The sequence below is a fragment of the Sparus aurata genome, chromosome 3, assembly GCF_900880675.1.
Source record: "Sparus aurata chromosome 3, fSpaAur1.1, whole genome shotgun sequence".
Taxonomy (NCBI): domain Eukaryota; kingdom Metazoa; phylum Chordata; class Actinopteri; order Spariformes; family Sparidae; genus Sparus; species Sparus aurata.
The window spans coordinates 26,108,192-26,252,370 of NC_044189.1; the positions used below are offsets into that span (position 1 = coordinate 26,108,192).

A 144,179-nucleotide genomic window follows, 5' to 3' on the forward strand; every position below is an offset into this window, starting at 1 on the left:
CAGCCTCAGTTTGGAGAAGCAGAGAGCCGCTCCAGCCCAGACACTCAGCTTTGTACTGCAGTGAACGGGGTCCAGAGAAAAAGTGAAATTTAACCACCTAAAACCAGGCTCACCTAAAAAAATCTATAACAGTTCAAGTGTACGTTGTATAGAGAAAATTCCCACCGCTTTACATCGCCGTCAGACCGCCCTTACTTTTGGCACTACATTTTCTCAACTGTAGAACCTCCGTATCCCTACGCATTAGTGCAACTGGGCAACAGGTGATCTACGAGTGGCAGAATACAGTGCAAGGCCCAGTTGCTTGACGAGGTGTTTACTTTTGATAAAAACGAAACTTAACAGACCGTAGAACCTCCGTATCCCTACGCAGTTGTGCTAATGCGTAGGGATACGGAGGTTCTATAGTTGAGAAAATGTAGTGCCAAAAGTAAGGGCGGTCTGACGGCGATGTAAAGCGGTGGGAATTTTCTCTATACAACGTGCACTTGAACTGTTATAGATTTTTTTAGGTGAGCCTTGTTTGAGCTGGTAAAATTTAGCTTTTTCTCTGGACCCCGTTCACTGCAATACAAAGCTGAGCATCTGGGCTGGAGCGGCTCTCTGCTTCTCCAAACTGAGGCTGCGCTGATCGGTGATTACGGTAGGGAACAGACCGACTAGATATGTACTTTATATGACCCCACTTCAAAAAACCTGAACTATCCCTTTAAGCTGTCTGGGGAGAGAACTCAGTACAGCATTGTGGGTTGGTGATAAGTGATGTCTTAGGCCACCTCCTCTGTTCAAAGACGGTCGTTCCAGTTTGACATAGGTGGATTCTTTTAATCCTCTTTCAAACCATCTGACTTCTCAAGATGTCAAGATGTTTCCATTGTTGTCCTCAAAGGAATGATTTTTCTCCTTCAGATGTAGGTGGACAGCAGAGTCTTGACCTGAGGAGTTGGCCCTCCTGTGTTTCATTCGTTTATGGAGAGGTTGTTTTGTGTCCCCGGTGTACAAATCTGTGCAGTCCTGCCTGCATTGAACAGCGTGAACTACAACACTCTGTTTCTGCCTGGATGTTTTTTCCTTAGGGTGGACAAGTCTATTGAATGAGAGGTGAAACGTCAAGAGAGTTTCTTCAAGAAACCGAAACCGAAAGTCCAGTTGCCTACCATACAGCACCTAAACAACAGATTCCAGTTTAATTATTCTTTTCATGTACAGAGTAACAAAAAAAAGTATATTCCTCCGAAATACAGTGGGTTGGAATTAAAATGGAGATGGAAATAGATAATCTCAACTTCAGGGTTAGTAATCCACAATTTCACGATGAGTAAAAATACTGTGCAAAAATACCTGCACACCAGACTCAACCTGTGCTTTCAGAATAAGGAAAAAAGAAAAACACTTCAAAGACAGCTAAGCTAGCTTTCATTTTCTGGTTCAAAGATCCTTTATTGATTTGTTTTGGAGGATGGTTTGCTCAGGACAGATTTGAGAAACTGAACTTTGAGACAAACTGATCTTTTTTGTATCGTTTGCAGTTTATCCTTGAATCCCTGATAGGTGGAAGGCAATTTTTTCTGTTGTTGAATGACTTTGTTTGTGGTGAATATTATTTGACTGTACCTCACCCTAACCTGCAAAGAGCCACCAGGATAAAGTCCACCAGCTGTTGTAGAATACACCATCTTAATATATTTGAAATAGTAAATGACAGTTTTCAGGGCATAAGAACAAATAATGGATCTTTACGATTCCAGATAGTCTAAAAAATGGCAAAGTCAAAAATCAAATCCTATCGGGGATTGTGAAAATCTTTACAACCTTACTTACTCTTGGCAAGGAATGAATAAAATGTTATTGCTATTCCTTTAAATACAATTGTTCTATTAATCTGAACCACACAACAAATGAATGGAGCTTCAACAGAGTCAACAGAGTGAGGAATGCAAAGCTAGATTTCATCCAGAGGGTTGTACAATGTGCTGCTGTCACTTTGCGTACTTTAAAATAACTGCTGGACAACAAGGTCCTTCCTGTCTTGCTTAAAATACTGACCAAAACCAGTCATGGCTGCCAACGTACAAAAAACTTGTGAGAACAACATCAAATAATACAGAGAGGTTTTTGATCTCAGTTCGGGGTCTTTGTTCTTGAGCCCTATAAGCACAACACGTTCCAGTCCGGTCCTGGCTCCAGCCGTGCCCACCACTCTATTTGGACTTGGATTCAGCTGAGGACGTGTTTCAGCTGTTCGACCCTGACTGCCGCAGCCCTCTGTCAGCAGCCAGAACGCAGCCCAGTGTATCCCAATCCTTCCTCCTCGTCTTCTTCCAATCGATCCGTTTACGGCCCTCTGGCGGCGATGGGGAATCATTTGGTGCAAACACAGAACATCTAGGAAGCCAATGCAGCTCTTTACAGCGGCAGCAGAACTGCTGAACTGTTGTTTAATTTCAACTCCAACGAGCAAACACTGACGTGACTGGTGGAATTAGAGGCAGAGTGAGGAATCGGCTCATGCACACCGTTCTGTCTCCAAGTTGATGGTTTTTGTGCATCTGCTCCATCCCTGCTCATCCTCTGTCTCATCTGCATTCATGCGGCCGTGCAGCGGCCATAAAAGTGACACAGGCGGGAGCGTAACATTATGGCCTTTTTTAAAGTAATAATGCACTGAGTGGGTATATTTATATGTGATGGTAAAAAGGGCAAGAGTTACAGTGCGAGCGCGCGCGTGTGTGTGTATGTGTGTGTGACGGGAGGTTTACTTTCCTCCTTCATGTGGCTGCTGTGCATCATCAGTGAAGTGAAAGACAGCGTTCTGGCATCTTTTACACTCTGATACACAGGAGAATAAATTCCCTCATAAGACCACCCTTTCTCCCACACATGTGCGCACACACACACACACACACACACACACACAGCAGCATCATCCGTCTAAATAAAAAAAGCATAAACATTAGGCACGAGGAAGTTGCTGAGAAGCGAAAAAGCCGTCTAAGCTGTTGATCCTGTTTGCTGCTTTGAAATTTTCCAGGAAATCTTCCTTTTCAATCTTTTTCACCGAGGGATGAGCGCGTGGTGAAGGAGGCTGGCGGAGACGGAGTCTTATCTATCGCGGGGCAGAGTAGCACTCTCTGAAGCTCAGCACACTCAGGTGCTTCTTCTCATGTGTCCCCTCGCCAGTAAGCCTAAACCCTTACGCAACAGCGGGGCGGCTGGAACATGAAATCATATGAGGAATGCCGTCTGGTAAGCCAGTATCTGTGGCTGCTAATACAAAGTGTCTAAAAGTTGAGATATCTACAGATTAGGCAGATTGCGTTGTAATTTTATATTATTTTTTATCTGCCTTCACAGTGCTTAATTAAAGAAAGAAAGTTGATTTTTGAGTCTCAATCCCAACTGGTCAAACACAGACGCTTTGCAATTGTGGGTCAGGTTGGCTGCCATCCCAAAGCCTCGGCATCTGACCAGTTGGGATAACCAAAAATGTCAGTCTTGATGAGTGAGCGTCAGTCTTCATACAAATTGGACCTTTAATGCGTGCTCAAGTTCAAAGGTCTCATACTGTAGAAAGTAAGGTGTCCATGTCTTTTCTTACTATAAAGCAGGTCTGGGTGTTACATACACCTTGACATCAAGGTCAACTCACTCAATCCACGAAGAAGCCCTCACAGCCCATATTCTGATATTCTGCTGATGCCACAACACGGGGGGGGGGGGGGGGCGTTACCTGTTCAGGCCTGTGAGAACTGACCAGTAGATGGGCTTTTTGGGGAGGGGGGAGGCAGGGACAGAGGGCGAATAGAGGTGCTGCAGCATTGGACCACATGAGAGAAATAATGTGTTTTGGAATTAGAGTTTGTAAACATAAAGACGCCCAACATTACAGTAAAGAGCTGAAAATGAGCATAATGTGGCGACTAAATGTACTCGGTCAAAGGAAAAGACGTGTTGATTGATGGGAGGAGATGAGTCTGTGGTGTCACTTTGTTCGTCCATCCATCCTTCCATCCATCCATCCATCCATCATTCAGGTGTGTTCAGACTTTTCTTCTGCGTGTTTTTGACTGCATGGCGTTGCTGTCTCTTTCTGTTCGCCCCGAAACCGTTTCATTATTTTTGCTCCTTTTTGTGTCTGCATGTTTATACTTGTACAGCCTAAAGATGAGTACAATGTTCACTTAGGATGAAACATTTTCATTTTCAACTCCCGCAAAGGCGTCTTTAGCTCAACTCATGCCACCAGCAAATCTGTGTCTGTTTGCAGAGAATTGTGTCTATCCACTGATTGTGATTGCAGCTGTACTGCCTCCAAACGTCCTCTCAAGTGCTCAGCCTGAAGACATCGTAAATCTGCACTCATCAATACTCTCATATTAATAAAGCATCGAATGATCAGCCCACATTTTTTTGTTTCAAGTCAATTCTCTCATCCGCATGGTTTCCAGTTGCAGCTGGCAAGGAGGCGGGGATGAAAACAGATCTGTATCGACTTGATGTATTAACAAACATATGTTCGAGAACAAGTTTGCCGCATCAGCTTTGTAGAGTGATAATGTGTCAGTGTTGGGTTTCCCGCTTGTTTATGCTGCCATCTGGTGGCCAAAAAAATGTGTTAGCGCAGGTTTAAATGAATCTGAATTTAACTTACTTGTAAACTAAAATAAATTAAAATGATATGTTACCCCAATTGAATCTCACTCGATTTCAGTCCCTTTAAAATTGTATATACACTCAGCAGAGAAGAAAAATATAATTAAACAGACAAAAAACCCTTTCTGAAGAACACAATAACAATTTGGCATAATGTTTCAGCATATATTGAGGAAACACAACAACTATCGCAATTTTCACCTATTTTTGGCAATGATTACTTCCAACCAGGCAGAGCAGATCCAGGTTTTAAACTCTGGTCCACTAAAGGTATATCTAAAGTGGCTGACCTTCACAATGGAAATACATTTATGTCATTTGAAGAACTTAAAACCAAATATGATATCCCCACAAAGCACTTTTTTCAAATATCTCCAGTTACGAAGTTTTATTATGTCTAGACAGGGTAATAGTTTGGAGCTACCTCCTTTATCTACACTGGAAGACATAATTCTAAAACATCTTGAACACAGGGGGCAGGTGACCATATTATATAATCTACTCGTCAGCAAGTGCAAAGAATCTTCAAACAATATCCTGCAGGCCTGGAGGATAGATTTAACAGAGAATATAACGGAAGAGGAATGGACACAGGCTTGCTCCTTAGTCCAAACCCAAAGTGTAAACACACACTCCAAATTGCTACAATACAAGTGGTTAAGTAGACAGTATATTACTCCGGCTAGATTACACCACTTTAATCCCAGTATTCCTGATTCATGTATTAAATGTAATCATCAGCAGGGGTCACTGATCCATTGTATGTGGGAATGCCCTCAGATTATCGTTTTTTGGGGAAAGGTTTTAGATCTAATCAGTCACATTATTGGTAAAGAGGTACCCTGTAGCCCTAAAATATGCATTCTAAATATTTACCCAGATGATTTTGTTATTTCAAACAATGTAAGGTCTATGCTAAATATTTGTTTGCTTGAAGCCAAAAGGTGTATTGCCCGCTCACGGAAGAATCAATCGATCGGTGGAATTTCTCAATGGTTGAAGGGAATGTCCTTGAACTTTGCTCTTCAAAAGATAAGTTATTTCGCTAAAAACAAACTGGATAAGTTTTGGGAAATTTGGCATATTTTTTACAATTATCTGGAACAGAATGAGATACAAATTGATGCTTGGACTAACGAACTGAATTGAGTGCAAATGGCTGTTTTTGCTTTGTTTGTTTGTTTTTCTTCCACTCTCTTCTTCTTTTCTTTTATATTTGCTTGTGTGTGTATGTATGTATATGTATATATAAATATGTTTCTACCTTGTTTGCTTATGCATTTGCCTTGTATTTGAGGTATCTGGACTGCAACACATTCTGGCCCTTAATTCAACTCAGTTTAAATTTAACCTGTTCCTCCTTGTGTAAGTTAAGGAATGGAGACAATACGGGGCTCACAGCTCCAAGGGACCTTGGAGGCAGCATTCAGCTGTGTGTGGGTCAAAGGTTAGCAGAAGACAAGGCCACTAGGGACTAAAATGGAGCCTGACTCCTATGTCAGATGGAGGAAGATATCTAAACGTGTACATCTCCAGAAAAGGATAGAAGATCATTTAGGTAATTTTGGAATACAAGACCCAAGGAGGGACAGTAACAGATTAGCCTTTTATGGGAGATGAGCAGGGAGATACCTTTTCATGTCGATTGGATAGATGGACCCTCAACCCACCGCAATGACCAATTAGGATTAGGCAGGTACAGCCCAAAGGACTTTAAGAAGGCCCCTACGAGGAGAGACAGTGGTGGTGCTTGGAAAACCTCCTAAGAGTAAAGGCTGAGGTTTGATGGGGCAGAGGGCAGAGCATATTGGCATTGTTTTGTCCAGAGATTTGATAATATCAGAACGCAGCTGCTTCTGATCCGGACTCAAGGCACTAGATGCTGTTTTAATAAAGATTGCTTCATCCTTCCACCCAGCCTTGCTTCCGCAGAATCATTTATGGTCAAACTACACGCCGACACCTTTGAGAAGAGAAGCCCAGAAACTACATATTAAAATACAATAAAGAGATGTTTAAAAAAAAAAAAAAAAAAAAGATATGTTACCCAAACTCCAACATCCAACATCTATGATTTTACAGCACACCAACATCATGACTGTGATACTTTGTGGTCTACAGCGTTAGCTAATCTGGAAAAATTGTCAGCCACCACCTGTCCTGTTTTAGCTAGCATTTTAGTTGCTGGAAAATAAAACCTAAGTCATAATAAACTAGAACTTTCGTTAAAGGACAAGTTCACCTCGATGTGAAAAGTCCGTCATTATCTTCTCGCCTTCCCGCCAATTGCAAAGTGAAGAGAAGTTTCATCGTCCACCACACATTTTTCTGTGACTTCACAGCCGAATAGCATTGCAGCATTCTCCTAAAGAACTGAAAACAACAACATAAAGCGGCGCCATGCGGCTCGGCTGGTGTAATCTGTGTCTCCGAAAACCCAGAGATCCCAAACTGATGTCTAAGATTTGAATCAAAGTTATTTACATCCCCAAATCTTCATTGTAGCTGCTAATAGCATGAGAGCGCAGCCCATCTGAAGCGGGCGCGCCAGCTCAACCTGCACGTCGAGTGTGTAAATAACGTCCTAATGTCTTGTCTCAGTAGATAATGACTACATTTGCAATCTGATGTAAACTTCAATCCTTGAGTAAGTGCCCTTGAGAAAGGCACGCCATGTAGTGGCTTTCCTGGGAGTACCGACGGCAGAAGATTGAGGTTGCGCCGGGATGATCCCTCTGTGAATGTGTGTTACTGTGTGAGAACGAAGCAGGGGGATTGTTTGCGCCGAGCACACAAGCTCCGCCAAGAGCCTTCTCCTGGATGAAATGAGGAAGGTTAAAAATATATGTGTAGCTGTCATTTTTTGTCTTATTTGAACATTTGACGGCTGATGGTTCGGTATTTCAGTAACCAGAAGTCGGATTTCTTTCAACATGAAAGCCTTTCCTTTTACTTTTGTGAAGTGCGCAGCCCGACTGAGGAGGGAATGATGCTGGGAAAGAGCAGAGTAAAGAGAGAAAGTAACGGAGGCCGGAGAGAAAGAGGGGAGAAAACACATGTGGCTCAAAAGGAGAAGCCGATGAAGAGATTTGCTCATTTTATTTGAACCTGCTCATGTTCATATGAGGACGAGGGAGTCGTTAGGCACTGCTGAGAGATGCTCTAAATTATGGGGAGAATGAGACGGGGAGGAGGTGGGAGCACGGTGAGATTGCGACGAGTCCTTTGTGGAAATTCTTATCTGACTGTAGGAAAGGGGGACCGAGGCCGTGACAGATTCAGGGCAACGCTTGTCGTTGTGTGTGTGTGTGTGTTATTTCCTTTTATTTGTCCTGAGAAATAGGACATGGTACAAAGGTTCCCTCTCATCTGTGCTCGTGTTATTCCTTCAAGGGCGAACAACCTATCGGCCCTGTGCCGGGGCCCTTATTTAAAACACACATTTACACACCGGCGGTGTACTCACGCACACACGCTGTGAAACCATCGACGGAGTCTTCTCTCTCACATTCACACAAATCCTCCGATCTGCTGTCATTCTGAAGGTAACCTCTCCCTTCCACGCTTTATCTCCGCCTGCGAACACCTTTGCCACACTTCGTCTCTCACCTCCTTTCTCTCGCCGCACAAAAGGACACCTCGCTAAAAGGTGAGCCTGCAATGAGACGAAATTTAAACAGACAAGAGGGCCCATTTAATAGATCTCAGAAGAGGCGATATAAACGCTTTTCCTCTGCTTTTAAAAACTGTTTAGCTTGACAGCCGAGTCGACAGAAAATGCCCATAATCAAAACATTACTGTGACTGTCCGCGCCCACAAAGTAATAACCACTGACAAATTGAATTGCATACTTTTCATGCCACTTGTGTCATCAAGTGTTTTGTGAGGCAACTAAAATAGCCGGGAAATCGTTTACCAAGGCAGCGGATGGCCTGTGCAGTCAGCAAAAAAGGTGACGGGTCATGAATTCTGTTTTCCACGGGGAAAAAGAGGATGAAAAACACTTCTGAGGGAATGAATGATAGAAGAGCCACGCCGGTCTCAATGCCTGACGCGGCCAAAACACACCGCTGCATGCTTTAGTGTTTGTGTGTGTGTGTGTACAAGGCTCTTGTGCACAGGGCTTTTTCTCAATATGTGTGTGTGTGTGGTAGTGTTTGACTTTGTATGTTTGTGGGCCTGAAAGCATCTGATTTCCAGGTTTTTCTGTATAAGAACATGTACGGACTCAAATGCCAGTTTGTTGCTATTGTGTGTGTGCGTGTGTGAGTGAGAGAGAGTGCATGCAAGTAACGCAAAACAGAAATTAGAGGGAAAAAAAGAAGCCGCCGACGAACTGAGCTTGTTGATGCGCTGCCCCACAACCTCTCCCACCGTCCTATTTCCTGGAAAATAACGCTCTTTTCCCCTGAAAATACATCGGTGGCAATACAATTTTGTTACAGATCTTCCAGTTTGTTGCTTGCTTTTCACTGTAGTTTAACTATTCACCTTCTGCCCGTACCTACAGAGCAGAATTATTTAAAAAATAAATACATACATTCAACTTGCTCCCCGTCTGTAGCTCTCGGTTAGCGTAGCTGCTCCTCCCACTCAAGACATTCTGTTGTCCGTTGGCTAGCATTAGCAACTTTATTAGCATTAGCGACCCCCCCGAAATGCAAATGGAGAATAAACAAAAAACTATAAAAACTGTGTGTAACATAATACAAAATACAACAAGTGCCAAATATCAACATAAAAAGACATAAAAAAAAACCCAAAAAAATTGACAATGACTCAGAAATATATAGAAATACATACAAAATTATATATATAAATATATATATATATATATATATATATATATATATATATATATATATATATATATATATATATATACACACACGTAGAAGAAAACATTAGCTTCCCTTAGCAACATGGAATGCCACATTCAGTGGTTGAATGTCATCAATAACATCATTGAGCCCTCTCTGCTAGTCTGCAAAGAGAAAAGCAGGTAAGTCATCAAATGTGTACAAAATATATTAAAAAGTTCAATCTTAAAGGAACAGTAAAGCCTTCTGTAAAAGAGATAATGAGATTATGGACACCTGTCATCTCACACACATCTGTGTGAAGCTGGAATCAGGGGGTGGTTAGCCTAGCTTAGTGAACTACACTGAAAGCTTGGAGGAAAGGCTAGCTGTTTAACACACCGTATCTCATATTTATTTGACTTACACACAAACAGAAATGTAAAAAAAAATGATTTGGGGAGTTGTGTGCTGTAGACTGAATGACACTGACGTCACAATCCATAATGCTGCGGTGTGAAGACGGGTCAAATCGTGGCGAGACCAAAAGCTACTGAGCGGGCAGTGCGTGGAACCTTTCAGACACTGGATCAGTTTCATCCACAGCGTGAGATCACCGTCAGAAGAAGAAAACATCAAGCTCAGTTTGCTGTAAGACAGAAAAGCAACTTCATCACAGATACAGGATTTGCAAAAACAATAAAGTATGCTAGAAGAAGTCCTGTGGAGAGAAGGCTGTCTTGTAGAGGCCTCAGAGGACGAGGAGCCGTTTCTAAACCGCTTCTCAGGATGGGAACCAGGCCAAACGCCTGAGGTGGGCTGAGAGATACCAGAATTCCACAGCGGATGATGAAAGAAGTCGGTTTTCTGATGATTCCAAGTTAGAGATTCACAGCGAGGAGACTTTTCACTCATATTGTAATAAAAAAAACAAAAAACAAACACTATTCAATTCAATACAAACGCAAATTAGAAGTATTTTAACTGGTGGTCTCTGACTTTCCGCCCCATTGTATGTGAAAGAATTCAGTGTCCTCTGATGGACACCTAATATCTTTCCCAGCATAAATTTGCCCGAAATATTCAGTCGTTAAAAAGTGTTGGCTACATCAACCACCGACATGATGACTGACCCTGAATCAGATCACACACTATGACACAAAATTGAAAATATTACATTAATAGGCAGAAGGTTTCAGTGCAAATTCTACTGAAATGACTCGACTTGGTTCCAATTTAGACCAAATTGCTTTAACGCCGCGTTTCTCCGATCAGAACTTTTAATATCGGTGGTAATTATGCTTCGTCTCAGGCTTCAATTTAAAATTCATTTTGCTGATGAATTAATCTGAAGGGTCTTTTTTTTTTTTTCTTTAAAATTAATTTTAAATTCTAAAATGCTTGAAAGTAAAAGAAAAAGTATTTGATTTATGGACCAACAACTTAAAAAATGTTCCCTTTAATGGCCTCGAACAGGGAAAAGCAACAAAATCCTCACGACTGAACCGAGCAGCGAATCACTTTTTTGCTCAACAATGATGAAAACTCTTGTTGATTGTTCCTCTGTTGGTCCGAGGAGCACATCGTCTCAGCACTAGAGTTGTCTCTGCGTCTCTGACCTCGTGATGATCCAGGATTGTAATAAAAGCAGCTGCAGCGTGCAGCCTCTGCTCCTTTCCGGCATGTGGACCAATCTGCTCGCAGACCAGCCATTTCATTTAATATCAACCATAACTTAACACATGTATAATTCGACTAAAACAAAACAGTTTGCATTCAACAAACACATGCAGCTCCTAATGCAGTTTGTTTGTGTGGGACACCAGAGTTAGCTTCAGGCTGCTCGTCGGACCAGATGGTCGGGGTTTGTACTGCAGCACGACTCCTTGCGCGGCGCCAGACAGCGAGCCCAACACGCGGAAAGCTGTGCTGATTTGACTTGCAAAATACTCCAGCGTGATCGCTGACACTCATCATATTGTCTCATCCTGGAAACCAGTGTGAGGAGGCGAGAACGGATCTGAGGAGTCGCCTGTAAAAGAAAAAAAAAAAGAAAAAAAAAAGTCCTCTCACTCGAGTTTTCTCTGTTAAAGACACCACACAGAGACAAAAAAAAACCAACAATTTGTTCAGTTGAGTGTGAAATTAGGAGGGGCAATAAGAGTTGAGCGTTGTATTGTTGCAGCTGGTTGCAGCAGCAGCTCCGTCTGATTCAACTTCATGGAAATCAAGCGTGGACGGTGTCTCCCTCGTGTGGATTTGAGAGGGGCTAACAGGAAAAAAAAAAAAAGGACTTCACTCCCCAAATTTTGTATTCCACAGCGATACAACATGTAAAAGGTTGTGACTAATCCCTGAAGCATTCACACGAGCACACACCCAGCTCACACGCTGATAGGCTCATTTAATAACTGGATTAAGAACGTTTGGAGGATCTCCAGATTTCAGCCTCAAGGCCAAAGTTTCAGCACGCGGCGGCGTTTCCGAGGGATTTGGGGGCGATTCCGATCGCGTTGCTGCCGCGTTGCATCAGTCAACGTGTTCACGGGTGGCAAAGCACTAATATGTTGTTTCCAAATGCCAATTTCCTGAGCCGAATTCACTTCACTTCTCCGCATTCTTGCCGACTGCTCGGCTCCACGCACAACTCAGAATCAATTATCAACTCAGCCGACATAAATGAGATTGTGAAGTGATTTCTGTGCACATTTAAGGAAAATCTCTCACTCTGAGAACACTTTTGCTACATACAGCATGTGTAGTCCGTTACTGAGAGTTAGCAAAGTGTCCAAACAGAAGCTGCAGCTCAAGGTTCCATTTTAAGTGTATGTGTCGTTACCCAGATCAGCTACACGGCTCTCAACAGTCACACCACGATGATTGACTTCTATTAAAGGACCAGTTCACCCAAAAATGAAAATTCAGTCATGATCTGCTCACCGTCATGCCGATGGAAAATGCTCTTCAGATCAGTTTAAGATCTTGCAGCCTTTAGAGGCATGTCTTACAATGTTGTCACCCGGTGACTCAATTTTCACTTTAGGTGTATTGTTCCTTTAATATCATAGCCAGCTACATTTTTTTTTTTTTTTTAGGGAATCTCAGTCTTTTTACTGGAATTTAATCATCATTAAAGTTATTATTGATATTCTCAACTAAAAGTGTCTCTGAAGCCTCAACAATCAAAGACATAATTTAGGTGTATCTTATTATAGGTATACTTTTATTTTGTGTGCTTAATTTAAAGTATATTTAAAATGTAGTCTTAAGAAGTGAACTTCAAAATGGATGTCATTGAGTTCAACTTAAAATAAATATACTAATTCAACAGTAATTAAGTGGTATTTTAGTGTACTTCTTAAATGTGTCCTTGGTTGTTAGTATATTATACAGACTGTAGACTTATTCAGTGAAATGTCAGAAAATGGGGAAAAAAATGTTGATCGGTCACCATGAGCTTGTTTTGATCACAACCCAAAGATGTTGAGTTTGCTGTCAAAGGCGGGAAAAGAAACCAGAAAATATTCACACAAGAGAATTTTATGCATAATAAGTTTTTAAGAAATGTTATGCATTTCTTAAAAACATATCAATTCTAAAAACGTTGTCGATTAATTGACTAGTTGACAACTAATGGATTAATGGATGAAGCTCTACACAGGAGTGTGAGTGTGAGCGGAAGGGGAATATTAAAACAGAAAAAAGTTTACATGAATAAAAAATGTTCCAAAAGGAGAAATGAATGTGCTGAAAAATAAAACAAGCTGATAAGATTTTTACTTTAGCTGAGGGGCAAAATCCAAAATCAGTGTAAAGCGCAGAACAATGGTTTGAAGATTGGCCAATTAAAGTAAAAAGCTGTTTCTGAACATCAGCTGATGCTTTAATAAGCGATCGTATCTTAATACCTGTACAAACAACTCTCATCAAGGAGAGAAGCCTTTCAAATTGCACATGTCCTCACTATATGCGCAGACCTGCACACATTGGTGCTGATTATTTTGTCCTCGGAAAATACACAGAAAATGTCCATGAAGACTGCAGACAATCAGCCTGTGCTGACGTGGATTAGTTTGAGTTTTCATGGAAACAGAACGGTTAACGCAAGACCAAGGACAAGACGAGATCAGCTGACCTTTCCACTTCCCCTCTTTACAGCTGGAGTTGATCGCAACCTGGCAAGCTGAACTCTGTGGAGAGCTGAAAGCAAACGGATCTTGTCGGAGAGCTGAACGACTGGATGACTGAGAGACAGTGAAGAGACGCAAACCACAGGAGAGATGTCTGTTTATAGACGGAGGACCACAGAGGAACACCTGGACCTGAGCTGGAATAATAATTATACATGTCGAAATCAAAAATTTAATGAATGTTTATCCTGTCATGTTGTTTTAAAACAAGTCCTCATCTATTCCAGTTATTTAGAAGAATGATGCGTTGCTGTTTTCCTGTGAGGGTCGATATAATTTTTTGTGGACTGCAAAACGTAATCCGACTCTCTGCCGGCATGTAAGAAGTTTATGACTGAGGATTCATTTTCGGTGGACTTATCCTTTAATGTGGGATATTTTTCGACAAACGCCTGATCTGAATTCTAAAATCATAGCCCAAACTAAATCATTATTCCTTCACTTCAAGTTGAACAAAGAAACTGGAGGAATCACTGTCGGATCAGTGTCAGAGTACCCCGAAGGCACTGATGCCTGCAGTTTTGGAAGGTCAGACAGTTCATGAAGTCGCTCATCAGCAGCAGGGACTGCGAGGAGGGCAAAATCAGACTGGAGCATCGGACCGTGTCTCTCAGCACACAGACAAATTAACACAGGAAGTCATCTCCGAGCAGAAGTGTAGAAGTCACAGAGTGTCGAACAGAAGACCTGAATTTAAATGTCAACCTGTGGAACAAATTTTTATGCAACCTCAAAGAGTCCAAGAAAACTTATAAGCCGTCGACAGAAATGTACATGAAAAAGTGCATTTTTAATTTAAATTCAGGGTGCCGCACCACAAAACAGGAAAAAAGATCCAGGGCTGAATATTTGCCGTTTTCTATTCATTCCAACAACGTATCGCATTTTGTGCCATGACCTTTACTCCTCATTTAACCTGCTCAGCATCTTTATCACTGTCCTGTAATACTGAATACCACAGTTGTGTGTGTGTGTACACATATTTGACCTGCATCAAACAAACGGCCATGGCCTTCATAATGACTTTACAGGGCTGCATCAATTTTATTCCCACCTAGGCCAAAAGATAAATATTGTTTTTTACAAGTGACAATGCTGCCACCCTATGTTAGAGGTGAGCTACTACAAAAAAAATATGTGGCAATTTGGCCAATCGTCTCGGCCAAAAGGATAAAAGCATAAATCAAAATAAGACATTCTTCCATGTACATGCAGCACATGTCAATCCCAGTTCTATAAGCTGATACTGTGATTTATGTCCCTTATAAACACAACCCATTATCTTGTCAGTTGTTTCATTTTTTTACCCAGTAATTTAGTCAATATAATATCTTTAGGATGGGAAGATTTGCTGGTATATAATATAAGCTGCCAAGACTTTGGGAGAGCTGCATAATTATCCAGATTCAATCGTACATCCTGCAATATGGTCAAATTAAACATCCAAATGACAGAGGCTGCAATTTTTTGATGGAGGTAAAATGTGATTTAACTGCATCATAATGGAGCACTGTGGTGCTGCAGAGATGCCCTGGACTCAAGTTTCTGTCGGTGAAATGAGAAAATTATCACTTTCAGTTATCAGGAGTCATATTGCAGTATCAGTCAAAATGATCACCATGTAAAAACTTTTTTGCCATACCGTGCAGCCTAACCTTTGTCATATCTTACACTTACAGAACTGCTCAGCTGCCTCTGCGATATCATCAGCAGTGACCCTCAGCTTCTCCTCCGTCAGATATGATCTCACAACGTAGGCGCTTTTCCTCAGATCAGAACAGAAAACAGCAGAAAACACTGAAGCTTTCACCGAACGATCACATTAACAAGTCATTTGAGCTAGCGTAAAATCAGTGATGAGAGTTAACACATTATTGGTTATGCATTCATTTAATAAATCGGTTCTAAATTGGCATGGGCTGTTAGGGTGAGACACTGACCCGTTTCTGATGTGACTCAACCTGTCCAAAGCATTTGAATCAAGTTGTCACCTTGACAGCGGCTTAATGTTCTGATATCAGACATGATGAAAGATCCAGTGTGTAGGAATCAGGGGCAACAATGGTATATAACATTCATTGTTTTTATTAGTGTAAAATCACCTGAAACTAAGAACTGTGTTCTTGTACTTTAGAATGAGTCTGGTATAACTACAGAGGGAGCAGGTCCTCTTCCTCAGAGGCCGCCATGTTGTACCCCATGCTGTTACAGTAGTGCAGGATGGGCAAACCAATCAACGACTCTCTCTACAAGGAGGCCAACCTCCCTGCCAGATACCACCAAATCCTACAAACTGGACCTTCAGAACCACATGAAATAACAAATGAAGACATGTCACGTCCATTGTTTACAATTTTATTATTGTTATTGTTTTCTCGTCGTCAGATAAAAGCAGATAGAGAGGAGCAGAATAATCAGAAACAGCGTGCGGCTTTGGGGATTCTGTCCAAAGCCGGACGAGAGAACTGTCTGAGGTGAGTATACGTTAACAATACAGGGCAAACCCCTCTGTCTAAATGCTACATAACACTGTCCATATCATAAACAGTCACAACAACGGCTGCTGTCAGCTCTCTGACAGTCAGTTAGCCTGTAACACATTCATGACACACAGTTATTCTGAGGTAAGCTAGAGTTGGCTAGTGTTGTACTGAGCAAATAAACATCTATGTACTGTATATCTATAGTGTTGTGACTGTGTCATGTCCTGTTCCTGTGAGCACAGTTCACTCTGTAGCTCATCTCTACCTTGGCATAGCTTTGGCATTAGGAGGTAACATGGTAGCGCCCTGTTGGGGGCCGTTTGAGAACAAGCGTCTTTGTCCATTTCATGAACACGTCGGGAGTAACTCCCCAGGCCTTGGGCCGGTAAATACAGGGGACTAAGTACTGCAGAGTTTAAGTCAGCTATTCATATTTCAAGTTTGACAAATAACAGTTTCTATATAGTGCTAATGTAATCTGAAGGAAAGCACCCATAGATGTGTGTATTCTCTGGGTTATGTACATGTCTAACGCAGGTACAGTCTGCAACTCCCATCGTTCCATTAGAGTGAGATCCACTTTGAAGTGCAGCTTTGCAGTCATACGAATTTACACGAGCTTAAGCTTTAGCTTATTTCAATAGGAGAGAAGGTGCTTGGAGCATGTAGAACGACGCGTTCAGGCTTTTGATCACATTGGTTTTAGCGTTCTTTCAAACGTAAAAAAAAAAAGAAAAAAAGAAAAAAAAAAGAAAAGACAAAAAATCTGAGTAGACTTGTGTAGCTAGTCTAGCTTCACTGGCTGAGTTGAGGATTGAGACCGAGTACAAAAATGACCAAACAGCAGCATTCAGTATAACAAAGAAGACAGATGACACAGAGATACTATGATATATTGTCCTCGGCTTGTTTTCGCTAATATAAAAAGGTATAAATAACACATCTTTTTTTGGTTAAGATGAAGAAAATCTAAATAAAGAAAACAGAGCACATGTTACGACAACTCTTCACGGTCTTTATCCATCATGTTTTTTGGGATACCTGAGATTCCAGTCGTCCCTCAGGGCTTTACAGATTGATGATGGATCGACTGATTGAATCAGCCGACTGATTGAGGTTAGAGTCTTTCGAACTAGATGGAGTCAAAGACATTCAGGCGAGCAGAGGGCTTTCGTATCACCATACACTAGTTCCATGATGCTGTACTTTATCCGGACACCCAAACACACCTGACCTGCAGGCTCAGCACGCTCATGTCACCACAGTCCATCAGACAAACACTCTGAAAGGCTAAAAGAAGGCATGAGGCAAAGAAAGAAGAAAAGGCGTAGCTTAAAATGGGCGAGGTATCCTTTACATGATTCTCCCTCTAAGGAATTTAGGCTTTTTAATACCATCTTGGAATGCACTATATATTGATATATATATATATATATATACTGTATATTGCCGTTAATATAAGCAGGATTACTGTTGATAAATACAGTGGCCTCCTTACCATCAGAGGCACCTCAGCGAGCTTCAGCACCTTTCTCCCTTTGAGTTTTGGGTGCCGTAGGCCCCAAAGGAGGACACATACTCTTTTCCTATTTCATCTGATTTAAACTGAAACACTGGGATCCAAACTCCACCAGCTTTGGTCACTCTTCATCCACAGTCTCCCTTTTTGAATCCTCCTCTTTTTGATCCAGGACCTGAGGGGTGGGGCTGGGCAGGGCTGCCACCTCTGTGGTAGCCAATGAGGAGGGGTCTTGTTGTTCAACAATCCTGAGGGAAGATGTCTCCTCCTGTGGAAAAGTACGGATGTGTAAGCAAAGCATTGTGATTTACACACTTTATCTACTTGATTAGATAGACCTGTCTGGTGCAAAGCTGTGTGGCAGCTTGGATTGTTCCGTCTTTATTGTCCCCACTGACAGTTTTTGTTTTCAGACTTCTCAGACTGTTAAAGCATTTCAAAGTGATATTATTGCCGGCCCCGCTGTCAAAACAACTGGATTGCTTTCCATTTCCCTCAGAGCTGTAAATAACAACAGCGAGAACAAAACATGGGTTCATTCACTCATTGATTTTATAATGGGGACCTGAAAAACGGAGGAAAATGGTGCCAGTCACACATCATTTTCCCGAGAGACTGCAGACAGAAATGCTTAGTGAAAGGGAGGTTTCGAGGGAACTAATCAAAACAGTGATGATGATATTGTTCTATAGACAACACTATACACACACACACTGATGGAATAAAGTTGTCTTTTGCCGGTTTAAAGTAAAAGAGAGCAGCCCCTGTGACCATTCTGGCTAACCGCATGGGGATCTACATATCCAGGGTGACCTACCCATGATGCATATTCATCTGCTTACGTCAGTCTGTTTACATGTGTGAGGCTGACTTTCACTAAAGTCACGCTGTCCTCTCAGGAATCTCAGAGTTAAATGCAAAGGCGGATCATCTCCTTAAAATTATGAAGATGATCGCGCGTCATTTCACTCTGATGGCCGATCATATCCATCAGGGGTGGAACAGTACAAGTGTTCATCCCAAACTGGGTTGGTACGGACATCATGGTTCAGTGCACGCAGTCATACGACGCATAATTCAAAAACTGTTATATGGAGAGCGCATACATTAATGAGTGAACGTTTAACCACTCTGATCGTCACTGCACTCCAGTAAACAGCACTAATGTGCCTAACAGCTGGTGTCTAACCGCCACTTAACAGCAAAAGCAGAAGAGAAGATGAATGAAGAAGAAGGAGAACACACTCTGACTTCCCCCTCACTGTTTAAGATGTGAATGCAGACAGGGACACACTGAAGCAATTAGCATTTATATCATGTTTACATCTGTTTTTCATCAGCCCTGCACAAAAATATGAACATTGTGAGAGTGTAAGTTCACTGTTTACTGCTCAATGCACAAACAAGCAAAGCGGAGCAGCTTTTTGTTTCTGTGCTCTTCACCTGTGGAACAAGCTTCATGAATACCTCAGAGCTTCATATACTGTTTGCTGTGACTTTACAATAAGTTTGATTCATAACCTCTTTATAAATCTGTAAATTGTATTTGCTTGATTTTGTTACTGTCTTTTTAAATGCAATTTGAAAAAAAATCTAAACTGGGTGGAACAAATTATAACCGCTCTGCGGTCAGCAGAAGAAACATTCAAAGAAAACTAGCCTTTTACCAACTAAGATTTTTAGTTACATCCTTCTCCTTGTAGTTAAACTGTCTCAATACCATTACTTGAACACAACATAATCTGACCTTACAATGTTAGCTGAGACAAAACGCCAACAGATACCTAGGCAGTAGTTGTTTTGCGCAAGTCCCAGAGGTAGCGAGATCCAAGTTAGATACATTGGAGCTTTATCTTATGCTCGGTGCAAAGCAGCGCACAGCGTGTCTTTGCTAGTTTTAGACTAGCACGTTTCTCATTTTCACGCCCAGCACCCACATTGTGTAAATAGGAAATGTGCTTGCGCCCATCTGCGCGCACCTGGACGTGTCGGTCTTAAAATAAGATGTGGTCAGGTGCACCGATGATGGGTTTTTATCTTGAGGCAGCAGAGAGCGACAGCACCATAGAGCGACAAAAAAGCTGATCTAAAGTCAAAAGCGCAGTCTGTTTACTGATATTTAAGGACGCATTAGGTGTGCCTACACAGGTGGGTTCACACTGTTGATTTGAGAGGCTATTTTCAGTCATTTTGAACAGTTCCATGAACGCAATCATGTACTGTAACAAACACCATGGCACATTTATTCATCGAGTCAGGAGTTTTAAATAATCAATGAAGTTCATCTGTTAATGTATCAATCTGTTGTTTGTTAATGTAAAAATACTCTTGTTGTTTCTGCTGGAGGATCACTGCAGGTAATGTCATTTATATATTTAAAGCCGTATTTCTCCCCTCACATCTCAGCCGTTATTGACACTGATGACTTTGCATGACCTGTCCTGTCTGATACATGGACTGAGAATTGCACACACACAGAGGGATGCATAGTAACGCTCCTCCCTGGTGAGATATCAGTCTATTTTTCATATGCAGTCAATCAGAGTTGTTGATGAGACTGAGGGTCCAGCAGCCGAGGATCACATCCCTATGTGCCACAATATGACTCAGGTCCTGGAGCACCTGGCTCTTAACAGGGAATGAGAGATGACACTCGGATTGGTCTGATTTATGTTTCACTCAAAACACACCCATGACTATGAGTGTTAGTACCACCTCTTTGCGCTGTTTGCCACACTTTGTGCACAGATTATTTGCAGTTTCCCTAGCGAAATGGACTTGGACTTGACCTAAACGAACTAGCCTTCTGTGCTTTAGAGCATCTAATTAGGGCCCATAGAGTCACAATGGTCATGTTTATAGTTAAGGCTGACATACACCACATTTTTCCGTCAAGGTTAGTGAATTCAGTTTAGAGCGTTAACTTCCTCCTTTTCTGCGATCAGCCAAAACATGGCTAATGTTGCTGCATCACAGACTTCCTGCTATTTCTCACTTTGCTCTCAGTGTAGCAAAGTGGCTGTTATGATGACAACACTGGCAGCCACTTTTCAGCTGACTGTCAGCAGCAACACACTGAAGAAGTGTTATGGCTGCTATAAGCCTTTCTGTCAAGGCAAAAATTCCCACCTATCAAACACAGGGGAAATGACATAATTTATTATGGACGCATTCTGTTCATGTGCACCAGTGCCAGGGCCCGGGTATTGATTGGCAGGGCTCATTAGCACAGCTAAACAGAAGTGAACCTGCACTTTTCATGCAACGACAAGTTGCATTTCTGCTGTGACACAGATCTGTGAGACATTCATCCAAGGGCTATTTTTTAGCACTGTTTATGGTATGTGTTTCCCTTTGAACCCTTTGAAGCCCAGACAGGAAATTGTTTGTTTTTGATACATTACAGACAACTGAATGTTTGCAACTGCGCTAAAAATCTTTTTCAATTACAATTATCACAGCCAACAAGTCCTACTACTAGTTATCAGTTCTCTGTTACTTCTCAAGCAGCTGGTTAAGGGGCACCAAGTCGACTTACTTGCTCTGAGAAGCGATGATTCACCTGATCAGAAAACTCTTGCATCTCTCCCTCCTCACCGTTAGAGTGGCAGCTGGGACTTGGCACCTCAATTCCATGGCTTTCCAAAATGGCAGCTTCTAGTTGTGTTAGACAGGGAAGAGAAGGAAACACAGGAAATATAAAAATGTACATTTTACATAAATCAAGACAAACATGTGATTCTTCATGTCGTTACTCTCTAGAGAAATTCAAGTTTCTCCACTTTTTGGCAGCTTTAATTATAGTTCCGTTATGGTGAACACATCTGCTACTTGAATGAACTATTTTAAAGCCTATGGCGTGTCACCAAGCTCAAAACAAACTCATGAAAATGTGATGTTTTGCAGATACGTGGACAGAAACAAATGATCAGGTCCTCACCAATGTTCGCTCTTCTCTTCATCTCCTTCCGACGGTTGGCAAACCAGTTGTACACCTTCAATGCTGTCACACGCTCAAACTCAGACAGTTTACAACCTGGGGGAGGACACGCACAGCATCTTGTTTATAGTAGACATTTTCATCACAATAAAACAATATTCAAATTCTTAGATGGCGTATAGTCTCTCATCACGATGACAATATATATCATATATACTGTCCAGCCCTCCAAAACCAGTCGAGATCTTCAACTATCCTGTCACGGAGGTAATCAAACTTACTTTAAATCCCTTGTCGTAAATTCTGTACAAGATGGGTTTTAAAATGAATTTTACACAAACAAATCCCCCAGTGCGCTTTTTTAAGGCCAATTAAACCACTCACAATAAGATGGTATAGATAACTGAGCCGACATTTCCACTAATTGCAATCACTAAAACTCCAACAAACTGATACAAGCACATCTTGTGATTTGATTTATCCATGTAAGAGTGAATCTACACTTTATACCTATTAAAATAAGATTCTTTGCATAAGTATAATTTTCAGTGACACTAAAGCTCTAAAAATGTACTATATGTGCACAATTTGTTTCATCAAGGCTTCATTCTGCTTGACAAGAATGTCAGTGCTTACATCTTCAAAATCAATGCAAAGCATTTTTACCGTTTTATGTTAATCCATCTGCACTGACCACAAAATGTAGTGCATGTTTACTTTACACGCCATGACAACACTGTTACTTAATGTGTATACTACATCTGATTCATTGTGCATCATGTTAAATAGGAGGGTGATACATCTTTATTTTGTAATAAAATATTCATATTAAGGATGCAACTTATTAACCTGATTATAAATGAATCAATAATTTACTTTATGTGAAACCAAGCTTCTATAATGACACGATGCAAAGAAAAGCAGAAAATCCTTACATTCAGAAGCTACAAACAACACATCTTTGACTAGAATGACTTAATACTGAAATAGCCATCAACTAATTACATGTCAATTGTTCTTTTAAGAACAAATTCAAATCAAGTATACAGAATTATTTTTTATAATATAATTATTTTTACAGTTTCTGACAGACTTGCACATCTGTTACATTAACAGGTCTGACACAGTTAGAAAAGCCTCTGGGTACCTGGTTTCTGGATGACAGAGTTGCAGGCGTTGGCGATCTCCTCTCTCTTTGCTTCGTCTGGGTACTGGTTCTCCATGAAGAAACTGCAAGAGATGAACATCCACTGTATTGGAAACCGCTCAATCACACTGTACCACAGGTTAAACATTTATTAGAAGATAGCACCAGCCTGAGCACTGAGTAGATGCTTATTTTACACCTCATCAACCTCGAGCCTTTGTATTGAAAAAGTAGGGACATTTTTTAAACAGAGATGGAGCATTAGGACAGGTCCTCCGTATAAAGGAGCAATGAATGGACACGTTTAGTGGATTCATTTCTGCGATTCAAATATTGTAAGCTTAAATCTCTTCCTATGCCTATGAATGTAAAGACATTGAAATATATGTGATCCAGGTAAAGATCAAAGTAACCATTTGTTCCTCTTTCCTCTCCAGAATGGGTCTTATTCATCATTATCACCCCCAAGGCTGAAAAGGAATCATTATCTCGCGTTACAAACACACAGGGATCAATTTTCCTCTAGGCCTCTCTCCTTATCACCCTCTGAGTTGCCCTATCCTGTCCACTCGGTCTCACACACATACACACACACACTGCACATCATCTTCACCTCTACTGTATCGTCCTTGGGTCTAAACTAGCTCATAAGGATCAGCACTGCAGTAGAATTGCGTAATCCAGGGGCACTGCTGGTGAGTGCCGTCTGAGGCCCCGTGTGCTCTTATTACTGAGAGTGCCCAGACCGCACACTATACTTACAGCAACCATGTAATAGAGAAATCAATTGCACACAGCGGGTACGACTGTGGAGGAATGCCTACTCCTCTTTCTCAGCAGCCTTATGACTTACCGAGATGACTGCCTAGGATACATATGTTACAGAAAGGCAGAGACATGATACAGCATAATAAAGTGAATAGTGCTGCTCTGCGCAACAGTAATAAAAGACATTTGATCCTGGGCAGGTTATCAATATTAACAATTACTTCGGGCATTGCTGCATTCCTATCATAGGTGAATATTAATTTGTGTTCTCAGTTGCTCTTCATCAGATTTGTAAAGTTCAAATCAAAACTCAAATTCAGTGTGAACCAGGTGCGTTTGTCTTTTACAGCAAACCAAATACTGAAATATAAACCAACAAAACCATATCTTGTCATTCATTTGAGAGCTCAAACAAACTAGTTGATCAACAGAAAATGTAACGTTTTTTATGAACCATCAATCATCAAAGTATTTTTTCAAGGAAAAAGGTCAAACATTCACTTGTTCACATGAATGCTTTGGAAAGAATTGCTGCTTATCCTTCCCTTTTCAAGAAGCACTCAAATATTGTTTATATTGTTTATTTGAAAGGGAGACTGATGGACAAAAAAGACCCGAAAACGGAACCGAAATAACATTTTCTACCGTGTCAAACCTGACAAACAAGAAATAAAGAAGAAAGGCAAATTTGTCCACTGGCAATGAGGAGTCCGTCATCTCTTTTTGCAGGTTTACCAGCATTTAAAAAACCTATGTGCAAATCAATTTTTGGCTTAAAAGTGGTGTATGTAGCACTGAGACTTGTTCACCTCTCCATGATTGATTGGCACTCCTTCCTCCAGGTGAACCTGCTTCCTCTACGCAGCCTCAGAGGCCCGCCCACCAGCCCAGTTCTGTCGCCAGTCATGATCCCTGTCCTCCAGTCGGGTTCCTCCTTCACCAGAGAGCGCATGGATAAGGTGGCCCCTGAAGAAGACAGCACATGCAGCAATGTGAAAGTTGAGTGCTTGTGTAAACAAAGAGAGTGATTGGGTTTAGACTCCAGATTAACAAAATCTTGATCATGGCTCAACACTAACTGCCACACTGTAACAACACTACCTTCTTTAATCAGTTGTAGTGTGTATTTATGCTACAAGTTAAATGTCCAATATTAAAATAAAATCGGCCACTTGTTGAATTCTTCCTGCAATAAAGAGGAGCAGCATATCACCAAGGTGACAGCTAACTGCTGCCAGCTGTATTCTATTAAGACTGTCGCTGCTTTCAGCTTGTTAGCTTAGTTAGCCATGCAGCTACCTAGACTACTGAGGGGGTCTTGGTGTTTACGCTGCCATCCCAGGAGCTTTGGACAGCCAGGAAAAAGAGGTTTTTAGGCCCCTGGTTAGCATGCTAGCTTCAGAAAATATCTCTGAAACAAAGTATAACTTAACATAATGTCAAAAATGCTACTTCTTATATACGGTATATAATTTTAGTTTATTTGTGAATGTTTTAAACTAAAATTATTAAAACATTTTCAAATGTCTTATATTGACATTTGCCCATTAAGAGATGGTGAACGTTCTGCTTTAGCTGCAGCGGTGACAGTGATGCTGCAGGTCTGACGGTGCTGACTGAAACTCCACGACCAAGAGAACATATTACAAACATTTGTAAAATAAAAGGCCTTTTATACCTTCTATGGTATTCAGAGGGCTCTTCATGAGGTACAGTTACCCTGTTGTTTACCACAACTCATTATATGTCATTATCATTAATGACATTATATCCTAACTAAGCTGCATTTGACTGGAGCTGGTGCAACAGCCTGCTGATACTATGGCAATGACAAGAGGATTTCAGTAGTATGGAACGCAGATAAAATCCTCTAGTTGTCCTGAGTATCCCTGCCCTTTCAGACTGCTGAAACACATCCCCAGCTAACAGAGTAGCTACAGGGTAAAGGGCATGCAGGTCAGCCGATGAACAGGTGCCTCCTGTGGCATGCTGTTGAGGCCGGGGGTGGGCAGGGAGGGCGCGGTTACCTGGCTGGGCCTGGGCGGCTGCGGCGGCAGCAGTGTACCACGGCAGCAAGTGCATCAGCAGCTCTCTCTGCCTGCTCCACACTGGGTTGGGGTTGAGGTTGGTGTTGGGGTTGGGGAGGCTGCCACTTGCCCCTGATACCGTCCCGTCTCTGTCCCCTCCCCTGGCCCTGGGCATGGGACTCACGCTGTGCTGGCTTTCACTCCACCTCAGCCCTTCATTCGGGACAAAACCAACGGTCAGGCAGGCCAGGGATCAGATTATAGACACCAGGTTTGACTTATGTATTTAGGAGTTAACTGCCACACTCCTGTAGACCTGCCTGGCAGTTTTCAGTCAGAATTATGTATTTGAGTCTATTGGCCAAATTGAAATTGAATTTGACTGACAAGACTTATACTTCTTAGATTCATGAGCAGGTCAATAGGAGCTTTTATTAGAAGCAAAGCATCGTGGTCACTGAGAGAATTAGTTCTTGTTAGTATGACTCTTTGTTAGCCATGTAGGAATGAAAACCAGCACCAGAGTACCTCCAGCATCAGGGCTGAGAACTACAGAGGAGCTAAGGCAAAGCTTGGAAGGGTGGGAAAAGAAATAAAGGGTTAAGATGAAGTGAGGCAGCAGGGTCGGCAGATGGTCCATCGGCAGCTTTGTTTTGTAAAAATTTTACTTGTGATTTATTGTGAATGCATGCCCTCTCTGAAAAAAACCCATACCAAATATTTTGAAGTATCTGTATCCGAGGACATGGAGAGGTCAGCACCAACCTGAGCTGTTACTCTAGCCTGTACAGAAGAACCGCATTCACCCACTAAAGTTTCATTCCCAAACCAGAAGCCTTAATAATATTGATTACCATCTCCTGTGACAGGACTACCTTTATCATTTGTCTTTCCTCTGAAATTATAGATTTGTCTTGTGTCCTGCGTTGACCTCGCAGCCCTCGAGGACCAGGATGGAGTTAGCGGTAAGGGTTAGAGGTGTGTGGGTGTACCATGCAGGAGGATGGGTAAAGACAGATGGAGGGGGGAGGTTAGCGAGCAGTGGTTCATATCAAGAAAGATAAGAAACATTCTCATACTTTATCTAATCTATAATCTGTTTTCATTAACCTGGCATTCAACCCAGAGGCACTGATCTGGAAATGTACATAATTCTTCCTGTACTCGACATCGTTCACCCCTTAATGTTCTATAGTCCCAGTCCTGCAGTGTAATAGTCAAACTGTACCCAACACATTGTACTTATGTTTCCTGTCTAACCCTGCGACCCTGACCCTGCCCTGCGTCTCACCTGGGTTGTTCCTCTCCAGCAGGTACCAGCGGTAGAAAGCTCTGCGTTTGGAGTCACTCATCTCAAGGCCCTGCTGCAGCAACCACTGGGAGATGTAGCTCTGGCTGATGCCTGTGTGCCAGAGGCAAGCCATGTTACCTTAACACTTTAAAGACATTGATTTATTTCACCGTGCACCGGTAGCATCTGTACTACTGAGATGGGCTGGGAGCCAGCCCTGAAATACTCCTGTTAAGTTAATGAAGCCATTCCAACATTGATACTTTAATTAAGGGCATGTGCAATTCTCGTTCAGGAGGGGTGGGGCGGGGGGTTGCTGGTGTGAACACGCTGCTACCTGTGAAGTTCAGCATTTATTACTCATGAGTTCTCTCCCTAGTTATAAGCATCTTGCATTATCAGCACCAACCTTCCTGTTAGATATGAGTTCTTCATCTATTACTATAATTACCCAAAAGCCAATTAATAGTCAGAATCATGTATATATTCAAAACTCTGTGACCTTTCTTGAAACATTTGAAAAAGATTGAAAAATGCCGATCATTGTTTTCCCGAACCAAAAATGACTTGGGAATGATGATTTTAAATGATTTGTTGAATCCAAAATGAGATTTACAGAGAAAGAAAAACAGAGAGAAGCAGCCAATTCTCACATTCGAGAAGCTGGGAGCAGCAAATGTTTGGATGGAAAGGCACTTTTTGGGTAAAGATGACTTTAACTACTTATCATTAATCAAGACTGATGGGGTATGGTTCTGCATCACTTTACAAATGACAAACACTGATTCTTGCCCATAGGTCGTTTGGGCCTATTTTGAATTTAATAACTGCTTAATTAACTAACCCTTAATTACAAGCTGGAGGTGTAATATTATATGAACACTTGGATTGCTGTTGGCAAGAGCAGAATGCACTCCAGAGTGATAGTGTTAGAGAGGAGGGACATAAACTCCATAGCTTTACAAAAGAATCAGGTTATGTAGCACAACTTCAACCTACATCAATGTAAACAGTGTTAAGTTAAACTATATTTCCTTTTAAAATATATCGTTATGTATTAAAAAGTCGAACCTGAACTCAGCCAGTATTGGTCCTCAGTAAGTTACACTTTAATTTCAACCATTTCATTAGTATGAAAGACTATAACATATTCCCAATTATAACAATCCCCAGTTAAACCAGAAAAAAATATCTCAAAAATTAACCTCTTTTCATATCAGCACTAGTTAAAGTGTCCCACTATTGACATCTGACATGTGTCCTAGTAGTTGTTAATAGGCTGTAACATGAGACAAAGCAGTAGAGTACCTGTAACTTGGCCTACGATTGCCTGAGAGATCCTGCGATTGTTGAGGAAGGTTTTGATCTCCTCTTTCACCAGGTTGCTGTCTCTCCTGTAAAAGCAACGAAAAAGCCATTGTGGCATTAGAACTATTACACGGTGGTTAAAACAGCAGCCTTTGCTCTGACTAACCTTATTCACTGGTGCTTCTCTTTTCTCAGCCGTCCCAAAACACCTGACCTGAATTAACTCCACTAAAATTCTGGAGAATAAGCCTGGCCCTCTGGGGACAGTAGCTGTCATTATCTGATGTTATAATAGTCTCTCTTTGTCTCTACCATTCTTTTGGTCTTGCTTTCTAACTCGTCCACGCTCAGCTCTCTGATAACACTAAGCTCCACCGTCCTCCCTCCTCCATGCTCACCTCATGTACTCATCCACCTTCTCCTCCAGGTCCCACTCCTCCTCTCCCATCATGTCGTAGCTGAATGACCGCTGAACCGCCACGCTGGGAGGGTAGAGGGGCGGGGGCGAGGCCTCGTAGCTGTTGCTGGGGGACAGAGCGGCGCCGTCCAGGCCGGAGGTCTGCGTTGTGGCAGAGGCTAGGAGAGCGAGGAGGCGGAGGAGGATGAAGACGAGGACGGGGCTGGAGCGGCCGTAGTAGGGGCATTGTTGGATGGGGTGGGTTGAGAGTCACAGTGCTGCGGGCGGTGGTCTGGGTCGAGCCTCTCCAGGGACTCGAGAGCGTGGATGATCTGAGGTTTGGTCATGCCGGAGAGGCGCAGGCGCTGCAGGAGGTCGATCTGTTCGATGGTGTAGCGTGGCTCCACCTCACAGCACTCCATCCTGGCATCTGCAGACATCAAAGTGAATTCGAGACTGGCGTTTTAAATGAAATACAAGACCAACTTTGTAAGTGAATAGGAACCAACTGTGGCCCTATTAATACACCAAAGGTCTGCATGCTTCGGTTGATTTCTCACCAGATAAACAGATATTGCTATATTTATCTCTACTCAGCACCTTTGATTTATTATCTGTAAATTTAGATAACGTGTCCCAAACTTTTTCAGAACCTCCAACAAACTGAAAAATGATGAGAGGATTATTAATAGATGAAAACCCAAATAAAAAACGATAAGCAAAGCTGAATTCAAACAGTACACTTCCTTTGATGGGTTTCATTTATCCTGACTACGACTTTGAAGACTTTAAATGCAAATCTGACTAAATAATTTCAGTCTAATATAGCCAAATAACTTTGAATAAATACAGCTCTGGTTTATGAAGCTTGAAAAAAAAAAAACCTGCCTGCATTCTCCTCTGAAGAACCCTTGGGTCATTCAACATTTTGGCACCCTTTCAAACACTTGGCACAGACACTTGGGGCTAACCTTGCTCCATTTTGTCCAGGGTGGAACTAAAGTAAGATCACCCTGGCATACATAACCTAACATCAGGTCAACTCAACCTAGTCACATCCGCACACCCAGGTTTTTTCTTCCAATATCTGCCTGTCCTGTGCAGGGTCATGAGAAGCCTGGCCTTAACATGTAACATTAATTGTAGACACTACAATGTGAAGACTCATTTGCAGCAATTTGACATGACCTTGTTTACTTGAAACGGGTAAACATCTGGGGCAACATAACTTATTACAGTTTACAAATCTGATGAATCCAATCCAATCTTAGAATGATTTTACGCATCAGTACTTCCACCAGAATAATCAGTGGTGAGCTACAATAGCATTAAAAAGTTGATTTTGTTAGATGGGATGTGTGCCGAATATACCAGAACGACTCGATACATATCAAGATGCATTAAGTGTAATCCTGTCACACATGTTCCTTTGTTGACAAGCAGGACAAAGTTAACTTGTCAGATTTTATTACAAATCTTTCGGCTTCAGATGTTTTGTGTTTACAGGACAGAGTGGCTCCTACCAGCGGTACCTACAGTAACGTTGCTTAAACTCTGACAAATACACCACATTGGCAATTTGAGCTTGTTTCTGTGCTAAACTTAAAAAAAACACTGAAAACTAAGCAGCGGGCTGGCTTTGACTTCGGCCAGAAGTTAAACCGTGTCCCGTCACTGAGGTTATCTTACCTGGCGGAGGGGGTGACACAGACAGGCGCCCCGGGAGTGGTTCAGTGCGAGGGGTCGCAGCGGGGACACACCACTGTCGCATGGCTCAGAGGAGTTCAGCTCGACTGGACCTCTACAGAGTCAGACAGGAGACTTGCTGCAGTGTGTTGCGGTTAAGCTGCCCCTATTAGCATGCTGGCAAACCTACAACGGCAGATGACTCGCTAGCAGGCTATGCTGGCTAAGCTAACGACACCGTCAACTCTGGTTGGTTGGTTCCCCTGAGCACCAGCCTCCCATCGATAGCTGCCCGCTGCCTGGTTGTGTGAAGTCACACAGAACGGCTCACACGCACAGCGGAAGTACTGCAATGTGATCTTCAAAATAAAGCCATTTTCCTACAGAAACTTTTTGTCTCGATAATAACTACAAAACAAATAATAGTTGTAATAATACAAATAATAATAATAATACAAATGCTAATATTAGTAGTATTCAGAAGACAGTATAGAAAGGCTTTTATGATCACATTTCTGAACTTCACGTAAAATAAGGTATACGTATTTACCTACAGTTGTGTTTGTCCTCAATAAGCCTTATACTTAGTATTTGTGGGCTGGCAGCTAGATGAAGCCACCACACAGCACCCAAATATAGAGTTAAACTGAACTGAAATGTATTCTCATACCATACTTTTTTGCTGTATGTCTTCATTCTGTGTGAGTGAACTTTTAAGTTTACGGTTTCTGCTTTAGTGCAAGCATTGTCAAATTTAATATAAACTGTATGTACATTACATAATATTAGTTAGGGATGTTGTGATATGGGTGCATTTTTGCATGTGCATTGATATGCAATCAAAGTCAAATGAAATGTGTAGCATTATTGGGGTGGGGGGATAAGAAGCCTGAAATACACCCACAAATCTTTACAAAACACAAAATAAAAATTCAGAAATGTCACAGGATAAACATCTCAATATCCCTAACGAATTCTGAGTAGTGTAAACCATCTATAAAACACATAGCACAATCATTGTAATAGCTTTTTATTTTTGCAACAACCCGATAGCCTTAGATTTCTGCAAAAGCTATCAATGTACACAAATATCGCTTTTATTTTGATGGATACAGGAAGTACTATTGAGCAGTCTAGCCAGCTAGACGGTACAGTCTGTCTCGTCTGGGCTAACAACTTATCCAAAACTTGCACCTTGTGTGTTACGTTGCCAGCATTTCAGATGTGTTGTTACTTACGGAACATTTACGGTTTAACGTGACCGCAAACAAATATCATGTATCAGTTCGAGTGTCTGACTGCGACACGGCCAGCTGCTAACGGCTTTAGCTCGCTAGCTAGCTAAGTTAGCTGACAGCTAGCTAGCGCAGGATTGTCCCACCGCGGAGCACCTCTCTTACCTCCCGTTGCTGTGGAGAGATAGCAGCAGCCGGCTGGACGGAGAGGGAAGATAGTGGAAACTGTAGACAAAGTGGCGCTCCACCAAACCCCAGTAAAGAAAGTAACTCCTCGGTCAGAGCTGATGGGGAATTACCGAGCCGAGCGTGAGCGGTGCAGGGTCATATTGTCTTGCAGCTATGCAGTGGGGAAATAGTTTATGCAAATGTGAAGAGTCTGTCTCAATTTATGACCCCTCACCCGATACCACTGTCAAGCTAGCAACAATTATTATTATGATTTCCGGTTATACTGTACCCACTAAAAGGCCACAGCTCAATTTAAACACCCAATAGTGCAATCATTAAAGTAATGGTTATGTTTTAGCCAAATAAAATTAATAAAAGCAAGAACTGTCATGCATACAGTACATAGGCAATACTTAATGAGGTCAGTTACAGTACTATTTCCAGCAGCTAAAAAGTTTATTCTCTTATTTTGGTTGACTTAAGAAAATTGTGTCACTGAATCTGTCCACCTTGACTCAGCACCACCCAACACACAAGTGTTTGTCTGCAGAATAGGCTGCCTCCCTCAATTGCAAGCATTTAGTGAAGAAGTTACATGAAAAGAGTTTAAACAGCAATTATGACGATGATAGTACTAATAATAAAAAAAAAAAATGTTCTGTGATGGACTCGCCAGCAAATACTTCTGATCTAGCAGTCTGCTTTTGGACCCCACCTTTCTATATAGCCTTCTTGCTGTGTAAACACACTGGTAACAATTTCGGCAAAATTAGATTCTAAGGAATCGCTCTGGCAATTTTCATGATGATGTCTTGTAATGGATATGATCACACCAGTGGTAGAATGTAACTTAGGTATCTTGGGTATAAGGATGTGTTGGCTAGTTTACTGAGGGCTAAATGAGCACTGGTTCATACTTACTGTACATTTTAGGAATTGTGCTCACTGCTTTGCTTCAAATGTTTCAGATTATATTTCTCTATGTTCGAACAGTATTACTTGTTTTTATTAGAAAGTGACTGCCCTGTTAGTGCAAACCTTGGCATGTCTTCCTCTGTCCCTGTTGCTGCTTGAGGCTTTTGGATGTCCTGAAAGGTAAACTCCCCCAAAACCAAGAAGAGCAGCTTTCAAGGTTATAGTAATTGATTTTAATGTTGCCGCCCCAGGCCTCTGAAATCTACAGGGGGGTGAGCATTCAACCTCTTTGTAACAGGTGCATGTAACCTACACTGCTCAGCTGTTCGTATATTTACAGTTTTGTGATGTGATTGTGATAGTGCTCCAGTGTCTGAATAGCATATCGTCAGTTGTTTTCTTGGTCAAGAAAGATTGGTGGCGTTTCTTGTATTTGTCCCTCAGGGCCCTGGAGGTTCCTGTGGGCCTCCGCGTCTCAGAGGCTGTAGACAGCAGTGCCTCGGTTGCATCCTCACCTTGTTGTAGCTCACAGACAACCTCTGTGTTGGAGAGGGATCAGTAGCTGCGGAGAAATGTAATATATATAGATTTGATTGTCCAGCTTCACGCAGTCAGCCACAGACAACGTCTAAACCTTATACAGCCTCTGGTCAAAACCCCGAGGAAAACCCTGATATGGTTGCATATATTTTCTTTTTAGATGATGGGCCAGGCAGCAGATCACCGCCTCAGTGCTGGATGATATATACATTTGTTCATCGTGCAGAGCAATGTAAGGGTGAAAAATGGAGACTGACGGTATTGTAACCCTGAAACGAATAAGCCTTAAAATATATTATGAGGTAGTATCTAATAAGTGGCAGCGATCTGGAGAAGGTAGTTCTCAGACAGTATCCGTACAAATAACATTAATATCAGTTACTTAAATACAAAACCTCTGGTCAGAGCTTCCACCTGATTTGAGTGTTTATGTTAAGCTAAGCTGCGTTTCCCGGTTGTTGCTTATATTTAACAGACGGATATGAGGGTGACATTGATGTTTTCATCTAACTCTCAAAAAGAAAGCAAGTAAGGGTTTCCCAAAATGGAAACCATTTTCCGCTAAATGTGTTGTATTTAATTAACAAGCTTGTGTAGTAGCCTGATCAGCACCCAGCTCAGCACCTAGAAATCTCTGCCTCTCTCCCGCCTGTTAATCAAAGTGTTTGCTAACTCCACCAGTGACTGTAGCAGAAAAATGAGTTGATGTTTGCTTTGTTCAATATTCTTCCCTCCCCTTCAACGTGTGCCAATAAGGCTGCAGCAATAAGTCCTATATCAAAGAGCCTTTGTGCCTGACATGCTCAGTGATGCGCTGGAGCACTCAGTAAAGTGCCTGCTACATTTTCAGCTATTTTGGCCTTCTTTTTCTCCAAGGTGGTCGACCTAACATCTGAAACAACACCATGAACTGGGCCTTCCTTGAGGGCCTCCTCAGTGGGGTGAACAAGTACTCCACAGCATTTGGTCGCATCTGGCTCGCCATCGTTTTCATCTTCAGGCTCTTGGTCTTCCTGGTGGCCTGTGAGAAGGTCTGGGGTGACGAGCAAAAGGACTTTGATTGCAATACCCGACAACCCGGTTGTCACAATGTCTGCTACGACCATTTCTTCCCCATCTCCTACACCCGACTCTGGGCTCTCCAGCTGATCTTTGTCACTTGCCCGTCCCTTCTCGTGACGCTCCATGTGTCCTACCGGGAAGAACGCGAGCGCAAACATCGGCTGAAGCATGGAGAGAACTGTACCCCCCTGTATGATAACACAGGCAAGAAGCGAGGAGGACTTTGGTGGACCTACTTCTTGAGCCTGCTGTTTAAGATGGTGGTGGATGGTGTGTTTGTTTTCCTTCTTTTCTACATCTACGAGGCCACATTCTTCCCACCGTTGGTGAAATGCAACGAGGAGCCATGTCCGAATATGGTGGACTGCTACATTGCCAGGTAAGGGTACTTCAGAAGTTCTACACTGTTAAATATCCCGGAATCCAAAAAATAGGGAAGGTTATTCTGGAGAAAGATGGTCAAATACTGGTGCTTTAATTTGGTAATTGGCCCCAAATTCTATCCCAAAGCGTTGGTATTTGACGACCTGGAAATGAAATTCAACAGTCAACAATCTTTCTCCTGAATCGCCTCCCCGCCCTTTAACGGCTGAACTAGACCTCTTACCTTCACTTGAAAAACTAACGTTATGTCTCTCATCTTTCACCATGTATCCCTCAGGCCCACAGAGAAGAAAATCTTCACCATCTTCATGGTGGTGACCAGCTTTGTGTGCATATTCCTCACTTTTTGTGAGGTCTTCTATCTGTGTGGGAAGAGGCTCTCGGAGTGCTGCAAAGGTGGACGTAGCTCAGCGAGGCAAAACTCCTTCATGATGGTCAGAACTCCTCTGACTGGGAAGGAGAACACAGCATACAACGAGCCTGCCCTGGATAAGGCCAAGATAGCCGACAGAGGAAATGGAGAAGCTTCAGCCCCAGCGTACAGCAAAGCAGTCTCCTGAGGGACTTGTATTAAAACTAATGATTTTGACTTGTGACATGTGAGGTCGCTTTTGTACGGTTGACAAGATTTATCTCCCAAAATGTGTGCTTTCAAAGAAAATTTGTTTACAAAAGATCATGTCATTATTTTTGTTATATAACAGTTTTTCTCAAATGTTTCTGTCTCTGAATATTGTTGAGCTGAACATGTATGGATCCTTTTTAAAGGCTTGTGATCTACAATAACCGATAATGCAGTAAAGGTGATTTACTGTACTTTGACTATTTATATGATTATTTGTTATGTAATATTATTTTGTTATCTGGACGGCCCTAAATAAAATTGCTTTACTTATTCTGAGATGTGAGAGCTGCAGTGTGTCTACTTTAACACAAACTAGAAGTGAGGAACCGAGTCAAATAGTTTTGCATAAGCACACCCAAGTAATGTACACAACTATAGTACACAACCATCCTGTGGAGTTCGCTTTGCCACGTATTCCTTCTTCAGCCTTATCCGAATAATTTCAGAAACCCCACATCTTTTTCAAATGTGTTTAAACAAAGATCTCTTTAATGAACCTACAACATGCAGGGCAGACACACATGGGTGCAGCAGTACAGAGTAAACTGAACCAATAGAAATCTAAATGGGGAACTACAACATGATCAAAATCAATCAGAATAAACACATGATGAGGTGCCAAAATGTCTTTCACAAAGTGTTCTGCATAGTAACTGATGGGAGTAACATTATTGACAAAAGCTGATAAAATCATCACTCCTACACTAAGTGTCAGACCAACTCGAAGACAATTAACCACATCCTGCATCATTCACTGGACCGAGAGTACATTTGTAAAGGACAGTATCGTAAAACTTAATGTACTTATAAGGCAGTGACTGTAGCGCATTCTTACCTGGAAAAATGAATAAGCCAACCCTTGTCGTATCTGATTTTATGGTATTGCCGCTCCCTATCTTAAGTGTATTTTAGTCCTAATGAGCAAACAAGTATTAGGCGTTGGACCCAAAGGCTACAAACCTGCATATCTCTACATCGCAATTGCCTAATGGAACTGATACCAAGTCACTTGGCATGAAACGTAGACAAGCATACTTGCTTGGGGTTTTTTACAGTCAACATGTTTTGTCCCGTATCACCTTTAATAATTTGCAAAGTCACTCTCTCGAACCGATTTCCTTGTTGAGTCAAACCACTTATTACTTTTGTTGTTTTCGTGTACTTTGCTTTAACTGAATTCACAAATTTAGGGTATCCCTTCAAAATAAACTTGCCATAGTAAAAGGACATTTAAAAGTTATAGTTTTTGACTTAGCTACATGTCAGTAAGTTTTGGGTGGACGCCAAAAGTGGCCACACCTCTAGATAATGGCCATGAGTTGATTCTTGTACTCAGTCAATATCAGAGACCCACTCACTGCTGGAGAGACGGTGCCTGAAGCCTGCTGAGCACATTCCCACTGACTGTTCCCCCGACAAGGACATGATGGACTGAGTGGAACGCACATTTTCTTAACGTAAGTTGAGAAGTTTTGATTATTGTCATCTAATTGTATAATTAGGATAAGTTATATTACGTTTTAAGACCATAAGGGCATTAAATTATGGGCATAAATCAATGTGAACTACAAAATTTGGACGCAGGATGAGTGAACATTTAACAAATGACTACCTGCACTCTGTGGAGGGTTTGGGTTGTTGAACAAGTGTTTCATCCAATATTAAAAGCAACTTTCTTCAAAGTGCCTAGCTTCAAATGCTTTGAACTGTGGGATACAGGACAGGGGCTAGAGATTTTAAAGCTCCTTAAAGCAATAGTTTGATATGAAAAAAAAACCTGTAAAACGTACTGTGAAATATTTTGAGCAAATTACATAATATTTAGCTGATTTTATGTTTTTTTTTATTATTATTTCTCTGGATAATGGCATAACTCTATCTTTTTCTCTTTATTGTGTTCTAGCTTTAAAGCTTATAAAGTTTCCCTTCCAACATTAAAAGACAGACTGGTAAACTTCTGAGAAGCCAATCAAAGCCGAACCCATGGATTGGAAGTTTCTCCAGGACCTTCTCAGCGGAGTCAACAAGTACTCCACTGCCTTCGGACGTATCTGGCTATCAGTGGTCTTCGTCTTCCGGGTGTTGGTCTTTGTTGTGGCTGCAGAGCGTGTCTGGAGCGATGACCAGGCACACTTTGAGTGCAACACCCTCCAGCCAGGTTGCAAGAACATCTGCTATGATTACTACTTTCCCGTCTCCCACATCCGCCTCTGGGCTCTCCAGCTTATCTTCGTCACCTGCCCTTCCTTCATGGTCGTGCTGCACGTGGCCTACAGGGAAGACCGTGAACGCAAGTACCGAGCCAAGCACGGCGAGGAAACGCGGCTGTACGACAACCCAGGCCAAAAGCATGGCGGCCTATGGTGGACTTACCTCATGAGCCTCTTCATTAAGACCAGCTTTGAGATCACTTTTCTCTACTTGCTACACTTCATCTATGACAGCTTCAAGCTGCCCAGGAAGGTCCAATGTGATGTCAACCCCTGTCCTAATTTGGTGGACTGCTACATATCCCGTCCCACTGAGAAGACCGTTTTCACCTACTTCATGGTGGGGGCGTCCGTCATATGTGTGGTGCTCAACATCTGTGAGATTTTCTATCTGATTGCTTCCCGGTTGGTAACTCTCAAAGTTCAAGGCACCTTGCGCACCAAGTCTAGTAGGTTCCGCCCTGACATGGACTTTGATGGCTGCAAGTCATCTCTGAAATCATAGCTGGAGACTCATTTGCCCCCAACTGATTTGCTATAGGGTGATTATTTTCCCCATTCGAGGCATATTCATAAATAAATTGATTATATATATATTTTATGTCTAATATGAATGTATAAATGTATTGTCTTTTGCCACCAAAAATCTTATGCCTATTACTGATATCGAAATTCCCTCAGTGTAAAAAATGTTTCAGCACCAGTTTTGCTGCACATAGTAATTGATTGTTGTTAAACAAAGAACTGAACTGCTCGTTTGTCATCATGACAATATCCAAAACTGAGATTTTTGTTTTTTTGTATTCACTAAAAAACAGTTTGCCAAAGAACTAAAATAAAGTTGTTGTTGTTTTTTTTTTTAAGTATTGCAACTTTGATAAAAACACAGCAAATGTTCGTCCATATGTGAGACCTGATTTATCCGTCTTTGATGGCGCCATTTCTCCACCTGGTGGCACCAAAGGCATACTACATTGTCATGGGAGGGACGCGAAGCCTTCAGAAAACAGCAGGAGTTCCTCTCACAATTCAGTTAGGCTGCTGTGTGATTATATGATATGGACTGTAGACAATTTTGAATTCCTACTGTATTCTTAAATAACTTCCGCGGTGCCAATGTGTGGGTGGTGTTAATGTGACATAGTGAGACGGCACTTTCAAATCCTATGTTTTTTCACAAGAACTGACAAATATAATTAAAGATTTACACTTTTCCTGTGAGTTTTATTGCGCATTTAAAATTGCAGCCTACCATTTTGTCGTCTGACCACTTGTCCGTCGTGTTATTCCAGCCTTTGACCAGGTGTTGACACCGGAACTAGCTTAATAGGTTAATGTCCTTAGCCACATTCAAAAACAACTTTTCACAATTAAAAAACACTTCATGAATAAAGTCAGCTGACTTTGTAGTCGACTACACTAATTCGTAAGTATGTCCACGGCTTTTTCCAACAACCAGAATAATAAGGCAGGTGCACCTGTACTCCTCTGCATCAGAGGCGCTGAAATTCAACAGATAACGAGTAATTAGCAACTGTACTTTCAAAATAAAATCATGAATTGATTCCCGAAAAAAAAAAAAAAATGTTTGGAGTATGCATAAGGAGCATTTTGGGAACTGAGAAAAAAAAAAGTGTTTCAAATATTCACAAATAAAGCTCAGATTATAACTCAAACAGGTTATCATCTTTGGTAATCTCCATTTGCCAAATCAACTGTATACTACTATTAACTCAATTTATGCCATGCTACTGCACGTCATCAGTAACGATGATACATTTATTTACTGTGCTTAAACTCTTCAGAATAGCCACTTTCACAGATTGACATCTACAGTGTGTTCATCAAGTTTGTTGCGCCTTAACTGATATATTCTTCGACGAGATGAGGTTTTATTTTGAAATTTTAGGAGCACAGGTGTCACTTTCCCTGTTGGCTGATGACTGACTGTCTGACTGACTGCGCTGCTCTGCGCTGCTCTGCTTAGTTTGGAGAGAAGAAGAGCCACGCTGATAAGATAAGACCAACGGACAAGACCGTCAGTCAGTTCTAACTGATGGTGACCTGACAGAGATGGCTGGTACAGGTAAAGAATGTGCCTGACAAGTTTTATGTGCATGTCTGCAGCCTGTTGGCATTTGTTTGTTTCAAGCTTTTGGAGTGTCTGTTTGGGTGTGGTGGTGGCTTGACTGAAAATACTTTCCACCTGCTAAGAAAGCACTTTAACAGCACCTGTGTTGATGTGAGATAGTAAGCACTTGTCCTGGGAGACATGGTCAGAAATAAAACTGCACATTGAAGTAAAGTAAGTAAGTAAGTAAGTAAGTACACAACTTCGAGCCTTTGGGCCCACATGTTTTAAATACCAGGGACTGAATAGTGTGGATGCTGTGTGAAATGTGAAATCACACCTCTGCATGTGCGAGGGAGAATTCCCCAAATATTCAGTTGTGAAAAATTGCCTTGTCATGTGAGGATGGGAGCATCAGCCAGGTTCAAACCGAGAGGCGTGCCATATTTTTATGGCATATTTTTACTGTGTATGGCCTCCAGAAATATTCAGGTGTGACTCAACTGACAGAAAAACTTGATACACGTTGTAATTCCAATAGAGTTTGTAATATCAAAATCTAACACAGTCAGTTTTTCTTAAATGGTTTGCACCTTTCATAAGACTTCTGTGTTTTGACATTCTCATATTTGAATATTTTTGCAGTTGTGTATCAGCAGCAGTTAGGTTTTTTTTTGTTTTTTTTTTAGCATCCAGTCCGCTCCAGTCTGAACCCTAACCCTGTACTGTAGTTATGTGTTTAGCAGCTAATCATTAATACAAGTGACATCCCTGGGGCGGTGCTGACCTGTCCTCTGCGTCTCTGATCAATACAACAGGAACAACACGGGTGGCATTGCGTTGTCTAACAATCACTGCAGCTTTCTGTTTTTGTCATGCGATTCATTGATTTTATGCATTATTTGACGGGGACAGACACAGGATACATGGACGGAAAACGAAAACTGCAATCTGATGCAAATATCGCAGTGTTTATAGCGGATGCTAATTTGCAACTCGTCCCCCAGAGTGCTTTTATGAAAATGAGAGATTAACAGTGGTGAGATCAAGTGGAGGTAAATGAAGACCAGCAAGGTGCAACAAAGTGCGTGCTTTATTTGAACTTGTCATGGGTACAGACACTTTTGTTGTTGAATTAACAACGATTAGGGAAGATCTCTTGGAACTGGTTGCGTTGCAGCACATTTCCAGATCAGATTGCAAGTTTCAGGACTTTTTTAAATACCTGAATCTTTAGTCTTCAGGTTATCCTCCTTGCTGAGGAGCAAGTTCATATTAGCTTCAAACGCAAGCTTTACATAATGAAAATCAATATATTTAGCAGTTCTCTATCTTTCTCTGTCTGAAACGTGCCTGGAGTATTAAGTACCGCCCTTCCTCCTCCCTCCCCTCCTCAGGAGTGTGTTGTGCCAGCCTGGAGGAACCCAAGGCCCTGATGAAGATGGGTCTGAGCCAGCTCCTCATTGGTCACGTGAACTTCCTGCTGGGAGCACTGGTGCACGGCGTGGTGCTCCGACACATCAACCTCCACAAGCAGGCCCGGGCCATGGAGTACGCCATCTCCAACGTGGTCGCTCTCACCTCCGGCCTTGTGGTGAGTGCACAGACGCATAAGATGCACACTCTGATCCTACAGCAGTTCTGCAGATTTAACAAAGCAATTTTGATGGCATCTATGGGACTTTTACAACCCGTTCTTATATTGTTACTATAAGATTTAGAAAAAGAAACAATAAAAGAAAGTCATTTTCATGTCTGTGCCCCTAATAAATATATACAGTTTCCCTTTTAAAAAATGCAGAAAGTAGTCATTTGAATCAGTCGCTGGTTTATCTGATGACCTCAAATTGGTAATTCCAGTCGCTAATATCAATTACATTAGTTAAAGGGCTAATTCTGTGATGATTTGTTTGCGTCCCTCCTTGCACAAACAGCTTAAAAACACACGCAAAGGTATTTTAACACTTTCACACCCTACACTATTGCAGTGTTGGCACATCTGTGGTGTTGACAGATATCATCTCTTGACTTTCACTCGTGTTTCCCCGTGTTCTCTGTCCACAGACTGAATGAGAAATATAGGATGTAATATCATTTCTTGGTTTTCTGTATCACATCTGTCATCAGTTTTCCCTGTACGATCACAGACATATGGTTTCAGAGATGAATATTCTTTGATGAATCTCTCTCTTGTCTCTGCAGGGAATCATCGTTGGCATTCTGGCTATCGTCTTGTCTAAAAACAAGAAGAGCAGATGCCTGGTCAGTGTCACTTTTTTAAAAAAATGTTCCTATTAACAATTTTTTCAAGAAGTGATAAAAACTCTTCTGACAGTGCTGCCTTCAGTCCTCTCCACTGATGTGCTCTCTCTCAGAAGTTAAAGGCGCTCTCCGCTTATTTTGATCCGTCTGCTTTCACTGCACGTATTTCTGCTTTCTCTTAGATATTTCCCAGCTTTCTACCACTTTATTCTCCTCTCCTGTCACCGACTTTCTCGTCAGGAGGACATAAAAAAAATCCCTTTTTGAGTTCCTGCGTTTTGCCACAGGTGACCGAACGCGGCCCTTGCTGGGTTGGAATATTTTCCTCTCTCCCTCCAGCCTCGCAGCTCGGCTTCACCTCTGTTTACTCAGTCAGCTGTCGGGCTGCTCAGACGGGACCGATGAGGCAGCGGGCTGAACAGAATGAGTAAGCTCAGGAGAACCCGGTGTGATAAACCACTCCCCGTCTCCTTTGTTAAAGTGAGCTCCAGCGAACTGGGCAAGGCAGCGCTGACTAGCATCAGTTTGACTCCTCATCCGTCTTGTTTTCTCATTCACTGATACTGGCATCACACTGTATGAATAACAAGTAATCTCCACACTCCCTTTTATTAATGTCAACACACGCCTTTATTACTTCTGCTGGCTACTGCAGCTCTTATCTCCCAGACAAATTGCTACAATTTTCTATTATTCCGATTGAGGTTTGCCTTAACTCACTCTTCACAAAGGGACTTTAAATGTCTAGACACTTCCTGTGCCTGTGTCTCACCTTCTGTACAATTATTCAAGGGTGGGTTCACTTTTCTTTTAGCTGCCCAGAATATGATTGATTATTGCACATTGCACATTAATTCCTTGGATGCCTCATACTGGGAGTTTAGATAAGGCAGGGCTTATCTTATATATGTTTTTAATGGTCAAATCCCATTAAACCAAAACTATCAAGGAGTTGGCATCTAGTAGTTTTCGTCATAGTTTCAACACTACTTTTTTTAGCAAACATCTGTCATCTAAGAGTAAAAAGTGTGTGTTGGGTTTTTAAGTGACAGACTCTGTGTTTCGCTCATTATTTACTGCAGCAAGATGGTTTATGTCTGACCGACTCTAACTACAGTGGCCATAATCTTGAAGGAGCATGAACTAGAGTGGCTCAGTTAATAGGTTTTGGATGACAATGGAGCTCAGTGGCACAGAAGCTTACGAGCCTCTCATTCCACAGTCAATTTTTTGGTACGTTAAAATCAATAGGGCTACAACTAAACACTGTTTTCATTGTCATATTAACTGCAGATTATTGGTCCAGTAAATTAATCATTTTCTTTTGTTTCTGAATAATAAAACATTTGAAAAAATGTCCATACAGTTTCTGAACGGCCGACAGAACGTCTTGAGATGTCTTGTCAGATGGACCAAAAGTTCAGAACGCAAAGACACTCAGTTTACTGTTGTGTGTGTGAGACAAAGAGATGCAACAATTCCTGCAAAAAGAACATTTTTCAATGTTTCTGATTGGAAAAATTTAATTCAGAATTCTCTTTCGTTTCGATTGGGGAGCTCCCAAGAGACCGATTCAAAAAAATACTGTCCAAAATTGATGTGATAGTTGCCAAAACGTCGTGGCTTTTACTTTGATGTGATTTTGGACGTTATGGCAGAAGATCAGAGGATCCTCCGTGCCTGGTGAACACCCAGGCCCTCAAAACTTCACAACCAAAGATTGTAACCGGCGCTTCTCTTTAAAATGTTTCTCAAGACCACGCAAAGATAATCGTGGTGACATCAGGCTGAGTAGCGCTCCTGATGACAAGTCGACTGATTGTCATGTAGGAAATCAGTTCATTGAGCCTCCACCTGACTGTGCTGATCTTTTTTTTGCACACTTCATCAACATATATTAGTTTTTTATTACATTTTCATGTTTACCTGACTTAATTGTCTGTTCTATTTTTTTTCATATGCTTAAACATCTCATGTAGTAAATGCTGCCTTAAATCTGCTCTTTTCCTATTAATACCGTTTATTCTTGGCTGTCCTTTCATCTGTTTACTAACACAGATGTCCCAGTTTCCTAACAGGATAGTACAGCATTAAAGCTCAATTGAATCAGTCATCAAGTATTTGTTTCCTGATGTTTCTTCTTGTCCTTCTTTACCGTCCCCAGACGTGGTCACTCTTTTCAGTGGGTCTGGTCGCAGCCATCATGGCAGGAGCTTCAGCCGTCGGACTCTTCGTGTCTGTGGTGAGGGCCATCATTCATGGCGGGCGGAGCCTCCTGACTCACTGCCGCTTCCCCGATGCCATTGGCTACTCCAGCATCACCAACGAATGTCCTTTTGACCCCACCCGCATCTACGTGAGTTTATTTGTGCACAACAGTTACTGAGATCAAGGCATGAGCTGTGGGCACCTGGCTCTTTGATGAGCTGACCGTTGTCTCCGCGGCATGACCACAACACGTGTTAGCACGTCACGGTGGCCGCGCCCCTTTTATGTGTGCGTACATAGGGTGTGAGGATGGGTCGTGTGTGTCGACCCGTCAGTCACACTCTGCAGCCGTTGGGCTGGTGGCTGAAATGCTGACCTGACCCTGTCGGACTTCTTCAGGCTCTGTCCTGTTCCAGTGCGTTACAGATGGACTGTCAGACCTGCTCAGCCTCACAGCTAAAGCCACGCATCAGCACCACTGTGGCATTTAAGCACGGCTAGTAGTCTGCAATTTGTCAGTTATGTGACCTTTGTCTTAAGCTAGATTTATAGATGATGCGAGGGGTTAATGGCAGAACCGCTGTAGATAAAATTATAGCACAGTGTCGGATTTTACCCATTAGGACAAACACAGCATCAGATAGATTTTCAACCCTGACAGCAAATGTGTTTACTGCCTTTGATGCACTTTATGAAACATAGCGATGTTGGGAAGGTTTGACATGTCTCATTATTGAACAGGAAACTGCTTTCATGCAGTCACAGTATTTACAGTGCAGTCTGTCACTCACTGTGATAGAAAGCACTGATCACCTGGAGCTAAAGGTTGTCTCAACAGACTGTCAGACACTCATTGTCTACATTCTGTAGGTACCACTCTACTCCAAATCCCCATAGTTTGCATTAATGAGCAGCATAAAAACATGCTGCTGAAACAGTTACAATGATCTCATTGTGTCTACAAAACCGGGTTGTACATTAGAATGCAAGTTGTAGTCGTATAATGGATGAGAATGAGTAAAGAAGTCTAACAGCTTCAGGAATGAAGCTTCTTGTAGTCAAGTAGTACGGCAGCAGATAGTCTTGTATCTTTTGCCAGATGGCAGCAGAGTGAACAGGGTGTCGCTCGGTGGGGTTCTTTAGTGTACTTTGGGCTCTGTGCAGATATCTCACCTCACGCTGTCACTGGTGATATCTGGTATTACTTACAACTGTTTTGTAGTGTGTAAATAACCATTTATTAAATATGAATACACAGCTTCTAAATGCTTAGTAGGGATAATGAATGTGTAGCCAATAAATATAATCTAGTATCTAGTGTTTTCTTTTCAATGAAGTAACCTTAAAGCTGTGCGTTTAGGGATTACAACGTAGATATGGAAGCTTAGCATGAGGCACTAGTAGCCCATGCTAACTAGCTACAGTTTGCCACTACTAGGAGGTGCACATTAGTCACAGTTTGGCTATGGCAGCTCCTTCTGTACTTTTTCATAGCTACTGTAATTCCTTTCTACAGCCGAACATCCTGCTCACATCAGCCTTATACATTTGTATTAGCAAAGAGTAGCAAATAAGTAGGTGGTAGATTTAACTTCTGTATGCTTGAGTTCAGCTCAGCTAAAGCTAACGTTCACTCAAACAACCAAATAGTCCTCAAGCTAATTTAGCAAAGCACTCATGTGCAATGTACAGCCAGGTGCTTTGTCATGCTAGCTTAAACCCATGTGTAGGTAAATGGCAAATTAGCAGTCCTAATACTTAAGTACTTTGCGAATATCAAAGGACGGTTCTCATTTAGTAAAACTACAGTCTTGGTTTTGGTGGAATTGCATTAAGTGTGCTCACTTTTTAGTTTTCCTTCAAAGAAAATTTTAAATGATGGATGGTCAATATTAAGTCTTATGTTGCAATAAACCAGATTTATCCTTTTATCAGGAGAGCTCCATCTCTTTTTGGAGTCCTCTGAGACTGCAGATCATGCTGTTCACTCAAGAGTTGCTTATTAGCTGGGGAACTCCAATATGGCTGCCGGAGGGTGCATTACATCACCTGAAAGAATGTTTTGGACAATATATCTAAGTTGTTTAGGGGCAGTAATAGTTTTTTTTCCCCCTGCATATTTCATCATGAATTCCAAATAAAGCTCCAAAACTTAAAAACATAAATGTTTGATTTTTTTTGTAGTCTGCTCAACTAAAAGCAGCTCTGTCTTTGAATTCCCCTGTACACTTTTACTTTGATACATTCTGCTCCGCATGTTTTATCTACATCGCTGACTCTCCTGTGAAAACTGAAATTTCCAGACCCAACGGGGTGAGAAAAACAAGGTTCTGTTTCACATCATTACCCACGCTGTAACCCTGATTATGTGAAGCTGCTCTTGCCTCAGATTGTGTTGTTTATGGTCCAGCTGGTGGTTGTCACTTACCAACTCCTTCATCCCACCCTAGAGCACCACTCTGATCCTCTGGGTGCCTCTGATCGTGACTTGTGTCATCCAGATGGTGTTTTCTGCCCGATGCGTTGCTGCCTGCGTTTCATTCCTGGGTCTGCCTTGCTGCCCCAAAAGGAAGAGAAAAGGAGACTTTGGCAGAGCGGTGAGATTAGATTCTGCTACTTTAAAAATAAAATCTTTGAAATGGTGCCTAAGACTGTTTTCAGTCTAGCAATGTTTAAAAATTAGATTAAAACACTGTCATTAAACAATTCTCTGTGTTCGTGTAGGTCAATGTGGTGAGGCCGATTGTGGAAGCTGCTCCCTCTCGCTATACTGACTCACCCTCTCGCTATACTGACTCACCCTCTCGCTATACTGACTCGCCCTCTCGCTATACTGACTCGCCCTCTCGCTATACTGACTCGCCCACTCGCTATACTTCACCTCTTAGAAGCAACAATGAACCTCCAACCCGCTATACTGCACCTCCAAGAAGCAACAAAGAACCTCCATCCCGGTATACTGAACCTGCAAGAAGCCACCATGGACCTCCAAGGCGGAATACCGAACCTCCAAGACAGCCGCGCCAACCTCCTCCCGCTTCACAGCATCTTCCTCCTCCGTATCGGAGTCTTCCTCCTTCAGAAAGGCAGCCTCTTCGCCCACCGCACAGAGAAAGGTCAGACAGAGGAAGGCATGAAACGAGGGCTGGCAGCCAGCAAAGGGCACCAGAGCAACACGGGCTGCTGGAGAGGGGAGGGCCGGACAGGTCCAGCTTCTGGATTTAGACATATTTGACTCGTCACGGCTTCCTGAAGATTAAGTGCTGTGAGGGTGTGTGTATTTGCAACAATACTTGGATTCAAACATCAGTTCTTAAAAACCGGGAACTTCGTGCTGGAGAGGTTTTTAATTTTTTTAGCAGTGCAGTAGACCTCAAAAATTGTCAGTATGCAGCATCCTGGTTATGTGAGTGTGTCTGTTCTTTTATTTTTGTACCCCTGAGTGTCAAAGTATTCATATCAGGATAAACAGATGAGACGAATCCTCCTAAATGAGGACATGGTGCCAATCCTTTGATGCACACACATTTAGTTCATTCACAGTTAATGGAATAGTTTGACATTTTTGTAAATACACTTTTCTGCCAAGACTGAGAAGATCGCACCACTGTCGCCTGTGTGCTAAATTGCTACGGAGCTGGAGTTACAACACGGTTGGCTTAACTTAGCATAACTAGTTGGCTCTTTCCTAAGTTTAAAAACACCTTGCAAAAACTCTACAGCACACTAATATACATTTTATGTTTTGTTTATTTAATTTGTACAAAAAGTGACATGTAGAAATGACAAGTTGTTGGTTTAATGGGGATTATATGTGCTAGCCTCCTTCCTACTGGGAGCAGTGAGAGTCTTGTTGTGTTAGCTTAGCATGAACCTGCAATCTTGACAAGGAAGGCTTGCTGTTTCTCCCAAAGTAAAAAAAAAAAAAAAAAAGCCTACTAGCAGCTCTTAAAACGCACTAATTAATAATGTTTCTCCAATTTGATTAATTCCTACACAAGCTGAAATGTAAAAATCGCAGTTAAAAGGGAGTTGTGTACTCTAGGCTAATGACAGTTTGTCACCAGTAAATAGTTACATCATCTCAACTCGATACTTTACACTGTTGTTATGGTTCTTCCTATGGCATGTGTGTTTTTGAACTAGCTGTTTTCCCCTACTTTCTGTCTTTATCCTAGGCTAAGCTAACCATCTCCTTGCTTCAGCTTCATAAATAGCGCCAAAAAAGTGAGAGCGGTCTCAATGTTCTCGTCTAAGTCTGGGTAATAAAATGCCAAAATAATGGAGGCATGGATATATAGGTAGGTATTTTTATTTATTATTTCTAGCTTTACACCTTTATGCTAGGCAAAGCTAACCATCTCCTGGCTTTAGCTTGAACATTAGCTCACAAACATGAGAGCAATGTTGACCTTCTCATCTAACTCTTAGTAAGACAAGTGAAAATTGAATTTTCCTTATTGTCAAAATATTATTTTAACATTAGAGTTTACACTAATAAAGGAGGCTGGCAACATAGAGCTGGTTAAACCTTCTGTTAAGGGAAGCAATGCTCAGAGTGGGTGTGTGTGGCACTGCCTTCTTCCTGCTTTTATTAAGAAGACAACCCTCTGTTGTGTGCTGCACATTTGGGAATCAAGTGTGTGAACATTTGTCCTGCACGTAGAGAAACCAGAGAAAGTGTTCCAGAGAGTTTCCAGAGAAACCAGTACTACAAGTTTGTTGTATTTATTGCTTAACTGAATAAAGTTTTTACTTACAATTACACAGCTAGTTTGTTTGGCTTGCGTCTGAACTCTGACACTGAAAGCATTCAATGTGGTGATGTCAGCTGTTAGTGACCTGACAGGTATGACTGGTTACACTCAGACACCCATGTAGACACCCTGAGAGATCAACACAAATGCATTCCCCCACTTTGTGTTAGTTGTGTTGTAATAACAACCTATAATGTATCTTGAAAGGTTGCAAAACCTTAATGTATGTCAGTCCTGTTCAGTTGTCAGACCAGATTTTTGCCTGGTCCGCAGTGAAATGCGCTCCTTCGTGCGTTCTGAAATGCCAAGAAATGAAGAAACAGTCCACACGGGCAGCTTTGAAACACATAGGTATATTTCGCTTTCAGGTCCAACGGAACAAACATGACATCCTCGCGTGAGGTTTTCATGCAACAGAAAAACTAATAAGGATAGAAGTAAGGGAGGGTTAGGGAGGGGGGAAGAATAGAAAGAAAGAAGAAGGGCGTGTATTAATCCAACACAAGGTACCAGTTCATCGGAGGCAGTGAGAATAGAAAAGTGTTAAACTGTAGTAGATCAGGGGGTTAGCAACTGTTGTTCCTTATCCTACCAGCAGAAGGCAGTGACACTATTAGGATCCCCCAAGCAGAGGTGCGGCTGGTTAGGAAGCTCCTGTGCAAATGTTTGGTTCAAGTTAACCTCTGGTCGGTCCTCATGTCATGTAGATGCGGCTGCACCAGCACAGCTCTCAGACTCATTGGTAGTTCACTTTGCCACCATTGTACACAATAATTCAAAGTTTGGTGACGCACGCGTCTGGTAGTGAAGTCTGGCGTGACAGGATTCTTATTAGGCTATTTAAAGAAAAAAGATTTTAAGACCTTCCACAGCAGACGGAGGAATCATTCCTTCATTACTGTTCACCTTCTGCAGTGTTTGAAGTGAGGCCTGTCTCAACCTGCTTAATGGAGCTGATCACCCATCTGAAATAATTGCCTAAAAGTTTGGATTTCAATGAAGCACTGCAATGTGCCACTTCAAAAGTTTTTTTTTTTCTTTTCAAAGGAATCCCTTGTTAATTTATACCGAGCAGGGGTTAGGGGTATGTAACACTTTGTTGCGGATAACTTTAATCACTTCTTTATTGGCCACGTGTGAGCGGATTGTACCGTGCCGTGAAAAACGAGACCTTCCCCGTCTCTCTGTTGCCTGCATGAGCCTGTGGACGACTTGTTAAAGTTGTTCAGTGCTGCTGGACTGTGGATTTCTTTGGGAAGGACTCTGGTCAGATATCCTGCGACAGTCCAAAGGATGCGTCTTTGGAGCAACAGCAGCTAACGTCAGTTTAGAAATGGAGGACGACCGGCTTCCAGCACAACACACAAGTTCCACCAGTCACTTTAATGTATCGATGGATCATTATAAGAAATGCACTGACATACTTTAGCGATAAAATTGTTACGCTTTTTTTTATTTTTAACTTAATATAAAAAGTAACTAGTAACTTGACAGATACATCTAAGTCAATAAAAAGAATATTTCCACCTAGGTCGTTTAGAAGTATAAATTAGCATAACATGAAAATACTCCTGTGAAGAACCTCAGTATTGTCCAGTAAATTAATAAAAGTACTTAGTTACATTCGACTGATTCTTAATTTTAAAAACACTTAAACATCACACTTATGCAATATTAACCTGTTAAAGTAAAACCGGAAAATGCCAATATAACAGTTCATCATGTAAAGGACTATGCGGTTTAGCCATTGTTTCCTACTTAGCCCAACACTTAGCTTGACAGAATCTGCGTGGTGATTAACCTCCAAAACAGAAGATGGCAACAGTGATCTTACAATGGGCGTCCTCGCATTGTGAACACACGGGAGTCGTGCTGGTGCCGCTGCCACAGTGGCTCTGTTTGCATGTGCACAGTATTTCACAGGGTTGCTTTTAATTTGAAGCATGTTTTATTCAGCGGAGGCCAGGTTTCAGAAACTCAAATAACACACAGTTTAAAGCGCTCTTTCACTCTCTTGGTGCGACAGATTTGAATTAAAATATGTTTCGATATGGAATCCCAAATATGAATGAATGATTTCTATCAGTGCTTATGTAAACACAGCCACTGATGACTACATATGTCTGGAAACCCTGAAAAACTCCTGGAACGAGTCCCTTCATCTACCTGCTCTGTGAGCAGACTAATCCAGGAGGTTATAAAAGCATTCAGCTAGAGAGTGATGAACGAGCCCTTAGTGAGTTCTCTGTCTGTCAGAGGAAAAAAGAGAGAGAGAGAGAGAGAGAGAGAGGAGGGGAGGGAAGGTTTAGTCCCAAAGCAAGACAAATATTTAATCATTTCTGCCCGGTACAGTGCTGAGGAGGCTGCAGAGCTACAAAAACAGACCGCTGTGCGATGACTGTTATCGTGAAGTCTGTCGTCGTCTGGTTCGTAGGATCATGCAGTATAGTGACAGGTTTACGACTATCTTAAGTTTACTGCTCGTTGTTAAAGATCTTTGAAATACTTACAAATTAAGAAACAACACAACGTGATAATACTGTAAAAGTTAGCCCCAAGCACACGGTGCATATCCACGTGCACACACAGGCATTCAGACCAAATGCACAGCCCGTACCTTTATATAAACGCATGGCGGCTCAAACGATAATGTGCTACTGGTGTCGTTGATCAAAAAATACGTCACGGGATCTTCTTATTTCACAATCTTCCACTTCTTTAAAACGACATCCAACGAATCCCAAAGAGATCGATCTTAACTCACAGGTTCCCCCTCCCTCTTGTCACTGTAAACTGGAGTATGGTCATATTTAACAACATAGTCAACGTAAAAGTACAGTAGTAATAAGAATACAAATGAATAAATAAAACAACATGAAGGAGGAAAAACAATATGTACAAATGAGCAAAAAAAAAAACAAAAAAAAAAAACCCCGACACATTTATAGTTTAAAAATGAACAAAATGCAAGAAGATAGCGATAAAAACCTAATGGGATCTCAGGCCTTCTTTTTCTCAGCGAAAGATCATATAGCAGTAAAATCCCAATAACACCCTGCCCTGCCCTGCCCTGCCCCGCCCCCGTCCACCTCCGCCCCAACCACGCGTTCAGATCAGACCAGGAAGCTACGCTACATAATACTGCCTTTCAATGCCAGAAAGTGTGCACCATATACAGAGACAAATGTACTTCATCTCATGATATACATAGACGTACAGTATATACATGATATACACGTGAGTTGGAGGACAACCCGAGCCATCCCCACCCTGCAGAAGACATCCACGCTTTGTCACCGGCTCCTCCAGAAACTCCGTAGAGAGAGTTACTCGGGAGCATAAGCGGACGCCGCCGTCGACTGATCGTTAAATGTGAGCATGTCCCTCCATTTTCCCCCCAAATACAAAAATGAATGTGAAATGATAGAGATGACTTTCCTTAGCCTCCTTAAAATCCCCCCGCCATCCTCGCTCGCAACGACAATAATAAAAAAAAAAGAAAAGGAAGATGATATGAGAGACGAGAACCATCATGCATTGATTTGAGTGACTGTTTCAATAGCAACAGAGGGGGTGAGGAGGGGAGGGTCGCGGCGGGACGGGAGGTTCAGAACTGGGAGGCCGAGCTGGGGTCGCACTGGAGTAGCCGGACGATGGAGGGGTCGCTTTTGGCACCTTTGATAAACTCCTCCAGGGACAGTTTGCCTGCAGGGTAGACGGAGAGAGAGAAGACGAGAGAAAAGACATTATTTTGGAGGCATTTCACCCTCGTCACACGCAGGCTACAAGAACGCCTGTTTGAATTCATTCAGAATGGAAACTGAAGAAGAAAACTAAAATAACTCGTCGAGGGATTTTTCGACTTTCATAGGGCTTTTAACAGTTTAATGCTAGGTAACAAGAGCTGTATGTTGCAAATTCATTTAAATATCTAGCCCTCTATATTGACACAAACATGAATTACATATATTAACGTTCTCGCTTCCTCAGGTGGTAGAGCTCTGTGAGGAATCATTGGTAGGAGTAAGAACCTGAAGTTTATAAATGCACTCAAAACTACCACAAGCGTCTTTCCGTAGTCTTGTTCTGTGTCCCAACAGACCTTACTGTATTTAGGAAAAACTTGTACAGTAGTTAATGGCGAGAGACGGATAGATGTATGATTTTGAATTGTGCCATGAACTACACACATGATGTGTCGATGTCAGTCATCCATCTGTAAAATACCAGTCAGCCTTTGTGTCAAACTGCTCCGTGGACTACATCGTCTCGCTCAACATACGTCACCAGCACCAACATGGCTGTCACCTCAGCACAGAAATAACATTTTACAAAGTAGAACTCACCACAAGTCTGACCATAGTAACAGCTGCAGTTATAGGAAAGCAGCGTTAGTCAGTCCTGTGAGCTATTGTGTGTGCGTGATCAACTCTACAAGGTTTCAGTTGTTGGTTATGGTGGCCGTTCAACCAGACGACATCGCTATCATGCCTGTTTGGTACGTAGTCTCTTTGATTACATATTACATATATAATATATATGTAATATCACAAGTCTTTCACTTGATTAGTTTTATATCTAGCTGCATAAAGAAGTTCCCCTTGCCCCACACAACCACACATATTTTTTCTGCCATCAGTTAGATCCCATGGTGGATCCACTGGAAAGGGGCGTGATGCCCAGCAGTTAATATTTCAGAGGGTAGGACGGCCATGAGTTTAACCAGTTTTTGACCTTATACTTAGAAAAATTGTTCATATAGAGCTGTGTAACTTTCATCGATCAGTTAGTCTGTTTGTTTCTGCTTACTTCCTGTTGCATAGGAACAAATGGACTGTTGTTCGACAGAGCTGTGTGGAATCAGGGCATCAGAAATATTTCTTTGTGTGAATCAGCGCAAGCATGACGTGGACAAATACGCACTACTTCCACATGCGTTAATGCAGAATATGTGAGTCAACATGGAGGATTCGCCACATGTTCACACACCGTTGAGCTGATCCTTCAAACAATGTTAAGAATAATTTAACTTGTTTCTTCGATGGGTAATTGGTAAAGTCATGTGATTATATTGTCAATGAGTAGATTGTAATGAGTGTAGTAAGAAGACGAGTGCTACTGTTTATCATTCATGCTGGTTGTGTTATTGGTCAGGCCCTGGCACACCTGGTTTTTAAGGGAATGGGAGACGATACCTGGATTGTTAAGATTTTTGCCACGTCCCAAAAAACTCACCCATGAGTGATTCAGAGTCTTAATACCACCTCTTTGTCCCACGCGCCGCACTTTGCCCCCAGATTATCTTCCATTTAACTAGCAAAATGGACTTGGACACAAGCTAAACACACTTGCACACTATGCTATAGCCCGTATGAATATGGCCAATCGAGTCCACCAAGAATGAATCTCTTATTTTCCAGCTCAATGTTGAAACTGGATAATTTGTCAGTCTAGAAGAAGAAACGTGTACTTGTTCTTGTCTCGGTGATAAAGAAAATGAGTTTTCAGGGATTTTTTTGGCCTTTTGCCTGGGAGCTAAACAACATTTTTTTCAGTGAGATAAAAAGAGACATGTATTGTGTAAATATAGATAATGCAGACGGATTGGGTTGGCTGTTCACATTTGACACATTTGAATTGTATTTCCTCTGCTAGTCAGTGCGCAATGTATTAGATTTTCTTTAAGAAAGCTTAGAGGTAAACATAACGTTGTGACTTTAGATTTTATTGTACATGCCTTAATACTTTTTCTGTTTGATACCGTCCTGTAATCTCATGAGGGATGGGCCAAATGTTTAGCATGGCATGGAAATCAAACAAAAAAACTACTAAAAACTCAAATACGCAGTCATAAATTCTCTGAAAGTTTCCTAAATGGGCACATTTCAAAGATTATCTGCAACAGAGCGTCACGCACTCATCCCTCAGTCCTCACTCGCTCTCCCTCTCTGCAGCATATTCATCCCCTCCATGATGCCATTTCCTCCCCTCACCATCATTATTGAGGTCCATTTGTCTGAAGATCTTATCCGTCCTCTTCTCCGGCGTGGATTCATCCTCTGGCATCTTCATCACAGATGACACCATCTTGTAGATGGCCTAATAGATGGGGCGAGAGAGAGAGAGAGAGAGAGAGAGAGAGAGGGAGAGAGAAAGAGAGAGACTGGGTTAGGCTGAGTGGGGGCGGGAGAACAGAAAGTGTACTCGAGCCAGCAGGGAGCCATTATGGAGCCTCAGCAGGAGAGAAGTAAAACCCAACTGATCTGAAAAATAAAGTCGTTGTGGCTTTCCAGACGCTGATAAACACACTTTCTGAAGATTCCCTGACATTTGTTACTCCAGATGCTAAGAGCTGCTCCCTGGGCAGCTTTGCCACAAATGCCCACGCAGGGTACGTACGGCTGTAGCACCACCGTCACACCACAGCGACACAGACCGCATGTGCCAGCAGGGTATGGGGGGGCTTACGAGCAGAGCTTACTGCATCGATCTGATACATCTTTATCTGTTGACTGATATGAGCGGCTCCCGTCCCCTGATGGCATTAAATTAACCTCCACAAGTGAGCGTAGAGAAGCTCTGAGCATCAGCCGGCCTCAGACGCGGATCTACAATCAGCTTATGCTCCCATTAAATCTTCTCCATTGGGAGCGTAGAGTGTAAAACTGACTGTAGATCAGTGTCGCAGCAGCAGCCTCGGATAGGGGGGAAGCTCACATAAAATAAGCCCTCTGTGCTTTTCAGAAAGACACACCAGCTCTCAAATTTTATCTCGGGGAAAAAGAAACTATAGGATGAAAGGACACTGAGGCTGCTTTTCTCATTTGTTCACGTGTTTTGTTGTTGTTTGAGTATATATCTCAGGCCAGAATATATTATCTACAAACAAATGTATATAATATAATTTATCACCTGTTATTTAAAGGGGCAAAATGTAAGAATTTTATTTAAAAATTAAAAAATAAAATCGTCAACAGAATGTTATGAAATAGCAGTTAGGGTGTTATGCCAAAGACCGCTATGTGCGGTGTTGCAGAGATATCTAGTGAAGTTAGCAGGCTAACCAGCTAGCTTCAGGCCTGAAAACCTCTTTCTCCCAGCGGTCCAAAGCTCCAGTAATCGCCATGTAAACACCAACAGTACTCTGGCTAGCTTCATGGCTAACACAGCAAACAAGCAGATTGCAGCAGTTATCAGTGACTCCAGGGATATGAGTTTGAATTTAATAGGTGGCCATTTCTTACATATTGCAGCTTTAATATATTTATTTAAAGTAATAATTTGGGGGAACTATGGAGGACTAGAGATGTCATGTAAGTGGGTTTGAAGATTAAAATGATAAAATGAAAACATGAATCCATCAATGAATGTGTCAATTTAAAAAGCTGTTAATTGTTTTTAATGGGCTTGCCAAAGCACTACAGAAGTTACCTAGTTCTGGTTAGCTCTCCCATTACACCTCCAGAAGCCGATTGAACGTTTCGGCGTGATGTGCAAAACTAAGAGCTGTGGACAAGACAGCCAAACAAGTCATCAGCCAACAAGCTAACTCATCTTTACCAGGTATGTTGGCTTGTTAGTTCACCTTTTACATGGTCAGCTAGATAGCACGAAGATGGTGGTATCGATCTCCTGAGATAACTCTCAAGAATAATGAAAATGTTTCCCCAAATCCTGGACAATTTACTGGGCAAACTCCTCAGTTTTTTTAAAAAAAGGTTTATTTTACTTTTTAAATATTCAATCTTAGTTTCTCTCATATGAACTTTTTTTTTTTTTTTTAAATAAATAGTCTTGGAGGCCTGGAAGCCTGTCTTACCCCTGTTTTGGGGAAATGTTCAGTTTTTATGTTGCCAGTTTTTACAGATCAATGAACGATTTCAAAAATGATCCTTATTTGCGTCCTACATTAAAGATCCCATTTTCAGTCAATTGCAGGAACGGGCCGTTAAGACATATTAAATCAAAAGCCGCCCGTTGTCCAACAGTGCAGTGTTAACCAGACCCCATTCTTCTATCATGACCATCTCTTTCTCTTTCAATGACACAATTGGTCCCTCCTCTCCCTTCCATCGGTGCGTAACCTCAGTGAGCTTGCGGATAATCCCAGTATTCTGCACACTCAGGGATAAACTCTGTTAAATTTAACTTGCTAATCCATGCGAACCCACACACACGCAGACCATACAGCGAGATCCTCATATCTCGACATATGAGCCTGCCTATTTCTTCTCTTCAAGTATGAGTGACAAGATTACATACGGCACTAATGTTGCACTGTACTCAACAGTCTTCACGCAAACTGTTGCCTCTGCCAGTATAGCAGACAGCACATTAAGTGTGCCTGTGGGTCTTTGCATATTGGCGCTTGAGCCTCCTGCACATACTTATAGGGATGTATTAACTTGCATAATTGAGGTGGGCATTTATGCTAAGTGCTCTTTGCGTCTATTTCCATCAGCACAACTCTATATGACTGTTTGCTCCAAATATTAGGGATTCTGGGAAATTAAGACGGCGCAGTGACAATGCCGCAGCCAATTTTTTTTAAGCATATTATGTTATCAACCACACCATATGTTCTCACTAAAAGCAGCTAAGTATGGTGACTCAGAGATTAATGGCATTATTTTGGGGTCATGTTCATGTGTGTCATGTACAAATCCTCATGTGACTAATATTTGGGATCATGCTCTTTGTAATTTTTGCCTTATATATTGATCCATTCTGTATTTAAAGGGGCGCTCCCCAGATTTGACATGTAACAGTCAGTACGACTTTTGTTTGTTGATTTCCTGTTAATTTTGTAGTTAATCATCTTGTGCCTTAATGTCACTCTCTACCTTCTGCTCACCTGTGTTCCCAGTGTTCTGTTTCCCTCCTGTGTTCCTGTGCTCCCCCCCCAACACACCTGTCTCACATTAGCCAATTCAGCAACGCCCTGTCCCCCGGTGTCTCTCCACCTGCACCTCACCCCATCATTAGTTTAGCTTGAATTTAAGCCTGTGTTCCTCCCTCACTCTTTGGCAGATTGTCTGTAATTGTTCGCGTGTGTTCGCTGTGTTCCTGATTCGTTTCTCGTGTTGTTCTGGTGTGCCCTTAGTTTTTGTTTTATTTGGTATATTTCTATGCCTGGCCTTTTCATCACATGCCCTTTTGTGACTTGGATTTTGGATTTTGCGTTTTGGATTTTGGCAATCAGCATGTAAGTGGGACAGTTGGATTAAGTCTGTTAAGTCTGTGTTACAAACTAGGAGTATGCAGGTTGAAAGACATGGTTATTTACCAAGCAGGAAGAGTTTAACAAAAATATGTAATTGTTTGAACTATGGGAAATGTAGAGTCCAGGTTTGGAGTTTGACACATAGAAGGGACTAAAAGCGAGCATATCCCAGCCTCTGCAACTTTGATTTGGACCATTTCTAGCCTTGCTAACTTTGGATTTCCATTAATTTTTTTTCAGCATTCATGGCCCCCAGAGGATTTATCCTATTGGCCTTGATGATTCCCGCACTTTTTTCCCCTTGTGCCAGCATGACATTGATATCATTGGTTTGTATCTTGTCAACTGTTGGATGGATGGTCTTACAATCTGGCACAGGTGTTTATGTCCTCCTCAGGACTGTGATGACATTAATGATTCCATGATTTTTATTATATCAGTTTACTTAATTTTACCACCAATTTGGTTTATGACAAAATAAGTTTAAAGCTAATGGCATTCTCATTAGCCTCAGGTGTACTTTAGTAGTGGTTGTTGTGATGTTAGCGTATAGCTCACTGCACAGCTGTGTCTAATGATGGAATTAAATGAAAAATCCTTTTCACATTCCAAATGCCTCTACTCATCCTGTTCCCCCAACTGAACTTCATCGTCCAGTGTCCTTTCCTCACCTGTACAATCTCCAGCATCTCGTCGCGGCTGATGTACCCGTTACCGTCCAGGTCGTACATGCTGAAGGCCCATTTCAGCTTCTGCTCCAGCTTTCCCCTTGACGTCACGCTCAAGGCGATGATGAACTCCCGGAAGTCTATCGTGCCGTCGCCGTTGGTGTCGAAAGTTCGGAAAACGTGCTCAGCGAACTTGGAGGCGTCACCGTAGGGGAAGAAATTGGCGTAGATTTTCTTGAACTCCTCCACATTCAGGGTTCCACTGGGGCAATCCTTCAAGAAGCCCTGAGGAGAAGAAGACAAGAGGCGAGGCCCGAGTGAAAATAAGACATGTGAAGCTCTGATTCAGTCTCCAGGACAATATAATACATCACCATGATATGAATGTTAGTGCAGCAGACCCAAGTAAAACCCTTTCGGAACTGGCTGGAACTATCACGAATCAAATCAAAATTCTGTCACAAAAATTCGATCAGTCAATGTTTCAGTCATGTAAGCTGCATTCTAACAGGTCGAAGAAGTACTTTTTTTATAAGGAGCTTAGTCTTGGATAGATGAAAGCAGTTCTATCTTCTTTTCAAGGGGTCACATTTGATAAGGCAGCATTGTGCCTGAGAAGAAAAGGGAAGTTAAAGTCATGTCAGTCTCGGTCTTTGTTCAGCAGAAATAAAGTCATTTTTCTAACAAAGGCCTTTAAGATCGAGGTGCCGAGGTGAGAAAGTCATTGTCCCGATTTGAAGGCTGAAATTACTTTTTGATCATCGTATCAAATATTCTCTTAAGTGAAGGTGGAATATCGACATGGTTCAGTCCTAAAAAAAGTTGTTTTCATTTCCTGAGAGAGAGACAACACAACTTGGATTTATTGCCAATAAATACCCCCAAAAGACAAGCTGGATACATTTTCAGGAACCTCAACACCCTATGAGATATACCAGTATATTTACACCCGGAGCATCCCGGAGCATCCCGGAGCTGTTAATCTGCCCGGAGTGAACACCATCACGACTGTTGTCAGTGTGAAGAGACCCGGGGTCAGTAAGGCTTAAGTCATGGGTCGGGGAGGTGAAAGTTCAACATGTATGGCTCTTATTCAGGACGGCTCACACAGCTGTTCCATAGGTTTAATCCATGCTTAGAGCCATATACTGTAGCCATTACACAAACACATCCATACGCACACGGCGGGATAACTGCAATCAGGTCAATGTGGCACTTCATCATGCAAAGACTAAACAGACTGGGAGCGGGTGGTGCTCGGTCTTATATGGAGACAAACATTGTCACATGAAGCATCATCTTTGTCCTCGAACACCGGGTTATGCTAATTGTAAAGGTAACTGTACTATCGCCTCACTTCATTACTGATAACATTTTCAGTGCTTAGGTTTTATCTGTGTCGACAGGTGTTGTTTGTCGGAGCTCAGTTTGAAGACTGAGGTGTTAAATTATCTGAGACAGGTGTGAATTTGAAACATGGCACGCTATTGACATTTAACCTCAGTCTAGTGATCACTGTAAACCAAAAGTGGTATTTTTAAAGAACTCAACTTGAATATTCAAAGATGAGAATTAAAGGCAACAATTTAGTATTTTTCATAAAGTAGCCACCGCTATTAGCCTATTTTAGCTCATTGTTTTGGTTTTACTGACCACAACTTGAATGTTTTGATTCTGTTTAGATGCTTTCATCCATCCTTTCATGCCACAGCTGTTTCCATCAAACAAGCTCTAATGGCAACAGTCGAAGGCTATGTTATTTAATCCAATCGAAAATGTATGGAAATATAACTATTTCAGTGTAATACAAAGTGTGGCGCTTCCTGTGCAAGAGCTTGTCGCCGGAGAGGTGGATGACACTGTAAGAGGTGAAGTGAGCTGTAAATGTAACATTGTGCACATGAAAATAACATTTACAAACGCAGGCTACTAGCTAGCAGTTTGCTAACATTAGACACACAAACACATCGCTCTTCTCTGCTCATGTGTGCAGAACTATTTACATTAGTTTACCCATTAGTCTACAGTTGCAACATTTAACTAGTATAGTGCCAATTCAAAATGTGTTGGTGCTTGATCATTTACAAACACACCCAGAGTTATCGAGTAGCTGCAAACATTATGGAGCACTAAGCATCTAAAGAGTGTCAGGAGTTTCTCTCAGGACTCCCAGTTGGTAAAGAGGTCATATTATGCTTTTGGGTTTTTGACTTTCCTTCATTGTGTTTTGTTGCATTTTTGTGCATGTGAAAGTTCTGCTAAGTGAAAAAGTCCACGCCAAAGGGAGCTACTCTCTCCCACAGAAGACACTGCTCCTGCACTACCTGAAACGCCTGGTTTAGAGTTGAACGTTTACTTCTGTAACTTATGTGCACCATTATGTCACAGGTGTTATGTCAATATTTATATATAGTCATTATAAAATATATACACTCCAGTCAGTCAGCAGACACACAGTTGCTACTACTGTTGCTGAGTTATTTTAGATCACACTACCTTGCTCGGCATGGCCCGCCCTACTGCCTCTGATGGCTACATCCTGCATGTTAAGTGATGCTCAGGTGCAACTCTTACCAAAGATTGAACAGATGTCTCACTCTGAAGCCAAAACAGAGCGTTCAAGACATAGTGTGAAAAAGGGTGCAGAAGCAATGCACATGTGAGAAAAATGATATGTTTTTTAAAAGTATGAACCTGAAAATAAGCATAATACTACCTCTTTAATGTTTAATGCACCTTTATGTGTGCTTGATGTATAAAATGGGCAACTGTTTGCTAACCACTTTATCACATTACCTATGTATGTCGATGCTGTGATGAATGTAGGTATGTTAAGGTAAAAGTTACTATACCATCAGCTAAAGGTACTTTGCAATATGGCCCTTTTAGCTTGATAGAATTCTATATATTTTATTATAGGACAATATAACTGACACAATAATCTAAGCAGCATTATGATGTTGAAGCTAGAGCTAATTTTTCAAACTAGCTTTATTATTAACTCTTGGGTAGTTACATTTATAACAATGTATTGTATTATTTAAGATGTTTTTATGATGGTGTGTCACTGTTTATACAGTATGTCCCTCTGAAATATGAAGTAGAATAAAATGGCAAAATTCAAGAAATGCACACGCACTTCAAGTATCCCAAGTATAGTATCTGAGAAAATGGAATGAGTACAGCAGTGCCGGCACTATGACTTGGCATCACCCAGAATTGTCCAGACTGTGTGTACAGTGTGTGTCAGCGAACCTTGTACCACTCCTGCAGCTCGTGGTCGGAGAACTCAGTATTCTCCCGGAGGTCCTGCAGCATCTCCGGCCGCAGTTTGCTGTTCTGTTTCCCCATGGCAGCGGGACAGGACTCTTGGTTTCCTTCACTAAACAGTGACTGTAGCACTAGCCAGGCTGCTTTTCACACCTGTCAATCAGACATAAAGACACAGGAGGTCAGCAATAATCAAGCAGAAAGGAAATGACCTTGTGTGACAAATGAGAAGTAAAATGCAGTCGGTCAGCAAACAGCGGCAGTACGTCACTGGAGTCACTCAGCAACAGATCACAAATCTGAAGTATTAGACAGACCAGTGTCAGCTAGAGTTGAAAGGAGAAGACGGTTAAAAAAGACGCTGTCTGTTACTATCCAGCTGCAGCACAAGGACATTTTGTTTTGTGCAAATTAAATCACGAAGCAAACAACAGAAAGATGATATAAGGCAGCCCCCCTTCCAAGATGCTGACAAATTGACAGCGTGATTTTGTCCACTCACATAATGACTATTTTTAAATGAAATCAAAGTGAGCCTTGTCACAGTGTTGTGTCCCAATTCCCTTGACACGGGATGTTATGCAAGTCTTTAAACTGCTGCATCACATTCGCAAAACATTAAATAATCCTGAACACACCCCTGTGACGTCAAGCGCTAGCCCACTGATCACATTTCTGGGTTTATCCATCCAGCTGTGTGTTTGTGTGTCAAATCAACTGTGGTGGTGGTGGTGTGTGTGTGAGTGTGTGTGTGTGTGTGTGTGTGTGTGGCCATGTCCCCTGATCTCCTAATCTCCTTCTCAGCCCGACCTGCCTGGCAAAACACGATTTCAGTGATGCAACTACATAATGAAACAGTCATCATGACACCAAATCCCTTCTTTTTTTAACCTTAAAATTCAATTATCAATGAAGTCATGAAGGTAGTCATAATGGGATTTTAATGGGATAATAAACTGTGATATGCAAACAGTTAAGTAGTTTGGTGTGTTTTCGGCGTTGATTTAATTAATAATACGTGGTATTGTAGGTGATACTCATTTCATAGTGAATGTAGATCAATCTTGTGTTTTATTATTTAAAGGCACACTACGTAGCTTTGGGGAACAATTTTTGATCAGAAGAGGAAGATCTTCACTGATGCATTTTTTATGCCTAAATAAACAAGCTCTGATATCATGACTGAGTAAACTCAATAAAAGAACTGAACTTACAGGACAACACAATTTCAAACTGTTTCACCTTGTTTATATGTGGCGGACCCTGCCACCTTCCTAGCTTCGAACAGTGTTCTGGGGACCTTATCTTCCTCTGAGAACAGCTTGTTTATTCAGTTATGGCAAAAAAAAATAAGTACTGCTGATGCACAAATGTACAAAATGCTCCTTTAATACTTGTTACTAACACCTATATGAGACTGCAAACACTTTTTGTAAATAAGAGCAACAAAGTTGTGCTTGTTAAGTTTGCTTCCTTGCACTAGAAGGCTAATTATCCCCTGCTCTACTGTCAAGAGCAGTTGCTTTCTCTGCGTGCGTGTGATTTGAATTACAGTATCACTGGGGCTCGAACACCTCCGATGAGACTTGGCCGACCCCGCTGACCTCCAGTCCTTCCTCAGTCACTCTGGGTAATTACGCCGACAACTTTGTGTGTACGTGAGAAAGGGAGACCGAGCACAGCCGTGTTTTTGTTCATGTGAACTTGAGAAAGTCAAACGGCAGGCTTGTGCGTGGCACCAATGAGCTGGGCGGTGTGGGCGTTGCAGGTCTTTAACGCTGCCTGCCGAGAGCTTCACATAAACACAAACAAAACATGTGCGGTTGTGCATTACCTAATAGAATCAGACTTACATTAGTTCCTTCGTCCTAAATATTTGTATTGTATTTGTATTTGATTTCCTCCTCTCTGTCTAGGGGCTGGTGAGGACAAGGAAACAAAATAATGGCTATTTGCCACGTGGCATAAAATGCAGCTTATACCCAGACAGTTGAGATGAACCATATCAACATTTGTAAAACAAGAAATATCATGTTGTCATTACAGGTGTATGAGGTGACTTTCACCTCAGAAGGAGGAGGGGATGGTGATGGCTCGAAAGCTGGGCAAAACAGCTGCCCAGCCAGAAACCACAGTTCAAGGCCATGTGTCAACATTCGTTAGTGTGAAACCACTCGATATTTTAAAGGAGATGTCAGGACATTGGAAACAAAACCAGTCTTAAGGACAAAATGCAGCCGACAGCCAGGTATTTATAACGAGATGTTGGGAGAATTAGTAGCCTCGCTTGTACTGACAGAAGCATGTAAGCTGAACCACGATTCTCCTTGACCTAAACATTAGCCATAAGCACAACCTTAACCACTTGGTTAGGGTAGAAATGTAAAGCCACAACATTAAGAAAGAAAATAAGTTTCAACTTATCGAAAACAAAGTTAAAATATTTTCTGACATATTTTATTTTTTCCTCCCAAAACATATTATTGTATTTCTGTCCTATTCAACTGACAGCACAGTCCATATAATAGTGAAGTCCAAAATCCAGCCCAAAACTGCAGTTACTCAAATGGCCACTTGAAGCTGGCTCAAAAAGCGAGTCAAACCCCATGACAGCCCATTTTGACATGGCCAACTATCCAACAGAAACATGTTTACAGCCTGATACAAAAAATGGTTTTGATCTATAATACTAATTTTCCCATTCATGGCAACTGTTCGGGAGGTGAATTTTACATACAAAAGTCACTAATCCAAATCATATAGAAACCTTAAAGGGTCAATATCTAAGAATTTTAGTTGCAACATAAACTATAATTATCAACAAAATGTGAATAAATAGTGTGTGTGTGGTCCTTAAGTTAGCATGCCTACCAGGTAGCCCCAGCCCACTTCAGTCCAAAGCTCCTATGCTAGCACTAACACTACCATTCACCTGATCCCTGAGTTCATAATCCAAACTGATGCACAGCTGCATGGCTAACTGAGCTAGCTAGCAGTTAGTGCTGGTAAAAACGGCCCCCTAATCATTTTATTTTTAATTTGACAAGTAGCCGATTCTTACATATTGCGCCTTAAAGTTATGCATAATTAAGGGCATTGCATGAGAAACAGCTAGCTGCTAGCTGACTAGCTAGCCATTAGGCTAGACATCAGCTACCAGGCTTCATTCAACCAACCTCAGCTACCTCTTTGCCTTTTTTTGTATTTAGTAGGTAACCATGTAAAGTAGAGCCAAGATGGCGCACACTGTGCTTCACAATGGCTTTTCAGAAATGGATGACATCACGGAATCTCAGACAACGCCTCTGCTATCATGTGTATTTTTTGAGATTGCGTGCATGTAAAATTGGACATATCTGCCTTACATTTTACTGTTAATAAGCCAAAATTGGTTCAGATGTTCACCCTTTCAATGCATGCTGGACGTGTCTCTGTTGTTTCTTTATCAAAGCAGCACTAAGCCTCCCCACACAGCTCAGTAAGCCTCCAGCCCAGCACACAATCTAAGGACAAAGGCGCAAATTAATTTCTCCTTCGGGGTAATTGAGTGGCATCCGCAGAGCTGAAATTTATATGCTAAATCAGTAGGTCACGTGTTGAGCCGTTATTTGTGTGTTTTAGTTTAGCAGACAGAGAATAGATTGATCGCACTGTTGTGACTCAGATGAGTGTTTGAAAAACACACACTTGTCACACAGGCATTGACGCACACGCTTTTCAGTACCTGCAGAAATTAATAATAGCCACCCACACTGTCCAATTGTCATTTGGAGATCACAGTCGCGAAACAAACAGTCTGTACCTGTGTGTGTGTGTGTGTGGGGGGGGTTGGTGGTGTACAGTATAAGATGAAAAACACGCAGCAGAGGATGAGATTTAATTGGCGAGATAAAGATTCTCCAGCTAATGCTTCCTGATGACACACACAGATATACATAGCGAACCATCACCTTAATTGGCTTCTAGCAAAAGGAAGTAAAGCAAGTAAACAGAAAGAGAAGTGTTTTTCATCCACAAACAATGCAAAATCTACAGGATTAATTAGGGACTGTTTTAAAATTCAGCTTGTCTGTTAAGAGTTTTCTACCATGATTGGGGCTGTGGTCACAACGAAACAGAGGGAACATAGGAAATCTATGCCATACAATTAAGTGAAAATTAATGTATTGTCAGTACAGCCGACATGGTCATGGATCTGAATTTATTCTTGTTCACAACATGAAAAATGTTATTCTACTGCAGCGTAAAGTATCAACTCCATCAATTATGATTAATGTTGTGTTTTTGTGAATGGTTCAATGTCTGATGTGAAAAACACAATGTTCACTTTTTGATTAAAAATCAAAGCTTACATATGCCACCAACAATACGCGCCAACTTCCAACAATTGAACAGTTGTTTTGGACTCTAATCCGTGCTTAACTGTCATTCCCTCCTCGGCTCCCATTTGACCCAAGTGAAACAGCAAGTGGTAATCCAGTGATTAAGCATTGTGCTCTCTAAAGCTGATGAAGCTGCTGTTAAATCTGAGGAAACGACCCTGATGATGTATCGGGGTTGTTTTCTCAGATTTAACAGGGCTCCTCCGTAGTCACAGAAGACAGTGCGAGACCGTTTCCAAATGCTGAGTAGTACTAACCGTGACAAGTAGTTTGACCTTTACGTGTAAAACAGGTTGAGTGCCCCTACAAGAAAGCAATTTTAAATGTCATATAACGTATGGCCCGGAAAAAGAAATACATTTCCTACCGTGCGAGTCTGCCATATGTGAGGGGATTGTAACATGACGTAAAGAATGAGATCTTCCCTGTCTCTCTTAGTCTACACAATCCTGTGGATAATTTGTTTCAGTTGTTTAATGCTGCTGGACTATGGATTTCTTATGAAAGGCTCAGGTCGGATTATATTCTGCATCAGTCCAACGTTAGTGACTTTATGCATTTTCACGAGTGCCTCTCTCTGTTCCGTTAACAGAGAGCAATAGTTGCTAACATGTTAGCGGATAAATGGATTCCACTAAGGTGAAGGACCAGCTCAGAGCACAACCAAGAGGTTCCACAGAGCACCTTTACATACAAGATTTTCTTGTTTTCTCTCTTTACAACAAAACCAGTGTGCAAAACCAGAGTGCAAAACATGAAACTTTGCTGGTAGTATCACCAGGGTCTCTACACATGAACACGAGCATTGAGAACATTGTTTGTGTACGCACAGTTTATTAAAAAGAAGGTTTTTGAACTACTCACGTTAGCAGTAGCACCTCCGGCACGCCGCCGTCATGGCAGACAAAAAGTGTCCACCCCCGAGTGCAACCTAACAGGTAGAAGTCCCACCATTACTCTCCTGCCTGTTAGGTCGCACTCAGGGATCGACACTTTTTGTCTGCCTTGATGGCGGCATGCCGGAGATCCAGCTCCAACGGTGAGTTGTTCAAAAACCCTCTATTTTGTAATCTCTGTGTTCACAAACAATGTTCTCAATGCTCATGTTCGTGTGTGATACTACCAGCAAAGTTTCATGTTGTGACTTCTTAGTGTTTTAAAAATAGTGATTTTGATGCTAGCGTAAAAGTGCCCCTGCACCCTACTGAAGCTTGCCCAAAAACAAAACTACGGTAAACCTCTTTCTTCGTAATTATGCATTTACACGGTTTGACTCATATTCAATCACAAATAAAGCCTCGGTTGCTTTTTGGCGAGAGTTTCACTTTAAGTAGAGAGCAGGCCTATTTGGCCAAACAACCAGGGCTGATATGAACAACAACTGCTAATGCTAATTTAGTCTGTCACTACATAACAAAACCTAATATCTATCTAGCTAACAGTAAACAGACAATGAAAAATATCTTCCATAAAGTACACGTGTCGGGTTGTGTGATGTCTTCAGGTGAGGTTCTTCAGATTGCAACCAAGTGAATATCCCTCACCCTCCATTACAGGGGCTGCTCAAAAGGCAGAAAGAAAAGTCATGAAAGTGCAAGTCTTCTGTTTGTCCATTCTAGGCTAGAAACAAACATGACTCTTTCCCCATAAGCTTCATTAGTGCGAAGGACAGTATTCTGGATATTCTTTTTGAACGAAAATGTCAGAATTAATTTGTTTAGATAACACTGGAAAAGTGGTAGCATTAAATTATTTTATTCCAGTTCAAGTTAGTGGTGGGCTACACGAAAAGTTAGCTGTTGACTGGTTAACTTCCAGCAAGTCTTTGGCCATAAAGACCATGAGGAAGATTGGGATCATTTTAAAGCCAGGAAGTTGACATTGTTTAGCCTTCATGCACCACACTGAGTGGGTCTCTGCCTCTGATGCTATATCTACATTTTCCCTTATCAGATCCATGTCTGCTCCCGCTGTAGATATGAAAGACTTATTGTAAGGTCACAAGAACATAGCCATTTTTAGTTGGAGGTAATCATACGCAAATGAAAACATAATTATGAATATATCTAACCACAATGATACAGACTGGACCTGTAAAAAATTACCACACCCTGCCTGTGCGGTGTCGTTGTTGCATTGTTTGACTAGAAAGACAATAAGCTTCTCTGGGTAATGGACCTCCAACATGGCTGCAAGAGGATGTCATCAGACAGCCCTCTACAGCTTTGACAAAGCTCTTGGAGACCAAATCACAGAAAGTGAGTGTAAAGCGCCAGGCTGGCTGCCAGTGTTTCATATTTACTGTAACTCCACAACAAATCCTATTCTAACTATTGACCTTTTCACTGCGCTACTCTCTCTCGCCCTCCCCTCCATCTAGTTTCTTTTTTTTCACTTTTGCTGACCCAGCTGTGACCTGTGAAAGCTCAATGCAAGCCTCTCTGTTTGTCTGACAATCACAGAACAGTAAAAATGTTTCTGTCCTCAACGGCCACAGTTGTTTTAATCCCTCTGTGGCCCCCCAAACCCAAACCCTACTTCCAATCCATTCGTACTATCCCTCTATCCAGAGACATAAATCACTAATCCATCACTCCAGTCTAAGTGCCCAGTGCATGTTAGTCGTTGTCGTCTAGCCCAGACGTAAGTATACACACACACACACACACACACACAGACACACAAACACAGACACTGACTGTGCCCCTCGAACATCTGCTCCAGAGTTGTTAAGCGGGTCACCAACCTCTGGGCTGATGATCCTTCACAGAAGGGAAGACTGAGGACAGAGGGAGACAAAGACATGCAAATGATGTAACAGGATAGATCAAATCAGATAATGACAGGCAGCGAAGGTGAGAGAGGATCACATCCAAGGACAAGAGGTGATTTCCCACCAAGATAACGAGGTACAAAATCCTTGTGAGTCCTGTGTATCGTCACATTTGAGTGAAAAAGATATTGTAAGAAACCAAATGATCAGCAGGAAAAATCCCTGATGAATAAAATTCTCATTAAAGAAAAGTTAATAATAAAGTAATAAAGAATAAAGTTGTCACCCATTTTGACAGAGGAGTGATAAAAAGCACTCTGACTGGAAACCGGCACAGCCCAGGACAGGAAGGCTCTGCAGGGGGTGAACCAAGAGACAGACAGAAAACCAGAAAACAATCCTGAACTCATCCTCAACACTCATCATAAAAGTAGTTTTTGTTCTGTTTTTCTAGTGTTGCATAAAGGGACCCCAGCATGCATTGCGTTGAACGACCCTGTGTTGTAAAATGACAACTAAATGAACCACTGACACCTCTGACCCCTCTGAAATCCCTGGCAATCTTTTAAAAAATCCATGAAGTCACTGAACACATCGCACAAACTTGCACTTACACGTCGCTGCAAGTTTTTCCAGTAACAAATGAGAGCGAGAGATCACATTTTGAAATCTCCCAAAACACATGCGGTTTCTAATCATCATAAATCTGTTACTTTGGCAACTAGCGGGTTAGCTGTTTTGCTGTCTCGCCGGCTTTGATGTAGGTGGACAAAAATGCATGCTTTCAATAGACAGCATGGGCTACCATGTGTTAGCTCGGCTCAGAGGAGGCAAGTGTTCGTTACCCGTGTACCATCACTCCTGATGGCTTCACTGAGCTGACTTTGTCTTTCACCAATTGTCCTCTGTGGCGTTCTGACATGAGATCAGGTGGACAATGTGTCACTCATTTACTGTCACTAAACGGTTTCTATGCTTGTTAAATACAGAAAATGTGACATGTGGTTGGAAGCTGTGGAGTTATTCATGGCCACATTTTGAAAGGGTTGTAGCATAATGAAAGTAGCATAACATCCAACGAAACAAATCATTTTTGCGGTTAAGTAGTTAGTTGGTAAGTATTACTTTTGAATGAATCATGTTGAGAGGGTTATTACATGTTCAAGCAACTCGCCCACCACAAAATACTTTACACCTAAATCTCATGCAAAATGAATTACATCACCTCTGGCCACTATGTTTGAATAATGAATGGAACAGACTGATGCTCCTTATCGTGCAGCGGGTTGAATTCGTTCTGATGGCCGTAGAAATATCTCAAAAACTTCATCCTCTGTCTTGTTAAACTCGAGTCTGACAGACGCTGAGGACTGGGGCTTGAGCGTAATGCGAGAGACACAAGAATCGTCGTGGGTGAAAACTCATGAAAAGCGGATTCTGTATTTGTCATTTAAGCTGCCAGAGTAGCTGATCTTTTGTGGCAACATTATAATTGGATTCTTTTTTTTTTTTTACAAGAACATTTTATTGCCCAGAAACCCCTCAGAAGCACCTTTACAGTACAGGAGTGGACACTAAAAGTAATTTAATTCTTCGAGTTGGGTTAGCCGCTCCTTAAGGAGGATTGAAGCAGGTTTCACTGCAGGTATTACCGACTGTTCGGCAAGTTCCTCCAACAGCAGGCCAGAATGATTTCCCTGGGCATTCAAAATATTAAAAGCATATTGACTCGCCGCGGTCGGAGAGCGATCGCCATCATCACAGAGGTAGATAACACCGCTGACACCGAGATCAGCTTTTTAATAAAAGGGGCTGTTACAGTACATCAGACCAACTTTAGCTGTAATAAATTGGAGGGGTAAGAAAGCGGTGGAGAGCAGATTGAAGTAGGGAGATGGAAACCTGGAAAAAAAAAAAAGGGCAGGAGGAATGTGAGAAAAGAGAAAGTCAGAGTGAGTTAGAGACGAGATAAGTCCAAAAGTCCAATTTAACATTTTAGAGAACCGGCTTTTTTTTTTCTCTCTCTCAACTCTTTAATGTGCTTATAAGACGAGAAAATGCCGCCTTCATATCGCCTGCCAACAGCTCAGTCATTAGGGAGGCAGAGCGATGGAGAGAAGAAACGAGAGGGCTGCAGAGAAGGGAAGATAGGCAACGGAGAGGAGGGGCTGGTGAAGTGGTACGCAGCACTGGAATAAAGCAGACAGAGCTGGTGCCATGTGATAAAAACCACAGATCAAGAAATCTGACAGGCACCATTGATTTTTTTCCCCCCCCCCCTCCTCCTCACTCGAGTGTTTTCTGCCTCCCGTTGCCTCTTCTCAAAGCGCAGCAATCTGAGAGGCCACCTGAGACGCTGGGCAGCTTATACCTTTTATCCATATTTCTTTTCTTTCTTTTCTCTCCCCCTCCCGCTTACATGTTTTCTTTTTTTCTCTCTTTCACAATTTCCTATAATTTCTGCCCGACAATTTTGCTTTTCTTCCCCGGGAACTTCCAAGCAGCTGATCCGTCGCCTCTCCGTGTGTCACCGGAGAGGTGAGACATCGTGTGTCTGTCTCCTCTCTCTCTCTCTCTCTTTCTCAGATTGTTCTCGCTGAAGATTTGTAGTCTTATTCCCCCCCCCCCCCCTTCCTCCATTTAAAAGGATGGCTGTGAGCACTCATGTTGTAGGAACGGTGAGAGGTGCATTGTGAAGGCGACATGCTGTCATATGATAATCGTGGTGTAATGTTTTGAAAAACATTCTTTGTTGGTGCATTCAGGGACAGGCGGGATGCTCATTTTCAACTCAAGAACACATTTTAGGGCTGAATGTTTGGTTCTCGACTGTTCATTCTCTCCAGTCTCTGGGGTCTTTCAGATACCAGCCCGACCTCATACCGTACAGGCCGACTGTAAAAGCCCCTTATTACAACCCGTATTGACGCTTGATGTTGTTACTCGGCAACCTCTACTGGTCGTGGTAATCATTATGGCAGCAAAGGAGGAAGTCAGGCAAAGTGGGATAAAATGCCTACATTTTGAGGAGGTCTGGATGGATGGTCGGGTTAAGCAAGCAAAGGAAGAAGAAGAACAGAAGACCACTGTTCAGATCCAGCATGAAACCAGAATTTAACGCTAAATCATTTTAACTAACTTACGCATTGATATTACGTCAACAAACATAATGTGTTGGCACTAACGTAAGTATTGTAGGTATGTCCGTAACTGAATTTACTTCAATTATTTTAGGATGTTTATAGTAGTTTTCCTACCGTAACCTAACCAAGTACTTTTCTTTTTTTTTGTTTTTATAAGAAGTCAACTTTAAAGTGGTTTCACCTGGATTACATGGTCGTGGGTTTTATTGCCGGAAATGGCCGCTCTGAAACAGCAACCTGCACAGGCAACTTCTGTGTCAGAACGGCAACGAAGAATTGATTTTTGGTAGTGTAACATGAACCAGGGGGGACAAAATGTCAGCCATTTGGCAATATTTCACACTGGAAAAACTGCCTATGCACTATGCAAGGCTTTATATTTTTTGGTGCCGCTACTGCTGCCAAAACCAAGCAGAAACCAAAGAGCACCATGAGTTCACTGAGGCAAAACAGGACAAACTGGACTGACTGACTGTCAAACTAGACGGTAGAAGGAAGTCCTCCTGCATTCATTTCCCTTTTTTAACTTGATCACGATTCACAAAGGATTTTTCCACGATTTAACCTGAGACAAGGCCATGAGACAAGGAGAGCAATCGCATCATCTCACTCCACCGTGACCCGGTGCATCATCGCAGAAATTAAATCATGGTATCAAAGGCAACCAACAATAACAGACATCTTTAGATTCGCTTCACTGCCAGAAAAGACGATGCAAACCAGAGAGTGCTGTATGGACGTTTGACGTATGAGAAATTGGAACCAGATATTTATAGTTTGAAAACTTTAATTGGTTGAATCGATCATCATTTCATCAATCAATTGACTGATTACACATTTCAACTTCAAAGTCAACACTAATATTTAACTCTGACAAATCCGACACGTCCATTCGTCCCATGGCTCTCATTAAAAACACACAACTCCTATCTGACCGTCAGGAGCTCCAATCTCCCTCACCTCACATCCATCACATCTAAAGTCAATGCCTAACGTCAACTCTCATTCCCAAAAGTTGAAAAAACATGACTTGTGTGTGCCCACCCAACCCTCTGATCTGTGCCTCCGCAACATCCAGACTCTGCTACTGCACTTCTTTATGATACATCCTCCAAAGACCCAATTAGCTTGTGAATGCAAATGTGGCAAGAGCATCCTTGAAAACAACAGCAAGAAAGAAAAAAAAAACGTAGACCGCAGCGAGGCATTAATGCGAGGCTTAAACATGAGCAGAAATACGCTAAAAGCTCTGTGAAGCTGAGGGAAATAACTGCAGGGTGATAAGTCTCTCTGTGAGTTCGCATCTCTTCACTAGCAATTACTCTGACGTACATGTAGCTTTGTGATCCATTTTTAATACAAAAATGTTGTAAACCTCACTTTTTAAACTTTCTTAGGGTTATAAATAATGGATTAGAATTTAGTCAATAAAGACACCTTTTTCCCATCAACCCTGTTCTTCCATTCCCTCCTTTCTCCTCACATTGCCCTTAATGTCGCTGCTATATCAATACGAATCAGTTCGTGTTGTCTGAAATCCACGGCTTCCATTTTAGGAGAAAAAAGAGTTACTGAGGAGCAGAGGGAGAGGAGGGAGAGGAGAGGAGAGGAAGGATTGATGAAGATGCGGAGAGGTATTGAAGGAAAAGACATTAATGGAGTGGTTAAAAATAAGAATGAGGACTGGTCCTCCGTGTGGAGCTCTCTCTCTCTCTCTCTCTCTCTCTCTCTCTCCCGCTGCACTCTGAGTTTTCAGAGCATGTCCAAATCCTGATAATAGCTCCCTGTCACAGAAGGAGCACACACACATGCACGTGTGATCACGCGTGCATGCACACACTTTGTGATCTTCCATAAGGTGACTAACGTATACTATGTACAGCTGGTGATGACGTGGAAGGCCTGGAAAGCGAGGAGGAGAGAGGGGGGATATGATGAAGTAACAGTTGAGGTCAGACTAGTGCACAAGGCAAAGGCTTAAAAGGCTTAAGTGGTATTCACTTCGGAGTGGATGAGAGACAGACAGAAACACAGACAGACAGACAGCGCCGTGGTGAAATAACTACTAATGGGAAAGATCGTACGACCGAGATTACCATAAATCAGAGAAATAAGAATGATCGCAAATTCAGAGCGCTGCAGAAGGATTTACTCCTTCATATTCTGCTGCATATACATTCTCTACTTATGAACACCTTGAATATTGAGTATCTGCTTCCTCTGAGCGCACACAGGATGAAATGCTCAGCAACAGTGGCGTGCGCAGACTTTTTGAAGGGCAGGGGCGAAAAGAAGGGCACTTTAGCACGCGTTTTGGCTCCCAAGAGGACACTTTAGCGTGCGTTTTGGCTCCCAAGAGGGCACTTTGGCACGCTTTTTTGGCTCTCAGGAGGGCACTTTAGTGCACGTTTTGGCTCTCAGGAGGGCACTTCAGCGCGCGTCAGAGGTATCTGATATTAAATGTACTTGAATATCAAAAGTTTTCTGGCAATAAATGTACGTAAAGTATTAACAAAGTGTGGAGAAATAACAGTTTTGACGACCCCCCTGCTGCTCAGAGTTCCCAGTCTGGATTGCTAGCCCCAAGGCTAACTGAGCTCACTAGCTAACAGTAGCAACAGTTAGCAGCAGTAAATTATTCTGGTGATATGTTGCTACCTTTTTGGTTAAATTATAAATTCAACAGAATTCAACAAATTCTAGATTTTTTTTTACATGTATGTATATTCTATATACTATGGGTCAACCAGTTACCTGCCTGGACAATTATCTGATTCGATATTTAGAACTTTTCTGACTAAATTAGTGTTTGTTTTTCTTTCTTGTTTTTATCCGATTGCAGATAAAATAAATCAAATTAAACACTACACGTATCACATAAATGGGGTGAACTTTCTAAACATAGTGGAGTGGAAGACGAAGAATCAAACACAAGTACCTCAAAATTCTGCTAAGTACAGTGTTTGAGTAAATACAGAGTCATTCCACCACTATGATGCTTATTATAACATTGTAAATAGACATTAGTGTTTATAATAGTATTATGAAAACACGTTTGATTATGAGATGTTTATAAGCACTTATAAGAAACTCATTAACAGATTATTGACTTTTAAAGAATGTTACTAAAAGCTTTATGAGTTTCTCTTATTTCTATAGTATCATCACAAACACATTTATTGAGTTTAACTTACAGTCGACCAAAGTTCAATGGTCGGATTGCGGATTCATTTTCTTTTCATCAACTAATTGTTGCAGCTCAGATGAACAATATTCACATAACTACTTAAATAAAGTGGGTGTGACAAGCAAAGAGAAAGGGAGATCATTATTAACCAAAGGGCTATTCATATCACATAGATTCGATTTGAGAAGTAGTGGACCTATTCCACTCAGTCTGAACTGCACTGTCAGACATAGTTAGCCTTTTGTTAGCAAAATGCCCGACATTTAGCTACTGGGAAAGAGTAAACTTCTGCCATCTTCTATTAGTGCTTCCATTGCCGAATATGAACAGGGAATTTGTCATACAAATCACTGATAGAATGACACTTTGCAACATTGTGTGTATGCCTTGTCATGGTAACCTTCAACATGCAAACATACGCATACGCTTCCTCCCGTCCTAGCAGGACAGCAGCAGCAGACCTCTTTTCAGAGACTCACCTCCGTCTGGGAGGAGGCTGACCTCATTTATAACATGTCCACTGGAGGGCATCACTATTTTCATTTGGGTCACAAAGACAAGAGATAATGCCCTCCATCTAGAAGTAAAAATCACATTTATGTGACTGAACACTTGGAGCAACCTGAGAGCCTGTGCGTATCCATTACCTGGGTCCCAAGCAAGCGAATACAGATCAATTCTGTTATTAAATCTGGGACTGTTAAAGGGCCTTTAAGTCATGCAGGTAAACCTATTCGCACGACTCCAAGGAGAATAAGGCGATTTGTGAAAAAAGGGCTTCTTGGCACTGAGCAGCTATTTCATTTTCCCGAAACACTGACACCTTTTTTCTTGTTCCTGTTCAATCAGAAGCCATGTTTCTCTCCCGCCCGGCTGATGCTTTTGAATCTATGTGCTGCTTCAAACGCTGCATCGCTGCTTTCCAATCACACGAAGCATAGAACTCTTTCTTCTAATGATGTCCTCCACCACAAAACCATCCCTGGCTGTTTAATATTTAATAAGAAAATGAAAGAGAAGGGAAATCAAACACATGCACAAACACGTCTGTATATGGGAATCCATGCGCAGATATCCTTTACGCTTGCATGCAGGGTAGAGATATAAGCCACCTCATACCACAAGGACAGAGAAGATGTTCATTTATATAATGTTTATATAATATTTTTTAAGAAGCAGGACTTGCTGGAAACCTCCTCGCTGCCATCCTTATGAAATATTTACACAAGGAGGCTCATCTTCACAGTCGGTAACGGCACACATTTATTAATCAGTTCCGTCTTCTAGCTGCTCTGCTGTTCCCTCTCTCTACATGTTTGAGACATGATTACATAAAAATTGCTTGTATTAATAGGGAATGCACACCATGGACCCGAATGTGAGTGATTCTTGTCCCGCTGAGTCGAAGACGAAAGCAATGCATTCAAGACTTTGCCGTAACTACACACTTTTGGCACATTTTCATCCCCGCTTGGCAGGTGGACACAAAACACAGTTGGTGCAATCCTTTCGATACACTTTCCTTTGTTTACAACAGCAATTTCCCGCATGCAAATGAGTAAAGTGCAAAGTAATGGAGCGAGTTAAGCGTTTAAAAAAAGCAAAGCCATTGGTTTTGGTTTATTTCATTGAAAAGATGATGGATGGAGAAAATCAGTAGGGACACTGGGCTATATTTCAAGGTAAAACAACAGATTTGATGACCCGTTAGCTAACGTTAGCTTTCCACAGTTCAATTATTTTGTCAGGAAGCAGTGCAGTGCTTCACGCAGCAGTAAAATGAGAACAATTTGTTGAGATTCCCTATGTTTCTGTCTCTTACAGCGTGGAGTCCAGCATTAGATCTGCGGTCTAGCTCTACAAGTTACAACACATTTGATGGAGGCGGAAAAATCGAACATTTGGCCGAGTGCTGTGAACACTCGAAGCTGTTGCTTTGAGGGAGACTCGTGTTCACGAGCATACGGCTCAGGTCAGCGCTGCATCTGTCCGCGTATACAGAGCAGGGGAGGGAGCTCGAGCCGGCTTCCCGACCGTGGCGCACCATGTGTTTGTGTGGGAAGGGCCAGGTTCGGGGAGACAGCGAGCCGAGCGTCGGCACAGTTGGTGCATTAAAGGGAGTTTAGCTACAACATTTGTTGATTACACAATCTGTGAGTCGAACAGAGGATACGGGTGGAAAGTGTTTGTGATGGTAGGTTCCGTTCAAGAAAAAAAAGATTAAAGAAAACAAGAGCAACACTGATGGATAATTGATGACACTTTTTCTCTTCGTCCCTCCGTCTGTTTTCGTCTCAGTATCTGCTCCGTGCAGCGCCATGACCTTTAGCGAGTAATTCTAGCACGGGGCCTGAGCATAACAATATATGAAAATCCATAGTGCCTGCTGCACGCTGAGCAGACCGAAGACAGCAGGCTCGGCTGCTGACAGGCCGAATCAGGGCCCTCCACCCAGACAGCTTATTATATCAGCAGCAGCACCCATGGGGGAGGCACAGCCACGACTCAGCTCGTCCTCCTCTTGGAGACAACTCGGCCTCCACAGCAGAGCTAGTCACAGTACAAAAACCAGGTTCCAACTCTTCAAGTGCACGCTGATATTTTTAGACACTATTTGAGACATCTGAACTGTTCCTCTTCTTTAAGATCATCCAACCGACTGTCAGGAGGCTGCGACAGTTATTCACACCCTCATACAACCTGCACCAATGTCAAAGTCCATTCAAAGAAGAATGAGGCAAATGTCTATCACAATCACAACTGATTCAAAGACATTCACAAACCTTTAAACTAAATTCTATTGCTGCCATTAATCAACATTTTCAGGGTAAAATATCTAAGCAGATCCAGTAATTACCAATAAAGACACAACAGTGGTTAAATCAACCCAAGTCATGATCCGAACCCGGACCTTGGACTCTTGAAAGATTAACCAATGAGCTAAAAGCGATCCAAATCAAATCAAAATCAAAATCAAGTCCCATGATAACATGCTAAAGTATAGCAGCCATACAGCTAACAGGGTAATCCTGCAGATGAACAGAGGATTATAGGCAGCTTATTGGAACAGTTCTCACTAATGATATAACATGCACAAGCACACTGTACATGGAGTAGAGCTGGACAGTATGAATCACTTTGCTGATTTACATCTGTTCGTTCAGGTCAAATATTCCCCATCAGTGCTAGCTCTGCACCTCACCATTAGCAAGTTCTGATTGTGACTGTCAGCAACTTTATTTGACTCGTCAGTTCAGTTCTGAATGAAACCAGGATTAGCCAAGAGGTTTCTGGGGAGGTTATCAGGAAAACTATTAACTTTTGGGTATGCTTCTTGTGCCCGTCGGAACTAGCATAACAAAGAATCATAATAACTGATGCACCAGTGGCACTTTTGTTAGCTAGGTGGGCTAATCAATAATAATGGTGTTGGTAGCATTTACATGATAAAGTTGCCCACCTATCTTGTTCTGGTTAAGTGACATGCCCACATTTCACGCAAGGTATCTAGAAATCAGGTGAATATGAGCACTGTTTAAACAGTTAGGCTAGCAAACACAGCTAAGCAAGGCTACATCGTGTATAGTCATGCCATATGTCGTTAGACAGCTTCGTTTCTCGTGATTCTATTCATGCAAACCATTTCAAGAGCAAGCCCATTAACAAGGTCCAAACAACATACAAACAATAACGCTAACAAACTAGCATGTTTTGCCAACTTACAAAAACATGTCGGCGTATCTCATCAAACTCCAACAAAAAACGGTCTTCTCTTATTACCAAATCACTACTTGATTAAGGCATTTTAGGATAATTTTACATACGTTTCCAGTTTTAGGGATAAGAACAGTCCTTATAACGCAGCAAAAATACCCATCTGCAAAGTTGTTAGCCTTTAGCTTCAGCATTGTATCTGTGAATTGGCATTGTGCTCGTTCAGTCACCTTTGAGCAACATTCTGGTGAATCCCAGCTAAGCTAACAATGATGTTTTTTAGTCATTAGTGAAGGGAACTACAATACTAAAAAGTGCCTTTGTGTATAGCTACAATACTAAAAGCTAAAAACAACTGATGCCAAAAAATAGTGGCACATATGGTATTGAAACACCTGGAACACTGTTTCTGAATATGTCTCATACTATTAGCAAAAAGGTACAGTTTATACAATAGCGATAACAAAGTTAGAGGAGTTTCCAAGGTCTTTAGGAAGAGGTAAATCTCAATGTGGTTGTTGCTTGCACAAAACATCCACAAGGACATTTGTGGGTGCAATATAAAAGTTAATTAGATTCTACAATACCATAGATTCTCATAGAGGACATTATTGGCATTTAGTCTGCTGACCCCTAAACAAATCTATAGCATCCACACTTTGCTCTCAGGGGTTACAAGTGTTGCTATTCTGCTGCTGAGGTGAAGGAGAATCCAGATAGAGTTCTATCCTTAGTTTCAATCGATCTGCTGACAGACAACACCCGTCTTCCCTATCGTCTCATTTAGCCTCTCCTTTTTCTTTTCCTTCATCCATCTCCCCCCTCCTCCAAACTGTCTCTAATGTCAGCTTGTCGCTTTTTAACAGCCCTTGATCTTTGCCTAAATGCCTTGGGCCTAGCGCGCTGCTGCCTGAGCTCCCCTGGTATCGCTGCTCTAGATCTTTCCGCCCAGCTCCTGCCAACCGCAAAACTGGCAACAGGACCGCCAGAACTCGACCTTCTGGCCTCTCTCCTTGTTTCTAAACTGCCCAAAAGTGGCTTCAGATGCGTCATGTTGTGCTGGGAGTCACGAGTGCTGCCGCGGTGTCCTGGTTTCGTTTTGTCGCTGAGTGGACAAGACACGGGAGTAATGGAGCTGAGAGCAGTTAGTCTCCAACCCTTGTGCACTTGACATACAAGTGCTCAGGTTTAATGAGGTTGTGGTGCGCACACCCTCATTAGCTACAGTGCAATTATTCAAAAAGTACAAACCTGCATGCATCAGGAGAGAAATGTTATTCCTCTAACGTCCGTTCAGCAGCGTGGACAGCTTGAAAAGCTTGTGGTTAGGTTTAGTTGTAGCTCCGGTGTAAATGATATTGTAAGGGCAAGTTAAATAGGACACTGAATCAAACCTCTCTCCTTTCAGCCTGCCAACAGTATCACATTGCCTGGGAGGTGAATTGTCCCACATGCACGAGAGCCCAAAGAGTTACTGTGCTGTTTTTCCAGCTCCCCAAGGGCTCTAAAAAAAGGGGACATCCCTTACTGAGAGAGGCCTCCAGGGTGAAGGGCTTTCGAGGCAACGAAGTGTATTTTAGCTCATGTCCCAGAGCAGCACGCTACAGCGGCACAGCACCGATGCCCGAAAGGCACACTCCTAGCCACGTGCGTAAATCGCACGCACTTGTCTGCACGCAGTCACAAAAACACACTCTGCAGGGACACACACTTCCCAGGATGAGGATGGTAATCATTCTCCCAGCATCAACTTCCTGTCTTTGTTGCTGGAAGCAATCATTCTTTTAATCAGGTCAGGGATTGTGATAAGAATACAGTGATAAAAAAAAAAAAAAAGACAGACAGTTTCCAGGACCACTGGCTGTCAGTCAGATTTGGCAAGCTGTGGCACACCCTCTATGATATTGTGATATCTTATAGAACTGCATGCATTTTCACCGCAATCTTGTATTTGGTATAGTACTTGCTTGCTTTTTGCAGTGCATTTGTACTGGGGACTGTGAACCTTTTGGTTTCCTCCCTGCTGCTAATTTGTTCATAAGGCAGTGACAACTTTACATGTCAACGTAAACTTGAAAGATTTTGCAAAATAACACAAAATACCTCAATTTACAAAATGCTAAGCTAATAATGCTAAGATGGCGAAATGACATTAGCATTCTAAACTGTAAGATACTTTAAAGACCGAAAACATATTTATCATATATGTATACATAAATCAAATGCCTTGCCCACATTTACAAAAGGTTCACATCCAACTTTCATCATTTGCCACCTAAAACTGTTATATTTGTGAGTCACGCTGCAACTTGCAATGCTAGCTTCATGTTTTCAGAGTTTATTGTTCCAGACTCCACAACAGAAGACATTCCTTTCATTTTATTGGTGTACCGTTATTAAGGACACACAAACATGGGAATAAATGTAAGAATAGCCGGGGCCAGTTCCCCTCTCTAAGCTTTCATTACAAAGACAAAATCCCATCTCATCACCAGTCATCATTCGTTCATTCAGAGACGTAGTAACTGTAAGTGGATTCTGACAGTTTTGGAGTAGATGTTATTACATGGAGGGACAAGGCTCTGTCTTTGTTCAACTGCCACAGGACAATTTTGGGGGGTCATTTAAGGACCCAAGCAGAGGGTCAGCAGCGAGGAGGATCCATGCGAAAATAAACCCAACAAAACCACCAAAAGGTGACAGAGAGAGGAAGACAGTCACACTGTGGTGAGAAAAACAAAAGAGGAAGCTCTGATCCTGTGGCGCTCGGGAGAGTCGGGGGTGTGAAAGGCAGATGGGGGAGGCAGGAACATCAGCCTTCTCCAGCTGTTTGCTGGCACACACGCTGACGACAAGGTTACGACCCCTCCGGCTTCCACATTTTGCCGTCCCTTCTTTATCTTTCCGCTTCATTTTCGAACACCCTCTTTCTCTCCGTACATCACTCCACACACTTATTTTCTCCTGCTGACTTCCGACGCACTGTACGACAGTCTCTAATGAGCTGGTGAAAACCACCAGCGCAAGCGGCTGTTGATCCCATCCCCCCCCTCCCCCTTTTGACTCTTGGCTCCTTCCGTCACGCACCCTTTCGAGATGTGTGACTCATAAAACAAATGCACTGAATGAATCTGTAAGAATATGGACCATTTTGGCGGCGTTCGCACCTTGTACGCGAGTAGGTGAGCTGTGGGTGCCATGCTGCTTCATCCTCGCACGGCATATATGAATGTTGAATCGAAATATCAGCTGTTCGTGGCGTATCTTGTGCTGCTCTTTTCCTCCCTCCACATGAAATCCCGTTATCTTTACATAATGCAAAGACGATGAGGTCTGCAAATCCTCTCAGTGTGTTACACTTGTGATTACGTTGATTGGGGCTCTGATGTGTATCCCTTCTGACAGAGCGGGAGGAGTGAAGGAGGGGGTGAAGCCAGGCAGCTCTTGCCTAAAAGTCATCACATTAATATAAGGCAGAGGACATTGCTCTCTAATATACTTACATAAAGAGGATTTAGCCTCCACTTCGTGTTCCCACAACCATAATCTAACTCTCACTCAGCCTTTGCTTGTTCCGTGCAACTTCTCTCTATCCTCAGAAGATCTGATCAAACGCCGTTGATGACACGTCTCTGCATAATGCAGCAGGTTTCCGTTTTAAAAGGGACGCTTCAAAGTGCTCGAAGGAACAGAAAAAACAGAAAGAATGCCTCCATTGTATTTCAACTGTGGAGGCACAGTGAGGTTACGTCAAGAAACGCGATATCTAGAACAAACGTATGCGACTCAGATCGAGGGTTGACTGGAAATCTACGCCGGCTGGCCACACCATGGCGGGGCTCACTTTCACATTTCCTGCGCCGGTGACGAAAGAAGAGACAAAGCATCTAAAAATACCAGCACACCCCTACAAACAGCCGGCTCAGCGAGAATTTCCCCTTCACAAGCGATCATGTCGCACCGACCGAGGCCCAAGAGCTGCATGATGGAGACATCCCACAATGCAGTGCAGCGACTTGCACGGTACTGGCGCGCGGGGCTCACCCGGGGACCAGATGGAAAGCTCACACGTTCAGACAACTCCTCCACTCGCTCGCAGACTCTGCTACTGTATGCTGCCGCTCTACACCCGCCCTCGTCGTCTCCTGCAGGCTCGGCTCTGAGGTTCACACTTCAGCAGGAGCGAAGAATCACATCGACGCTGGTTAGCGGCTCCCCCCCCCCCCAGTTTCTCTTTTCTACCATGAAGACGCTGGAAGTGTGACTTTTTACTACACCTGGGTGATAAGAAAACTGGTCAGGAAGAAAATCTGAAGCTCTCCATTGCAGCTCTGCATAATAAGCATAAAATGTAATGATGAATCTTGAAAAAACACGAGCTAGGATTTTGAGTTACATGGATCCAACACAAGCTTTCACCGGGGCAACTTCTACCTGTCCAGGAGTCCACTCGCAAAACAGAACAAAACAGCAATTTAATAAAAGACAAATACTTCATTAAATCTCACTTAAATCAATCTTAACAAGACTGCAAATGTTAGTTTTCTGACACTTTTCCCCAGTGAGCGGCACCCTGGAGAAAAGACCAGCAAGTATCTTAATTTCCTAAATGAATGACGGGTTGAGGAGCAGACGTGCTGCCTGATGCCGCTGCAGTTTAGGATTGTTTACATGATCAAATAATCAGCCGAGGACTCTCCAAATTGAGTAGATTGTCCATAAAATGTGCAGTTGATATAAATAAGGAAATTCTTACATTTGAAGGTGCAGTCTGAAGACATCATTTGTTTATGCCTAAACAAACTTAATAAACAAAATCTGAAGGAATAAACAGAGTAAACAAACTGACCTTAGAGGACAACAGTCTCATACGGTTTGACTTTGTTTGTGTGTGGCGGACCCTGCCACCTTTCTGCGAACTGCGTTCTGTCCTTATTTTTGCTCTGAGAACAGCCGGTTTACTCAGTTCTTCCACCTCCAGAGCTACACAGTGCCCCTTTGACAACATTTGTGCTGAAAATGTTAAAGAACTTTTTCATCCTGCTGCTTGATTCAGGAGACTGTTCGTCACTTGGAGCGACCGGGAGCACACCGTCATGTCGTTATCACATTGTCATGATACATTGTTAAAAATACTGACGAAAGTTAAACACTTGTGTGACTGTAACAACCAGAGCCACTCCGCAATAAACATCAATAATCTAACACATTTTCTCTAGTGGGGATTAGGGCGACCAATCAGTGAGAGCGATGCACACAATCCGTACACATCTGTGCATTCAGCTGTAGCGCTCTCTCTCTCTCTCTCTCCTACCTCCTTCACTCTCTCCTTTTATCGCTCCTCTCTCAGGACTTGTTTACCCCTCTCGTCTTTACCGTTCTTCACACCCGTCCCATTCTCCATCTGTTTTATTCCCCTCCCTGGTTAATATGTAAGCCAAAACACAGACACGGCTCACATCTCCACCGTGCAGACTAACAGCTTGCGCAGCAGCACTGCGCTCTGATCAGTGACAGGCTTGTAAGCCTCGGTGCAGTCGGCGTCCGTGCTTTCATGTGAGACCGCTCTGTGGTGCTGCACTGTGAGTATCCTGCTGCAGGTCTGCCGTCTGCAGAGTGCAGAGGCTGCTCTATTTACAGCGGACAGCCGACGCGTCCCCAGCTGTTTGTGTGCTCTTTAGGCCGGGTCCCTTTTTTGTCTCTACGTCATGCCATCAACGAGCACGAGGGCAGAACAAGCAGGCAAGAGTGTGCATTGGCATGATCCACAAATGATGTTTCGCCTAATTGGCAGCTGGCGGCGGTAAGGAATGCAATCAACATGTCTGTCAGGCCGCATGGATACACGTGTGTTTTGGTCAGAAACGCCGAATGTAGGCTGACAGCACAGCTTCTTTTACAGAGACACCATTGTGTACCATCTTAATGCTTTTCCCTGAATATCTGGTTCATGGTGCTATTGCTACTCCGTCGGGCTGAGTGAATACTCAAGAAACCAGAACAGGGAGTCTCATCTGAGTAGAATGTGTCGATATTCGTACGTGGGATGCAGGAAAAAAACCTCATTGGGTATCATCTCATCATCTATCATCTCTGCGCTCATCTCAGGCCCAGATCGATACTGACTCGGAGTTTCACGTGTGGCCACTTCTAAGGACCCGTAGAAAAAGCTTGTTTTGGTAAGAACCACATGGAGCTCCTGTGTCCTGGCAATCGTGTGTATTTAGTAGAAAAGCAAATGTGACTCCGCGCTTTGGGCAGAAAAATTGTAAATAATTATAACTTCTGAATACCGCTAGAGAAACAAGTTTTCATATGCACCATGGGAAAACATTTGTTTTGCTGCAGAAGTTGTTCTAGCCACACTTCTTTGTCTTTTTTTGCCCGTCCACTTCCTGGTTATGCCCCGCCCATTCCGCGTAGGAACAGGGATACAGATCATTCAGTTTGTTGAACAGATGCAGGTGTAGATAATGGTGTACTGGCTCATCCCTGCTACTTAGTACGGCTGCAAAATATGTTCAAAATGTCACTGCTACAATCTTTATTCCTCAATGATAAAGCTATGAAAAATCACCACAATGTGACATTCGTTGGGGTCTGTAACCTGTTTTCTTACTTCTGGACGACATGATTTATAGATCAGGGCATCTCTGTGAACTCATCTGGGCCACGCATTTTTGCCTTCACCAAAAAATTGCAGCTTCTTGCGTTTTGGACATTGCACTTGGCCATATTTGCAATTAAATTTCACTTGGCTAACCGTGCACAACAGCGAGAAATTTGGAGCGAGTCAATTCTTGATCAAAACAAAGGTTGTCCACAAACAGACACCAAAGTAAGGCACACGCGTTACAGCGGCTCACATTAGGAGAGTGTCACGCTGTGGCCTGGGAGGCAGGCGGCACCTTTAACTGAGCTGCGTCTCCGAGATAATACTGCTCTTTTGCTCACAGAAATGAGGTTGCTATGTGATTGCGCCAGCAGCTGAAGAAATGAGTCTGCAGTCATTACGGCTGCTTGTAAATGCATCCAAGCCAGCCGGCGCCAGATCGATTTTTCTATTTCTGATTGGCCTTCTGTTATTGCCCTGAGAGCACTGCAAGGGGCTGGCTTGGGGGGAGGAGGTGGGGGGCGAGGACGTTGAGCTTAATTGATGCTGTCACGGTACGAAACAGGTCATAATTTTTCACCCGCAACGTTTCAACTCAGCTCCTCTCGCCGTCGCAATACAGCTCGGCTCTCGTATATATAAAAAAAAAAATAAACACAGGCACGACTTGCACTACTCTGTGAATGTTTATGCGGTTGCGGTGAAGACACAGCTGGTGGTCATCCTTCCATAAAATTCCTCACATTCTGCTCAGGCGTAGGATCGAGTAGAGCTTTCATGTCCCAGAGGGGCAATTTACCTTACAGGCAGCAGTCAATCATATTCAATACAGAAAGTATAACAGGACGTGGCGCTGAATGGGATTCATCGACGAAGGGGGATCATGCATGTTTGTGTTCCGTACCAGATGCCTCGAAACAAGATTTAGCAGGTTTGCAGAAGCTTTTTATAAGCAAACTGGAAGGAGTCCGGTGATGGCTGATATCTCGTTTCTTTACAATGTGCTCGGAATTCTTCATCTGAGGAGGGGTGAGAGCCACAGAGCGGTATACATTTCATGAATTTGGCATTTGACTTTAGAGTCTGGGTACAAGGGCTCGACCAAAATGGCTTTTTCAGGGCTGATATCGATACCAATTATTGAGGAGACTAGAATACTGAAAAATAATATTTGGGACTGATATTCATTTGCAGTAAAAGTTCATCTCTTTGTGTCAAAATTTTTAACAACCAGTGATGAAGTAAACCTCAGTACCTCAGTTTTTCAGTGTTTGCAGGCTATTAATGTGACTTGTCGCTGAATACCTGCCCGATAATCAGTCTACCCCAACTGGGTACTGCTGAAGACTGGAATACATATGTACATTTTTCAGGATTTTTGACCCGGTGCAGTCTGGACCGGGACTTTTCCTCTCCTTGATAAGGCTTAAAGATTTACATACTGCTCAGTTCAAGCTCAAGATTAAAACAACCTCAACGATCTTAAATAAAACACATTTATCTCATCTGTCAAATACGTGTCGGACTTACCAGAGCACAACACACTTTTTATTCTGTATTCCAACCACGAAAGTGATGTCTTTCTAAGCTGCACACACATTATGATCTGTGATCTCGGTGGTGGTTCTTGTAGTCTCTATGCTTTTGCGAGGAGTGACCATATGTAACAAGGTCAACTTCAAAACGCAGTGCGACTGCTGAAATGCCCGTTGCTTGAAGTGGGGAAATAGCCTCATGCTGCCTCACCAACCGGCGGGATTTGTGCAGGCGGTCTTGCATTCTAGTCCTCTGACATGAGCTCTATATGATCCAACCTCTTGCAGCAAAATGCCACAGAGTGGATATGAACCGTGTGCCACTGTACATGGGGCACGTGCCCTTCCAACTGAGCTTCTGGAGCACTTCCTAAATGCATTTTTAAATGTAGTCTCTGACAAACTGGCAAAGACAGTCTGACAGCTTCACAGTTTTTCTGCTGGTTAAATTTGTGACCTCTGCTTTAACTCCCTGACCATCAAGAACCCTGGCACAACTGAAGGCAGTGACGCTGATGAAGGACAGAGGTTCTTATAGTTCCCCGTACTTAGAACAAAAGGTTCGGACACTGCTACAGGTGTGAATCAAGCATGTTTATGCATGAATGAAGTTTGGAAATGAGTTGAACATTTTTCTCATAGTGAGGAGAGGAAGAATGCCACGGAGCAGCAGTGGCAGTGGCTTCGCTGTACTTGTAGCAATAGAAATAGTTGTAGTTGTATTGGTGCCAGTAGCAGCAATACAAGTCACAGTAGTATAAAGGCTGTAGTTGTAGTAGTAGTGTCTGATGTCTCCCCTGATTCCCTGATTGTGTCCACCTGTGTCACCCTCCCTCATGTGTATATAGTCCTCGTCTTCCCCTGTCTTGTTGCCAGAGTATATCGTCTTGTCGTGTACCTCCAGCCGTCTTCCACAGTCTTGTCATAGCCGTTGTTAAGTATTGCCCTGCTTGGATTTCTGTTTTCTTTGTACCCCTCTGAAGAAGAGTGATTTTTGTTTTGCTAAAGTTTTTGGTCAGCTTGTTCCTTTTGAGAAGCTAGTTTAATTTCACAGTGCTTTGCTTTTTCCTCCTCTTGGAGCGTTTTGATTTGTAGTTTTCTTAGCTCTGTGTAGCGTAGTTTCTGTTTATAGCCTTTTGTCCTCTCCTCCTCGTAAGCGATTTTCTTTTGTGTAACATTTCATAGATTGTTGTTATTTAGATCAGTGTAGATTTAGCCTTTTGCCTTTTCCACCCTCGGGAGCGATTTTCCGTTTGTTGTTTTGTGCCTTGTGCCTCGTTTGTTTTGTTTGTCTGTTTCTCGTCTGTTCAGACGAGTCTAGAGTTTATAGCCATTGTGTTATCACTCTGTCTGAAGAGAGCACCGAGAATTTCAGAATAAAAGCCTGCATTAATCGTTCTCTGTCTGCAGCTGAGTCCTCATCTTTGCCAAGTCCTAACAAGTAGTAGTAATAAAGGTTGTGGTTGTAGAAGAGGGATCTGAAAAGCAAACTTTGTGATTATAAGAACACAGAACAAAAATAGAAACGCAACACTTTTGTTTTTGCTCCCATTTTTCATGAGCTGAACTCAAACTCTGTCTGGTTTTCTGACCCCCCAATAAAGCAACTTTTATTGTGGCCAGCCTAAGGCACACCTGTGCAATAATCATGCATCTTGATATGCCACACCTGTGAGGTGGGATGGATTATCTGGGGAAAGGAGAAGTGCTCCCTAACACAGATTTAGACAGATTTGTGAACAATATTTGAGAGAAATGGATCTTTTGTGTATATGGAAAATGTTTTAGATCTTTGAGTTCAGCTCATGAAAAATGGGAGCAAGAGCAAGTGTTGCGTTTTTATTTTTGTTCAGTGAGGCTATAACCTGTGCTGTTAGGCCCCGGGAGTCAACATGTGGAACATTTGAGACTGACTTTCTGTTTCTGTGCTCCTACGTTCACTTTCATTGATCCCCTCTATATATGATGTCCCACCTTCCCATTGTACTCCGTGGAAGAGGAGCTCAAGTTCGCGACCGTAATCATTCACGTGTTCTGTCAGAATGAACAGAGATTGCCTCCAAAGACATCGTGACCTCTGTCTCTTCATCAAAGACAAAACACAGACAGAAAGTCGTGCAAAATAATGTGTCAGTAACGCCGCCTCAATCTGTACAGACTTCTCTTAAAATGTCCTAGTTTGGACATTTAAAACAGTGATTTAGTTTCTGGATAGGGGTCCAGTCTTTTTATTGTCTTCGGAGTCGGCTGGCAGACTGGAATTACAGAGTGTTACAGTATGATCAGAGGAGCCGAGAGAAGCTTTGTAAAAAGATTTGTTGGCTCCTTTGACAGTTGCATCACAAAGGTCCAGCACCTTGTACAAAAACAATGACCCACAGGATTTATGGGACTGTGAGCTGTGATTGAAAAATCGCCAACAAATAAGGCTGCATGCATCAGGAGACAAGCTTAACAATTCCCTTGGTGGATAATAAAGGTGCAGAGACAACGTTAATGATGCCCCCTCTCTGTAACTTAACAGTCTGTGGAGGGTACAGATCAAATCACAAATCCCGTTCAAATCCTTTGACTTTTAGATTGGGAGTTGGAGTTCTGTTTGTTGAGGAGAACACAACTCCGTTCCTTGGAGTGCACATTGGCAGGCATGACAGATGGCAGGGGTATGCTGCTTTTCCCAAATGGTCCCTTCCTTCTCACCTGAACAAATCCGGCTTCTTGTGCGATACATTCCCTGGCCTGGCTCCATTACTGCCATTGCAAGGACCGCCGCACTGAATTAGAAATTCACTGCTGAACTTGAGTCTAGAAGTAACCCTATCCCTGATCGACTCCTGCAGGCCGAACGTGGCCGCAGGAAAGACCGATATCGCGAGACAAAAGGCTTGCAACCTACATGACAGGATGATGGCGATGGATCGGACAGCAGGGCGAACTAGTCCTCTTCCTCCAGGTGGGAAGTATCAAAGAAACAGCCTCAGGAACAGCAAAGAAAAAACATGCAGCTCGTCCAACACCAACTCCAGCTTTCTTGTGTGAAAGGTGGACCGGAGAAATCTAAATCAAGAGAGCACCCCTTGAGAAGTCAGTCTTTGCAATAGAAAAGAGAGTATTTTTGTAATGGATACTGTTCACCATCAAAGTCTAAAGAGACTAATTAAACTCTCCATCCCTTCAGACTGAAACTACATTCTGTCAAGGCGCCTTTTAAAGGTGGACACAGAGACACAAGAAAAAATTAAAACTGCACTGAAAGATGATGAAAGGCAAAATGAAGATCGACAGCGAGCGATCTGATGACTGAATCGGAGAGGTGGGGAGAAAAATAACGCCGTGAAGAGGTGAGGCGCGGGAAGAGAAAAATCCTTGCGGCCGGGGGAAGAGGAGTGATAGATGGCAGGGGAGGAGATACAGAGGCAAAGAGGACAAGGCCGCTTTGAGATATGATCTTTACAGAGGTATCGGCGGTGGAGTGCGCCCGCGAGTGTGTGTTCTCCGGCGCGCATTATCAGTCGAGAGCCGTTGGCCCTTTTCATGCCAAAGAACACACACATACACGCTCGCTCACACACTTTCCTCCCCCCTGACTTCATTAACAAAACTGCATGCAGAGCTCTGGGAGTAATTGGCTGCCCTTTCAGCCTCCTAATGGCAAGTGGAGAGGGAAGGAGAGAGAGAACGGGAGGTGAACTGGTAAAATTACCGTCATTTATTATAAAGCTTCGCTTGAATCTTACTTTCTGACTCGTTTTTTCTTTCTTTTTGTATCCTTTCTCAGTAGCTACTATTGTTTTAACCCACGGCTCTTTTGTGTTGCTTTTCACTTCCTACTTAAATTTATTTTTATGCTTCTGTTGGGGGACAAAAGAACAAACCAGCTACTGGGAGCGAGGCAGACCTCCCAAGGATTTGATCAAACATCTTACCTAAGCATCATATATGATTTGATCAGGGGTGGAATGTGTCCACTTACTGAAGAACTGTACGTAGGTAAAAGGGGAAAAGGAGTACATAAAAATAGAACACTGAGTGTCTGAGGGAGCTGCTGACGTCTCCTAGCTTGCCATATGACTCCACTCAGTACAAACATTGAATTGTTCAGTCCAACTTAGTTGCGGTCAATAGTCCAGACCTGTGGAAATAGGCTGACAGTGTCTCAGATAACATGTTGCATTAGAGCCAAAGTAGTTCAATTTTGAATTTAATTGATTTAATTAGCAGATAAAGAAACAGTAAATCAGAAAAAGTTCACACATCCGATCCGGTGATCTGCTGATCCTTACCATAATGCTAGTGTGGCTCCGTCTTTTCTTTAGAGTTCAAGCTTGTAGTTGACGCGCGCTTCAATAAAAACTCCGCAGACCAGGTTCTTCGTTTTTACCGTTTACTGAAACTCTCTTCTGTCATACAAAGCGTATGACAAGCACAGGTAAGCCTGTTAACTGTGCGGCCAATCAGAGGCCAGGGCTGGCAATCCTAATTAAGCATGGTGCAGAGAAACTAACACATCATTTATTTAAACTTTTACTTTTTCCTACTTAAGTACGTTAAATTAAGACTTTTACTTAAGTATAGTGAGGGTAACTGTCACTTTTACCTTATCTTAACACAATGTTTTTATGTTGATGAACGGTCATCCAGGCCCTGATAATAATTCTAAGCGCTGTATCGAAGGCAACTGGACTTTCTTTCAGTGTCTTGAGGACAGTTCACCGCTCAACCAAGAGGCTTCTTCAGTTCTAACTAACTGGAGGGGAGATGCAGGCTTACCTGTGCTTAACAACACCAAAACAGAAATCATATTGTTCACCCCCCCTAACAAAATTAGTCCTTACCAGAAAGCCCTTGGTCCCCTCTCCGTCAACATAAAACCCACTGCAAGAAACCTAGGTGTACTTTTTGATTCAGAGCTGACTTTCATCACTTATGTCAATAAACTGGTCCAGTCCTGCTTCTTTCAACTACGCTCTGTCAGTAGAATAAAACACATGCTCACACCTCCCGATCTGTCATTCACGCATTCATCTTTTCCAGACTAGACTACTGCAACTCCCTTCTCTCCGGCTTAAATCAAAAATCACTCTCTCGCCTCCAACTGGTACAGAATTCAGCAGCTAGGCTTCTAACTGGTTTTAACAGACGTCAACACATCACTCCAATTTTAGCTTCCCTCCACTGGCTCCCTGTCTGTTTTAGAATTGATTTTAAAATTTTACTGATCACTTTTAAAGCACGCTCAGGTCTGGTTCCGTGCTATATTACAGATATTTTAATTCCGTATGAGCCAGCTCGCGGCCTTAGATCCTCAGGCGGGGCCCTCCTGACCATTCCAAAGTCAAGACTGAAAACTAAAGGGGACCGTGCCTTCGCCATCAGGGCCCCTCGACTTTGGAATGCCCTGCCTGAGGGGATCAGGCTTCCAGGATCAGTAAATTCTTTTAAATCACTTCTTAAAACCCATTTTTATAGACTTGCCTTCATGTGCTGTGGTCCTTTTATGTTTATTTTTACTCCACCTGTCTCGAGTTCTGTTCTACTTATTTTATTTATTTTATTAATTTCAGTTCTTTTACTTCGCCTGCTTTATCAATCTTGTATCATTCCCTCTGCCATTTCAACTATATCATGCAACCTATTTTATCGTCCTTTGTAATTGTAAATTGTATTCTTGCTTTGTACTGTCAAAGCACTTTGTAAACCCTGTTTTTAAAAGTGCTATACAAATAAAGTTATTATTATTATTATTATTATTATTATTATTATTATTAGTTTTGTGGGAGTGTCCTTACAGAGTTGCTAAGGACACCTGTGGGTCGTTGACACCAAACCAACCTCATGTGGGTCGCTTCAGCAGTTAGTTAGTAAGAACTGAAGAAGCCTCTCGGTAAGAGGTGAAACGTCTTCAAGAAACTGAAACACATCCAGTTGCCTATATATTGTATAGTATATCCATACTCTACAGGCAGGACCTTCCTCAAGGAGAAATTTCTTAGCAACCAGTGAAGGCAGAGAAGTGCCTCGGTAATGACAGTTGTTCCCAGACTAAAAAATAATACACTAAGGAAGCAAATTATAGTGAAAAGATGAAAGGGACTGAGTAATTCATAGTACCAGTGTTAAAGGCACTGTATCACATCGCAGGTGTTCTTTTTTTCCCCATGAACAAAAGAGACGCGCGCTCTTTCAGAGCAATGAATACTGACCAAGGCTACACGCCGTCTGGTGTGAAGTGGTGTCACAGCTTTTTATTTCATATTATCAAGTAGATACTGTGAATAATACTCCATCTCACTGAAGATTTGATTTTATTGTTAGCTCTTCTACACTGGGTACATGAAGATACTGCTACATAAAGGCGATCACTGCCATTCAATGGATGGTAGAGTGCAGTTTTCACTGGCTTTAATATTAGTAATGCGTCTTTACTCTCACTTTAATTCAATCATCAATCGCCAATGCTCAATGCTGGTTAACGATGTACTGTGTGAGTCAATTAAGATTGGACTACAGTGGGAATTCCAGCCTGCGGAGCGTTTTCAGATGGGTTGTGCAGGTGTGGTCTGTTACGGTGACGGCTGCTACATGGGTGACATATGGGGGCCGGTTATTATACTCCTTCACAGGGTTCAAAGTCTCTCGCGGCACCCCTTCGTCCACCTCCAGCTGAGCAGCTGCTCTCCCTGTCTTATTGTGGGCTTTATCAGGCTGGATGTCTGACATGCCCCTCCCGGTAGGATCAGGGCAGATTAAAGGGCCTGCGGCGCACATGGGAAACAAAGACCTCGTGTCAACCCATGCAGGCCACATCCCACTCATCCCACGCCCCTACCTATGAAAAACACAACCACATCGACAGACGGCTGGCAAAGATTGTAAACGAGGGTCGCTCTGATTCCCAGGTTATCTTGGTCTCTGCAGCAACAATAGTGACCGATACTAGTTTAATTTGTCAGCTAATATCTAGGCTGTTTGAATATAGTTGTTATATAACAAACAGTGAAGTCAGTGCATTTTGTAAATAGCGCTTTATAAAATGAGGAGAGACAGGCCTCTGACAGAAGTCAAGAATGGCCACGCTTGCTGTTATTTAAATTTTTAGGCCGTTATCGCAAGCTCACAATCTAATTATATTCTTATCTCAGGGTTAGAAAGCTTAATGTCCTATGATAAAAGGGTAACTTTATCTCGAGAAAACCAAAAAGTCTATTTCTTGAGATAATTTATGTTGAGAAAATGGGAAGGAAGAATCATAGGAGTTGACCGTGACATTCCATGCACACTGAGATTTATCCCCTAATGATTTTATATGAGGGCATTTACGTTATGGATAATTATTGTAAGGGAAAGGCTTACATACAATAAAGTAAAGGTGAAAGATGTAAGAGATGTCTCATTTATACTCCAAACAAATAGGGGGCAGCATATCACAAGCTATCTGCTGCTCACTGTTGGTTCTGTTAGCTAGTTAGCTCAGCTAGCCATGCTGCTAGTGGTGAGGCACGGGAACTGGGCCTAGCTGGTTAGCATGCTAACTGCAGTAGACACCCTTGGAGCACAATAAGTAGCTATCATAATGCCATAATTGCTTTCAACTTGTATCTTTACACACTCCACCTTTAGAGCTGATGTGATATTGCGTAGGACTGAAATGCAGTCTGGTGTGGTCAATCAGGTTTGAAGTGGGCGGGGCTAATTTGTCACAAGGTGAGGTCACATGTTTCTGTGCAGCCAATTAAAACATTTGAATCCCCATGCGGTGACAGCCATGGGATTGCTTGCTTGTCTTGCAAGAATTGCCGGTCAAATTAAATCAAACAGCAGACACCTGACATATGAATATTTGAGTTTTTAAGTGTTAAAATCATCATAAGTATTAATACCTGATTTTTTTTTATTCCAGAACGCTTACTTTATTTGTTGTTTATTATTCCTTCAATAAGTGAGTAACATTCAAAAATGTCAAAAACAAACCAAAGTTAACCATTTGGAGATGAACCGCAGTCTGTGATGTAAAGTCACACTTGCAGCAGCACAACAACATCCAGCTTCTATTTTGCACAACTTAAAAAAAAAAAGAAAATAATTTCAACTGCGGTCTTCTTCTCTTCCTAATGGCATTCCTCATTATTCTAATAATGTTGATAATGGTTCATGGGAAAGTGGTATTTGCTTTTAACAACAGAGAGCTACAGGCAGAATGCATCGTAACTCTCATTAAAGATAAACAGAACAATTTCCTCTCCATTACTGTGTTTTACCACCAGACCACAGAGCCATTTTACACTTAGCCTTCTTCTATTTGTTATTCTCCTACTGATTGCACTCCCTTTTTTACATAAAGCCTTCAGAGCTCTCCTCCGAGAAAATTCCACTGGCCCTCCACATCCATCATGCTGCCAGAAGATGTGCTAACAGCAAGCCTCTGCGGGGGGGGGGGAAGTTAACCCGACCCTAGGCCTGGAGGGCCCGGAGTCTGCTCCGGCTCCACCGAGATCTCTGTTCTGAGGTTTAGAAAAGCTCCAAGAGGCTGAGCCTGTCTGTGCGCCTCTACCCCGTGATCCACCGCTGACCTGAGCTCACATGATGAGACAGAAACCTTAATTCAAAGTGACTTTCAGACCGTGGAATTATGTATTCCATGCATACATGCGGTCAGGGCCGTCTTGACAGGAATTCCTAGCAGCATCACATGAGAGCAAGGTCACCTATGTGAGCAACACTCGAGTGTTCCTTTGAGGGCATGCGGTATAGAATAGTGAGCCACTGAGGACAGTAAGAGATGATAATGACACCGTCTCTCTCCCCGTCTGCACTGCAAATCACCGTCCTCACTGAAAGACCTCTTGATTACAACATCTACACACAACACCTCGGGGATAAAACTTATGCTGGTGTGTGTGTATGCGTGTGTATATATATATATATACAGTATACACACATGCACAAGTTATAAGTGTGTGTGCGCAGGAGAGTGTGTTCATGAGCCGGGGTGACTGAGGCTGAGGTGCTCCAGCTCGCATTTATCTTCTTATATAACAACTAGCCTAGCATTAGCGCATGCAGGCTAAACGCCGCCTCAGCCAGAGCAAAACATAAGCAGCAGGATTCTGGGAACAAATTGGGTTGAGCAGGTTTCCTCGGGACAAGATCCCCAAATACAAATCAATTAGTCGGAACCGCTCCTCCACCGTGCACCGCATTCCCATTAACCCCGGGTCACAACCGATGGCAGCCGCATTACCGGACCCTTCATCATTTGTTTGATTATTAGCCGCCCTAAATGACATGTGCAGAATGACCACAGCGCCCTCCGACACCACAACCGCCACTCATGAGACTCCTTTGAACGTTCTAGACTCTCAGCGCAGGATCTCACTTCTCTGTGCCCAACGCCAAGTCTGACAGCAGCCAGTTAAATTTGGAGGGATCATGAGGAAGGGTGCGTAACAGCTGGGTGGCGTTAGGGAGGAAAAACGTGGAGGCAGATGCATCAGGACTGCATCGGGCATAGGCGGGGCTGTTATCTCGAGGAAGAGGGGAGCAATGGCCCCAAACACCTAAGTGATGGATGATGATTAAAGATGGCATGCCACTGTATACACCCAGAGGGCCTCCAGGGCCTTTGACTCTTATTTTATTTATTTAGTCCTTAATGCGGATGTCAATGAGCGAGGGAAGCTCTGCTCAGTGTTCAGTGCAGATAAATGATAAGTCACGTTCTGCAATATGCAATAGCAGAACACAAGCTGTGTTATATCCCACACTGATTGATTAGTAAGGCTGTTATCAAGCCAATGCATACAGTAAGCTTAGCAAAATCCTCAGACCTGTAATGAAATACAAATAGCATAGATAATGCATTACTATTAAAGGGGCCCTATGTAGTTTTTGGAAAGGAAATTCAAGCTCAGAATTTTAATATTTACAATATCAATCAGGTGATAATAAAGCGAATAAACAAGCTGTTCTCAGGGGAAAATAAGGTCCCCGGAACACTGTTTGAAGCTAGGAAGGTGGCAGGGTCCGCCACATAAAAACAAAGTTTAAAAACAGTCTAAAATTGTATTGTCCTTTAAGGTCAGGTCATTCAGTCATGAAAACAAAGAAAGTTTGTTTAGAGATAAAAAAAAAAAAAAAAACATTCAATGAAGATATTTCTGTAATTTCCCAGCTTGGGATCAATAAAGTATAACTATCAATCTATCTATCTATCTATCTATCTATCTATCTCTTTTCTCCCCCCCCCCCCAAAAAAAACAAATACAGAGAGCACCTTTAAAATACAACCAAATAAAGGTTTTTGATTGGAATCTCTATTAACTTACAAAGACACAATTCAAAAGCCAATTTGAAATATTAGAATAATGTAACTGCCGTCTGAACAGGAATACAGCAGCCAGGGCAGTTATCAGGGTTGAAATAAGAGGAAGCAATGTCCCCCTTTTTTTCTCCCTGCCTGCTTCAGTCAGGGAGATGGGACTTGAATGCACCACATGGCTCCAAAACATTAAGAGGAGGAGGAGAAGGAGGAGGAGGAGGAGGAGGAGGAAGGGAGCTGGCAGATCCAGAGCACCACCATGCGCATCCTTGTCCCGTGTCAAGATCATTCATAAATATGGCAGGACGACACCGCTGTCACCCTCCGGGCTGCACACAGGAAGCTTTTCTTCCCTATTCTAACTCGATTAAAGCGCAGCGAAGATGATCAGCCTGAGTGGTTTGTAACAAAACATCTGTCTTAATGCAATGAAACACACAGCGGGAGGGAGGGAGGGAAGGAGGGGGGGAAGGCTGCTCGGTACGGTGATGTTTTCGGAGCACATACCGCTGGCTGCGCTTTACTCGGCGGTTTATTGTCAGCGCGCAGCCGAAAACACGCACCGTTTCTCCGGGTAAACAAACGCGTCTGCACCGAATTCAACCCCCAGCAGCCACAGCGTTACATTATAACACCTATGCATTAAGTAGGACAAAACATCTGCGATGCGTAAGAATGCCGTCCCGTCTCCTTACCCGACAGAGCCGAGGTGGTGTCGGTGGAGGGGATGAGGAAGAGGAGAAGGAGGGTGTCCCTGCTCCGGATCAGCGGGGCTGGAGCGCAGGGCAGCCGGGGGGAGAGATCGCGGGGATGCTCGGGCTCCTTTCCTCCGGTGCTCCTGGTGGATGCTGCTGCTGCTGCCGCTGCCGCTGCTGCTGCTGCTGCCGGGACCGACCGAGATCTCCGTCTGCGTACTACTACTGCTGCTCCTCACTGCACGCTCACACACACATCCACGCGCGGACGCACCGACTGACTTGACTGGTTGAGTGACTGACTAAGTGGCCCTTGGCTACAGCAGCCGAGCCCTGCAAAACATGTTACCGTGCAGGCGAGAGGCAGCAGTGACGGTGCTGCGGCGCGGAGCTGCTGCTGGAGGTGGAGGTGGAGGCGGTGATGCTGCTGGAGTCTCCTCTCCTCCAGGGGCCGGGTTTGGGACGGGATGGCAGCGGAGGACTGTGTGTTTAAGCGGTGAGCGCCGTTGGAGTGGATTTAAACGGGGGGATGGTTTGGTTGGATTACGTGGTAGGGGTTTAATTAGACAGCGCAGCGCCGATTGGAACCGGCGTTGCGCACAGCCCTCCTCCTTTCCTCCTCCTCTCTCTCTCTCTCTCTCTCTCTCTCTCCCTCTCTCTCTCTCCCTCTCTCTCTCTCTCTGTGAGGCAGATAGATGTGTGTGTCAAAACATAGAATCATGGCGCACCATGCTGTGTGTATAATAATACAGTTCACTGCGCGTTACTTTTATCCCCGATGATGGAGATGATGATTGCTATTGGGACTGCATCAAGCACATACATTATGAAATATAAATATCACTGTATCAATGTATGTCTGTGTGTGTGTGTGTTTGTGTGTGTGTTGTGTGTGTGTGGACCCAGAGGAGAACAATACAGTGCTTATCGTACAGTATGTATTTATAATCTCTGTAATAGTCGTTATGCTGTGATAAAGCATCCTGGTCTATATGAAAGGCAGTGGGAGATTATTGTGTTATCATTCTGGCACAGCTCCATCATCTTCTGCCTTTCCACTATGGCATGGAAACTCTGAAATCCTCCAGTCAGGTGACGTTAAACGGCTGCAGAGGAACGGAGACATATATATAGAGTCGTTCCGATCAGTAGAAAAGGAGCTGACCTTTTTGTTTACCGACTTTCAAGGGTAAAAGTGATGACCAGTGAGTGTACTCTTTTGTATGAATGCGCTTCTTTTCGTTGGATCCATTACTTTGTCCACCAGTTAAGAGCCTTATGATTAAATCCCATTAAAGCCAGTTAAGTTGAGTCTGCGTCTAGTGCTCACCTTATGGTGCTGTTCCAAAAGCACACAGAGGCCTGGATAGACGTCGGTGCCCAGTGAACAACTTTCAGGAGAATATGTCGGGTGCCATTCTCGACCACAGTATCATAATAAACAAGAAACTGGCAACTTTTTTGCTTTAACTCATAGATAGATAGATAGATAGAATTACTTTAATGATCCCAGACTGGGAAATTATTCCATTACTCATCATTCCATTACTCATCATTCTGAAGATAAGACTGTTTGTATGGTGTTATGGTGATGGACAAAAAATCACCATCCTCATAGAGAATGTTTCTGTTTAAAACTCTCCTTTCACTGTTGCTACTTCAAGGTTGAATTTTGGCTCAGAGGAAGCGCGTCTGTCATCGCGCAACCAAAGCAGGAAGGGACATTGTTTTCCTCAGTCACTATCCCCAGGTAACGGTGGAACCACCGTAATAACTGTGAAAACTCGGCTGATGGAGTCGGCAAAGGAGGTGAAGAGGGAGAGTGATTGAAACCGAGGTAAAGGAAGAGTGAACAGACAGGTTTCACTCAATGGAGAGCGGTCTAGTGTTGTGTCAAAGTCTGTTTCCCTGTTGATAAGTATTTCCCCTTACCAGTGTGACACGAGGGTTCCTGAGACTCACGTGATACGTTCACATCTAACGACGGTGAATTTAAGGTTTATTTTGACCGAACCAGAGTTGGTGATTGTTGGAACAGTGGAGAAACTAACCCAGATGTTCAGGTGAGTTTTAATTATTGAAGATGATGAAGTGTGTTTTATGATGGAGCCTGGTGGCTTTGAGGACGGCATTATAACCGCTGGTTCTGTTTGAACAAAAATGATTTCCATAAGGTTGTCAGAAATTTGGGGCGGCTGTGGCTCAGGGGTAGAGCCAGCGTGTTGTTGTTGGAAAGTCGCTGGGTCGATTCCCCTGGTCTGCATGTCGAAGTGTCCTTGGGCAAGATACTGAACCTGAAACTGCTCCTGATGTGCCGGTCGGCACCTTACATGGCAGCCACCGCCATCAGTATAGGAATGTACGTATGAATTACTGTGAGTCGCTTTGGACAAAAGCATCTGCTAAATGCCCTGAATGTTAAGGTAAATTCAGAAAAACAATCTGAGTCTCTCAGTGGCAACAAACAAGCACTTTAATTGGATGTACCAATGATGCAATTGCCCCAAAGGATTACATATCAGCCACTGCAGCCTGTGTTTTGGTTGTCAGGTGGAACGGTTTACTGGACCAGTTCCAAAAATGTTTGTACCCATTAGTCATTTCAACACCAAATAGCCTATGTAAAAACAAAACAAAACAAAAAATAATAATGTGGGCCTGGGATTAAAAATGCTAGAATCACTCCTCAATGCATCGATGGGAAAATGTGACATCCCTCAATTTAGCGGGCGTGACATCACCACATTCCTGACAGTGATCTGATGATGATGAGGATGATTCACCTCCCGCCCTTTTTTTCATCCCTTCAGTGGAGCGAACACTTCAGATGTCACAGTCGCATGCTTTATTTACGTCATGACTTATTCAATGTTTCCACTGCACTTTGTTCTTATTGATGCACCAACGTTTCCACCTCAACCAGCTCCAAGCAATACTTCCACTTGCCACGTTCAAACATTCTTTCGTCTTTTCGTTTGTACACTGTTCGTGAATGCGCATGAAACTGGTGCATGGACACACACACTTGGTGCTCTTTACTTTTGTTTAGCAACGTCAGTGTATTCCATATGGAGGGACACACACGCACACATCAGAAAAACCAGGCTTCATATCTGAGTCAGACATCGGACAGTCTGTGGATGTTAGTGTTGATGGGGCAAGCGAGGTACCAGCCATAGGCCACACACACACACACACACACACACACACACACACACACACACACACACACACACACACATACACTCTGGGGTTTGCCATCTGAGCCAGACATCGGCCGCACTTTGTCACACCTCACAGAACTTGAGAGCTGCGGGAAGCTTCTTTTTTTTTTTTTATTACCTCAAAGGTTGAAGATGACTCACAGCCGGTGGTCTCAGCGGACTAAGTTTGGCTGCTCGTTGAAGGGACAGCTGGCCCGCTTAACCAGCGCTACCACAACAGGAACATTAAAAATGACAGTTTTCCTATAGGGAGCACACGGGCGCCCGGAGCAGCAGCAATTACCTGAGACAATCCATGCCATGATGGATTGTAGAAGACGGAAGTGAGGTTTCAAGGATGGTCAGCTTCTTAATCAGCCACTGCAGCGTGTGATGATCATGTCTCATTACCCTTTTGGTCATTAAGGCAGCACGTAATCTGTTGACATGGCCGGCGTGTGCCGCTCCCTGCTCCCTCCATATACTTCTGCTGCGGGATGAATCATTCGCATACAGTAAAGCTCCAGTCTCATTCCAGTTATAGCGAATGTGAATGTGATCACGACATCGCAGTCGATTTTATAGCCCTTCGCGGAGTGCAGAGATGGAATAGAGGCTGTTGCAAATACAAAGTTAAAAGTTATGCGTCTGCTGAAAGCGGATCATTTATTGATAAACGTTACAGCCGAGATATCATAGACTGGCATATAAATGAAGGAGAGAGGAAGGAATCACAGCGGGGTTGGACAAATCAAACGCAGGAGGAGATGCAACCGAGGATGGCAAGAGTGGAATTATAATGTCCGTGCACAGCTTGAGTTTCATTTTATGGGCAAAGGGTGGTGGCGGTGTGCTGCATTCAAAGACTCTGGTTAGATGTTTGGAAGGGGGTGCTACGCCTTTGGTCCCAGGTACGTCAGGTGAAAGGACGTTGATGTAGGTTTAAATGAAAGTCGTGGAAAGAAACATAGATTTTTGACTCGGCTCGTCCAGAACGTGACTTTTTCTGATGATCGGATTTGACTGACAGGGCTACCAACGTAAGCAAACAACCATACGGCTGTCCCCACATTTCAATTCAAATAATGTTAAATCCTGACCGATTTCAATGCAAGTACTACACACGACTCTTTCAAACCTTTCACGAACCACACGATGCCACTGCTCGTAACAGGGAGCTGAAAATGAGATTTCAGGGCCTTCAGCACCAAAAAGAGTTCAAATTGGATACTCATTGGGCAGTGAGCCCAGGAGACACATTAACTTTATTAGTAAGACGGATGAAAGAAACCCTCAGTCAGAGATTATGTTGAGCCCTCTACGGAGCTGGGTATAAATAATTTCATGACTTTCCAAAATGAAGTCGGAGCTTAACTCTGGTCTTGAGAAGCTGAAACCTATATTCACCTTCGTATATTTTACATTATATAACCTAACATCTTCACATCTGGGTTGTGTGCATAAAAAAAAGGCTGCATACGCCATCTTTTACTTTTGGCTCAACTCTCTTGGACACTTGAGGGATGTAAAAGTACCTGCTACTGTCCACAGTGGGAACATAAGGGGAAAATAATAATAATAAAAATAATAATAGAGCCGAGCCACGCTGCACCATACAAAAGAACATCATGGAAATTAGTCGGAGCTACTGGTCCATCACAGATATATTGTACTGGCTTATAAGATGCCTGATGTGTCAATATGGAAACTTTTTTTTTTTTTCTATCAAAGATGAACACAACATGTCTGTAGCTCCTTAAAATGTCTTTGCATATTTTGAACTGTCACAACAAATACTAACTGTGACGCAAATATATTCACCAGCATGGGAGAAGAAACTGAATTTGAGACGAGCCCTGCAAACAGCATCTTACAGCCTGACCAGCCGGACGATCCCGCGGAGGAGAGGGGAGAGATACAGGATGGGAGTCATGCTGATCCAGATTGGATTTAGGCTGCTCCTGGCTGATGTCTGTTCACAGGAAAATGAAGTGATCAAATGAGATTGAGCTGGCCAAACAGGAAATCGGAGGCCGTGTTTACATCTTTACGGAGACCTGTCTCCACCGCAACATCCTGGATCAAGCTGTTGCACTCGACCCTGTTCTCAGCGCAGGACTTAAGCGGGGTTGATGATAGGCGGACTCTGTGTTTACGTCAATCGATGCTTGGTGCTCAAACACAGTCAAAGTTGATGGACAGTGTTTCCCTGATGGCTAACTTTTAATGTGAAGACGCATCAGCCCGATGCAAATTCAAAAATGCAAAACCATTTCATACAGTATTTTTTATAAATCACTGTATATATGTTCTACGTTTGTGAGAAATTAGTTATGATTAGTATGATGACACATAAATCGCCTCGAACCTTGATTTGCCCATCTATAACCATACTCCACATATTAGCATATGTGCCATAGCTGTAACCTTTCTGTTTTCATAACTATATAGTGAGAAAGACGTCACTGAAACCATTCCAATAACATCAATCTCTCCTAGAGATGCAGGCTTGATCTGAAGTGTCAGTGCCAGGAGACCATCAGTGATCGGTGGCGTCAGACAGGAGAGCACACCACAAACCTGGAGAATCATCATTGAAATGGATGTGGATGACAGAGTACAGCCTGGAAGGTTGAGGCGTTGACAGTTGTGTGTTTGAGGCCTGATTGTGTGTGTGTGTGTGTGTGTGTGTGTGTGTGTGTGATCATTCATGTACTCCTCATATCAGAGGGATTAGGGTGGGTGGGAAGTTACATGGCGGAGTTTGATCTGGTTTGTACTCACGACCTTCTGACCTGAAGGAATAGAGGTGAAGAACCCACTCTGGCGCTCCTGATGTTTTCTCTGCCCGCACCCTCACCCCTCTCTTTGTCTCACCTCTTTGTTGTCTCACAAATATCTGACTCAGCTTTTGCTTATTTCATTAGTCGTTCATAACTCCGGCTCTCTGTCCTGTGAATGAGGACGCTGATGTGATTGAATTACCCCCTCCTCCTCGCGATCCCTCTCTTTTCCCTCTCTCTCCTCTGTGTTTTGTGTACTGTTGGCACTTTCCCTCCTCCGAGCCAGGGTTCAATGCTGTTGTTGCACTTTCTCTGGTCTTGCGTAACCGTGCAGCGGTCATGTTGCGTTGCATCCTCCATCTCCTCTTCCCCAGGCGGGATGGTCACCGTGGGAAACAGTGGCCCAGAAAACTGACCTTCATTTCAGTATTCTAGAAAGACTCCCCTCGCTGTGTGCGGAGCTCGACTCCCGAAGGAGAGCGTCATTAGGCCTGTACGACCTTTGTCGAAGTAGAATCGAGGACTGGGATCTGCTTTAGATAAAGGCTCAAACTCTTAAATGACAGAAGGCACAATCGGTTTATTTCATTATTTATTGATGGGATTGTTTCGGGTTTTGGCCGGCCCCAATGTCATTCAGCACTGAGGGACATGCAGGTGTTTAAAGGTGCACGCTGTAGTTTTTGGGAAGATTCTAATAAGAAGAGAAGGATCCTCATTGACTGATTTCTGTTTTAAAGGGATAGTTCGGGTTTTTTTAAGTGGGGTCATATAAAGTACATATCTATAGTCGATCTGTTTCCTACCGTAATCACCGATCAGCGCAGCCTCAATTTGGAGAAGTAGAGAGCCGCTCCAGCCCAGAGGCTCAGCTTTGTACTGCAGTGAACAGGGTCCAGCGAAAAAGCGAAATTAACCACCTTAAACAAGGCTCACCTAAAAAACTTTACATCAGTTCAAGTGTACGTTGTATAGGTAAAATTCACACCGCTTTACATCGCCGTCAGACTGCGCTCTCTTTTGGCACTACATTTTCTCAACCGCAGAACCCCCGTATCCCTACACATGAGAGCTACTGCGGAAGGATACGGAGAGTTAAGTTTTGTTTTTATCGAAAGTAAACCTCTCGTCCAGCAGCTGGGCCTCGCGTTGTATTCCGCCGCTCGCAGATCAGCTGTTGCCCAGTTACGTTAGTGCGTAGGGATACGGAGGTTCTGCGGTTGAGAAAATGTAGTGCCAAAAGAAAGCGCAGTCTGACGGCGATGTAAAGCGGTGTGAATTTTACCTATACAACGTACACTTGAACTGATGTAAAAAAATTTAAGTGAGCCTTGTTTTAGGTGATTAATTTCGCTTTTTCTCTGGACTCCGTTCACTGCAGTACAAAGCTGAGCCTCTGGGCTGGAGCGGCTCTCTGCTTCTCCAAACTGAGGCTGCGCTGATCGGTGATTACGGTAGGAAACAGATCGACTATAGATATGTACTTTATATGACCCCACTTCAAAAAACCTGAACTATCCCTTTAACCCACAATAAACCTTGACCTTAAAGGACAACGTAATTTCATACTGTTTTACTTTGATTATATATGGCAGACCCTGCCACGTTTCTAGCTTCAAACAGTGTTCTGGTGACCTCTGAGAACAGCTTGTTTATTCAGCAATGGAAAAATAACCAACATATTTCTGAGTTTGTATTATTACCTTATTAATACTGTAAATATTAAAATTCTGAGATTTCTTCTCCAAAACTACATAGTGCCCCTTTAAACACAGGAGCTCACGTAGAGGAAAGCATGCAACGTGTGTCTGCAATGAAAGTAGATTCAATAGAAACAGCCCTGTCTGAGAAACATGACGGTAAACAAAACGTTTTTATCCCATCCTATATAACATTCACATTGAATACTTAAGCCGCTATACTAGGAAAAACCTGGCTCTGATGGACTTTGCTTATCCACATGGTTATTCTATATACATACCTTTTATTTTGGATTGTTGGGCGACTATGTAGATTTTCAATATGAAATTACTTAGGTATTTTGGCAATGCATGTTTCTTCAAACCACAGGTATGTTGAAACTTTACATTTTATTTATGTTGCAACTTTTTGTTTGTTTATGCTCAGTTTTCAAATTCTGTTTTAGGTCTATTTAGGTTTAGGCACAAAGACCACCTGGTTAGGGTTAGGAAACAATTTGGCTTACTTGGTTTAGTCGCCACAGCTGGAAAATGCCTTGAGATCTCCTCAAACACATCAAGTGGTTTCATGCTTAAAAATGTCATCCATCTCGTCATTGACACGGAAAGTCACCTAATGTGAGCGTGATAACACGTGTGTTGTAGAAATGTTGTTACAATGCATGTGACTCTTACGTATTTGAAACGCATCCCTGGTTTGCAGAAACCTAAAATGTCAACATTTATTCATTCTGGGAGTGAGGCTGGATTGAATTCATTGTTGATACCAGAGCAGCGTCAAGGTTCTTATCCTGAAGGCTTTCTCTTTACGATTTGTATTTTTTAAAGGGGAAACTGTTCCAAAGTCTTGGCATGTCTGATAAATTGCCTCAAGTGATGACTATTGAGTCAGCGTTGTTTTTGTGTTGGAAGTTTGGAACCTGAAATCTGAAATGTGGAGGCGTGGAGTTAGAAAGAAGTGAACTAACCAGACCTCTGCTAGGAACTTTTAATGATCAGAGCAGTAAACAAGTATTGTGCTGTTAATCCTGTCAACAGACACACAAACATCCCATCCCAAAAGGATAGCATATAAGGAGGTTGGTGTATTGGAGGGATAATAAGAAGTACAGGGTTATAATGGTCTTGTGCACCTGCACAAACGTGATTGGATGTTACTCGCTGTGGATGACCCCATCGTAGTGAAGCGTAAAATCAGATAATCCAAGCATGACTCCTTTTCAGTGCCCGAGCTCAGAGAACAAAAGAAACGCAATCATTTGAGGTAACGCCAAAGCTACAGTCTTAAAACAAATATAATCTAGTGGTTGAATTTTACAAAAACATGTTTCAAGGCAACCTTCCAAAGCTGAGTCAGAGCCAACTGAGTTAAGATTTCATATTATTTGCATCAGTAGTTTCGACGAACAGGACTATGTGGGAGAGTATCACAAGCAGCACAGTTCGTGCATGTTGAACTTCATCAAGATGAAAATGAAAAGACAACTATGAAACTAAATAAGTGTTGGCAGCAGAAGGTGTTTTAAGACCAAAATGCCAAAGATGAATAATGACGATGATGCTGATTTAAATTAAACACATTTTCAAAGCACCATGCATGGATAATCACACATTTGTTAATTAGGAGAAAAAAGAGTCATTTAGTAAGTACTGGAAGGATAAAGGATAGGCTGCCATTTTCTTAAGTTTGTGTTAGAATCCGGTCCAGATCAAAAGTTTCTTACTTTTTTCTCCTCTGAGTTTTGTTACTTGTGTTGTCAGTGTTCTACTTGTATTTTGAAGTCATGTGGTAGGGGGCCATGATGATGATGGGGTAAGGTGGATATGAAATGTTGCGAAGGCCCCCAGTATGGTGTAGAGCAGCCGTACTCAAATACAAATCTGAAAGGGCCACAAAGATTTTTTCCGATGACTCAAAGGTCCATGTATTGAGGTCGGTCAGGCCACATGCAATAATACCGTAATATTTAAAACAAAATGTCCTTTTTATTCCAAACAACAAGAATACAAACTGAAATAAAATGTCATTTCCATTTTGACTTAAATTAAAATACATAGTTGAATATTTCCTCTTTTTGTTTGCCTTAAACATTGTGTCCATCACTTCAATCATGCATTATTTTATTATTTCTGCCTCTGAGAATGGCTTCTTGTGCTTACCCAAAATCCACACCACTCTAAGTGAGCACTCTGTTGCTTTTTGTTGTTGTCTCATAGATGTGACTAGAATCCTGCTTGCAGCTTTATATGACGATTTCATTGCATACATTTTTTTTGTTCTTACCTCTGAATTTTAAGGAAATGTCTCCTCAAAATTCCATGCTTTGTCTCCTAATGCCGTTTCAAATTGGAAATCTCCATCACAGCTGTAGTCTCCTTGCATATTAAGCACATGGGTCACGGGTCACTGTCCACTTTCTTTAAGCAGTGAACTTGGAACACGCCATTTTCGTGGAATCTAGGCTCCTACAGCCGGCAAAATATCAATATGAGAACTCCTCCAAAAACGGGAGTGAAAGTTAAAAATTGCGCTCGCAGCAGTGAGTGACCCAGCTGTCTGTGTGTCGTTGGCATGGAGACAAGTCCCGGTATACACGTGCTGACCCAACCAAAACACATGGTGAAGGAATAACAGTTCGGGGGCCACAAATAGGAGGCCGGCGGGCCGGATGTGGCCCGGGGGCCGCCTATTGAGGACCACTGATGTAGAGAAGCACAAAAATTCCACGTCGCCTTGCTGCAGTGCGCAGGGTGTGTGTTTGAAGAGTGTAGCAATAGCGATAAAAATTTGATCACAAAAAAATACTGAGACAGATTCCTGCAGGTTGCAGCTCAGAAAATCTTTGGGCTGTAGAAAAAATTGAAGAAAAATAGAACGCGAATGATTTTCAGATGAGCTGCTCGCTGTGCACCGGGCTCGTGATAATAAGGGATGTTTTTCACAATGGGGGAAAGAATTGAACGCCTTCAATTCAGCTTTCTACAAACTTCTACACATCATAACAACACCTCGAGCTGCAGGTTTGTTCTGCATCTTAACACAACCCAAATCTTCTCCTGTGAATTACCGCCTGGCTGTTCAGGATTCACATGTCCAGTCCTGCGGGCATCACTATGAGAGAGAACTTTTATTACTGAGCTGCTGAAGTGCCCGGGGTCTGTTTCTCACTTCCCAGCACGCTGCTGCAGTCAGCAATAAGCCAAACATAACACAGCTATGGTGCATTCAGGGACCTGCATCCAGTTTAAAGACTTGCTTGAAAACAGCTCGGGGTCATGTTCATTCCTGCCAAATATTGATACTGGAAAACGCGGAAACAGGAAATAAACTCGGGCCAATTTAGTTTATTTATGGACCGAATTCTTCAACAAAACTGACCGGTGCTGATGGTTAAAAAAGAACACTAATGAGCATTTTCCACCGCTCCATTCGACCCAAGCTCCGTGACATGTGGAAAAATCCATGAATGAGCCGGACATGTAACTGGATATTTGTCTTTTGAGGAAACACAATGGCAGCAGCGTCGCTTTGAACCTCACCTTCATCTCCAGCGCTGCTACGAGCTCTGCAGGGGAGCGCTGCCGCCGCACTGAGCCTTCAATAAAGAGCAGATATCCTTTCAGGAGGGATGGATGGTTGTTCACAAATGCTCATGTGGGCCTGTGTGTGATCTCCGTACCGTCTAACCTGAACCTCAACCCTGACACGCGTACCAAACACCAGCTGGAACAAATATACCGAAAAACTCAGGCTGATTTGCACACTTACATCACTGTGTCTCTTCCTCTTCAAAGGAGCACCACGAAATTCCAACTTAGAATTTTTAGATTTACAATATTAACGAGGCAATAATTCAAACTCTGCAATATGCATTTTTTATTTTCAAAGGTAAATAAAAAAGCTGGTCTCAGAGGAAAATGAAGTCCTAGAACACTGTTTGCAGCTCGAAAGGTGGCAGGGTCCGCCAAATATAAACAAAGCAAAACAGAAATTGTGTCGTCCTGTATTAATTGCTCCCCCGAAACTACATATTAACCCTTAAACTCCTTTGAGACGTGTTCAGATTTTGAGACGGTCCTGTAAGAAATCACTCGCTGTTGCTTCTCCTCGTGCCGTCGTTCACATGTTTATTTTAGATAAGAGCTTATGCCGAGGCTCACCTTCGTCCAGCTGGCCTGGCGCTGGCTCTGATGTAATTGCAGAAATAAATGAGTTCCGTGTGGTTGTGGGTGGAAGTGTATGGAAGAGAGTGTCCAGACTGACAGCAGGGCTACCGTGACTCCACCTGAAGGTAACCTGGGAAAATAAATCAAGCTGAGCCCAAAAGATAGCCGGTAGTTCCCTTAATCATATGTATGTGACAGCTGACAGTGCTGGGTAATGAAAACAGTGACATATTGAACAAATACAAGTTTTTTCTGCCTGAAAAATAAGTAATGACTGACCTCCGCAACGTAACACATAATTCCGTGACAAACAACTAAACTCACTTTCTCAGTCAGTAATGGATGAGAAATCCTGGAGAGCTCAGGAAAAATACCATTTAAACGTCCTCAATTGACTGCTAAACTACTGATGATACACATGCAGCTTACATTGATGAAAGCTGAAACCATGTTCAAGACAGAAGCAGACAGAAACTGTCACCCCTCTATCTGAAATGAGGTGAACTCTCAGCTGTATCTGGCTTATTCAGCTTGTTAAGGCTCCAGGAGTTGGTTGAAATGTGTCTCAGGCTGACTTCTCTACTGGTGTCAGCTGATTCGTTTCAAACAAGTACAAAATTGGAAAGGGGTTTTAACAAACTTGCTGGTCGGGCTAGGCTACATACATAACATGAGAATGTACTAATAGTGACTGAGTAACTAGGTATGAGGCTGAAGATGCACTTCCCAAGCATCCTCAGCAGCCCACGTAGAAGACACAGAAATAAACACAAGACTCGTATTTCATTTTTAGCATAAATCTGTTTGGAGGCTCGGGGAGTAATGGAATACATGTAGCCTAACACGATATGACAACTGTATTCGGTTGAAGTTACAGGAAAAAAAAACATGTTTACAGATGAATTTACTCAAAAAGCAGATTAATAACAGGAGTAAAACATTTTTAAAGCATGCACATCTGCACACATGACAAGAATTCGAGTTCCTCAGCAGCATCACTCTGGTCTGAAGTGAAACCGATAAACACTTCTTCAAGCTATCGTATTGGCATTCTTCTATACTCCTTGTCTTATTGCATATGTTTGGTATTGAGGTAATCCAAAGTACATTTTTGACAGGTAACTGTATAAGAATACAAGTAATCCCCTCCCAACCTTGTCTGTTTGGTTGATAACCTTACTGTACATAGACTTCTTGTGTATATTTTCAAACACTATGCTTAAATGACATTGAGTTTTTTGGCCACAATGAGCAGGGATATGTTCGGAGTACAGAAGGTGAGGCATTTCACCCCAAGAACACCATACCTACTGTCAAGCATGGTGCTGGTAGTATTATGCTGTGGGGCTGTTTTGCTGCCAGAGGATCTGCTGCTCTAAGGAAAGTAAATGGAATAATAAAGAAGGAGGATTATCTCCAAATTCTTCAGGAAAACCTAAAGCCATCAGCCAGAAGATTGGGTCTTGGCTGCAGCTGGGTGTTCCAACGGGACAAATGATGCCAAACACACATCAAAAGTGGTAAAGGGATTTATCAATAAGGACAGAATTTAGGTTTTGGCTTGGTCTTCCCAAAGTCTTGACTTGAACCCCATCGAGGACATTTGGACTGCGCTGATGAAACAAGTCTGTGCCAGGAAGCCGACAAATTTAGTTGATCTCCTTCGATTCTGTCAAGAGGAGTGGTTAAAAATTCAGCCAGAAGCTTGTGGATGGCTATCAAAAGCACCAAGTTGAGGTGAAAATGGCCGAGACACATTTAACCAAGTATCAGAATTACCATATGTATATTTTTGAGCCAGCAGATTTGGTCATATTTATAGAAGACCTAAAATTAAATGTAATTTTTTTTTTTTTATATAAATATTGTATATATGTGTATATGTATGTATATATATATATATATATTGGATTCTATTTATGTGTTTTAAGTGTTTTATTTGCTGACCCACTACTGCTGTAACAAAAATAATTTCCCAGTCTGGGATCATTAAAGTAATTCTATTCTATTCTATTCTATTCTATTCTATTCTATTCAGTTAAAATTAGATTATTCAATACTTTGCACTTTACATTCAAAAATGTACGTTGGTATACTAGATTTTCATATCTAGACAAAGCATTTTTGCACAGTGGTAGTATATGCAACATGTGCAATGCAGTTACAATCATTTAATTATTGATTAACTTCACATTTCTCCACGTCTATGTGGAGTATTTTTCGCAGAAGGATAATCTTGAGGGCAGATTTGAACGTTCACTGACCAGATGGTCCGTCAGGGGAGACCAGGTTTCCCCGAGCACCTGTCTGCTGTGTGGCGGTTAATCCTGCAGCAGCTGATATCACCTGTGTTCAGATGGAGGGATTATACCAGAGCTATTTCTGAGAGAGGAACGGGGACTTTTGGTAATCCCAATAAAAAAAAAATCATGCCTACGAGCAATTTTCACACACGTTGTTTTAAATATGCACACGCCTCCCGTGGTGAGTCGTGACTGTGCGAAACATAATACTGCTGCTGCTGCTGCAAAAAAAAAAAAAACGAAAGAAAAAAAGATCCCAGTCGAAATGTTACAACCAGTTAAGAAGAGCGGCGAACGCGTGAAGCCCGGTGGGATGAGTCACGATGTGGAATGGCCACGGCAGTTTCTGTTTCACTGATGCGTGATCCCTCTGGCCTCTGTTTCACAGACTTAAACACTCCCTGTCCAGCCAGACTGAGATGGTTACTTTTAATGCACTGAGCGACTCTCACTAATGCTTTGACTGCACACTGTAATGCTTCCTCTTAATCTCCTCTGGCTGTGAGGAGAGGATGTTCTCACCTGTAAGATCAACACAGGAGGACTTAATGACTGTGTAAGAGAGGACAGGGAGCTGTGACTGAGCTGATGATGATGAATTACTCTGCTCAATAAGCTGCTCCGCTACACGGACAGGAAAATATGTGCGTATAAACATTAGCCTGGAGATAGATGAGATGGCTTCACTTCTAATAAAACATTTGGAGATATTTGACCTCAAGATGAGAAAATATTCTCTTGAGAAAATGGTTGTGGCTCTCCAAGTAAAGGTCAACATGCACTGTGCTAAATAAAACCGCATATCTTGAGTTCGTCAAGCCTGCTCCCTTCCTCAGGGAGTCAGAGTCTCACAGAGAGAAGCCACCCTATAAGAGTGCTCTCCATCCCCACAACAGTCCCCGCATCATAACTTAATCATGAAATTGGCAGATGGTCCAAGGTCTTCCAGACCAAGGTGAAACTTCTGTGTTTTTCCTTTCCACTAATGAAGCATAGAAGTGCCGTCTCTGGTGCCTAGATGAAGAGTGTCATCTTTCAGATGAAGGCGAGTGACTGTGCATAAAGCTGCAAATAGGACTGCCAAAGTGTTCATTTGCGAGCGCTTCACCCATCGCCCCCCCGTCCTGATGAAAGTTTCCTGTTATAACGAGGCTTTTCGCTGTGAATGTCTTCGGCATTCTGGCTTTTGAAAGCACTCTTCTCATATTGTGGATGACAACTATTGGCTCAGTTTTTCACATTCCGGTTTCTCTGGTTTTGAATTGTTGATGTGGAAGGCTTCAATGTGAGAAGATGCATATACAGAGCCACTTCAACATGTAGAGTTTATGTATGGATCAGCCTGACTGGATGTTAGTGTCCTCATCATGTAAACATGGCAAATGCCCTGTGATATTACTGGATATTCGGCTTTTTCAGCTTAATTTATTTATCTTTGTGCGCCTCACATGTTTTTATATCTTCCAGTGGCAGAAAGTTATTAAGTATGTTTACTCAAGTAGTGCAATTATGTACATTTTGTAAATACTTGAATTTTACATTTTATGCAATCTATGCAATACTATGAAAATGAAATCCAATGATGTATACTGCTCTCCTTGCTCAATCTGTTTGAAGCTGTTGATATTAATTACTTTAACAAATAAGAAGGTCCAAAATGATGTTTTGTTTATGTAAGAATTCAGTTGGTTCCAGCTTCTAGCAAGGTCTGTCAGCCAATAGTATAACACTGTTGGTATCACGTTGTATCTGTGTTTAGTCAGTGATCAACAGTCTTGGTAGTTGCTAAAAAAAGGTACGTGGAAACTAAACACAACAATGACTGAGTTCTATAGTATGTGGCCAACATACTGTACTGCCCTAATGTTCGACAGCTAACGTTAGCAATGTTAACGTTAGCTATCTTTAGCAACATTAGCATTTGCCAGCTACAGTAGCAAGGTTCGCTAACATTTGCTAGTGTTAGCAACGTTAGCAGCTGGTAAACACTTGAGGGGGCAGATGACTCGAACAACAGTGGTGTTGTTACATGAATGCAATGGACAGGGGAAATGCCACATTTAGCTTGGGTAACGTAACTTAGGTCAGTATACGTCAACTTAAATTAAAATGTCTGAACATTAACAGTAGCACCTTCAAATATAGGTTAAACTAGCCTACATTATTTAAAATAGTGACAGAAAAAGCTCTACCTAGCCAGCTACAACATTAAAATGCATATACTGCATATCACAATATCAGGATGTTTGCAAAATCACATATTATGTAATGTAATGGAATTAAAATAATTACTTTCACCGTTCTGAGGTGCTTGTGCTTTACTTTTTTTGTCGCTACTTTATACTTCCCTCTCATTTTGGAGGAAAATACAGCACTTGTTACTCCACTACATTTATATGCTAACTTTAGTTACTAGTTACTTTGCAGATTGCATGCTGCATCAGAGCAAAAGAAGCACATTTTGAAATTAATGAATCACCTCTGCAGTTGAATTAAAAACAAACAACCAAAAACACTGACTCCAATCAGAACAATGTTGAATATTGGGATCAATAACCAGCCAGGTTGGTAATCGTCGTACTTTTGATCTTTAAGTACATTAATTGCCAGAAAGTTACTCCAGGACTATTATTTCAGTGCTGTTCCAATGGATGAATTTCATTCTCACCTCCAAAATTGAAAAAAAAGAATAAATAAAAAAAGATATTGAAAAACAGTATCACTAAGTCTTTTTTATAACTAATCATTTGCCAATAATATGATTATATATCGTTCCATAATGGATGAGCTGACTGGTTATATTTTTATATTTTATGTAGATTCGATGCAATGGAGCTTTTTTTCATGGTGGCATTGTTTTATTTCAGGGCCTGAATACTTTTTTACTGCCAGCAAAACAATTCAGGAGCTGTTATCTTAGCAGCTACAGTGAAGATTTCAGCTTTAAAAGGCAGTAAATAATGTATTTTCAAATCAATTTGGGAGCTCTGGGCTTCTGGAGACTTGGATTGCACCAGACAAGCTGTCTGGAGCCGTTTTATATTTTAAAGCACGTCCCCATCTACTTTTGTTATTTAGCAGAGTGATGTTTTGATGTGAAACTCCAGAAATGTTTTGTGGTTTACAAAACTCATTTTTGGAAGAAATGTTCCTTTGGGGGCCATCACAAACAGCAGTGAAAAATGAGGGCATCCCTGTATAATCACACTATATGATATGCATTAAAACTGTAGAATGTGTCAGGCCATTCGTGATAACTGAAGTACCAGCTATGAATATAAAGTTATGATGCAACACTACAGACACTTGGAGAATAGAGGGGAAAAACAAAGTTGAGAATATTAAAGACAAACCCTCACTCCACCCTGTCAACAGACTTTAAAGCATCCAAAGACAGAGCTACCTGTAGCCTGTTCGCACTATATAAACTGTATACTTTACTATTCATCTATTATTTACAATGCAGAACTATGAAGTGATGAGAAGCACTTGATACAGCTGTTGCTCACTAGCGAGCTATAACACCACCAATTGAATGAGAGGATTAGGACTTGGCTAATTGCCCGGGGCTAGTTCATCGCTTCTAGTGGGGGAATGAACCATGGCTACGTAATGGTTATATAACACACACACACACACACACACACACACACACACATACGCACGCATATGGCTACAAGCACACTAACTCATGACGTACAAAGAAATGCATTTTCTGGCATTTGAATGCAGGGCCCGTGAAATCAATACAAGCTTGCCAAAGTGATCAATATTAATATTTTGCAACTGATCCATAACTGTAGGTAGTTTTCACGTTCCCAAGGAACAGCCTTGAAAAGCAAGCCCAGCCCGTTGTTTGACCTCTCGCAGTTTCAAGGATGCCTAATGCAGGATCGATGTCCAATAACACCCTAACTGTCAAAGCCAGAGGAGAGCAATGAGGTGAGGCTGAGAGTGACCTTTGTGCTTGTTAGAGTGATAAATCCGCCAATACTGGGGGTGTGGGGGTAATTAACCATACAATACATGGCCAGTAATCACACCGATGCAACTTATGAGAGATGGTTGTAATATGAAGTAATTGTGTTCTGCAGCTGTGCAAAATAAATCATAGAACACATTATCTTCGTTCAGCTACTCCCTGCTGGAAAACACCCAACCTGGCTGTCTTACATGTAAACTCACTTTTTCCCCCAACAGCCAGTATGATTGGTACATTAAATCAATGGCGCCGATGTAAGGTTTCCAGTCTCCTACAGCTCCTAGAGGCCCTCGGCTCATCACTATGCTCCTTCCGACCTCCCTGACTCATCTCAGCTGGGCAGAGGTGAGCAGGAAGAGAAAACAGAAAAATAAAAGTTAAATTAGTAATGCGGCCCAGCCCCCGGCCCTGGCAGGAGGAGGGAGGGTTCTGTAATATTGATGAGTTGAGTGCAGGGGGAATGACTCATCTGGAGCTGGAGATGGAGAGGGAGAGCATAAAGCCTACAGTACGAGTCTTGGCTTAATTCTTTAACCCCGAACACCCAAATCATAGCTCAAACAGAGCAGTTTCTAAACATCTTTGGCTCGCCAAGAATCTCCTCCCTATTTATGTTACATACCCCTTTAAATACAGCTGTAATGTTGAACTGAAAATTAGTACTACAGAGCATATTTTTCCATTATTCCAGAAGAGGATAAAGCCATGGACATGTATGTTGAGCTAAACATGTTGGTGGGAATTGTCAATGGCAAACGAAAGAAACTGCGAAGAGCGCCCTCGACTGCGAGTGGAGAAAACATGCTGGGTGATGCCTCTAAATGGTTCATGAAGAGTTGACAATGTCACATACTGACAGTCATACACATTAAATGCTATGCATGCTTATACAACAAATATCTCTTGTTCAAAGTTTTACCATTGTGTCCAAAATGATGTAAAAGGCTACATATACCAGGTGATATGTACAAGTGATATTACATTTTTCATAAAAGCATGAAACTTGGTACACTTTTTCGGCCCTGAACATTTAGAGAAATGGAGCCGTCGCGGAAACCAGCCTGTTCCCACTCCTATCACTTTAAAAATAGCAGCCTGGTCACTTCTACACCATACACTTCTAAGTGTGATGCTGTAGGTCCCCCTCTAGCGTCACTTCTTGAGCAAAAAAAAAGTCAGAGTCAGGGCTTGGATGAGGTGGTGGAGACCTGTAAAGAGTCATTATTTTATATTGTATGTAACTGGAGTAAGTAGATGTACACATAGTGGCTGTATGTAGGTTACATGAAGTGAGTTTCAACACTTGCATAGTTTGTGTCTTGAGACTGAATGTAGTTACTTAAAAGTATCATCTTTACCTAAACTTAACCAAGCAGTTTTTGTATGTAAACTTAACCAAACCATGACCTTTTGACAATGTTAGTGACATTCCAAAAGGCTAAACGAATGTAATATGTCAGTTTGCTTGAACTGTTTGTCAGCAAGCTTTATTTTGAAAGTCTAACTGGCCTTGCAAATTAAAGCTAGAGCCATTCGCGCGCCAGATTATTGTCAGTGGAGCGTCATAGTTTGGAGCTTAAGCCCACTGACCGTGTATCTGTATTTGACAAGTTGGGAGTGAGGATGTGTTGCAAAGAGAGCTTGAAACAACACACACCAGTCAGATGCAGATCTTCACAACACAAAGCAGTGGAAACATTTACCACTGTTGTCCTCAGGGCTGCCAAAAAATCAGTGTTTGACCTTTACAGTCACTGTATTATCAGGATTAATGAAAAAATAATAATAACTGATCATCATAACATGTGGTAGTCATCACCCTTCCTGTGTTATTATACTGGGTCCAGGAGATATGTGGGAAAATGCATCATTTGGGAATGGTGGAAAGAAAAGGTTTGCTGTGTGGTGGGTGTTTTTTGCGATGGTTTCATTTCTAATAAATGTCCATAAACAGCACCAAAGCCAAAATACTCGTGATGCCTGACAAGAGGACGGCACCCTCGCTCCGACATCTCTCCTTACATTACTGCATCTACTGTCAAATCTGACAAGGTGACTTTACTTAAAAAGAAATGGAGGAAACCCATTACATCAAAATTCCCATGTCAAGCAGACTATTAACTTTATGTTAAAACTTTTTAGTTCAAACAACTTAAAGTTATTGGTCTACTTTACTTGGTAACTCGCAGCTAATCTGTTTCCGGACATTTTTAAAGTAAACTTTCGAGATTTATAGTGTTTGTATAGTTCCGGTTTGTGGATAAGTGTGTATTTCGGGACGGGTGTGTGTGTGTGTGTGTTTTGTAAACAAAGTTAAAAAAAAATGTGATTTCCCCAAGGCGATTAATAAGTACGTGTTTCTTCTTTGTAAATTTGGTATAGCTCGACGAAAAGGAAAAAGCAAGTCGAATCTTCAATACCCTCAGAAGGAAACAAATTAGCTGGTGAACCCTTCTGTCAATAGCTTATCCTCTGTAGAGATTAGCAGACTTAATGGGAAAACTGGTGACTTCAAAATCATTATATTGAAATTCTGTGTCCAGCAGCTGCAGAACAAGTTTAACCACCCTCACAAGAAGGATCAATATGTAAATGTCCATCGATGACGACTAAGCGTGTGTGCAGCCCATTCTCAGACATTGTTTGGTGGATGTCAGAAATGAGCATTTATAGTACTACATGACTGAACTCGTAAGTGCATCACAGACTTTGTATAACTGTGTAACTGAGCTAACAAGGCTGCTTGTGAATCATGCTGTCAATCTGCTGCTTGAACCACTTATTAAACTGTCCAAGCCCTGACTATCACACACTGAGCGTACATAACACAAATAGGTGAAAATGATCACCAATGATGTCAAGACGTCATTGTCCTATATTTAAAATGTCGTGATTGTGGTCCTCACCGACTCACTAGATACTAGACATTATCTGCTGTGACGTAGCTGCCCAATCGTGGTCTATATTAATACTCAGACTAATGATTTCAGCTGTTACTACAGCCTCTCCTACATGCTTGAGGAGATGGCAAACACCAAGTTTCTGGGCAAACTGCCCCAAAACATGGATAAACATTGGATCATGAGGATTTATTGGCAGGCGACCGCCATGTGGTCGGTGAATTAGCAGGAACGCAATGGAGGCAAAAGTAAATCACTGAACGACCTATCTCAACCCTGTTTCCTACTAAATGTATATTTATATACTACTTATTTGCTTCAAGGACACATAATTGTTTTCTGGAATGCATTCACTGGTAATGTTTTTCTCAACCAGGGAGAGGTTGAGGTTGATGGTTGGGCACACAGAGCACAGAACAACAAGAGGCCCTTTCTACCTCTTGTTACCGTCAATAAAGGCTAATTCAAAACTTTGTTACAGGGCAATTTTATTCTAAATTTTTTTTTTTTTTTTTTTTTAATAATTAAATTATTAAATAATTTGAGCTACATCTATCTAATAAAATGGAGTGTGAATGATCAGTTCAGCAGTCTCACAGCCTGGGGAAAGAAGCTGCTCTGGTGGCGAACTAACATTCTTTTGCCAGATGTTAGCACGGGGAACAGATTGTGGCTGGGCTGGGTGTCGTCTTTTAGTAACCTTTGGGCTTTGTCCAGACATCTTACTTTACTGATATCACCAATGCTCTATACTATGGGTACCAGTGATGTTCTGGCCAGTTTTATCACCTGCTGTATAGCCTTCATCTCCTGGGCCGTGCACGAACTATGCCAGTTTGCGATGTTTCTGGTCAGGATGATTTCTATTTGTAATATATTAATAGAAAACTTTATTTATATAGCACTTTTTAAAAAGACAGTTTACAAAGTGCTTTGACAAAACACCGCAAAAGGATGTAGAATAAAATATATTAGTGTAAAATTGCAAAGGACAAATTATATAAATGGCATTTATAGCTAAATAATTAGAAACAAATAATAGAAGAAAATAAATAATAATACATAGGAATTATATAAGTAAAATAAAGAAAATTAATAAATATAACAAATATATGAATATAACGAACTCAAAGGGTAGGAGTAAAAGTAAAAGGGCAACAGTGTTCCTCTGTAAAAGTTTTCAAAAATCTGGATCCGCAATTTAGCCTTCCTAAGTTTCTGTAGGAAGTAGAGCCTTTCTGTACTCTTTTAACCAGGGTGGTGACGTGGGATGACCAACATACCGTAGGTTCTCAGTGATGGTAATTCCCAGGACCCTAAAACTGTTCACCTTCTCAACCTGAGCTCCACTAATGCAGATAGGGGTGTATTTCTCTGCATTCCTTTTTGTATATCCAACAAAAAGGCTCCATGGTTTTGTTGACTTTGAGCAGTATACTGTTCTCTGTGTACCACTCTGCAGACTGTTTATTTGCTCATGAACACCTGAACTCTCATCTTTGTTTATAATACGGGCGATAATGTTTGTGTCGTCTGCATACTAGAGTTCTCTTGCTGTCTGGAAATGCAGTCATGAGTGTAGTGTATGAACAGGAGCCTAAGTGTTGAGCACTAACTTACTCAACACCGTAGGCGGTGTGACTGCCAGTCTGAACTCTCTCGGGTCTGCTTGTGAGGGAGTCCAATATCCAGTTGCCGATTGTTGCACAATCAAGCCAAGAGTGTTTAGTCTTCCAATCAGCTGTGTTGAATGATGAGCTGAAGTCTATTAACTGCATTCACATGTAGCTCTTCTTATCAAGGCTGTTGCTGTTATTCTTAAGGCTAGAGAATGCCGATTAATGTGGCTATAATCAATCTTTTTTATCGTCAATGTAAAACCAATTAGGCAATAGAAAAGCAGCCAGTTGTTTGATTTATCACCTGACTATGCAGCTCACTTTGGTTTTAGGCGCTTCATAGCAAGTTTCAGCTCAGTATGTGAGCTGTGAAGCTTCTAACTCTCCTGTTTTGGTTCAATCGCACTAAATAGCTGACGGACACGGTTGCAAACTTGCAAGTGAAGTGTGTGGAGCAATTGTTGGGAGAGACCAGAGCAGAACTTAAGAGTATCAGAGTGAATGTTGGACGTACATAGTGGCCAGACACACAACGCCAGTTGAAAGATGATGTTCAACTAAAACTGCTGGATGTGTAAATGGGCAACTGTTTGCTAACAAGTTCCCTGTGTCGACTTAAAATGATGATATGTCATTGTTGTATTCACAACTAGTATCTGCTGCCTCCAAATCACCCAAAAAATGCTGACAGTTATTGCAAGTTTAAAAACTGAGAACGTCTACACTGGCTGGTAACCAACAAAGTGCCCATGGGTGCCTAGTCACCTGAAGTGATATAAATAGCTCTCAGGGTGCTTTAAACCTAAACTGTCTTTGGATACATGTAACCTATTTAATGTTTAACAGTGTTTTCCACACATATACTTTACTCGGGCTGGCCCAAGTATATTTGACAACCCATAGTTGTTAAAGTTAAAACAAAACATCAAATACAAGACAAACAGGCAGGTGACTGAAAAAACGCAAGCCTTAATAAATTAACCTGTAATCCGACAAACCGAAGCCCCAAACTCTAACCATATAAGATCCAAAAGTTAAAAATAAACAAAGAAGCAAGAGCAACACGAGGGACAAGGCTGGGTCAAGATATGGTTATTTTGTATCAGCAGCATGAATACTTTGTAGATATGTTGCACATAACATTTCCACATTAAGTTGATAATAAAACTTAATACAGTTGGGCTCCTGTTACTGCACTGTGCTTTAAACTCTGTACAAGCCTGTTGATTTTATAAGGGGTCTTTGTTTGCCGGACAACGGTCTTTTCAACCAAGTTAACTGTCTGTTTTTCAACAAATAGAATTAGATTAGAAGAAACTTGAGTTTGTGATGCAGCCTCTAAAACTTCATAGCCGGGTCCATCTGTTCCATTTGTTATTATTGTTATGTCTGATTGTCTTTAGTGTTTAAAGATGTTCTTAATTACTTTGGAGAAAACGATATTATCGAAACCAATAGGATGGAGAGCCAAAAAAAACAAAGCTGTGAAGCCTCCTCTGACTTATTAGGTGATCAATGACCGATTTGTGACTTTCCTGCAGTTTCAGAAACAAAGAAGACATATCACCGCTTGGACCTGTAGTACTGGCAGATTAATTTGTGTTAATGTATGTGTGTTTGTGTATTTGCCTTCTGTAGTGGTCATTTTCAATCATTCTACACACATACCTCCGGTTTGATACTAACAATCCAAGTTAACGAGCTGTAACCTCCCAAGGCTTCCACTATGGATCCTGAAATATTGGATTCTCATCCCATTAGCATGCTACAACACAGCGGCCATTTTGCAGGCAGCCCCGGGACATCAGTTCACCATGGAAACCGACAGGAAGTGACAGAGGACTAATGGACGTTGAAAAACTTGATGTCTTAAGGTAATTATACCAACAATTCAGATGCCATGGTTTAGCTTTTTTCTTCCTCGAGCTGTTTTGTTAACTTCGTACTCACAACACACACAACAAGGTCACTGTAATACGTTGAACACTAGCGCAAATAAATTATAATGCAGCATAGGTAAATTACTCTGATGAGTTATTATGTATAGCAGGGGTCACCAACCTTTTTGAAACTGAGAGCTACTTCATGGGTACTGAGTCAGACGAAGGGCTACCAGTTTGATACACTCTTCTGAAATAACAAATTTGCTCAGTTTGCCTTTAGTTATAAATGATTATTAATGATTAATGATACTCATCTATGTGAAGACACTGATCACGTTAATGATTTCTTATAATAATTATCAACAATGACTTAACAAGGTGGGAAACAGATAATATCAATTTTCAATTTTCATCTTTAGAACAGGCCTGAGGGCTACTCATGTGGTCCTTGGGGGCTACCTGGTGTAGGTGACCCCTGATGTATAGCAATCACACCATGCATTTATCTTTATATTTGACACAAACTCTTCCACACAGAGAGGATAATGGCCGATGTGTTCTATGCTGTGCGCCACATGATGCATTCCTCCAAAATAACCCAAATCATTATAAAGTGCATGCTGTTAAGTTTCCTTGCAAGGCAAAATACATCAGCAGGGGTCTAGTGAGAAATAATTCTGTATTTTTAGGAACAAAAGTGGGAATAGTATCAAATAATCATTATCATCATCATAGATTTGGATTTTGACGTGGCACAGTACAGTTCACTATCAGCTTTCCACTGAAAGTCCATGTTGATTTCTTTTAATCATGAACAAAGAGGGCTGGAGACATAACTTCACTTTTTTTTTTCCTAACCCTGTTTTGTGGGTCGTTTTGGAACACAAGGACGATTACCCTATTTTGTTTTCATTTGGAGAACTTACAGCTTACATAGCATTTGTTAGTCCTAAAGAAATAAAGAAGACTATTGAAAACTGACATATAGAAATTTAGTATAGTTGGGTTATAGAGATTGATGTTATTGATGATGATTTTTCCTGTTTGCAGCCATCAAACCATTGGAGAAGCATGATTAGATAACATAAGCAAAGGAGTATCTGCCAAACCTAAACCACCGAAAACCATGTAGAAAATGTTTTGGATATACAGTATAGCAGTACTTATACACCTGTTACTAATGGACTTTGCTGCATCTCACAATGCCAAGCATTACACATTTTGTGGTAGTTTTTCAAGTTGGAAATGCACATGAAATAGTTGGATGGAAATGCACAGTAAGTAATGTGTAACTCATGCTTCGGGCTTTGGGTTAAAATAACTATGCTTCTTACCTAACCTCAGCTACAAAAGTACACAACTGTAACTACATTATGCGTGTGACCTGACTTCACTATGTTGGAAAAGTTACATCTGCTGTATGTGTTTTCCCCTCATTTTGCTAGCTTCCTGTCCGTTTTGCAGTCAATAATCCTCTTCTTCCTCTCTTTGCCAGCATCTGTCATCACGAGACAAAGCAGTGAACTAGGGGATCCTGCTCTCTACGAGTTCACCAGCAGACAGGACCACCATTTTATGTTTTCGGTCATGATAGGATAAATTGGGCAGCAGAGCCCCCCAAGTGTCATGGCTAGAATTTTTTTAGGACTTGTTTTGGTTTACCTCGCATAATTTAGCATTACCTCCGTTCCTTCTTAGTCTTGTCATTATGGATCAAACCTCTCCCTCAATCTTCAGCTGCTCCTGTCAGGGGTGCTCATCCTCCAGAGCTGCTCGTCACCCACCATGTCTGCTTTGCCTAAAGTAGATCATAATGCAGGCTGGGTAGCAGAGCAGCAGCAGGGCAGCCGGCCTGTACATATACCTAACTAGCACAGAGACACTGTGGCTGGTGCTTTTGTTACTGTTAACCGGTGGGACAAAGGCTCACAAACTGCCACATCAGCTTCGCCGTGTGGTTGTTTCGTAACGCAAAAGTAGTACAAGGGAACCCAAAAGTATCCCCAAAGAAATTGCCGCCATGACCCTTAGGGGACTCCATCGAGTAAAGACATGGTTTACTTACCAAACATACTAACGGTGAATACTGTTCCAATATAGAGTTATTTAACACTTATTTTAACAAAACTGTGTCACTTACAGCTGCTTTATGATAACTCACTGTTTACTTTTGGTTTCACACATGAACAGCGTCTCACTTGGCGAAAGTCTCGTTATGCTACTTCACTTGACTTCCTCCATTCCTGCCGTGACAGTTACTAAGGAGACTAGAGCCTGATGAGGACAGGCTTGCAATTTCATCCACTGATGGTCTCTCAATCAAAACACAAGACGTGAGTAGTGTGGGCTCAAATGACTTGCTGTCTTCATTGATAGGCAGGACCCAGATGGAAATGTTCAGAGACGAGGTAATGTTAGAAAGTTTTATCACGTTTGGTTCATTCTCATTTGTCGACTTCCTTTTTGTTTTGACTGGGAGTTATATCTACAGGCGACCAAATGAACCACCCCATTAGCTTGAACAGCTATTGATTGTTCTGGTTTGAACATGGTTAGAAAGTATTTGGAGACAACTCACGAAAATTGTTAGATGTTTCACTTCAGAAAAATTACATATCATATGATTGATATAAATCACAGAGACACAGTTACTGTGCAAATACAGTTAATAGCTAATCCAGCTTTTCAAAGAAGTTAACAAGATCAACAGTGATCCTCCAGACATAACAGCCATCCTCACCTTGATGGAGTATTGTTTATCTTTGCTGGTACTGGCAGCAGAACTATACTTCTACCAAAAATTGATTTTGGCTTTGGGTGCTGCAGTGCTTCTTCTGAAGTGAGGCTGTGCTCTGGCATGTCATACACCTGCCAGCCTTACTGTCGTGGAAATAAGGAAAAGCATGACGAAAGCGCCCTGTAATTCACAAGCACGGAAAGAAACAGGAACGTTGTGTCTTGCATCTCCCATCAAAACGAACGGAGGGCAGCATTTTTTGCATCGGTCTGATTAGACCTTCAGTGAGTTAATAAGTACTTAGATTTTACGTTCTAGAGTTAAGAAACAGAAGATAGGAGGAAAAGATTAGTTCACACCTTTTATATAAGTATCTATACACAAACTTATACACTCTGTACAGTGTTTCTGTACACTACTTGTGAGAACCTTGTTTTGATTACATTATTTCCCGAAACTCTAATCCCTCCCCCACTAATATAGCGTACGCACTGTACCTCAGCCTCAACTCTAGAATACACTAGATGGTAATTTTATTCCCAGCCTTGAACCCAAACCAATTTTCTCCTCTTCCGTCAGCTTCTCAAAGCACAAAATCACACACTCTACTGCACCCAAATAGATTAGCCAGTGTCATAACACAATATCTCTCTAATGCTGTTTCCCTGCCTTTCTCTATCTTAACTTCATGCTATTACCAACTCCAAAAAAACAATACTACCAGCAACAAACACATCAAGCAATGTTGGCTCAGAGTCAGGATGATAAAGGACTAAGGCATTATAACCACCAGAAAAGGAGCAGTAAATATCTAAGTTTGTTAAATGCTTCCCATAATGCATACTAAAATAATTCACTGTTGTCTTGTGTTAAGTGTGTCCATTAGTATAATCCCCCTCTAGTGTTACACAGTCTCAGGACGCCCATCTGATTCTTAGAATGAAGGGATCACTTGGTGTTGTTGTGTCACCGTGTGTGTGTGTGTGTGTGTGTGTGTGTGTGTGTGTGTGTGTGTGTAGCGTGTGGTAAACCCGCACCCCTTGATGAATTTTCCTCATTTAGAAAGTGAGTGTGTTGTTGGTCAGATGCTGTGTCGGTTGCTTAAGCAACAGTCGGCCTCACCCATAAGCCCCGGACAAAATATGCAATATGCATATGCTTACAACTGCAACCAGTCCAGAGAGTAACAGTGACTTGACTTACAATTTATGGGCTTCTGCCGAATTAATTAAAGTAGCAATTCATAAGACAATGTTAGAATTTTAGTTTAGTCATTTATATTTATGTGTTGAAGAAGTACTAAGAGTTATCATTCCATCATGTTAAAATATTTTATACATGTAATTTTACATATAACATTGTGACCTCAAAATAATGTCATATTTTCAAGTTTTTCAAAAAGCAGAAAAAACTGAACCAGATATAGAGTATATGATATTTATTAATCATTTCACATGAAAAGACTTCGACAAAAATTGACTATTTCCATAGTCCCTTGGGGTAAATACATGTCTTAAAAGCTTATAGTCGCTCTGCCTTGTGATTGGGAAAAATAATTCACATTCTTTACATAGGCTATTTTACTACAGGGGCAGGATTGCATGATTTACCAGAGGTAGCCAGCATCATGAAGAGCTGACAAAGGCTCATTTTTGTTGTTGTTGTTGTCAAAAATGACTCACTAAAATAAACTATACAGATTTTATGACAATTTTGATTTCTTTGGGAAGATTCACGTTTTTATGTGTGAGTGGTATTTATGCACTCACATCTCTTCTTGCCCTATGCGTTGTTAAATGCACAGTGTAGTCTTGATGAAGATGAGCACTGTCACTGCATCTTCAGAGCTAATATATGTTTGTCCCATTCCCTCAGTGTTGATTGGTACATATACTGTACATGCTGCAGTAGATCGAGTATTGCTGTTGGTTTTTACTGAACTCTAAAAAGCAAGGTGGAATTTTATCTTTGACAGTGCGCTTGTTAATGCTTGTTGGTTAAAGGTTGTTTCAATGAGCCATGGTCAATTCAGAAGACTCTCTCTGGTCTCACATGCTTTCTGTCAACATTCTGTGCAAAGTCAGCATCAAAGTATGTAGATGTGTGTGAACGTATGCAATTCAAACTCTGGAGTGTGTGATTCACATTTCATGAACTGTATACATGAAAGTTCAATGAAAGGTCAATGGGTTTGCTTTTGAAGATTTAAACAGACAATGCAGTTGCATTTTGCCTCTGCTTTCGAATAAACAGAATCAATATGTCTATGAAATGTCTATGACATTTAAACTACCCAAAGGAATATTGCTCATCCAACTCTGTTCCCATGTACTTTGTAGAATCCAATTATTATTTTTTTTTTTCATGGAAACAAATAGAATTACATTCCGAAAAATTTGCAGACTGGCTCAGGGAAATGTGATGGGAGGGGTGTGTACATAATAGATATATTTGGCAAACAGTTCTTGAACTCAATATCTTGAGTTCATTTCCAGTCTGGGACCTTTCACATTTCATCCATCAAGAACCATCTTCTATAATCTCAGTCCTCCCTCAGATATTCCCCAAGAGTGTGCACCTGAAAGTGACTTTAAAAGCAAGAATCCTCCTACAGTCTTATTACACCTTAAACTTAAAGCAAAAAAGCAAAATTAAGTTTGGTTAAGAATAGCATGATGTGCGACGTCTGTGTGTCTGTGCCACTGCATGCCTTCCTTTCAATCCGGAGTGTGTGGCGTATCCCTTTACACGGTCCTCCCAGCCTGCGTGTGGTGAACGTGACACATCAATTATAGATGGGCAGTAATGCATACGTGGCTTGAGTGCGTTCCCCAGCGGCAGCATTAAAGATGAGAATATTCTTGGCTCCGCACACTGCAACATCAATTAATTACTGTGGCGTTCCCTTAAATTCTCGATACGTCCCTTTTCAAAGTGTCAGTCTATTCACAGTGAGTTTTTAGGAGGGTAATGAGGAAAGCTACTAGGAATGCTGCCCAGAATGTGTTAGTGGGAATGTGAGGGCTGAGATGCTGGAAAGCATAATCTAATTATTGATTCCTGTGCCGATGTCACACCGAGCGAAGCAGAGATCTGAAGAAAGAGTAAATGCCTGCTTGACATGCAGCTCATCTGATCTCTGATCATTTTATTTGTGTCCTCGTCTCTTTTTTCACGTCTACTATTCAAAATCTTCCACTTAGCTCCATAGTTTCCTCTTTTCCCCTCTTACAATGTAGATGACGTTTCCCTCACTCATCTCTTTCTAACATAGTTATTTACAACAACTCAACTCTGATTGTTTTTCTGCTGTGGGGTACCCCAAAGCCATATTTTAGGACCACTGCTTTTTTATTGTTCCCGATCATAGTAAGCATAATCCTATGTGAAGTGTATGTAAATTTCCCCCAATGACACGCATTCTCATCCTGTCTGGAGACACTGACTATGGTCTCAGAATTGATAATTGTTGAGCTACAGTTGCAGAACTTTTTCCACCTAAACAGAGACAAAAAAGGAAGCCCAAAAAGCATCCAGCCAGATAATCAAATACAGCCCTCAGGAGGCGTGATGGCAGGATTATTATTCCAAGTTTCACACTTATGAAACTGTATGTCAGCTCTCCTATACTTACCATTAAATTAACCATATAATGGCTCCCTTACTCTGCTTCCTATTTGCAAACTTTAAAATCTGTAGTAAAGAAAGTTGAAAATATATTTGTGTGTCAACTTTCATGGTATACTTGTCAGTATACCATGTAAGTGTCTTAAATCGGTGATTTTAAACTTACCTTCACTATGGCTGAATTTTGGGCAAATACAGTAATGGACAAGATAAATATTTGATGTATAATTCTCTGTAGTTGGTTAAAGAGTGGAAAAAGTCTCAGTTAGGGGGTGGTAGATGTGGTTGGATGGGTTATACACTGATGGGGTTAGCAGCCAGAGCGTGACCAAGAGTCCAGGTTGACTGGCCATAGTATGTAACATGTAGTAAATTAACCCAAGTATATTTTACTAATCCCAACCAAGAAAACTGACAGTTCATAGTCCAAAGATCCAAATTAAAAACTAAACCAGCATAAGACGAGACCACAGGCCACAAAATGAAGACACATTGGGAAGACAATGCCAACAAAGAGTGAGGGGGCAACACAGGTTTAAAAACACAAGGACTGAATAACTAATGAGACACAGGTGTACACAGAAAAGGGTGTGAAAACGGACAAAGAGAGGAAGTGGAAAGTGAAATATAAGACACGTGAGGATATACTTTCAACATGAAACAACAACTCAAAACTAAAACCATGACAAAGCTAAATCACAACATTTGTCAATGTTAACAACAGTCCAAAAGTCATTATATGTAAAAAAAATAAAAAAAATAAAAAAGTTTCCTTTACTATGATCTTTTGACATTCTGCACTGCCACTATTACCTTAGATGACACAACTGGGCACCTGATAAGTGCATGAGGTCTTAACATTTACTAGTAGCAAACAGCAAAAGTCATTATTGGTGATTAATTGTGTCTCATCAATTAAGATGTTTAGTACATTTTTTTTGTGTGTTGGAATGTAAATTATTTTCTATTTGAAATGTTAGGAAATATGTATTTTTTACTTAATAAAGTACACAGTATAACTTGAGCCTGTGCCACAAAGTTATTATAAATTGGTCAAGGAACCGATTTCTGTATTTCCAAAGGTTTTTAATATCTGAAAATATGTGATCTGGGGCCAAATGCTTCCTCTAGATGAAACTGCAAAAAAAATAAAAATAATACATTTGATTTAAAGGCGCCTCTCTGGGCACTCGAGGAACATCGAACAATACATATATAAGAAGAAGCAGCAAGAGTTAAGAAACAGTAAAAAAAAAAAAAAAAAAAAAAACAGACAGAAAAGGACAATGTGGACAGTTAAGTGGGGTATGCAATTCTGATTAGATGATTTTTTGTTCTTGATTTGAAGAGGGGGAGAGAGTCCAGGTTCCTGATGTCTGGTGGGAGTAAGTTCCAGAGTCGGGGGGCAGAGCGGCTGAAAGCCCTGCTTCCCATGGTGGCGAGGCGGGCGGGGGGGAGAGGTGGACAGAGGAGGCAGATCTGAGTGAACGGGAAGAGGTGGCAATGTGGAGGAGATCGGACAGATAAGGAGGGGAAGGGTTATGGAGGGGGTTGAACGTAAACAGGAGGACTTTGAAGTCTATGCGGAGTTTGACCGGGGGCCAATGGAGTTGCTCCATAACAGTAGTGATGTGGTGAATCGAGGGGGTTCTGGTGACGATCTGAGCTGCAGAGTTCTGAACCAGTTGAAGTTTATGGAGGTATTTGTGAGGTAGAGTCACAGTAATCAATGCGGGAGGTGACAAGGCTGTGTACAAGCATGGCAGTGTTATTGATATGCAATTTGAAAGATAATGTGCTGTCAAGGATGACACCCAGACTCTTAACCTGAGGGGAGCGGGAGACAGAGGAGTGGTTGAGGGTGAGGGAAAAAAACTGTCAGCTTTGGAAAGGGTTGATTTAGTACCAATGAGAAGAAATTCAGTTTTTCACTGTTTACTTTGAGGAAGTTGGAGGAGAACCAGGATTTGAGTTCAATGAAGCAGTCAGTGAGGGAAGAATTGGGTTTGCTGGAGTGCTAGAGCTGGGTGTCCTCCGCATAGCAATGAAAATGGATCTTGTATTTTCGGAAGATATTGTCAAGTGGAAGGAGGTAGATGATGAAGAGAAGGGGCCCCAGGACAGAGCCGTGGGGCACACCAGTGGCAACAGGGGATGGGTGGGAACTGAAGGATTGGAGTTGGATGAACTGAGTGAGACTTGAGAGGTAGGATTTAAACCAGTCAAGGGCTGTGTGTGAAACACCAACAGAGATTAATCTGTTAAGGAGGATAGTGTGAAAGATGGTGTCGAAGGCCGCACTCAGCTCGAGGAGGATGAGAATAGTCAGTAGACCAGAGTCGGCTGCCAGAAGGAGGTCGTTTGTGTTTTGATTTTGCAGATTCAGTGCTATGAAAGGGGCGGAAACCTGACTGGAATTGTTTCTACAGGTATGTAGGGGTTAGATGGCAATGAATTTTTGAAGCAACAGTTTTTTCAAGGATTTTGGAGATGAAAGGTAGATTAGAGATGGGACGAAGTTTATTACAGGTTTTTTCAGTATTGGAGTGATGGCAGCAGTTTTGAAGAGTGTAGGAACAATTCCAGTGGAGAGTGAGGAGTGGATGATGGCAGAGGTGAGGGGGAGCAGAGAGGGGAGGCAGGCTTTCACCAGAACTGTGGGGAGGGGATCTAACTGACATGTGGAGGGCTGGGACTTTAGGATGAGGTCTGAGATATCTGAGTCAGAGGGGAGCTGAAAGAAGGACAATGAGTGAGAAGTCAAACAGGGTTCAGGGGAGATGCTGAGGGAGGAGCTTGGGCCTAGGCGCAGGTGGATCTGATGAATTTTCTGATTGAAATAGGACATCAGGGAGTTACAGAAAGCAGACTGTAGACTGATCCATAACTTTTCAAATAATATCAAACCACCTTGTATGGTAATAGAGTACAGGAAATGATGACATCTACTCCATCTACTTTACTCCCAAACCTTGTCAGACTGTCCCACCCAGATTTGAAATGCTTCCCACCCCCATGGGCCGAGCTGTGTTATTTGACGAGCAGGTAGTGAGAAGGTGTAGGCCATAATGCTAGACGTGGACCATAAAGCTACTTAAACCCCAAATAATGAGTTGCGTCTGCTGTTTGGTGCTGAGTGGGTAGTGTCCAATGGGTTTATTAAAACTTTTTCATTAAAATAAATCTCTTTCAATGTGTCACCGTGGCCACTTTTACATTTAAGCGTAATCATTTGATCCATTTTTAATATAAACATATTGAATGGAGGGGAGATAAAAGACAACACTTGATCTTAGTTTGTTAGACCGCAAACACACACGGCCCAGCATCTTGTATTGCTCCTGTAGTATATGTATCACAATAATTTCTTCTTCTTCTTTCTTGTCTGTTTGTACATCTTCTCTTTACTCTTTAATGGCAGCGTTTCGTGTCTTAGTTCTCCTCCCTCTCCTGCCCTCGACGAGGCACCCAGTGCTCCTTCCTCTCCCTCCTCCTCCCTCTCTCCAACTTGATGTGTCTCTTCCTCTCATCATCGTGCTGTTCTCCCGCTAAAATCATCATAAACCACTCAGCCGGACATTTTCCCTCCGTTTCCTCCGTCACGACTCCATCGTGCGTCTCTCCCTCAGCCTTTTCACTTTTGCTCTTTTCCCATTCATCTACATTTCCTCTGTGTCTTTTCCACTCCTTTTCAAATGGGGCCATTGATTAGCGATAATTTGATTTTCTTTTTTTCCGCCCGAACTCTCCATTCAAGTAAATTGCCCTTTTTTGAGACAGCTTCAATTATGTATTCTTCAAGTGAATAATGAAGATTTTCATGAAGGAGAAAATGGACAGGATGTATTGTGGCTCGTAATGTTCTGGTCTGAAAGTCAGTGCACGACTAAGGAAGATTTGTTGATGCCCCTCTTAATCTGGATCCATCCTATGGCGCATATGCATAATATGGCCTCAGGTAGCTTGAACACACAAACACACGCACACACACACACACACACACACACACACACACACACACATACCCTCAAGCACATTACGCGCTTACATATCATGGCTTAACTGTTCAAACCCCAAGTCCCCCAGTTGGGGAATATGCAGAACAATTACAGAGCCACTACTGCACTAATTATGAAAGAATATAGTCATAATTTATATCAAATTAAACAGCAGAAGCTGGGCTACAACGTGTAAAAAACATGTTTATATGACCCAAACACAGCCCAAACACTACTCAAATAAACAACTAAACATCAAACTTCGAAGTATTCAAATAAACCTTGTGGTTGCAGAGATATACTCATTTTATTATGGATATGTAATATCCAGAGGCCTAGAAAATTGGCTTGGGGCTTAAAGTGTCACAGCCTGCCTCTATTGTATTTAGGGTTGCCGTGCAGAAGCTCATTTTGCCCTTTAGCTGATTACTATCTGCTCATTTGGTTCATTTAACATGTAATAAAAGGTTTTCTCAGATGGACAGCTTAAAACTACAAACACACACAAACACACACACAGGATAGGGATTGGACTAAAAGAGAGGATCTCAGTCCTTGCCAGTAGTCAACACTAAGCAGTTTGCTATGGCAACCATTCTCAATCCAGGGCCCTGCAACAGCCCCTACGGGCCCTAAAAGCCTTTAGTTGTGTTTCTCTTACACACATGTGCACACACACATCGTCAAATATACACCATGGCAAACCTTTTATTATCTGGAAGTTATCAAAGACAAGGTGTTCTTTTTGAAAATGGGACATGCTCAGAGTATTTCTATTTCAGGCCCACTTGAATATAAGAGGAAGTCATACAGTGTTGGGCAGCTTTGAATATCTTTGCTTGGCTCTGACAGACATCTCCATATCTCTGGATATTACCTGAGAATAATTCCTTTGTATTTCTCTCAGGAACCTGCAAGGACACCTACCCCTCCAACAGATGAGGCCCAGATATGAAGTGGATACCAGCAGGGAGACATTTTAATGAATTAATATGCATTGGCCCAATTAGCCTCTGCACTGCAGTAATTATCACACGCGCGCGCGCACATTTATGCGCTGGAAATCGGGACATCCCATTGCGCAGTTCTGATAACCCAAAGGATTGCGGGACTTATTTTTAAGCTGGAGGAGGTCAAATGTTTCCGATTTGTTCTCTCTGCACATTAATTAGCTGGAATTTGCTCGCGTGAAGAATGTGATGTGACACATGAGTGGTCTGATATCTAATTCTCTGATCTTCCCCCCCCGGGGACGTGGGGGAGGGGATGGCATGTTGTTAGAAAGCGAAACACAGTTTGTTCCAACCATGCTATCACCATAATCAGCTTATGTTCATGCTCAGGGAGTCAATTAGACTTTTTTTGTATTCTTTACATTGTGTTTAGTTTGATTTAATTATGACTAAGATTGACTGAAGTGAATGAGTGAATGCTGCTGAGGGAAGTGGGACATAAACAACACTGGGGGTGCTTCAGTAGGGCTGCAAACCAAGCTAGTGCTAAATCAATTAGCCTAAATCCACAATGGATTAGCTGAACTGACAGAAAAGTAATTTAAACTTCTCTGATGAGCTGCACAGATCAATCGTTTCTGCATTCACAAGCACAAAAGATATGTGTTGTAAAAGGTTAGCGTGTTGTTTTGGTTTCCCTGACCGCCAACTGTCCTCTCAGCCACAGCTTTTCTGAAACAGGTCCAAAACAAAACTCAATGAAGGCCTATGCCATCTATCCAGCACCAAAAAGACGGACAGAAAAAGCTCGTAACTAGCTAGTTCGCACAGTGAAGCATTTAGCAGCTAAAGTGATATTGATAAAGGCTATATAGCTATATAGATTTATTTCTCAGGAGTTGTTGACCCAAAGAGAAAGAAAAATAGAGATTAAGTTGGACTCACATTTTTCATCAGAAACACAGCAACAACAAACAGATACTGCTTTATTCTATTTACTATAATTCTAAATCAGAGCTAATTAGAGAGTAAGTTAACTGCTAGAGAGAAGCATGGCTTTCAGAAACTTATTTTCATGGCTTATTGTTGCAGTGCTATATCTCAGAAGCTAATGCACAAGAGGCGCTACATTTTGTATGACATGATAGTCTGATGGACAGACAAATGGACAGGAGGTTAGCAGCTTAAACCTATGATAAAAATCCTTGCAATTTATCTCTTTTTTCCTCCAAAACAGTAAAGTGAAAGGAAGGAACTGTCCTTTTTATGGCTGCAAAAGCACATCATTTGACGTAAAAGTTTGAGTTTTGAATCAAAGTAAGCTTTTGAGATGATAGAAGGTGTGAAAACTTTTGCCGTCTAGCTCCATTTCAATCATTCACTATAATGGCTGTGTTCCCTGACATTCACCTTACTTTGCAATGAATGTCTAGCTTGTTATCTGCCACATTCTTCTGAGAGCTAAGCCCAAGGTGCTCTGTATCGGTAACCGGTAACGAAGGCAGGTCCTGCTGAAAAATGAATGATTCAGAGGGCTTCAATGAAAAAGTAAACAAAGGGAAATGCCATTCGCATACATACAGGACGTGGGGACGGGGAAATGATGGGGGAAATGTCTGTGTGAGTCAAAGCAAACATGAGAGGACAGAGTCAAGCAACATCTAGACCGGCTGACTGGCCTTTGGCATCTCTCACACTTTAATTAAAATAGATTGGAGATGGAGAGAAAGAGGAGGGGACTGTTACCATGGAAACCAAGTTTGGGAAGATTGAGATCTTGAGTCATCTTAAAGGGGGAGAGGGACGTTCAGTGATTTCTACATTCCCTCACTGTTTAACACCCAGTGCAGCTCTTTTTCCAGTGTTCGGCTTTAATTGACATCCTTATTATATCATTCTTTATTATTCATTCTTTAAAGTGAATGTTTTTTCATAAAATTATTATTAGTAAAGGGTGTTCTAAAATTATGCTCATTAATGCAGACTATATCTGGCAGAGGCCCTATGAACTCAATCACAGAGCGTAATATAGAGAGAAATATGTGCGAGTGAGTGTGTTTACATGTTGTCAGTGTGTGTGCATGTGAGTTTGCATGCGTGCATGCAGCAGACACTGATGTGATGATCTATCTTACTGTAACATGTTAGTAGATACAGACCACAGAGCTGTTTGGCAGAGACTCCTCAGCCCCCTGTAGGGCCTTGGAGGGAGGCTGGGAGCAGCTCATCACTCACACAGGATGGGGGTGATTACTTGGCTACTGTATTCTTGGTCCTGGATCTAAAAATAGAAGCACTGTTGCACTGGGGAAGGGCCGGGCTGCCGGGAGGAATGTGATGAGGACATGCGGTCATCATTGATTTAGCACCTTTTGAACATGTATGCAGACAACGCCGTGCTTTACACCCACACAGCAGCATGCATGACCTCAGCGCTGATTGATAAAAACACTCTCTGCCGTCTCTCACCGAGATGCTCCAGCTAGGTTGGAGTTGATTTGATCTCCGTGTGACAAGCACATCTGATTTATTTTCTGCGATTTTTTTCCACGATCACTTCACAGTCACTTAAAGTGTTAAACATTAACGCACAGGTACTTTCTGTCTGCACCCGCTTCGAATCGCCTTTTATGTGTCCACCCACACTTTCCAAATCGGTATGCATATTAAACCTTTTGTTTTGCCTTGTATTTCGGTCAATGTGGCACTTTGTCCACCTCATTACACGGCTGCAAGACAGGTGTGTGGGAAAAATTAAAATAAATGACAATGGTGAACGCCCACTTCCTAACGGCACATAATTAATTAAAGACGTTTTAAGCCTTTGCTGATGAGGGCTGTAATGTCTAAACTAGTTACGGTTACAAAAACATCATATGTGTCAAGATGCAGAGCAGTTGCGTAAAGCGCTAGAGATCCACCCCCTTCATTTTGGCTATATCTGATCCCTATATCCTATATCTTGCACAGAACTATCTGCATAAAAACCTGCCAAAATACTCTGAATCGCCTCTGTGTCAGTTCCAACTAAAGAAGGTGTCCACGTCTTGCCATGATGACACGCGCACAGAATCAGGAGGTGGAAACATCACCAGTAGCACTGTGACAGCTGGTAATAAATGACGCAAGGCAGGGTAATTTTCAGTGAACTCCTGGTTTGTAGTGTGAATACAAATTTAAATGGAGGCAACATTTCTGCTATACGCTATTAATTCCATTCCATTATGTTTGGCTTATGGTTGTGTCAGCCAGTTGGTACATTCTGGCAGGGCTACTATCAGTGAACTGTACATGACAGTGTTGTCATGGTCACATCGTTGTCCTTGTCCTGGAGGAGGCAGCTGCTGAGAAGGAAGGAGCAAGGGAGCACCGATGCGAGAAGGCTGGCATGTTGCAGAATAATGAGACCCTCATTCCATAATTAGTCTGTTTTATTTTGTGTCTGTGTGTTAACCTAATGAACTGAAACTAGTGGTGACCTGTGAGCCGTGATTGATTGGATGATTGTGTGATTTGCAAAGGTATTGCTTGCATCCTGTTTTTGGTGTCGCAGGCCGATGGCACCCACTGGTAATTATTAATCGCACCTAGATGTAACATTCTACACTTTTCCTGGGGCTACCTGTGTTGTGACAGGAAAATGCCCATTGATCCGATGACCCGTTATCCCAAAAACAAACCTCCACTGATTGGAAAATTCGAACTCTACCTGGAGTTGTTGTTTCAGTGCTTGCTGGCCCCATGCTGAATTTGCAAGGGCTTCTGCCCTCAATAGATTAGCTGTCTGCCCATATATTAAACAACTCTTCAAGTGATTTTAAAGTGGCAGAAAAATTTCCATTGTTGGAATAAAGCCAGCATTATAGTGTAAGTCACTGATGGAAATGTTGATAATCTAGCATACTGAGTGTAAGGGGGTTAGGGGTAAGTCTAACAACTGCAAAGGAGAGTGCCTCTCTGGAAAATTGGGCCTCCGTAGCGCTGGGTGTTTCTTTTATGGTAACCCGCTGTCGGGCAAATAGGCCTTTGGTCCAGACAGGCATATTTGGACTGTTAGGGCTTCTTCAGGTGATAGTCCGGGTCTAGTACTAGGTACTTATCTCTAGTCAGTGCATTAACTGCAGTAAATGGCTGTCAGCTCTCCCCCCGGTGTGGAGAAGCAGCGTGTTGCACCGGCAGGAGAGCAGAGCATTGTGCTGCTGTACAACAATGAACTAGAATACGCATTTTAGCCATCAAAAAGACAGCACACCTAAATAAAATCTATCTGTTTAGGTGTGTGCTACATTTTGAACACTTTGGGCACTTTATACTGCTCTCAGACAGCCCTTTTCTTTGGCACTACATTCCCTCAAAGCACTAAACATTTTAATTATATAGCATAAACAGATATATATTTTCAGGTGAGCCTTCTTTTAAAGCAAAACTCTCGCCAAAATGCAACCATGTCTTTTTTTGTGAATATATATTCGTGTAAAAGCATTATAACGACGAAAGAGGCACTTTTAAGATTTACCATATTCTCGTTTTTTGGTCAGACTCATTTTCAATGGGAGTGCTACTATGATAGCATCAAAATCGCTATTTTTGCATCACTAAGAAGGCTCGACACAACATGAAACTTTGCTTGTAGTATCACCAGGGTCTCTACACATGAACATGAGCATTGAGAACATTGTTTGTGTACACAGAGTTTACTAAAAAGAACATTTTTGAACAACTCACGTTAGCAGTAGCTTGTTCCGCTAGCAGCCGTCATGGCAGCCCAGAAGTATCGATCTCAGAATGCGACGTAACCTGGAGGCGAGTTAAGGTGGAACACTACTGTCTTCCGGCAACAACGCAACGCGATATCTCACGTGACTTTTCTGTTTTTTGATTTTAGTATTGTTTCTTATATGAGGCTCCTTTTTCAACTTCAACCTCAATATTGTTTTTCGCTAATGGCAAAACAATGAATTGTCCGTGCATTTATATGAAAATAAGCTTTAGAAACGGTCCACCTTAACTCACCCCCACGTTAAGTCGTGTTCGGAGATCGATACTTCTGGCTGGCAGGACGGCGGTGAGCGGAACAAGCAACTGCTAACCTGAGTTCTTCAAAAACTCATGTTGTGACGGGCCTTCATAGTGTTTTAAAAATAGAGATTTTGATGCTAATGTAAAAGTGCCCGTAGCAATCCCATTGAAAATGAGTTTGACCCGAAAGCGAAAATACGGTAAATTTAGAAGTGCCTCTTTCGTAATTATGCTTTTACACAAAGGCTTGACTCGGGTACATTCACAAAAAAAGCCTAGGTTGCATTTTGGCGAGGGTTTTGCTTTAAGTAGCTAAAATTCACTGGTGCAGTTAAATGCTCTGCTTCCCTGTCAGACTACATGCTGCTCCTCCAGACAGGGGGAGAGCCGACGGTCATCTACTGCAGGTAATACACTGACTAGGGATAAGAACCTCAAACAACCTCACAGCAAAAGAGCCGAACTATCAGTTTAAGGTCTAGCAATGCTGCAACAGCATACCAGTATATACCGAATATAGCAGTTCTCTTTATCTAAGAAGCGTACGAGGTGCTGTAACGTGACAGTTTGACAGGGTTATAGACGACGATTAAGACGGAAGGATTCAACAAGATAAGCCCAACATGTCACAAGACTGTTGAAAAATGCCAGCCAACCTAAGCAGAACCGCAAAACGCTGTCTGCACAGGGTCCACGGTGTAGTCGGGATGACCTCAAAGGCTAAACTAACGATAAAACATAGTGTTCTGCCAACCGTAGTGATTCCCCGAGTGTGTAACAAACACAGATTCTAAGTGCTGATGAGTGTGGTGACATTCTGCTTACTCTGTGCGGATACAGTTGACACCAACATTTTAATTTCAGCACCTGACAGAACAGCTTCAGCAAAATAAGCTCGGGCATGCAGTCGAGAGCAGCACTTCTCTCTGTTTCAAGGGCCATCGAGAGACTTGTTCCTACGGGCAGTGGGATGCATGAGGTTTCCACCGCGGTTTGTGTAATCTGTTGCTCGTTGGTGCAGCTGGGGGCACAGGAGGCCAGATGAGCCCGGCTGTTTTCTACTGAGGTTTCGAGCATTCGAATCTTTTGTGGGGATTCTGCGTTGGAAAATAACTCTGTGCCCAACAGGGATGCTGCATTTTTGTGCTATGTCTCCCAAACCTCATTTACTTCATCTCACTTATAATGAAACAGCGCTCAAGTGCTCACACTTTTAGCGAATAACTCGTGTTTTAATCTGGTCTGCATAATCATCATCATGGAGCAGAATCTGTCTTGATTTCTCCTTAGTTGTACATTGATATGATTATGCAAAACCATTACACGCTGTTAATGGAGCCATGATTTACTTCACAAAGGAGAGGGCAGGTGGATCTGATGAGCAGTTATGAGCAGATTGGTCGAGCTTGTAAACCTCCTCACATTGAAATACAAAACCTGCTAACAGGACAACATTAACGTATGAGTCTACAAATGTTATTACTGTATATGTTATTCTGCTGTGTAAAATGATTACAGCTCTGAAAACAGTTGCCTTAGGCAGAATGCTTTTTATTCCTTCACATGTTGACATGTGCGCTGCAGATAATCAGTACTGAAAGAATGTTCAATTGCCTACTGGGGACTAATAAAGTTTTTTGAATTGAACTGAAGTGAATTACTGAGCTTCATTGCCTCTGGTGCAGCTAACAGGGCCCCTAAGCTCCACCGCTAACTGAGCTTCCCGTTAATGGCAGCTCAGCACTACAGCCAAAGATGGCTACAGCAAATATTCACAAGTCCAGTGTAGTGTGAGCAGTCATGCTGGCCGCTATAGATCTGGGGCTATACTATAAGTCTGGCCATCGTTTACAAATTAAACGTTTAAGCTGCAAATGTTAGCGAGCCAAGCTAAAAAGGTTATTACTTAAAGCAGTAGCCCAGCATTGTGTCCAGCTGTAGGTAGCATAACCCACTAGCTAATACCGCACATCACTTGTGGGGTCATATTATAAAAAGCTCCTTCAATGACCCTTTTGCAGGCCTCTCATTTCATAACGAGACAGCTCAACTCACAAAGCTTTTCAACAAGCTCACGGCGCTAACATTCACCTTTCATTTAATCTTTTTCCCTCCAGCTGACAGAGTTAACCTTAATAAGCTCCATAATTATTTACTCTCAAGTTACCTCAACATGCACAGTGGTATTGGCACCCTTAGCGTAAAGTACCGTAATTTGCATATTCACATTGGAAAGTTCTGGCAGAATTCTTTGTCAAGTCTGACGTGTGATTTCATGGAAGTCTTTGCACATCTGAACATGTGGTGGCGTCTAATTAAAAGTGGAATCAAGCTGAACTACAGGTTGATTGGTAACTCAGTCAATCAATCAATCAATCAATCAATCAATCAATCAATCAATCAATCAAACTGTATTCATTTAGCACCTTTCATACAAATCTTGAAAAATTGAAAAAAGAACATGCTATAAAAAAATTGCAACAAAATGAATCGTTATGATAATAAAAGATAAAATAAGATAAATGAAAAAAGCAATGACCATTGGAAATAAGACATGATGTAATAATACAAATTAATTTTTTCCATAACTGAATAAACAAGCTGTTTTCAGAGGAAAATTAGGTCCCCAGAACAGTTTGAAGCTAGAAAGGTGGCAGGGTCCACCACATGAAAACAAAGTAAAACAGCACGAAATGATGTTGTCCTTTAAGCTCAGTTTATTTATTCAGTCATTCTGATTAATATGTCTTCCCCACAACTACAAAATGCACCTTTAAGTTTGAAATTGGTCTGAATTTCAACCGATGAGCTGCATTTAGAGATAGAATTGCAAAAAATTAAATACATGAAAAGACTCCTTAAGTATGTATACCGTATATATTGTTAGTACATTCCAGCTTTTGCATTTGCTAATCTTGCTAAACAGGCAAGTGAATTGAAAAACTGCTAGATACAATAAGAAACACAGTCTGACTGTACTGTACGACACCAGCCTTACCCAAACCTGCTGCAACCTAAGTTAACAAATACCTCACCCCCACATATCACTAGAACATCTACCCCCTTCTCCTCTCCCCCCCCAGCCACTTCATTGAACTGTAATTCCACAAGCATGTGCATGCCACTGACCACATATTGAACACCCAAGTGATCGATGTGCACATGGGCCTTGAGTACGTGCAACTTATTATCAAGGTGTGCTCTAGTGTTGAATCCCCCAGTTGGAGTGAGCAGAGGGGCTGGCTTGATAATGAAGCCAGGTCGAACACCAACAAACATTCATTCCCTTCCTGTCCAGCGAGGTGTTCGATACTAAAGGCTCGAGCCACAAGAGGTGTGTGAGCCACAGTTCATCATTATGCTTCTTGTGTTCCAGAAAGTAAAAAGCCAATTTTCTCATTCCTGCTCGCATTTCCATCAAGTTTTATCTGAGATTTGATGTTCGCACATGATCTGTTTAATTGCACATCATAAGGTTGTTCTTGTGATTGACTGTCGTAGTACTCCGGCAACTGAATTGAATTTGCACAGATGATGAACACAATCTGCTCACAATCTGCTCAGTGTTTTGTTGTTCTTTGTAACACACACCAACTAGCGCATAAAGTCGCTTCGTTTCACTTGCCACGTCAGTCCTCTGTCTCTCTCTATCTCTCTCTACCTGCCACTGCTGTTAAACAATGATACTTGGAGGATTGTCAAAGATATTTTAGAAAAAAACAATATACTTCCTATAACAAAATATCATGACTTAGTGACCAAATAACATTGCTTCTTTAGCATAGTTAGATGCACATATGTTAATCAATTCATGCAGAAATACAGGAATTAAGGACTGGCAGTTAAAGCAACATGATGTGACTTTTGTTTTTTTTTTAAACCTTAAAATAACAGCTTAAAAAAAAATAGCACAAAATGTCAATTTCTACATAATGTTGCTTTAAAGGAGAACTCCGGTCGATTTAAACATGCAGTTTCATTGCTCAAGCTACCCTTGACTTGCCAGTACCGAAGACGCGAACAAATTTGGTCCAGCCATTACAGAGCTCCGTGAACGGAGACTTAGCATTGAACGCTAACAGCATGGGGTCAGAACTTTACACTGTGTTTTAAGCGTCTGAACATGCTCCACATCTCACACCAAAAGTTATGCAACATCAGCAGACACCTTAGCACACAGCACTGTAGCGTGTATGACTCAAACTGAATAAAAAAGTAGTTAAAACAGTGTGTTTGTGCAAGGAGCTACTTACCTGTTTGTTGACATCCGCGTCTTCCGGTAGCTAGACCAAACTAGTCAATCCGTCGAGCATGCACTTACTCCCTCACTGGCGGAGACGGAAACGTAATCCAGCATTTTCGTGTTTATGTTCAGAATGTACATGTCCATGTTACAGCCTGTCATGAGCCATGAGCCTTACAATAGCCTGTTAAGCCTGTTAAGTGCACACTCGATGGATATGCTAGTTTGGTCTAGCTACCAGAACACACGGATGTCAACAAACAGGTAAGTAGCTCCTTGCACAAACACACTATTTTAACTACTTTTTTATTCATTTTGAGTCATACACGCTACAGTGCTGTGTTGTAAGGTGTCTGCTGATGTTGCATAACTTTTGGTGTGAGATGTGGAGCATGTTAAGACGCTTAAAACACAGTGCAAAGTTCTGACCCCATGCTGTTAGCGTTCAATGCTATATCTCCGTTCACGGAGCTCTGTAATGGCTGGACCAAATTTGTTCGCGTCTTCGGTACTGGCAAGTCAAGGGTAGCTTGAGCAATGAAGCTGCATATTTAAATCGACCGAAGTTCTCCTTTAAGTTTAATATATCTTGTTACAATCTAAAACAATTGATTTGGGAGTTGAGTGACTTGCTGGTTGTTGTACATTAACTTCCTATTTACATAGTAACATACGCAATCCCAAAAATAGTTTTTCCCATAAGCTTACATTATGAAGGGTCTGTCTATAAAACAGTGGTTACACTTAGGTGAGAATCATAACCCTTGAAAATGATTTGTTTTTTTCTCTCTCAAAATTTGATGGTTGGTCAGATAACATTTGGAAAGACTTACGGAGCCACACGACTAAATCATTTTATCCCTGTTCAAGTTAGCAGAGGGCTTAACAGGAA

At 42.0% G+C, this 144,179-nt stretch overlaps 5 protein-coding genes across 10 annotated transcripts; 3 read left to right on the forward strand and 2 right to left on the reverse strand.

Moving 5' to 3' along the window:
- Positions 1-15,982: 15,982 nt before the first annotated feature.
- Positions 15,983-31,864, reverse strand: LOC115578409 (homeobox-containing protein 1). Its single transcript, XM_075488167.1, is given in 12 exon segments — positions 15,983-17,913; positions 21,184-21,302; positions 21,586-21,681; positions 22,733-22,815; positions 24,310-24,466; positions 25,528-25,740; positions 26,819-26,929; positions 28,127-28,212; positions 28,525-28,708; positions 28,711-28,953; positions 30,213-30,324; positions 31,610-31,864. Coding segments are annotated over 11 exon segments (1,521 nt in total). The 5' UTR covers positions 30,295-30,324; positions 31,610-31,864; the 3' UTR covers positions 15,983-17,766.
- A 2,083-nt stretch (positions 31,865-33,947) lies between these two features.
- LOC115578412 (gap junction beta-4 protein-like) lies at positions 33,948-35,417 on the forward strand. Its single transcript, XM_030411369.1, has 2 exons — positions 33,948-34,511; positions 34,794-35,417. The coding sequence occupies exons 1-2, from the start codon at positions 33,976-33,978 to the stop codon at positions 35,074-35,076; spliced, it is 819 nt and encodes a 272-aa protein (XP_030267229.1). The 5' UTR covers positions 33,948-33,975; the 3' UTR covers positions 35,077-35,417.
- A 1,053-nt stretch (positions 35,418-36,470) lies between these two features.
- LOC115578413 (gap junction beta-3 protein-like) lies at positions 36,471-38,550 on the forward strand. Its single transcript, XM_030411370.1, has 2 exons — positions 36,471-36,598; positions 37,045-38,550. Exon 2 carries the CDS (start codon positions 37,125-37,127, stop codon positions 37,854-37,856), a length of 732 nt encoding a protein of 243 aa, XP_030267230.1. The 5' UTR covers positions 36,471-36,598; positions 37,045-37,124; the 3' UTR covers positions 37,857-38,550.
- Positions 38,551-39,288: 738 nt separating this feature from the next.
- LOC115578410 (keratinocyte-associated protein 3-like) lies at positions 39,289-48,659 on the forward strand. 3 transcript variants are annotated; one of them, XM_030411366.1, is made up of 6 exons: positions 39,289-39,437; positions 40,820-41,016; positions 41,625-41,684; positions 43,849-44,040; positions 46,343-46,489; positions 46,617-48,659. In XM_030411366.1, exons 1-6 carry the CDS (start codon positions 39,425-39,427, stop codon positions 47,115-47,117), a joined length of 1,110 nt encoding a protein of 369 aa, XP_030267226.1. In that variant the 5' UTR covers positions 39,289-39,424; the 3' UTR covers positions 47,118-48,659. The 3 variants fall into 3 exon arrangements, with proteins under 3 accessions (XP_030267226.1, XP_030267227.1, XP_030267228.1); XM_030411367.1 differs by having other exon boundaries at positions 46,394-46,489; XM_030411368.1 differs by lacking the exon at positions 41,625-41,684.
- Positions 48,660-48,982: 323 nt separating this feature from the next.
- Positions 48,983-98,758, reverse strand: LOC115578414 (hippocalcin-like protein 1). Of its 4 annotated transcripts, none has more exons than XR_003983440.1 (6): positions 98,171-98,756; positions 61,796-61,963; positions 58,544-58,825; positions 54,643-54,748; positions 49,862-52,354; positions 48,983-49,829 (listed from the first exon to the last, which is right to left on the reverse strand). XR_003983440.1 is itself a non-coding variant. In XM_030411373.1 (6 exons), exons 3-6 carry the CDS (start codon positions 61,889-61,891, stop codon positions 52,257-52,259), a joined length of 582 nt encoding a protein of 193 aa, XP_030267233.1. In that variant the 5' UTR covers positions 61,892-61,963; positions 68,939-68,971; positions 98,171-98,758; the 3' UTR covers positions 48,983-52,256. The 4 variants fall into 4 exon arrangements, 3 of the variants coding, with proteins under 3 accessions (XP_030267233.1, XP_030267232.1, XP_030267234.1); XM_030411373.1 differs by adding an exon at positions 68,939-68,971 and having other exon boundaries at positions 48,983-52,354; positions 98,171-98,758; XM_030411372.1 differs by having other exon boundaries at positions 48,983-52,354.
- Between the last annotated feature and the right edge of the window lie 45,421 nt (positions 98,759-144,179).

Excerpts from the sequence above, each read along its gene's own strand:
- LOC115578412 (XM_030411369.1), top strand. The coding sequence starts at position 33,976 with ATGAACTGGGCCTTCCTTGAGGGCCTCCTCAGTGGGGTGAACAAGTAC. Across the intron at positions 34,512-34,793 it reads GTGGACTGCTACATTGCCAG|GCCCACAGAGAAGAAAATCT; the intron begins GTAAGGGTACTT and ends TGTATCCCTCAG.
- LOC115578413 (XM_030411370.1), top strand. The coding sequence starts at position 37,125 with ATGGATTGGAAGTTTCTCCAGGACCTTCTCAGCGGAGTCAACAAGTAC.
- LOC115578410 (XM_030411366.1), top strand. Across the intron at positions 41,017-41,624 it reads CTCTCACCTCCGGCCTTGTG|GGAATCATCGTTGGCATTCT; the intron begins GTGAGTGCACAG and ends TTGTCTCTGCAG. Across the intron at positions 41,685-43,848 it reads ACAAGAAGAGCAGATGCCTG|ACGTGGTCACTCTTTTCAGT; the intron begins GTCAGTGTCACT and ends TACCGTCCCCAG.
- LOC115578414 (XM_030411373.1), bottom strand. The coding sequence starts at position 61,891 with ATGGGGAAACAGAACAGCAAACTGCGGCCGGAGATGCTGCAGGACCTC. Across the intron at positions 58,826-61,795 it reads AGCTGCAGGAGTGGTACAAG|GGCTTCTTGAAGGATTGCCC; the intron begins GTTCGCTGACAC and ends TCTTCTCCTCAG. Across the intron at positions 54,749-58,543 it reads AGATGCTGGAGATTGTACAG|GCCATCTACAAGATGGTGTC; the intron begins GTGAGGAAAGGA and ends CCCATCTATTAG.